Genomic DNA, 122820 nt, shown 5'->3' on the forward strand with positions numbered 1-122820 from the left:
TAATCACTTAATTCCTGAGACAATGGGAAGGTTCCCTCTCCCTCCTTGCAGAGAAACATTTGGTCAGTTTGGGAGTCAAAATGGTTTCAGGATTATATTCCTGTGCTGCTCCAGACATGTGGTTTATATATTTATGTACGTGTTTGCCTGGTACATTTATGAACATTTATTATATATCTAAGACCTTAAAATTCTTATAACACAACCCACAGTACACCACTACATTAAGGCTGAATCGGAGCAAAAGTAAATCCAGCTTTTATGCAGATTGCCGCTTGCTCCGATTGAGCTTTAAAAGAGCAGGTTATGTGGGGAAACCAAAATAAAGGGTTTGCTCAGACATGGAGCTTTCAATTATGGACCATGCCTGGAAAGAGCAGGAGTCATATAAGTGCTGATAAGCCCTGAGAGTGGGACTGGTTGGAATTAATACAACCGGGACCTTTAAACAAAACGCTGCCAAGTGGCGGGCTTCTATTCAGGGTTCGAGCCATGTCCCTTCCCAGCACGCTCCATGCCATGCCTATTGTATGCACTCAGTCCACACTGAAGCTGTTTCAGGTTCCTTTTAATGGTGGCTGGTGCCCATTGGGGCAGAAGGCAGGGAGCACACCAGTAGGTGGCGCCAGAGCCATTGACAGGCTGAGCCATTCTAAGTTTGGTCCCCGTCCTCCTTGCTGAGTTCTACAAGGAACAACACTGGGACTAAGGAAGAATAAGGTTTCAGGCAGCAGCACCCCCTGGACTGGATGCAAGCTAGAATATTTGAGTGGGGGACCTGTGGCCTTCCAGAACTTGCTGGATTACAACTCCCATCCTCCTGGGCCACTTGCAATGCTGTCAGGGCAGTGCCTCATTTGCCCTGATGGACCAGCCTCCACTTGGATCCCCAGGTGCCGTTTTTTGCCTACATATGGAGAATGACTTGGCTCTTGGATGTGACTTAGCAGCAGATTTTAGGGAGGACAAGGCTTTCATTTTTTTAAAAAAAATAATATTTATCGAGTTTCCAAAAATTTAAACACTACAAACAAAAAAGAAAAAAGAAAAAACAAACGAAAAACAACGCAACACAATACAAAAACACTACAAAACACTAACACATAAGACAAATAAAACAAAACAAAGACCATTTAAAACACATTAAACAATTTCAATGTCATATCTTTCGTTCGCTTATTTCCACGACTTCCTCACACCTCCCTTTTTGTATTCCACATCAATTAATTATTTCAGCAATTCCTTTCCATCTTCCTCTGTTTTCTATCCTATAATTATCTTAACACATTCTAACCTTATTTTGTTCCCTTTAATGCTCTATTAATCTATTTATACTTAATTCCTTATAACATTTCTGCTAAAGCCATATAACTTCATTCCAACTTTGTTCTAACATTCATTAATTTTGCAATATTTCTATAAATAGTCTTTAAACTTCCAGTCTTCTTCCACCAGCTCTTCTCCCTGGTCTTGGATTCTGCCAATTCTCTCAGCCAGCAAAAAGCAGATGATTCACAACAAAATTTAGGGGTCTGGCAGGGCAAGTCCACCTCCTTCTTTAGTATCTGTTAATATCTTAAATTTTACTTGAGGCTTCCTGCCCTGCCAACCAAATCTAGAGACGTCCCTCTGCCACCTCCTGAGACAATCCCTCCCATCCAAAGCTTGCAATGTTTGAAACAAAAACAACATCCCCGACATCACAGCAACCCTCATCCCCATCACAGCAACTCGGCCCAACAATAATAACTTCCAATTTAACCCTATTTCCAAATCCCCCTTCTCTTCAAGCCAACGTCCTTCACAGTTGCCCTTGAATAGATTCACATTTCTGGCGGTCATACTAACCCCCAAATACCTCTCTTTCTCAACCAATGTTAGTCCTATCTCCTCCTGAAACTCTATCAAGCTTTTCTTTTCCTCAGGTGGGGCTCTGATCCTCAATTTCATCTGTTTCTCTTTAAGTTCAGTCATAACAAGTGTCAGCTTGTATTCATCAAGTTGTCCTTGTATGGATGGGACTCTCTCTCTCTCCAATTGAATTACTTTAACTTCAGCAGCAAGGGTTTCCTCCTTAACTTCATCCGCAGTTTGCCGTATCAGGGTAGATTCCTGTATCAATTTCTGGGTGGTTTCTGTATTGGTATTCACCATTTGTCCCAGGTTATTTAAACTTTCTGCCATTAAGTCAATTTTAATATTTACAGCATCCACTTTCATATTTATCACATCTGTTTTCTTGTGAAGCTGTTCCAGCGAGTCATTTATTTTCACTAATACAACCGCTAAGGCCTCTTCTGGCGACATTCCGTCTTTCCCATCTGCCATAACACTCAATAGATTCAAGGTCAGTCTCACAGTCTCACGGTTTTTATCTTACAGCTGGAAATTTCCCAGCCCAGATCTTATATAGCCGCCAGTTTCAAGAACTTCCACTAGAGGGAAACAGTTTCTATTTGTATTGATAAATAATATCCTCTTATAGGCACAGTTCAAACGACCCAAAACTAATTTCAATTTTCAGTTACTTTCACTGCTGGAGACAGTAGAAACAATGTGTCTTCTCTTATGCTAACTGTCAATGAACGATCCAAACGCTGTCAATAAACGTCCCACCGAGCGTCGGACCTACTAGCAGCCCGTTCCCAGGGTCCGAGCGGCGGTATTTTACCTCTCTTGGTCTCTTCCACAGGCAAACTCAGTCCACAACTCCCCCCCCTCTTCTCCTGCCTCCGGGGGGGGATTATATTCTTTACTTATGAAAAGTTAGTCTTTTACAAAAAGCTTTCCAAGACTTCAGCTTGCAGCCTCAATTGCTTCAGTCTATTTACAAAAGGGGAAGATGGACTTCCTGTATTGAACCTTCCCCATTTCGATGCCAAATTAGACGTTTTTAAAATCCAATTTTTCCGATTAAGCTCTACTCACGGGTAGTTACTTTAGAGTCAAATTGTCCACAGGAAAAAGTCAGCGCTCTCCAACAACAGCTATGTGGCTTCGCTCCGTGGAAGAAGCAGATGATTCGAAGCCCCGCGCTGCTCACCCCACGTCGCTCTGGATCCCCGAAACCGGGTTTCCCCGCGAGTGGGGGAGGCGCAAAAGGTGCCCGCCGAATCCCATGCTCACAGGCTTCTCCCGCCTGTGATTTTTAATGGGTCTCCGCCTTCGCCGTGGCGGCCAGACCCAGATTTCCACGGAGCTGATTCCTCCCGATCAGAGGAATCCAGCCATTGCCAGAGGCGCCTCCCCGGAAGTCCAGAGGACAAGGCTTTCAATGGCTACTAATCACACCTCCACTTTCAGAGGTATCTTGTGCCTCTGAATATCAGCCTAAGCCAGCAGGCTTGCCTTAGCTCATGGATAGGTAAATTAAGGCCCGGGGGTCGGATCCAGCCCAATCGCCTTCTAAATCCGGCCCACAGACGGTCGGGGAATCAGCATGTTTTTACATGAGTAGAATGTGTCTTTTTATTTAAAATGCATCTCTGGGTTATTTGTGGGGCATAGGAATTTGTTCATTTCCCCCAAAAAGTATAGTCCAGCTCCCCACAAAGTCTGAGGGACAGTGGACCAGCCCCCTGTTGAAAAGGTTTGCTGACCCCTGCCTTAGCTCTTCTTATTACACAGGGTTCCAGCCTTTTCAAAGTGTTGATCATAGCTGTATCCCTTCATTCCTTCTCATTCCAAACGCTTCTCTTCTCAACCTCATGCCTGCAAAAGGGAGCCACTAGAGCATCCCTTTGTTTGTTTTTAAGTGACGCATCGCCTCTGGAATGCAAAGCCACCATCATTTATTAATGCGGCGCTGGCATTTTTAGTGGCGCTCTCTAGATATTAGAATAGAATCGTTTTATTGATACTGTGCTGATACTCAGCAGTTTACACAGAGAGAGATAAACAAACAACCCCGAAAGAGAGGCCTCTGCAGCCCCCCCCCCGGGGGAGACCTCAATCTAAATTTATGTGGCAGAGGATTAAATCGGAGGGGTGAGCCAAACTAAACAAGGGATTAATGCAAGGAGATGCAGGATACCTGTATGGACATCTTGTTTCAACTGAGGGATGGAGGGATGCAAAGGGTTTAGCCAAAAGCTTCACGGACACAGTGGCTGGGCCCCAACCCCTAGGTGTGGCTGCAAGTGCCCTGGCTGCTGGTATGTCTCTGACAAAGTACACCCAGTGACCAAAAAGCTGCGGAAAGCTGCTTTCGATCGTTCCCCAGAAGGTGATTGGTGCTGTCAGTTATCAGCAAGAGCATCACTGATATAGGTGCATCCATCCTTAACCCCTGCCCCAGACCTCTTTTTAATCTACAAATACCCCCATATATGTTCTCTTTCTCTCCTTACTTCTCATTCACTTTTGCTTTAACTCCGAAACCTCCCAAATCTATTTCCTCTCCCCTCACTCCTGGCTTCTCCTCGCCCTCTTCTCTCCAGTCCTGGCTACAGACTCAGCAAGACGTCATCCTGGATGCCTTCGTGAGCAGGGAGCCCTTCCCTCCCACTGGTTTAGGACCCAGAGAACTACAGAAGGGCCTGGTGGTGTGAAGTGAAGATCTGGGGAGGCTTATTGTTTCATTCTGGTTAAATTATTATGCTGCCCAAGGCAGGCTTGAGAGAAGAAAGCCTGGAGTCTTCACTGCTCAGGAGCCTGTAATTCTTAAGCCCGGGTCCTGGCGCCCCTTCTCTCGAGGCAAATAAACCTATTTTTTGTAAAGTGGCAACGAGACTCCAGGTTTATCTCCTTCGAAGGACGCCAGCGCTGCAAAGCTGCTCAGGGGAAGGCAAGCAGGATAACAGGGAAGTTAGCCAATAAACTCTCCGTTCCCATAATTCCTGCCACACCCTCAATCTTGGCACCTGGTTCTCTTTCCTTAAAACCTCCCCAACCCCATTCCATAAGTAATGGGGTTCGTGATGACTGCATCTCATCCCCATTCGTCGTGCCCTGCATCTCCCACAACCCCTCGGCTGGATCAGTCTTCCCAGGTCTCCCCTGCTCTTTGGCTGTTTTCATCGTCACTGGTGGCTGCGGTGGGATCCGTCTGCTCCCCGGGTGTGCTGCTCTCTTCCACCAAGCACAGCTTGCTATTTAGGGTCTCGGTTTGGACGTCTCTAGGCTGGGTTGACGGCTCCTTTTGCAGCCTAATAATAATAATAATAATAATAATAATAATAATAATAATAATTTCTACCCTGCCCACCTGGGTGGGTTGCCCCAGCCACTCTGGGCGGCTCCCAACAGAATATTAAAATTATGATAAAACATTAAAAACTTCCCAATACAGGGCTGCCTTCAGATGTCTTCTAAAAGTCAGATGGTTGTTTATTTCCTTGACATCTGAAGGGAGGGCATTCCACAGGGCGGGTGCCACTACCGAGAAGGCCCTCTGCCTCCCCCCCTGTAACCTCACTTCTCGCAGTGAGGGAACCGCCAGAAGGCTGGTAACAAATGGAGGGAGCAGAACAATGGAACAATTTTTTTAAAGCCATGTGGATTTTTTAAAAAGGGGGCTAGGAAGGAACCCCCCCCCATGGTTACTGAAGGGTACGGTCGATTCATCCCAGCCTGTCTTCTTGAGACTGCTGCTTAGGTATTCTTATGAAATGGAGATGCCAGAGATTGTAGTGGGAAACTTTGGCATGATAGAGATGCAGTGGCATAGCGTGGGGGTGCAGGGGGGGCCGGCCACACCGGGCGCAACATCTGGGGGTTAGGGTTAGGGGGCGCAAATCCACGGGTTAGGGGGCGCAAATTACTTGCCTTGCCCCGGGTGCTGACAACCCACGCTACGCCACTGTAGAGATGTTCTACTGCAGCTTGAGTTAGGCCAGGCCTGCCTTGCACTCTCTCCAGCGGTTTCTCACCTGTGCTTGGCTGATGCTGCACGGTCTCTCTGCCGGCGGTTTTTAAACCAGTTCCCCACTTGGGTGGGGGTGAGCCCTGTCGCCTGGGCCAGGTGCCTCTTGCGGGAAGGGTTAGGGTACGGATCCTGAAGGTACCACTCCCGCAGGAGGTTCCGCGTCCTTTCCTGGGGGAAAAGGAGAACGGATGTCAGGCCACAGGACAGGTGCAAAGGAACGAGGAAAGAAAATACTCTTCTGCGGAGGCTGAAAAGGAGAATCAACTTATGCTCCATTTAATGATGTCTTTACTCTCAAATTCCCTTCCCTTCAAGAGGTGTCCTTGTCTCCACCCCTCTATTCTTCTCCATGCCTGAAATTCTTTTTCATATTTTCTTTTACGATCACTTGTTTTTGTTTTAAATTCATTGTCTTTTGCTGGTTTTAATATATGTGTGTATATGATTCTTTTCTTGCTTATAATATTGTGAGTCACTTTGAGCTGCCATAGTAAACAAGAAAGCAAGTAATACATATAATTACTGATGATGATAATAATAATAATAATAATAATAATAATAATAATAATAATAATAAATATTATTACATCCCCCCCCTTAATGTGATGGATCCTGCTGTTTGCCAACACTTGCTCAACTTGTTTTATAAGTGGGACAATCCAGCCTGTCAGCTGTTCCTTCCTTCCGGACAGTCCATCCCATAATCCCACTCCATTCGATCACCACCCTTCCCCCCGTCCAGCTAACAGGCAGCTAGCAGTCTGTGACCACAAAGTATACTCAGTCAGTCCTCGTTGTTTTTGGGGAGTGGGGGGTGGGAGTCTAGTGGAGAAGCACACAAACGTGTCTGCTGCCCCTGATTGCTTTGCTTGCCAAACTCACCTCCCCGATCGCCCTTCTCACACACCACACCAAATTGCTCCGTTTGGTAAATTGCTGTGTGAAGCCCCCCCCCCTTTGTTAAGCATCACTTCTGACGCACTTGATGGAGTTTGGAGCTGCGTCCATTAAGCAGCTCACTTGTCCATTTGCATGGCTGCCTATTGGCAGCCAAGCGAACTGCAGAGCGTGACAACACCTTGCATTTTTATGTATATAGGAAGATATATACAAGTGGTTTTTGCCAGGCTGGAATGTATCTCTGTACTCTGATCATGCCTCTCGTCTGCCTGGATGGAGGATAGAGAGTGCTGCGTGAGTGACTGTAGAAACTAGCCTATTGAAGAGCAGTAATTTGCAAGTGTTGCTCCACCCACTTTTGCATCTGGCCCCGCCTACCCACTTTTGCATCTGGCCCTCGGAAGGTTGCTTGGAAGGCAGTGTGGCCCTTGGGCTGAAAACGGTTCCCGATCCCTAATGCAGATCTAGATCCTGTTTGTCTCCATGGCAACAGGGCAACCTCTTTAGACATGTAAATGGCGGTACTCAACTGGCCAGCTAAGGACGTTAACTTACAAAGAAACCAGTCTGACCAGTTCAGGGGTCTCCTCTAAGATCCCAAGCCTCCTTGATACAGAAACACAAGCATGGAAGGGACACGAAGATATCATACAGACTGACCCCCCCCCTCTCCCCAAAACTCTATAGCAATATAATCAGGTCCTGCTCACCTTGAAGCCATTCACTTTCTGCTCCCCATCTTGGCCAGAGTCCCTCGGCAGACCAGGGACCTTCTTCCGGGCAGGTGATCGGTCTGGCGGATGTATTGAGAACCTGTCTCCGGGCCGCAGGGCTCCGTACGGTTCCAGGTGGTAGGTGGCCACAGTGGCCTGGCTGCAGTAGGGCGCCAACCACGCAGCCGAGGGAATTGGGCTGCTGAACAACTCCAAGTCATGGCAATTGGCGTGAGTGCAGCCGAGGCCTTCGGGGTGCCGGAGGGCGAGCGACGGCGGGAGGGACCACAGGAAGCGGGCGAGGCGCTCAAATTCTCCGCTCTCCTGCAGGGCTTCGCAGACGCGAGCCACCTGGCTTGGGGAGAAGAGGGGGACACTTGGTGGGGGCAAGGTCATCTTGGGGGACGGGCTGAGGCTACTGGGAAGCTAGGCGAGGCAGGCCTACGGGGCGAGGGGGAGCAAGATGGCCGAGCTAGGGGTGTGGGGAAGGGTCTACAGGACACAGTGGCAGAACACCCAGAATGCCTTGGGTGGAGGAGGGAGGGAGGGAAGTATGAAGGAGAAATAATACGAAAAACAACACAAGTATTGTCAGTAGAAGCCCTCAGTGATGTTGTCATAGGAACAGGGTGAGGAGTTGCAACCCTCTCCCCAAATCAGATTCTCTTCTGGAATAGAAGAGCCCCAGTTGCAGGATCAGGCCAAAATCCCATCTAGTCCAGCATCCTGATCTCACAGTGGCCAACAGAAGCCTCACGAAAGCCTGCAAGGTGGACCTGAGGACAGTAGGCCCACTGCTGTTCTCTTCTAACAACAGCCTCTGATTCTGGAAGCAGAAGTCACTGTTGGTTCCCAGCAACTGGTATTCAGAGTCAGCTGGACTATTTTTAATGTATTTCTTTTATTTTCGGGACCCTGCACTCATAATCTGATGCCCTTCTTTGTGTGGCCCCTCCATGAGAAGTCTGGAGGGTGGCAACACGAGAACAGGCCTTTTTTGTGGTTGCTCCCCATTTGTGGTTGCTCCCCAGGGAGGCCCGCCAGGCACCTTCCTTACATGTCTTTAGGTACCAGGCAAAACCTTTCCTCTATAAGAAGGTCTTTGGCCTTTAACTACCTGTAGCCTTTTAGGAAATGGGCGGGATGTTTTAAATGTATTTTTATTTCCTCTTGGTTTTAATGTATACCCTCCAACACTTTGAAGCCAACATCCGGGATGCCACCTTCCTGGTTTCCAACTTCCCATTTTTTAATCGCAACTATACCCATTTTGGTTGTCGTAATCTTGGGTGATTTCGCGCCCTGGCCTCCTCCTCCCAAAGATGCACATTTTGGGTGCCTGCGCAAGATTGCAGCCCCCCAAAATAGTGCTTTTGGGGGTGGGGAATGGCCTCCGTTTTCTCGCGATAAAAAACGGGATGTCTCAGTTTATCCCGGACACTTGCAAGGTCTGTTAATATCTCTGTGTGGGGTTTATTGTCTGTTAGTTTGGTTGGTTGTAAGTCTCTCTGGGCGGCCTTGGGCATGATAAAATAATAATAATAATAGTAATAATAGTAATAATAATAATAATAATAATAATAGAAGATAACAACAACAATAATAAATGTACACTCTTCCCACCCTCTCAGAGGAACCCAGGGGAGCAAACAGCAAATGATAAAATAACAAAAGCGCCTTTAAAACTTCTTAAAAGCCAGTTCCAATGCAGATGCAGACTGGGATGATTATCTCTTCTTAAAAGGCTCATAGGAAGAGGAAGGTCTTTGCTAGGCTGCAAAAAGACAACAGAGATGGCCAGGCTGTCTAATAGCTAAGGAGAGGGACTTCCAAAGTTGGGGCCACCACACAAAAGGCCCAATTCCTACGCTGTGAGGAAGGGACATCCTAGAGAGATAGTCTCTGCGGGACTCCTTCCCCTGAAGAGTGAACTGATTTGGTATATAAGAGGTGAAATCATCCTGGTCCCAGGTTCTTATAGGGATTTATGCAACCAAAGCCAACGCCTTGAACTTAGCCCGGTAGTTAATTGGCTGCTAGACTCTTCTAGCCAGAGGGAATTTCCCCGGGCACAATATCCACTTGATATATTTAGAAACCCACCCTACTATGCAAACATCCATTGATGGAGGAGGGTGGGTGGGACACTCTTTGCTCCTCTCCCCAGCCAAAATGGCTTTAGATCACATGCAATGATTCTTCAGGAGAGCAACTACACCTCTGTCTCTTAGGAGATCACAGAAAGCACACCCTAGAGCAACCCATCACGAGATTCCTGCCACCCCAACTTTCCAACTTTGCAATTCCAAATCACACCCCTCCGAAACTCCCTTGTCACCCCCCCCACACCCTGCCACTCAGATTGCCAACTTTCACACAAGCCTCGTTCCGCTGCCCCTTTACCAATGACTTGATCTGCAGGAATAAACAGGCCATCCATCGCCATTATTTCCTCTCCTCTCGTTGATTTCCACAGATCAAGATGCCATTAACGGTGCAGGAATAGGCTGGGATTTCCGCCCCACCCTCCCAAACAGTTGGCAACTCCACCTTGAACTGAAACCTGAAATCGCACCTATACCAGACCTTTCCCTATAGATATCCATATTTTTTAAAAAGCTACTCATACACAAATGTTATTTACCTTTTTTATACACCCCAAATGCCTTCCTTTGTGGGTTTTAGAGCCGAGAATCTAGAGGTGCAGGGTCATCCTTAAAGGTCACAGCGCTCCGCGGGGACCCTCGGCCGGTTGCTGTTTGCGGCAAAAGAATCTCCCTTTCTGCATTGAGAGTTTCTTCTCGAACGCCTTGGGATGAAGCCTTGATGCTTTGGCACCCTGATTACCGGGAGCTAATCGCCACGCAAGAGGGTTTTAAACAGCTCAGGGAGAGGTTGCCTTGTGAGTGGTTTGAAGCGCTGACTTATTAATGTGTCAAAGGGGAGGTTCGACTTCAGCCGCGAGGCGATCACAAAAGGTCTCTCTGGCATTAGGCGCTGCGAAGGAAGGGAGAGGCAGATGGGTGGGCGAGATTGGGAGACCCGAGTTCCCCCCCTGAAGTGAATCTGGGGGGGTCTCCTGCTGATTCTATCGGGGTCAGCCCTAGATTCTGACCCCAGTTTCCCCCAGCGCGGTTGATGCCGCAGTTTAATCCGGCGCTTAAATTTTTTGTGTCTATTTTACACACACAGATACACACTTCCTTGGAGGTGTGTGGGAATCACCACTTGAATTGACTTCCACACAAACGGGCCTGGGCCTTAAGGTCAGCTTCGGAGGTCATGATTTGTTTCCCCAACAGCCCTGATAGTGAGGGGGAGAAATTCGTGTTCAGTTGATCTTTAAAGGCCTAGGGCAATGTTGTGTGCTGAAATGCATATATTTGTGAAAACAACATACAAAAAGCATTGTATTTCAGGAAATTGCTCAGTGAAAATGTGTATTTTTAGGCAACGTTTTCAGAGGAAAATGTGTCTATTTGGGAGATATTTGTTCTGAAATGTGAGTGAATTTTTTGAGGACTTAAAAAAATCAACTCAGTTTCAAACTGATGTGGAAGTGCTGAGAACTTAAGACTAGAAAAAATGAGAAACTGAGAGAAACAAAAATTGACAGATTTGCCCTTCCCTTGATATTGTTTATGGCATAAATCCACCAAGCCCCTTCATTTCCTACATTTAGGAAGACACCTTAGAACAGGCTTAAAAAATATATAAATAGTGTGTGTGGCTTATTCTGATGCACTATATGAGCTGCTTTTAGTTTATTCCGATGTTACTCTGATTCTCATTCTTGGAATTTTTTTAAATGTTTGCATTAAAAACATTTAAAAAAATTAAAAACAATTTTTTTAAATGTTTGCATTTGATTCTGTTCATTCAGTTTTACAGTTTTCCGCTGTTGCCCATGCTCCCGTATGTGTCATGTGACCTGTGTGAGCTCACAGAGGCCCAAAGACACACTGTTTGGGGGCGCCATTATCGCATGGTGCCGAAAAATGTGCATTTTGGAGAGCCAGACAAGATTGTGGCCCTGAAAAAAGTGCTTTTTTTGAAAAAAGTGCTTTTTTCAGTGCGGGAGTTCTTTGGGGGGGGGGCAAGATCTTGGCATGAAATCGTGCAAGATCACGGTGCCCAAAATGGCCGCCATGCTCTTGTATGAGAAAACAGGATGTCCCATTTCCCCCCCAGGACACCTGCAGTTTATGGGGTTGCTGGGCCTTTGGCCTGATCCCATGTTCTTATGAGTAACAAATAATTGTGACGATTATGATAAAGATGAAGTCGCTGGACTGGTAATTTAGGACGGATTCATTTGCAAGACTCCTTCCACCCAACCCCACAAAGGATCATATCCACATAGCACAGGGATGTTGCCACACATCAGGGCCTGGCCTATTTTGGGCCTGGCCTGAATAGCATGAGACAACCCTCTGTAGCTAGAAAGCAGGAAAATGTGAGGATCTCTCCACCCCCTGGGTGTTTGCTTAGGCATGAAGTGAGGTCATTAAGCAGCAGCAGGATGGAGGCAGGCCTCAGGTTTTAAGAGCAGTCGCAGCGGGATCTTCACCCAAAGTCTTTAAAATTTGCATTTGAGATGGGTATATCTGGACCACTTTTGCCCTTTGGCTCTGGGGGGGGGAGCTATCCCTGCCATGTTTATTCATTTATACATCCACTCCATCCTTCCCTTAAAAAAACAACAAACTAACTAAATTGCTAACATTTGAAAGAGAGAGAAAAACACTTGCAAAATGGCCCTGGGGGAATTGGGGAGGGTTTGTCACGTTATGGATGCTAGCCAATCAGTGTCTGCCACAGCCAGTCTCCCACTTGGCCCAAGAGTTCCAGAACTCATTTCTTAAGCGCTCATTCTGAGAGGATAAGAGATAACAATGGAAGGGACTCAACGGCACAGGGGCAAAGCATCTGCTTTGTGTGTGGAAGGTCCCAGGTTCAATCCCCGGTGTCTCTAGGTAGGGCTGGGAAAGACTTTCTGCCGGAAACCGTGGAGAGCCGCTGCCCATCAGTGTGTAGTAGATAGTAGTAAACTAGATGGACCAATTCCATATCCCATCCCCATCCTCTCCAACAAAAGGGCTCTCAAGGGGCAGGTGAGGATAAGCCCTTCTGTTGGAGCCAGTGTGGTGTAGTGGTTAAGAGCGGTGGTCTTGTAATCTGGGGAACCGGGTTCGCTTCCCTGCTCCTCCACATGCAGCTGCTGGGTGACCCTGGGCCAGTCACAGTTCTCTGGAGTCTCTCAGCCCCACTCACCTCACAGAGTGTTTGTTGTGGGGGAGGAAGGGAAAGGAGAATGTTAGCTGCTTTGAGACTCCTTCGGGTAGTGATAAAGCGGGAAATCAAATCCAAACTCCTCCTCCTCCTCCTCTTCTTCTTCTTCTTCTTCTTCTTCTTCTTCTTCTTCTTCAGAACTCCTGAGAGAACTGCTGTTGGCCAAGGCAGGTGATGCAGTATCTCATACCCTCCAAGCGTCCTGATTTTCCAGGGACAGACCAAAGGCTTCTGATTAGATACCAGAATGTCCCTATTTTTCCCAACAATAACACCAGCACCAAGATGGGGGAGGACAATGAGGAGCTCTGGAAGGTGCAATCGGAGGGCAGGGCCGTCCTGGGTTCAAGAGGAAAAAGAGAACAGAGCAGAGTGCAAGGAGCCTTGATTTTTTTAAAAAATTGCTTTGTGCATCTACGTCTCATCTTGCGTCTTTCTAACATTTATTTATCAGTGTGTCCCCCCCCCTTTTGTAAATCTACCAAATAATAAAATGAAATTAGGATTAAGGGGCTTTCTCGGGACGGTGGAGGAGGGCATGGGGGCTGTCTCCCATTGGCATAGTGGTGGAGGAGATGCTTGGGGGGGTGGACAAAAAAATGGGGGGTCAGTTGTTGGGGAGTGTGAAATGTCTCTATTTTCTTCTGTTGGAGGGTATGGTGTCTTCCTCTGAGCAAAGAGATTGTTCCCTGGGGCCAACTTCTTGCTGTGTCTGGTTCCTTGCAAGCCTGCGAAGGGCAGGGGGGAATTTTGGCAGGGGAGGGGGGGAGAGACAAAGAGGGGTGAGGGGGGGATTTAAGCTGCTGAGAGGCTAGTGGCACACAAAGCGGATTGCCTGCGCCCAGGGTGTGCGCCAAGCGGCAGCTGTGTTAAATAGCCTTTCCCAGGATCAGGCCAGCAAGTAGCTTCCCCTGAAGCAGGAATTGATGAGCCTTAAGGGATTAGGGTGACAACAGCCACACCGATCAGCCACTTAGCATTCCTGCACTGGGTTAAATAACACCTGTTTGACCCACCGGCTCCTTGCTAAGCTGCCAGGGAGGCCCACGCCTCCTCTGCAACACACACACAAACACACAGAAGTCCAAGTAATGGGGTCTCCACACAGGTGGGAGAGTCTGGGCATGGTGAAAGGACCATTGGACTGTCCACAACCGGAATCTGCAATTCTGTACAGCCACAGGTTGGCTTCTCCGTGATTCCTTTGTGGGAAGAGTCTGGCTCAGGGCTTCAGTCCACAATGGCATCTCCAGGTAGTTCTGAGAGAGACCCCTGCCTGAAACCCCGCACAGCTGCTGCCAGCCAGTGTAGACAATACTGAGCTGGATAGCCCAATTCAGGGTAAGGCAGCAGCACCCTACGTTCCCAGTGCAGGCGTGCAGGGGACCAGTCTCAGCCCAAGGGCCACAGTCGCTTATGAGCAATCTTCCAGGGGCCGCATGCCAAGGGTGGGCCGGGCCAGAGCCAAAAGGGGGTGAAGCATCGGGTGGCAATCTGCCTTCCTACAGTGGTGAGCCCCACTAAAGCAAACCCTGCAAGTGTCCAGGAAAAGAACAGGACATCCCGTAGCTTCTTGCAAGAGAACAGCAGTCATTTCAGGTGCTGCAATGGAGGAGATGGAAGACTTTTAAAAGTCACATCTTCTCTCAGAGAATCCTGGCAATTGTAGTTTGAGAAGAGTGAGGGGCTGTTGTTGTTGTTGTTTATTAAATTTGTGTACCGCCCTTCAGCTGAAGATCACAGGGCGGTTCATAACATAACAATACAAAATGAGAACACAAAATACTTAATGAAACAAAAGCAAACCAGTAGCCCCCTCTCACAAAGACATTGAAATGTTCAGTCAGTCAAAGGTCTGGTTATAGAGGAACAGTGGCGTAGCGTGGGGGGTGCAGGGGGGGCTGCACCGGGCGCAACATCTGGGGGTTAGGGTTAGGGGGCGCAAATCCACGGGTTAGGGGGCGCAAATTACTTGCCTTGCCCCGGGTGCTGACAACCCACGCTACGCCACTGTAGAGGAATGTTTTTGCCTAAAGATATGTAATGAAGGTGTCAGATGAGCCTCCCTGGAGAGGGTATTCCACAAATGGGGAGCCAACGTAGAAAAGGCCAGTTCTCATGTTGCCACCTTCAGGGCCTCATCACACAAAGAAGGGCCTCCAGGTTGATTCATATTGGGAGAGGAAGTCCTTGAGGTACTACGGTCCTGAGTTGTTTAAGGTTTTATAGGTCAAAACCAGCACTTTGCCTCGGGCCCAGAAACTAATTGGCACCCAGTACTGTTGGCCCGGGGACGCGGGTGGCGCTGTGGGTAAAAGCCTCAGCGCCTAGGGCTTGCCGATCGAAAGGTCGGCAGTTCGAATCCCCGCGGCGGGGTGCGCTCCCGCTGCTCGGTCCCAGCGCCTGCCAACCTAGCAGTTCGAAAGCACCCCCGGGTGCAAGTAGATAAATAGGGACCGCTTACCAGCGGGAAGGTAAACGGCGTTCCGTGTGCTGCGCTGGCTCGCCAGATGCAGCTTGTCACGCTGGCCACGTGACCCGGAAGTGTCTGCGGACAGCGCTGGCCCCCGGCCTCTTGAGTGAGATGGGCGCACAAACCCCAGAGTCTGGCAAGACTGGCCCGTTCGGGCAGGGGTACCTTTACCTTTTACTGTTGGCCCAGGACCGGTGTAAAAGCTCACATTGCCTTGCCCTGGTGAGCAACGTGGGCGCTGAATTCTGTACCAGCTGAAGTTTCCGAACCATCTTCAGAGGCGGCCCTACATATAATGTGATAAACAAGCGGTTATCAGAGCAAAGGTGACAAAAATTAGGCTATCCCTGTCCAGATAGGGGCGTGGCTGGTGGACCAGCCGAAGCTAATGGAAGGCACTCTGGGACACTGAGACCCCCTGGGCCTTGAGCGACAGCAAAAGATCCAGGAATACCCCCAAGCTACAAACCTGCTCCTTCAGAGGGAATGTAACCTATGGTTACCAGGTGTCCCTGTTTCCCGGGGACAGCCCCCGGATTTACAAATCTGTGCCCGGACAAAATCTGTCCCCGGAATGTCCCCGGATTTCATTTAATGTCCCCGGATTTATATTTTAAGTGTTGTAGATTTATTAGTAGGGAATGAATGTTGCGTGGTTGGTTCAGCAGCACAAGACACATCATATGGGGACTTCTGGTGAGGCAAAATGGCAGGCGCCACAGCAGTGAGCAGCTCCTGAAGCCAGCCAGAGCCAACTGTGCTCCCAGTCCAGCTCTGGGCTGCTGAGACTGCCGCTGCCACTGCCGAGGGGGAACTGGGGACACCCAGCGCATCACCAGGGTGACCCCAATTGAGCCGGGAGTGAGAGTGCCCAGCCAACTGCCCAGCGGCGCTCTGGGACCAGTAAAAACCCTAGAGCCAACGCAGGGAGAAGGAGGAGAGGAGAAGGAGAAGGAGGAGAGATAAAGAGGAAGGAGAAAAAAGAGGGGAGACCGGAGCTTGCTGCGCCGCTGCTACCGCTGCCACTGCTGAGGAGAGGTAGGAGAGCACAAGGAGGGCAAGGACACGTGGCTGAGCCCAGGCCCGACCCAAGCCTACTCCACGGTGTCTAACGCTCCAAGAGAGCAGGCCAGGGCCCAGAGGAAGGCCACGCAACAGAGGAGACCACAGAAGAGAATATATTTCTTCTTCTTTTTAAAAAATAATAATACCTTTTCCCCTCTCTTTTCCAAAAAAAAAAGTGTCCCCGGATTCTTTGAAAAAAGTCTGGTAACCTTAGTGTAACCCCATCGATCTCCCACCCATCTGGTCTAGAGAACCACCCACAAGCAATGCCTCTGTCTTATCTGGATTGAGTCTCCGTCTGTTGGCTCTCATCCAGTCCTTTGCTGAGGCAAGACCACCTTGGGAATTGTAGCTATAACAGGGAAGGGAGAAGAACCTCAAAAAAGCTCAGTGAGGTCTGAATATTATCAGCAGCCATGGAATGGTGGCTGACTGTTGGGTATTAATGGACCGGGGGATGAAATGGAGTATCTTAGGAGGGAGTGGCTGGCTAGAACTCCGAACAGGCACTTTCTACACTGCAACACTTGGTTGCGAGGGCCATTTGTATTTTATTTTTCACTATCTAAAAGCAACGGCTGATCAGTTCACATCTCCATCAAAATCTCATATTGAATTTGTTTCTGAGCATGATACAGGCCCTGCAGTACAGATTTCACATATTTTCAGTCCAGGATCAGCTGGTTTGCAACCCTTTTTAAAAAAATGGTTAATAGCTAAAACGATAAATCAGAACCGAAACAGAATGGCCTGTGACTTCCAGCCAAATGGCTGTTCTGGTTTGACAAAGCTAATTTAGGGAGGTTTTTAATGTTTGATGTTTAATTGTGTTTTTAATATTCTGTTGGGAGCTGCCCAGAGCAGCTGGGGAAACCAAGCCAGATGGGTAGGTATAATAAATACATATGCCTGTTGTCTTTGTCCATGGTGTTTTCTTGGCAGGGATAGTATAGTTAAAGCTATGGTTTTCCCACTAGTGATGTATGGAAGTGAGAGCTGGACCCCAAAGAAGGCTGATCGCTGAAGAATTGATGCTTTTGAATTATGGTGCTGGAGGAGACTCTTGAGAGTCCCATGGACTGCAAGAAGATCAAACCTCTCCATTCTGAAGGAAATCAGCCCTGAGTGCTCACTGGAAGGACAGATCCTGAAGCTGAGGCTCCAAGACTTTGGCCACCTCATGAGAAGAGAAGACTCCCTGGAAAAGACCCTGATGTTGGGAAAGATGGAGGGCACAAGGAGAAGGGGACGACAGAGGCGAGATGGATGGACAGTGTTCTCGAAGCTACCAGCATGAGTCTGACCAAACTGCGGGAGGCAGTGAAAGACAGAAGTGCCTGGCGTGCTCTGGTCCATGGGGTCACGAAGAGTTAGACATGACTAAACGACTAAACAACAACCACAACAATACATACATACATACATACATACATACATACATACATACATACATGCATACTGTATTAGCTTGAATATAAGCCACACCCAAATATAAGCCACACCTTTAAAATTGGAGGGGGGTGGGGAGAAAAGAAAAAAATACCCGAATATAAGCCACTCCATTCCTCGTCAGTGGCGTAGCGTGGGGGGTGCAGGGGGGGCCGGCCGCACCGGGCGCAACATCTGGGGTTAGGGTTAGGGGGCGCAAATCCACGGGTTAGGGGGCGCAAATTACTTGCCTTGCCCCGGGTGCTGACAACCCACGCTACGCCACTGTTCCTCGTTTCTCCTTACTGCGTGGGAGTGGGGGAGCTGTGCTGCCTTGCTGTTGGCCTTTCCCCTTCCTCGCTCTCTCCCTTCCCAGCCGTGGGGGAGAGGACGGGGGACTACTCACGGGGCAGGCGCTGCTTTGCCACGCTCCTGGCACTGTTTGCCCCATGCTCCTGGGCCCCTGGCTGCATACCATAAGGTTGTGAATATAAGCTGCACTTAACCTCTTTGTGGTCGGAATTTGGGAAAATGTGAGGCTTATATTCAGGCCAATACAGTGGTATTATTATTACTACCGTATTATTATTAGTATTATTATTCACCAAATAATAATTGGGAGCCCAGAGCTGTGTAATTGCAGATGTGGCTGCTCCATCCCAGAGCTGTTTGCATTTTTCAACGCCAAGTAAAGTGAGATGTGGAACAGAGACGATCCCCACCTCTTAATAATAATAATAATAATAATAATAATAATAATAATAATAATATTTTTTAAAACCCATACATTGTTTTCACACTGAAAAAGCTTTCAGAGAGTTTCCCGGTAAATGGATTTGCAAGGGGGTGGGGGACGATTTTCCTGTGGACACCTGGGTGGTTGGGACAAGCCGCTTGCGCTAATTGAGTTCCCAGCTGGTCCTGGTTAATTGTGGGGAAGGAAATGTGGGAGGACCAGAAAAGGGGAGCAGGGATCAGGCAGTTGAGTCGGGCTTAAGAGAGAAAAGCAGAACCTGGGACCTGAATGGGCTCCATCAGACTGCCTGGGTCAGTTATAATAATAATAATAATTTATTATTTATACCCCGCCCATCTGGCTGAGTTTGCCCAGCCACTCTGGGCGGCTCTCTCAAGTGTTAAAAACAATACAGCGTTAAATATTAAAAACTTCCCTGAAGAGGGCTGCCTTCAGATGTCTTTTAAAGATAGGATAGCTGCTATTTCCTTGACATCTGAAGGGAGGGTGTTCCACAGGGCGGGCGCCACTACTGAGAAGGCCCTCTGTCTGGTTCCCTGTAACCTCACTTCTCGCAATGAGGGAACCGCCAGAAGGCCCTCAGCACTGGATCTCAGTGTCCGGGCTGAACGATGGGGGTGGAGATGCTCCTTCAGGTATACTGGACCGAGGCCGTTTAGGGCTTTAAAGGTCAGCACCAACACTTTGAATCATGCTCGGAAACGTACTGGGAGCCAATGCAGATCTCTCAGAACCGGTGTTAGTGGAACTGCAGCCTTCTGCTTTCCACTAATGCAGAATAGGGACGTGTTTATAACACCCCGATTTTAATCTCAGTAGACGTTCTGTAAACCTCCCGCTGTTTTATGTTACCAGTGTCTCGGCCTGCTGTAAGCTTATTATTCTGCGATACCCCACCCTCCAGTTATTTATTGCTTGAGTTAAACATGATTTGTCTACGATCTGATTTCCTCCAGGAGTTGTAGAGCACCTGCTTCGCATCCAGAAAGGCCCCGGGTTTAATTCCCAATGTTATCTCCAGGTAGAGATGGGAATGTCCCCTTCCTGAAATCCTGGAGAGCTGCTGCCAGTCAGTGTGGACAATACTGAGCTAGATGGACCCAGTGCTCTGCCTTAGCACAAGGCAACACAAAGCGGAGGTTATGGAATGAGCTAAGGAACATGATAGAGGGACGCGGGTGGTGCTGTGGGTTAAACCACAGAGCCTAGGACTTGTCGATCAGAAGGTCGGTGTTTCGAATCCCCGTGACGGGGTGAGCTCCCGTTGCTCGGTCCCAGCTCCTGCCAACCTAGCAGTTCTAAAGCATGCCAAAGTGCAAGTAGATAAATAGGTACCGCTCCAGCAGGAAGGTAAACGGCGTTTCCGTGCACTGCTCTGGTTCACCAGAAGCGGCTTAGTCATGCTGGCCACATGACCCAGAAGCTGTACGCCGGCTCCCTCGGCCAATAAAGCGAGATGAGCGCCACAACCCCAGAGTCAGCCACGACTGGACCTAATGGTCAGGGGTCCCTTTACCTTTACCTTAAGGAACATGATAAAAACCATTTCAAACCCTTGCCATCAATTGGCATTGTCTGTGTGCATTATTAAAATAAGCAGAGCGTGTGGTTTAAAGGAGGATTGCACCGGGTGCAAGAGTCTCTCTTTCCAACTCAAAGTAAGTTTGTGTGGGAGCGAATCCTGAGTCCGCAGGCAGATATCAGAAGATTCTGCAGTAGGAGCAGCTGGATCTGCCTGTGGCTTGGATAAATTAAGCTGAGCAGTGTGAATTTCCTCGCTTTGCCTGACTTATTTTCTTTCTGTGAGTCATGGGCAAGCGTTCAGAAATGTGACACTCCCCCCGCCATCTAAAAGTGATGCCTGTCTTATTCTAACACCTCATTTTTTTTCAGAATAGCTAAACCAGGTTGAGCATGCCTAGCCCACTGGAACCTGGTGTTTGCCAACCCTGTGGCCTCCAGATGTTGCTTGACTGCAGCTCCCACCAGCCCCCAGCCACCAAGACCAATGGTCATGGATGGTAGGAATTGTAGTTCAACAATGTCCTTGGACTCCAAATCCCATCACCCCTCAGCCAGCATGGCCAATGACCAGGCATGATGGGAGTTGTAGTCTAGCAACATATGGAGGCCACCGAGTTTTTCATCCCTGCTCCCAAATGTGGCAGAACAAGGCGTTTCATTCTGGCATTCTGGCATTTCACATATATCATCATCATCATCAATCATCTCACCTTCCACATTCGTCTCAAGTCAGGATCAGCGAATCTGTCAATTCCAGTTTCCCCCAGTTTTGGGGTTTTGTTTTGTTTTTTCCAATCCAAGTTCAGTTCTCCACCTTTCCAGATCGGTTTGTGATTTAAACCAAAACCAAATACTATTCCTCATGAAACTACACCAGCATTTTTGTCCAAATTTCTTCGGATATGCTTATTTTTGAATGCACTTTTGTCGAACACACACATTTTTGTGAAGCCGTTTCCCCTTAGATCACACATTTTGTATGGTGCTTTCACTAATGCAGTGGAACCTTGGGTTACATACCGTCCTCCTTACGAATGCTTCGGGTAACGAGCTCCGCTAAGCCGGAAGTAGATGCTCCTGGTTGTGAACTTTGCCCCGGGATGTGAGTGGAAGTCGTGCGCCGGTGGTACAGCAGCAGCGGGAGGCCCCACCAGCAAAAGTGCACCTCATGTTTAGAACAGTTTTGCGTTAAGAACGGACTTCTGGAATTGATTACCGTATTTTTCGGGGTATAAGACTAAGGGTTTTTTTTTTCTTCCAAAAAATTAGGTTTAAAATTGGGGCTTGTCTTATACACATGCTGAGGGGTGTTTTCTTAATTTGGATTCCCCCCAAATAGGGGACGTCTTATACATGGGGGCATCTTATACAGTGGTACCTTGGGTTACATACGCTTCAGGTTACATACACTTCAGGTTACAGACTCTGCTAACCCAGAAATAGTACCTCGGGTTAAGAACTGTGCTTCAGAATGAGAAAAGAAATTGTGCTCTGGTGGTGCGGCGGCAGCAGGAGTCCCCATTAGCTAAAGTGGTGCTTCAGGTTAAGAACGGTTTCAGGTTAAGAACGGACCTCCGGAACGAATTAAATACTTAACCCGAGGTACCACTGTACACGGAAAAATATGGTAAGTTCATAACCGGAGGTACCACTGTATATGCAATTCTACGCATACTTTAACCTAGCAGATGCCTTTTCATAGACTTGGCTGTTTGTTCGTTGTTAGAAAACCCCTCTCACAGAGTTCCCTGGGAAGAAGGATTGACTCTTAAACCACTCTGGGAGTTGCAGCCCTAATGAGAGAGAAATCAGGGGCATGGGGTTCCCCTAACAACTCTCAGCACCCCAGCTGAACGACAGCTCCCATAATTCTTTGGGGGAAGCCATGACTGTTTAAAGCAGTATCACAGCGCTTTCAATGTGTGGTGTGAATGTGCCGGCCCGTGTATATCTCACAGCCGGAACAGTGTTGTGTTTTGAGGCGCCTGCTCTTATAAACACCATTTCCCATTGTGAGATCCCCTCTGGCATTCCTACTACCGCGTGGCTCCAGCCTAGCCTGGACCCCGAGCCTTCGCCTACCTAGCGTAACAATTAATCCTGCCTGTATCCAAATGTGCAAGGTCTGGGCAGAGAGCTGTCCTCAATGTATCAGTTGGAATTACCCTGGTATTTCCAGCCTTCTGTTACCGCTAATCGCCTTCCCTCGGTAACATCTTGTGTTAGTGCACAACAGGGAGCAGAGTCTAATTGACTTTGTCATTAAGCCCCCAGGATCTCCCACGGTTAGCGGCTTAGCCACAGCCTGGGGACATAAGCTGGATTGTACCTCACCAGGCCTACCTTGAAATAGATTGTGGCCAGGCCTCAGCCAGCCCCACAGCTGAGGCACCATGTCCCCCTTTTGGGGGGTGGGTCAGTGGGGGAAAAAATAAAAGCAGCCCACCCACCCAGAGGAGAAAACGAAGGGAAGTTTTCACCAGGATTTCTCAAAGTGGTCGATAACTGACCCCTTCTGGGGTCGAAAATGGGTTTATTTATTTCTTTTGGGAAATAATTTGTATTAAAGGTTTCATGAACTACAAAGAATGTGCGATCTCTCTCTCTTTTCTTTTTAGATCAGATTATAAAGTCTTCTAGTTATGTTCAATGTAAAATGTAAAACAATATGATATCCATGGAACAGGTTAGAAGGTTGTTGTTTTGCCAATTTGGTAGGTATGTGGGGGTTTTATGTCAGTGTCAATTGTCAGTTGAGTATTTCTATTTCTATATATTTATTGGTTTACATCAGGGGTCCTCAAACTTTTTCAGCAGGGGGCTAGTCCACTGTCCCTTGGACTTTGTGGGGGACCAGACTATATTTTGGGCAAAAAAATGAATGAGGGATGATGAGCAGCTCATGAAAGGGCTCTGGAGAGGGGTTGCTTTAAATGGTGGCTGCTCGAGAGGGGCGGCGGTGGCAGCAGAGGGACAATGAGCGGCATGCGAAAGGGCTCCAGAGAGGGGCTGGCACCAACAAAGCCCAGCCCCCTTCCTCCTCTAGGCAGGGCAGGGAGAAGCCAGAAGGAGGGAGGGAGGAGGAGGTGGAGCCGCCGTGTGAGGGAGAGGAAGGGAGAGGGAAAGAACATGTGCGCTGGCGATCCATGCACTGGCGATTCATGCGGCGATTCCTGGACCTTCCGCGGGCCAGATTTAGAAGGCAATTGAGAGACAATGAGAGAATATTGGGAGGGGAGTGTTTACCTTTGATCAACTGCAGTGAGATTTGTTTGTGTTTGCATTAGGTCAGGTTAGCCATATTGATTTGTATGGTGTTGATAGATTCCTGCTATCATTATTGTCCGTTTGAGCTGTGTGTGTAATAAAAGGGAGCCATACTGGGGCGAAGGTGTCCTCTTTCTTTTGTCCTCGTGTCAGTTTTAGTTTATTTTAGTCAACTTTTCTAATAAGGTCATTTCCCTTACAATTTGGTCCCAGTGGTCCATGTTTACTCCCGACAAGCCTCTCCAGTGCCTAACTATGACATTTCTGGCTGCAGAGAGGAGATAGGTTATAATAAGCTCTTTATGGCGTAGGTGAACATTACTGTCTTGGAAGACATTTAACGGGACCAGTTCTGGGGTGGGTTCCAATACCTGTTTGAAAAGGGGTTTCTGAGGTATGGTGCACAAAATTTAAATCGGGACAAGGGGCATCAAAAATCAAGTGGAACGAGCATGTGCAGAGTGCACTCCTCTTGCCAGTGAGGACCCCTCTGCATTTAATGAGATGATTCTGCAGTACAGCAGGATTCTCACACCATGTTGCTTTATTGCTTAAAAAAGAATCCTGCATACAAAGTTTCACTTTGGAACAATTATTTCTTCTGGTGTCAGAAGAATAAGTCTCGCACCCTTCTTTCCCTCCTGCAAAGATGCAAACCTATAAAAGCGAGCTGCCTTTTGAGAAACTTCACTGAAGTTTTTTTTTAAAGGCTTCAAAGCTTTTCAAAGGCGCTAGGCCAGACTTTATTTCGTTTACATTGCAAAGAATCTGGGTTGAGGTCAAAGGCAACTTTAGAAGCTCATTAAGGGGTCAGTGGACGGAGAGGTTTGGGGAACCCTGGTTTAGGCTGCATTTTCCACAAGGGATAGTTCAAAGCACCAGCGATGGGACTCATTGATAGAAGTTAGGAAGGGAGCCTCCCTGGTCAAAGGCAGTATAGCTTAGATGGTCAGGAAAAATAGACAAACCAGGATGGTTATCAGCAACGCAGTTGTGCATGTGAGCATCTTCAAGACATTTGGCTGGCTGGTGCTGGAAAAAATAAATGATGGCCTGAGCTTGTGTGATGATTCCTGGATTTCTGACTCAGCTATAGGAAGCTTCAGGCTAGCCATTAAAACAGGTGCGGGAAACCTGTTCCGGCATATTTCGCTAGACTACATCTCCTATTTTGAATTATGGTATTGGAGGAGATTCAAGAGAGTCCCATGGACTGCAAGAAGATCAAACGCATCCATTCTTAAGGAAATCAGCCCTGAGTGCTCACTGGAAGGACAGATCCTGAAGCTGAGGCTCCAAGACTTTGGCCACCTCATGAGAAGAGAAGACGCCCGGGAAAAGACCCTGATGCTGGGAAAGATGGAGGGCACAAGGAGAAGGGGACGACAGAGGACGAGATGGTGGGACAGTGTTCTCGAGGTTGCGAACATGAGTTTGACCAAACTGTGGGAGGCAGTGGAAGACAGGAGTGCCTGGCATGCTCTGGTCCATGGGGTCACGAAGAGTCAGACACAACTAAACGACTAAACAACAACACCACCACATCTCCTATCAACCTTGACCATTGGCCTTGGCTGGCTGCAGCTGATGGGAATTGGAGTCCAACAACAGCTAGAGGAAGCCATGTTGGCTGTCCTTGTTTTGGCCTACAACTCCCTTCATCCCTGACCCCTGGGCATGCTGTCTAGGGCCTGACGACAGCTGGAGTCTGACTGGTGGCAGTTAGCTCAGCTGGTTAGACCATGGTGCTGAGAACTCCAAGGTTGTGGGTTTGATCCCCATATGGGCCACTTGCATATTCCTGCATTGCAATTTCAGGGTGACCCTCTGGGCCCCTTCCAACTCTCCCATTTTATAATTCTATGATAGGTGGTGCTCCACCCACTTTGGGCTACCCACCACCCTCAGGTGTCTTGTAAGAGGTTACACCCTCCCCACAGGGCATTGGCAGCTGGCACCCATTGGAGGCTGGTAGAAAGCATGGAGCCCAACTGTAAGTGGTGCCATCGTCAATGCAGGGGGAGCCAACTTATTCTCCTCTTGTCCCTGTATTTCTCCTCCCTGCTGAGTTCTGCAAGGGGCAACATGGAAACGAAAGAGGAAGCTGAGAGGCAGGACCACCCCTTTGCACAGGCTGTAAGGAAGGAGGCAGGCAGCTGAGGACAGACTCAGCTTGGTAGGGCAGCGCCCCGTTTCGCCCCAATGGAGCAGCCTCCTCTGAATCAAAGGAATGGGGTCTTCCCTGCCTTAAAGGAGCATCAGTTTTCCTATTGTCATAGCTGTCAACATTTCCCTTTTTCAAAGGGATTGTATTGCATTGTATTGCATTGTCTTGTACAGTGGTACCTCAGGTTAAGTACTAAATTCGTTCCGGAGGTCCGTTCTTAACCTGAAACTGTTCTTAACCTGAAGCACCACTTTAGCTAATGGGGCCTCCTGCTGCTGTCGGAGCACGATTTCTGTTCTCATCCTGAAGCAAAGTTCTTAATATTTCTGGGTTAGCGGAGTCTGTAACCTGAAGCGTATGTAACCTGAGATACCACTGTATTACCTATCTGTCTGAAAGAACTGCTCCCTCCCTCCTTTACATTGCAGACTCTCCCTCACCTGAGCAGGTGCGCTCTGAGCTAGTTACTAGCTTCCAACCATTGAACGCACTCCCCTCAGTGCTTATTTTAAGCAGCCATCCTCCATCCAATCTTGGAATGCAGGTAAGTGAGCAGCTGACAGAGAGGGGGAAATCTACACACAAAATTTTCAACTACAGGAATGCCAACTTTTGTTCAGAAGTTCACCTGGAGCGAGACTCTTAATCTCAGGGTTGTGAGTTTGAGCCCCACACTGGGCGAAAGATCCCTGCATTGCAGGGGATTTCATTAGGCGACTCTCGGGGGTCCCTTCAAATTCTCCAATGTTGTGATTCTATAATCAAAATAAAATAATTCCTTCCAGTAGCACCTTAAAGACCAACTAAGTTAGTTCTTGGTATGAGCTTTCGTGTGCATGCACACTTCTTCAGATATTATTATGATTCTATAAGTCATGCCAAACGAATCCTTCACCTGACCCCAATATTTTGCTCTTTCATTTTCAGGGACCTTTGCTCAGCATTTGAGACAGCTGAGGTTGCAAAGGAGCCAGCATCCCCCCCTTTCTCCCCACCCCCACCCCCTGCTCCATTTTGGCTCTGTGCCTTGGACGGCATTTATGCCTCCCCATTCCCCCCCCCCAGCCACATGGGAGATGTTTCTCTCATCTCCAGGTTGGCCCCAGACATATTTAGTGTGCTTAATCTTTTACCCGCGAATAATCTCTGTGGCTAAGATCACTCTTGGTATCAAGGCGAGTGTCTGATACGAGGACTCTAATCTGCTAGCCAGCAGGAAGGCACTCAAAGTGATCTAACAGGGATTTTCCTCCCCCCTCCCTCCCCATTCGCCCTCCCCAAAGAGAGGCAACAGAGAAGCATCTCCTGTGGCCTCTGATATCAATGTCTCCAGGTTGGGAAGCGACTGGCCCTAGGGCAGTTGTGTGGAGTCTCAAACCTCAAGGGCCAGACGTGGCCCCCAGGCTCATGGGACCCTCCCCAGACCATTCTCCTTGCCAGACTGGCAGAGTGGGTCCCCCCCCTTGCTGAGATGTGTCGTAAAGGTAAAGGGGACCCCTGACCATTAGGTCCAGTCGTGGCCGACTCTGGGGTTGCGGGGCTCATCTCGCTTTAATGGCTGAGGGAGCCGGCGTACAGCTTCCGGGTCATGTGGCCAGCATGACTAAGCTGCTTCTGGCGAACCAGAGCAGCGCACAGAAACACCGTTTACCTTCCTACTGGAGGTACCTATTTATCTACTTGCACTTTGACGTGCTTTCGAACTGCTAGGTTGGCAGGAGCAGGGACTGAACAACAGGAGCTCACCCTGTTGCAGGGATTCAAACCACTGACCTTCTAATCAGCAAGTCCTAGGCTCTGTGGTTTAACCCACAGCACCACCCGCATCCCTGATATGTGTCACAGAAGTGTGCTAATGCCTTTTGGAGGATGGAGATGTGTGTGTGTGTGTGTAAAGAAACCTGTGGCTTTTGTGTAGCTCACTGTACAAAGTCAGGGAGCCACATTGCCTTTCAGGAGCCACATGCCAGCAGATAGTGCGGCCAAAGCCATGCACAAGCCCACACACACACCATTTCCACACCATGCTGCAGAAGCAAGGTACGCTTTCCTGAAAAGCAGTTCTCACCACCATTAGATAGATTCATGGAGGAGATTAGCCTCCTTAGTTTCTATCATCCCCCTCCCCCATCTTAAATTCGGTTCTCCATATTTATGCAGCATTTTGTGAGTTTCCCTGTTTAAAAAATCCTCATGGAAATTTGTGTGCTTTAAGTGCTTAATAAATCCATTTTTGTACACTGTTTTGGTTAACATGCACATTCCTGTAAGCAATTTCTTCTAATATAACGGATTTTTGTGTGACATTTTCACCACTATATTTTCACGCACACTTGCTGCTCATAGGCATTTTCGTAAATATTGTTTGGTAGTAAAGTGAGATGAGCGCCGCAACCCCAGAATCGTACGCGACTGGACTTAACTGTCAGGGGTCCTTTACCTTTAGGGGAACTATATAGAGCATTTCAAATAACTGGATTTTGAAGGGTGGCTGTGTTTCGGAATAAGTACACAAGTTTGATAGATTCAGCTTTACATGCAAACTGAAACATTTCCCAATCATTTGCGAGCCCTTAACGGTGGAAAAGCAAATGGGGGGTGAGGATACGGACGAGGCTGCACATAACGTTTAGAGAGTCTACCATGATTCTTTCAAACCGGGAGCTTGCGACTTTGAATTCTATTTTTTGCACCAGTAATATTTCCCCTGAAGGGAGGTGCACCGTTCCTGGAGGTACTGCAATACCAGGTCGATGCATGGAGTGGACGGAGCAAGCCCCTATTCCATCTCCCAGCTCCAAAAATCCATTTAATATATAGTCCTCAAATAGAGGACATATCAGATATTAAACTGATAAGAACAGATACTACACTTGATCTTAGCCAAAAGGCCGAGAAGCGATACCAAACTCAACAAAAGTGAAGCGGGGTTCCTTTCCGGACGGATTTTGAGCTGTCGGAGGGCAACTGGTGTTGCAAAGCGCTCACCGCCCCATTGGACTCAGCACCGTTTCCAATTCCACAAAGCAAGCTCTGGCAACGTTTCTGCTTCTGTTGTCCAACTCAGCAGCCTCTTGATGGACAGCTTAATCTCAAAAATAGTGTATTCCATCCACTTTGTCAATTTCTCAGCCGTCTGCCTGGTTGCTCGATGGCCATTGGTGCTAAATCTACATAAACCCGCCCATTCACTCGCCCAGGTGCTGCATAATTTAACTCGCTGCCTGCCAGCAGAGGTCCCAAAAGTTTCCTTTAGATAACTTCCTTCGAGAGCATCCTGCAAAAACACAGCTGTGCACAAGACACATCCGTGCTGACGTTAACTCTAATGCTCATTAGCAAAGGGGTACTTGCAGGGCAAATGTTTCCTGTAAAACATTGTAATGCTGTAAAGAAATGTAACGGCTGCAGAAAATGTATCTGCGTTCTCATTCCCTTTGTAACTTTGCAACCAGAGTTGATAAATTCGAGTGGGGGGAGCCATGTACATAGCTAGGTTTTATTTTAGATGGGGGCAGGCTTTATGTTGTTGCTTTTTTGGGGGGGGAGAACTGAGTTATCTGTGATGCAATTGGTGAGTTAGTTAAGTATTCTTATTTATTTATTTGCTTGATTTGAGGGGGGGGGCAGCTTCCGCCCCCCCGCTACACCCATGGAGGGAGCACAGAAGGGGCAAAGTGTATTTCTTAGTGGACAAGCTGTGGGCCACAGGAAGAAAAATAGCAGAATATTTCATGTTAAGATTGCCATCCTAAACAGTGCATCTTCAACTGAAAATACAGCAGTGCTACGTAGGCATCCTTCACCCATACTGCTCCTCAGTGCTCAGACTTCCTCACAACAGTCCCCAGAGGTAGGCTACGCAGAGAGTTGATGGCTGGATCAAGATCACCACGAAAGCTTTCTGCTTGAACATAGAGGTACAGTAGACCCTCGAGTTATGTTACTCTTGAGCATTTTTCCGGGTTTTGCCGCTTGTGCATGTGCAGAAGCAACGCCTCTACATACAGATTTTTCAGCGTGTGCACGGACCCCCAGAACAAATTAAATTTGTACCCAGAGGGTCCACTTTACCCTCCCAGGATTAGGTCCAACACTGTCGAACCATTACACCACCCTGGCCTTTTAACAGACGGACAATTTTATTTCTGCGTTGCAGGGGGTTGGACTAGATGACCCTTGGTGTCCTTTCCAGCTTCCAGATGGGCAGGGTATAAATAGTAAATTATTATTATTATTATTATTATTATTATTATTATTATTATTATTTTCTATGATTCTAATGTAATTCTGCCATTTTGTTTTGTAAGATATTAACTAGTCTGAACAGCAAAATAGCTGCTGTTTTAACATTTTGCACCAATATTTTATGTCTCAGTATGAGACATATTGATGGCCTCAAAACTATCAGGCAACATGTAATCTGCATTTTTGCCAGTTTTAAGGCAGCCCTGTTGAAGTTCCCAGAATATGTCCCCCTTCTGCCCAAAAGGCACTTATAAAGTGAGTCTTGTGATATCTCAAGACCAACTTACGACGTTAACTTTCGTGGGCTACAAAAGATACTCCGAGCGTATGGTTTTATGACTCTCACACAAAAACATTGTGACAACCTTGATAAACAAAAGTGAAAACATTCCAAGCATGTGCAGTTTAACATTTTAAACTTACTCTCACTTAGCTCTTCCAAGGGCTCATCCACACCTCCATTTCCCATGGAGAAATCTGCTCTTTACTTCTGAATCAGAGCAAACAGCAGTTGAGTTTTCTGCAGACTGACATTTGTTCTGATTCAGGGGTAAACAGAGGGTTTCCCAGGAGAAAGCAGGGGGAAAGCAGAAACATGGACAAGCCCTCGGTGGGTGTTTTTATCCCAGTTGGCTTTGGTCTTGTTTCCATATATGGAATTTAATTGTTTTTATATAACGTTAGTGTTTTGTATATGTTTTTATTGCATTGTGAAATCACTTTGAGGTGCTTTGAGCAATGCATAAATGGAACAACAACAACAAATGTCACTTTGAAAACAGGATGCTGCTCTATTGTGGGCACATCTTCACTAGTAGACGAGACACAAACCTCCCTCATTGATTCCCAAGCCAGCAATAAATCACACTGAGCAAGCTGGGGGTTCCCTATTAGCAAAACAGGATCTGTGCAGGAGTGTCAGGCCCAGTGAGAGCACAGCAACTCAGAACTTGCCTCCATGAAGCAGTTGCTGAGACTAAAGGTCCCTGTCTCCTATGTCTCCTCCCCTCCAGTGTTATTTCCAAACAACTGGACACTACGCCGGTGTGCCTCTTTTTGCTCTTCCCGCTTCATGCCTCTCCTGGTTCTGGGAGATGCGGGGGGAGAGTGAACTTGTTGCAGCATGAGAGAGAGACACCCGTGCCCCTTCACAAGCCTGATCCATCTCTGCCTCTTAGCCTCCCTCCTCTCCAGCCTCTGCTTCTGCCTCTGATTCTTAACTACTCTCTGCCACAGCCTCTTCCTGCTCACTAAACCCTGTTGCCTCTTCAGCTTCCCACACCTCCTCCTCCTCCTCCCAGTCTTCTCCCTCTTCTCCCACTGACCATGCCTTGTCAACCCACCACCACTCCCTGAGCCTTCTTCCCCTGGGGGTTCCCCATCTGGTTCTTGTAACCATTGTGATAGGAATTTTATGGTCTTAGATATATGGTAATGTTCATAACTGCACATACATAGATCAACACAGGAAGACCAACCTGGAACCATTTTGATTCCTAAACTGACCAAATCCTTTCTCTGCAAGGTTAAACTGGAAAAGCCTCCCCATTGTCTCTTTCCTCACAAATCCTGTCTCAAGGATATGTCTGTTTGAATAAGGTGTGAGCCTGTGACCTGGCCCAGGAAATAAGTATTTTACCACTACCAAAAGAATGGCCAGGCTCCCCAGGCAATCCAATCAAGTAACTTGCCAGACAGGAGATAAACTGTGACAGGAGAAAAACATTAAAATTTCTGTTACAGATAGGTAGCCGTGTTGGCCTGCCATAGTCAAAATAAAAAAAATTCCTTCCAGTAGCACCTTAAAGACCAACTAAGTTAGTTCTTGGTAGGAGCTTTCGTGTGCATGCACACTTCTTCAGATACCAGTGAAACAGAAGTTGCCAGATCCTTCTATATAGTGAGAAGGTGGGGAGGGGTATTACTCAGAAGGGTAATTACCCTTCTTAGATATATAATAAATGTTCATAAATGTACCAAGCAAACACGTACATAAATATATAAACCACATGTCTGGAGCAGCACAGGAATACAGTCCTGAAACCATTTTGACTCCCAAACTGACCAAATGTTTCTCTGCAAGGAGGGAGAAGGAACCTTCCCATTGTCTCAGGAATTAAGTGATTACCATCTCAAAGGAATGGTCAGACTGCCAGGAAAGGGAATCAGATAAGGCGTTATCAGATAACCTGGCAGACAGGAGATAAACAAAGCACTCAGATTTCTGTTGTAGACCACCTTTTCTATGATGTAGTTATGATGTATCTGGGGGGTGGTCTTGGGCTACACCCCTTCTGTGATGTATGTATGATGTTTCTGGGGGTGGTCTTGAGCTCCAAGGCAAGGAATTTCAAAATGTCTGTATAAAGGGAGGCACACCTTTGTTCTGGGTCCTCCTCCACTCTCCTGTGTGTGAAGGGAGCACCCTGTTGCAACAGCATTAATAAAGATCAGGCTTACTAGCTGCTTTGCTTCTCAATATACTCTGGTTGGCCTCTGTTATTTTCTCCTACCGATGGAGAACATACAAAGGACTCTATAAGGGCTCTTGTGTACCCCATAAGGGAACGAGACCAGATTTTGTTTACAACAGGGTGAATTTCAGAGCCGGTAAAACCTGTACAGTTGTTAGAATCACAGTATTTTCTGGTTCAGGTTTGCTCAACAGGCAGAAATCCACCAGGGCTGGTAGCCTTTCTCAGGCTGGAAAAAAAGAGCATGAAAGGCTGTTTAATTCCTCTGGGCCCAGTCAAATGTCGTCCATGTCTCCAGATTAAAAGTCTAAAAAACATTTGACTTTTAATTCCTAATCAATGGTTAAAACATAAAACAGTTTATTGGGGAATGGAGAACTGGAAATGTGGAATGGACTATCCTAGGAAAGGGCGTGGCTGGCTGGCAGGCACCCTGAACAGGGATGCTCCACTTGTCTTCTGCATTGTACACAGAATAAAATCGCAGCAAGCAGCCAGCAATGTAAAAAGAGGAACATCATTGGAAGGCTCGTTGCTCCCCCTTGCGGCAGAAACCTGCATCTGCAACTTACAAATTCTGAGAGTGAAACGCTGGCTATTTTTGGATGGGATTCGATCACACATTGGCAAAAACAGGTCGCACAATGAAAGCTGATTAGGAGGCCGTGCAGAACTAACCCGCTTCACCCCTTGAGACCGGACTTTTTGATTAAAATGAACATGCGGTATAATGACAAACAATGGAACCAGGGAAGGGAATGGGGGGAAGTCAACTCTTTTTATTTTTATTTTTTATGTTTGAATATGTATTGTTGTTTTTATTTTTTGTTGTTTTTTGAAAAAATTAATAAAATAATTTTTTTAAAAAGAGAGATTGGGCTTTTTGTGAAAAGGGAACTGGCAGCAAAATGCCTCGGAACGCATGGGATAAGACTGTGGTTTTGACGCAACAGCCTGGATAGCTCAGTTGGTTAGACTAGAGTGTGGTGCTGATAACGTCAAGGTTGCAGGTTCGATTCCTGTATGTTGCAGGGGGGTTGGACTAGATGATCGCCGGGGTCCCTTCCAACTCATCATCTAACCTCTTCGCCAACAAATCAGAATAAGTGCTCAGTAAACCTCCCGGCAACTCTATGCAAACAAATCAAGCGGTCTGTTTATGGCCCAAGCATCATGTTCCTTTTCTTTTAAAAAGTTTTTTTAAGGGTTTCTTTTAAGACACCCCTCTAATCATTCCACTGTGTACAGCATCAAGACACCAGTCAACAGATTTTAAAAACAACACAAAATGCCACAGGAAACAGGGGAGGCATATAGCATGCAAAACTCCTGAGAGAAGCTAATCAGGAGTTTTGGAGCTTCTGGTAGTTCCACCCCTCAGACCCCACAACCCATACAGTCAGTATATCTCCTTGCTGTAATGGAATCTGGACATCACCAAAGTACAAATTAATTATGCTCAGCATTCTGGGAGTTTTGAGAGTTTGTGCTTCACTTTTCATCAGGCCTCCTCTCTCTTTTCACTGTATCCCATTGCACATTCTGCCTAGTATTAAATGCACATTTTAGAGCAGCTGGTTCATTGGAGAGAAGGCGGCACAGCTCCACCAACCTCTGCTTTCCCTCAGCCAGATCCTTGGTTGCTTGCCTTCTTGCTTACAACCACGAATGTGTGTGTGCGTGTCTTCCTCCTCCTTAAAGGTAAAGGGACCCCTGACCATTAGGTCCAGTCGTGGCCGACTCTGGGTTTGCAGCGCTCATCTCGCTTTATTGGCCAAAGGAGCCGGTGTACAGCTTCCGGGTCATGTGACCAGCATGACTAAGCCATGGCAAACCAGAGCAGCACACGGAAACGCCATTTACCTTCCTGCCGGAGCGGTACCTATTTATCTACTTGCACTTTGACGTGCTTTCGAACTGCTAGGTTGGCAGGAGCAGGGACCGAGCAACGGGAGCTCACCATATCACGGGGATTCGAACCGCCGACCTTCTGATCGGCAAGCCCTAGGCTCTGTGGTTTAACCCACAGCGCCACCCGCGTCCCTTCCTCCTTCTTAGTGTTGCCTTTGTTGGCTGGTGCTCATTGGGGACTGGTTGGACAGAAGGCAGGGAGCCCAACAGTAGATGGCGCCAGAGCTAATAACAGGCAGAGCCAACTCATTCTAGTTCTGTCTCCACCCTTCTCCTCCCTGCTGATTTGTACAACCCTGAGACTGAGGAGGAAGCTGGCAGGCAGGTCCACCCCCTGGACTGGATGTAGGTAAGCAGGCAAGCAGGTGGGGTGTGTCAGAGGGCAAAGTGAGATTAGTGGGGCTGTGCCACCTTTTGCCCTAATGGACACTGTTTCCTAATGGACATTTGACCTCCCAGATCCCAAGCAGCTGTGCTCTCCTCAGTTCCAGGAGGGTTGATCTATCTCTTTGCGTCTTTCTTGCTTTCTCCCAAAGCCTGGGGCTGCCCAGAGCATGTCCTGTCCATTGCAGGAGCATCTAGAGATAATTCAGCTGGAACCATCCCTTCTCTCCTTGTGAACCCAGCTCCTGCGGGTGACATAGCGCAGCTGTGTCAGGCTGGCGTACATCTGGGGATGAATCACTGGGAATTTAGGCTCTTCTGAAGTTGACCCAGATCGAGAGTTGGGGGGTGGTGGTGGTTGGAGGAGAAGAGTTCAGGGTGGCTTCCCCTCTCATTTTTTCCTGCTGATTTCTACATGAACGATTGGGAAATTGGTGTGTGTGTGTGTTTGGGGTGGGGGGTGGGGGAAAAAGAGCAACAAAAGCCAGACTGCATTTTTGGACCCACTGCCAGCCCTCCGTCCACCCGCAACATTGCTCTTGTGGAAAGTTGGAGCTCAGCTCTATTTACAGTCCTGATTGCTTCCAGATGGGAGCCCGAACCTGTGTCAGCAAAAAAATAAAATAAAAAGTAGGGAAAAGAAAAGGAGAGGGGGAGGGCAGAGGAGTGTCAAAAACCCAGTTGGTCTGGAAAGAGGAGACTCTAACAATGGGGAGAAAATTAGGCCATTCTCTGCCAGAGCAACAGAGACATATAAAGAGGAATGATGATGGGAGGTGGGAAATGGAAGATACGCTCCAGTGAAAGTGGAGAGACAGGCTTTGTTCTAGGGAGATTGCGGGTGGGTGGGGGGGAACCACAGGGCCTGACCCCAGGAGGGTAATTCAGGATCAAAAATTGGCACGGGAATAATTCTGGTGCTCAAGATGGAAAAGCCCCAAATGGCACCCCACCTACCACTGACAAACACAGGATGCAACTAAGGTAAAGGGACCCCTGACCATCAGGTCCAGTCGTGGCCGACTCTGGAGTTGCGGTGCTCATCTCACTTTATTGACCGAGGGAGCCAGTGTACAGCTTCCAGGTCATGTGGCCAGCATGACTAAGCCACTTCTGGTGAACCAGAGCAGCGCATGGAAATGCCGTTAACCTTCCTGCTGGAGTGGTACCTATTTATCTACTTGCACTTTGATGTGCTTTTGAACTGCTGGGTTGGCAGGAGCAGGGACCGAGCAACAGGAGCTCACCCTAGGGATTCGAACCACCGACCTTCTGATTGGCAAGTCCTAGGCTCTGTGGTCTAACCCACAACACCACCTAGGATGCAACTAGGGATGGGCAAATTTGCTGTTTTTGGTTCTGTAGCCTTCTAGTCTTGCCAGTAGTGTAGTGGTAAACTGAGAGGTGCAGGGTCCTTTTATGGTGGTCACAGCTACGCTCTCCCCCACACAGCTGCACCCCCTTATAAGATTGTACAATAAGCTTAGACAATAATAATACTTAGCAAGGCATTGCAACCATCAGCACAGATCTCCATTGGTTGCCTTTTGGTGAGACCTACCGTTTTCTGTGCATGTACATGGGCAAATGATTTGGAGTGCTCCAATATATTTCTTTCAGAGTGACTTAAATTGTGCTTCCATTGTACGTAACAGAGCTTTCATGCTGCACTCTTGAAGCTGAAGCACCTTGAGATTTCAGTGTTCTGAAATGCTTCGCTTTGGAGAGTACAAAACAATAGCTCCTTGCTGTTGTTCTTGCCCACCTTCTCCAGAACAACCCTGGGAGCTGGTTCTCAGTGGCCAATTCATCCTTTTTCACTCTGCTTGACTCCAATCAGTGCAAAGGATGGAAAGATCTGCTCAGTGGCTTAAAAGCTCCCCTGTCATGCTGACCAGGTGGTTCTGGGACAGGGGTCAGCAAGTTTTACCTTCCCTGGGCCGGTTCACTCCAGCGGAGATCCCTCCGTGGGCTGGATCGCACATGCGTGGGAGTGAGTGCGCCCGCGATTTCCAGCGTCTGTGTCTGCGCAGACACGATTTCCAGCACCACGGAAGCAAGTCCCTGCGCTGTGCTGGTTTGGCGCAGCATGCAGGGACTTGCCGAGCGAGCGGCTCAGTTCAGGGGAGGCTCGAGGGCCACTTAAACGACCTCCGTGGGCTGCTTGTGGCCCATGGGCCTTAGGTTGCCGACACCTGTTCTAGGATGCTGGAGGCAAGGACCCTGCTACAGAAATAGTAACTGGGTCTTTGACCTTCTGCAACCCCAGACTACTACACCTATGCATTATGCAAATGTTAAATTCACTTCTCCACATTTCCACAGCCATTTGTGATTATATTTTGCTTTAGGCAAAAATCCTAATGAGAATTCATCAGCAATTTTAGCGCAAGTTTATCCAAATAAACGTATTTCTGTATGCAGTCCCAACTAATACTAACAACTTGGCGAGTGGCTTTCCTAAATGTTATTTTCACTAACATGTGTGAATATATGCACATTTACTTTGAACAGATTCATTTTTCCACGCGTTGTTGGGCTGGGGAAATGTCGTGCAAAATACAGAGAAGTGCAAATATCAAAGAACAGCTGCGTTTTGGATCGTGAGTTGGTCAGAGAAGTGCAAATGAATGAAAATGCATACAAAATTGAATTTCTCCTGCATCCCTAGACGCAATCCAAGGGGCAAATGGTAGGGAACAGGTGGCCATCCAATTCAGACGGCCTGCAGTGTGTTTGTAAAAATACAGGTGAAAATAATAGAACTGGGATAGCTCAGCTGGCAGACCATGAGACTCTTAATCTAAGGGATGTGGGTTTGAGCCCCATGTTGGGCAAAAGATTCTTGCATTGCAAGGGGTTGGATGAGAAGACCTTTGTGGTCCCTTCCAACTCTACAATTCTGTGATCTTGCACAGTACATTACAATTGCTACAACGGGTAAGGAGAGTTATTAAGTGCTCCACCACCAGCAATTCCTAAGTGGTCCATGGGTGGAAAAGAGAACCACCACCCTATAGGGGTTGATGCTATTGTTGTTGTTGTTGAAACGGGATTTGAACTTCCTGCAGAGGACATTCAACGTCCTAGAGAAGGACAAAGTGTTCCAGAGCCCTGTGCATTTTTGTATGTTTGTGTGTGTGATGTGTCCTCTCCCAGAGACTTTCATATCTCCCTCTCCATAATCTGATCTGGCCTCTCCAAATTGTGCCCTCTCCTCAGCTATGCTGGGCCTTTCCAAGTTCTCTCTTTCTCTCTCCTAATTTATATCCAAGTGTTACCTGCCAACACATTCCGGTTAGGAGTTCAGCACCCCGGGTGTTTGGCAGTGGCTGAGATGCACAGTGCACAGTGCCGAGTTTGCTAATCTGCATGCTTCAACGGAGGAGATCGGGTGTTAGATTACAGCATCTTCCCCCGTCCCCCCCCATTCCTATAAAGAAAATGAAAAAGTAACAGGCTATTAAGGTACGGAAGGTGAGGTGCTGCACAAATGGAGAGCGATAGAATAAAATTAAATTCAGGGAAGACCAGTCCCAGTGTTATTGGAAAAATGGTGTGCTAGCCAGCTCAAATGCTGTCACTGGGAAGGACCTAACATCTGGCGAGAGATGGGGCAAAACTGTCCATCTGAATTTCTTTCTCATTTTTCCAACCCTAAATTCAGTTCATCAGCACTTTCATATCAGTTTGCAATTAAAAAACAACAACAAACTGCTGGATTCACCAGCTTTTTGGTGAAAATTGCTCTAATATATGCACATTTGATGTAATTTTGCAAAACAGATACATTTTCGCAAAGCAATTTCTCCCTAATACAATGCATTTTGTATGTTTATTTTCACTAATCTATGTTTTCTTATGCACATTTCCTCCCAGAGTACTCATGTTGGGGAAAACACTACTTGGCTGGAGAACTGCCCTGCAAATTTCTGAGACACGCAGGTTTCAAAGGGTGGCTACATTTTGGCTCCTGAACTGTTTCAAAGAATATGGATTAGGTAGTTTAGGCTTTACATGCAAACCAGACTGAATCTGTCCCCTGTGCCTGCTTCTGGAAATGGAGTTAAGTGTGCAAAAGTGAATAGATTTTAATAGATGGATTTATCATTCCTACACCCTCTGCTTTTTAATCATACACCTGTTTTACCGTTTTACTTACTGATTTATACATACATGCTGAACAGGTTTATACAGTCAACTTTTGCCACTTGGCAAAAGAATCACAGTTGAAAGGAACCCCGAGGGTCATCTAGTCCAACTCCCTGCAATGCAGAAATCCTGCCCACAGCCATTCTTGCTTGGGTGGACTCGAACCACCAACCTTCTGGTTAACAGCCAGACACACTCACCCATTGTGCCACTGAAGCAGTTGAGCTGGGCTCAAAGTATTTTGGGGTCCAGGATGGGAAACCCAAGCAGAGCTCTTTTCTCCTGGTAGTTGACATGTGACACGATCACTGAGGAAATTCTTCCATGAAAAGTGGATTGCCAGTTTCAGCAGGGCTTGTGGAGAAGTTTAATTAAATGAATTAATGAATTGCATTCATACCACACCTTTTTCTCCAAGGAGTTAAAGGTTGTGTACGTGGTTCTCCCCCTCCTCCTTTAATCTCCACAACAACCCTGTGAGGTTAGACAGAGAGGCAGTGATCAACCAATGAGCTTCATGGCCAAGTGGACATTTGAACCCTGGCATCCCTAGTCCTAGTCTGGCACTGCACCACGCTGAATTATACCCGCCCCCCAGTAAGGTTGTATCTGTCCCCCTCATTCTCTGCTCTCAATTGTACCCCAAATTGTACCCTTATGGGGAGGTTTAGGTGTGGGCAAACCTGTCCATTTTAGTTTCCCTCCATTTCTTATTTTCCCCACTCTTAAAACTTCAGTTCTCTGCATCTCCATATCAGTTTGCAATTATTATTTTTTCGAAGTCCTTCCTTGTGAAAATGCCCCGGCAATTTAGTGCCAAGTTCTCCTAAAACATACATGCCTGTACGCAATTTGCCAAAGGCACACATTTTTGCAAAGTAATTCTTGCAAGTCATTTTCACAAGCCCACCCCCCCCAAAACTTTTAGCACTTTAACCCAGCATATGCATTTTTGCAAACATTTCTGGGCTGGAGAACCGCATTGCGACACTCAGGGTACTTTGAAGGAGTTTCAAAGCGCCAATTTCAAAAGGTGGCTGTGTTTTGGTTCACAAACAACTGCAAATCCCCGCCCCCCTATCCCAATAAAATTACAATGCCATCAATCAAAATTTTCCCCAATTTACGTGTTGGGAGTGAGGTGGGGAGAAAGCCACCAAACCCCAAATCCCATTTACTGGAAATCCATCCCTACATATAGACAATGGGTAGGCAAACTAAGACCGGGGGGCCGGATCCGGCCCAATTGACTTCTAAATCCAACCCGCGGACAGTCCGGGAATAAGTGTGTTTTTACATGAGTAGAACGTGTCCTTTTATTTAAAATGCATCTCTGGGTTATTTGTGGGGCATAGGAATTCATTCATATTTTTTTTCAAAATATAGTCCGGCCCCCACAAGGTCTGAGGGACACTGGACTGGCCCCCTGCTGAAAAAGTTTGCTGACCCCTGATATAGACACTCACACTGAGATAGATCTGGTTTATTGCCCAGGCCTTGATTTCCCATTTGGGGAACTGGGGGCTACCTCGGCACAGATTAAAAGGAGTCAGAAGCAGTGGCGTAGCGTGGGGGGTGCAGGGGGGGCCGGCCGCACCGGCCGCAACATCTGGGGGTTAGGGTTAGGGGGCGCAAATCCACGGGTTAGGGGGCGCAAATTACTTGCCTTGCCCTGGGTGCTGACAACCCACGCTACGCCACTGGTCAGAAGAACCTCAAAGGGTGAGCTGCAGAGCTGGTGTGGACCAGCTGGGGGCACTGCTTTTCACCTCAAAGAAACATCAAAATGCACAATGATGTGTTCTGTGGTCGGCTGCTCCTTCTGGCACCCCACAGTCTGACCCCGTCCCAGTTTCAGCTGCCGCCGCCGCTGCCTGACCCTCCCTCCACAAAGACAAGCGGGTGGGTGGGAATGAACCCTCTGAGGTGGGGCAGGGGCTTGGAGAGGGAGGCGCACACATCAGCCAACTATTTCCTGACACAGCTAAATATACATTTGTATCTTTTCATTTTTCATTGTCAGGGTCTGGCATGAACACACAGGCTGTCAAAAGCCCTCTCTCGCCCCCTGTGGAGCCTGCAAACCCAGGGGAGATAAATTTGCCCCACACAGCCTGAACATTGGGGGTGGGAGGTGAGCAAGAAGGAGGCAGGCCAGAGATAGCCCCCTGCTGCGAGGAGGAAACTTTGCCTCGCCACTCACCACAGCTTCCGCCTCTATGGTATGTCATCCCCCCCCCCACCCCCAAATCAAGTGAGTGTTTAAAAGTTATGAGGAAAACCAAATTATTGTTATCATTATTACATTTAGAAATTCCTGCCCATGTTTTCAAAATGCTTTGCTTAGAATTATTATTGAAAGGCAACTGGATATGCCGGCATTTATGTGCCAAAAGGAATTGTTCTGTTGTCGGCATTGTTCTTTGTGGGCTTCTAAAAACAGATTGCTGCTGTTGTTTGTATATCTTTCTAGGGCAGGGGGTATTTTCCTGCTCGGGGGCCACATTCCCTCATGGGAAACCTTCTAGGGGCCACACATGCCAGTGGTAGGCAGAGACCAGAAGTGGAAGTGGGTAGAGACGGGCAAACCACAGGGATTTAGCCATGTTTCCTGCATTGCAGGGGGTTGGACTAGATGACCCTGGGACCCCTTCTGCAGTTCTATGATAATCACAATCCAAGGGCACATTCCAGGCAGGCAAAAACACTTGAGAGGGGGTGCAGCAAGGCTGGCCTCAAGAGAGTCCCAGGGGGCCAGATGGAGAGGACTGGAGGGCCACATTTGGCTTCTGGTTCCAGAGTTCACTTTTGATCAACACTGTTTTTCTTTCATGGAAAGGTGAACTTAATCCAATCAGATAATGTTATGTACTGAGTTGAATAGGATCCAAACTGAAGCAGTCTGATTGGTCCTAGAACAATAGGATCCAAATTGCAGCAGTCTGATTAGTCCTAGAACAATAGGATTCAGAATGCAGCAGTCTGATTGGTCCTAGAACAATGCAGCAGTATGATTGGTTGGCAGGAACCACCCAATCCTGCTCCAGATAGAAGTGAATCCACAACCTGATTGGCTTACAGTAGAATTCCGGAATAAGCCAATCATGTGCAGCCCATTGTGTAAATAGTGTATATAAAGCAGATACTGTGAGGGGACTTTCATTCATTCCTCCTCACCACTATGAGCTGAATAAAGAGCATGAAATCACTTTGCGACTCTGAGTATATTTCAGATAACAAAGGCAACTCAGTTAGGGCTGGGTTTTGGGACAGGAGGTCAGGGCTGCACTTAGCAAAATGAGCAGGCTGGGTCCCTTTGAAACCAGTCGGAATGGCTTACCCAGTTCTGAAGTAAGTGTGGGGCTGTGGCTCAGAGCACCTGCTTTGCATGCAGAAGGTCCCGGGTTCACACCTGGTATCTCCAGGTAAAGATGGGAGAGACCCTTTCCCAAAATGCCAGAGAGCTGCTGCCAGTCAGTGCAGAGAACACTGATTTAGTATAAGACAGCTTCCTATGTTCCTAAGTAATAAACATTACTGCCTAAATAGGTGTGGAGGCTCAAAAACGCCATTGTTCCCCCCCAAAAAATATCAATGTTCTTCCTCTGTTCTCCACACACTCTTTCACAAATGTGTCTTTTTAAGGATGAGTCCAAGGCCACATCCGCACCATAAACTGAGAGCACTGCGATGCCACTTTAAACAGTCATGGCTCCCCCAAAGAATTCTGGGAGATGTAGTTTAAGGGAACTGAGGTTAGACAATGGGCAAATCTGTCTTTTTCGGTTTCCTTCTGTTTCTTAGCTTCACTGCTCTTTATTCCCCTCACGGAGCTACAGTTGCCAAAGTTCCCTGTGGAGAGGAAGGGGTTGTTAAGCCGCTTTGGGAATTGCAGCTCTGTGAGGGGAATAGGGGGTCTTCTTCACAACTCATAGCACCTTTCGCAAACTACAGCTCCCAGAATTCTTTGGGGGAAGCCATGCTTTTGTAAAGCGGTATTGTAGAGCTTTATATTTATGGGGCAAATGTGGCCTAAGATTGGGAGACTTTTTTTCCTCACTCCGGGTTTTTTTTTTTTGCTTTTTAACGGTTTCTGAGTTCCATCCAGACTTTTGACTCATGTCTGGCATGTTGGCAGGCCAGGATCTTGCACCCTTGACCAGAACACAAGGCCTCCTGTGGCCTCCAAGCAAAGAGATAGCCTGTCTGCCCTCCTCTCCCACAGAATTCTCCCCCACTTCCCCATGGGACACAAAGGAAGAGTGCAGGAATTTCCTGTGTCAATTTTTTTAAAAAAAAGCCGCTTGGGGTGAGCTGCTGACTCACCAGGGACTTGGCGCGTGAGCTGTTCTCCAGCTGCGCTTTTGTCTGGATGCTGGGGGGAGGTCAGCAGGCAACATAAAGTGGGTTCTGGGAAGTGCTTCTTTTGCCCACAGAACCCCCCATAATGACTCATGGGGGATCCCAGATGAGACCATCCCATTTGGGAATTGTTGGTCGATTGAACCGGGAGTTTATTTCATTTAATGCAACACCTCATCAGCCCCAACTGAAGCCCCAAAGGAGTGAGCGAGCAAGCTTCCGGGTTCCTCAGAATTCTTCTTCAGCCTAGATATTGCGTAAAATAAAATGAGAAATGAACTACAGTGGTACCTCGGGTTAAGTACTTAATTCCTTCCGGAGGTCCGTTCTTAACCTGAAACTGTTCTTAACCTGAAGCACCACTTTAGCTAATGGGGCCTCCCGCTGCTGCCACACCGCCGGAGCATGATTTCTGTTCTTATCCTGAAGCAAAGTTCTTAACCTGAAGCACTATTTCTGGGTTAGCAGAGTGTGTAACCTGAGGCGTATGTAACCTGAAGCATATGTAAGCTGAGGTACCACTGTATCAGAGTTTATGTTGATTTTTAAAATTATTTTCAGGCACGCGAGTCGAACACGTGTTAAGTGGGGAGACTCATGTACCGTATATGTATAAATAAAGCCTTATAAAACCACAGCCTCTGCTGGCTTTCCTTCCAAGGAAACAGAACCCTGAGTAAGTGCTGGAACCCACTCAGAGACTGGGGTTGCGTGTAACAGCCTACACACGGCCCTGTTTACATTGGCAGATGAGGTCAATCTCTTGGAACAATCCCGTTGGAGAAGACGATTAGCAGGCAGGGCAGTTGCGACTCTCCGCACCTTCCGGATGGAAGGCTTGTTGCACAAGCGTAGGTGCGGCAGGGATCCAGGCCAGCTCCAGCTTCAAAGAGCGTGAGGCCGGCTTTGATGCAGCGCAGCACAAAATTGCACATGGACAGGAACAGGCGACTTCCAAGTAGGAAGGAAGGGCTCTGAAAGCATCTGTCCGGCTATAATGCCTGTGGTTTTTCAATGACCCTGGAATAGGAAGCGTTGGTTTCTGCAGCATCCAACTTGGCAAGCAGCGCTCAGGATGGCCGGCAGCTGCTCACGTTGCTCCTAAGCACTGGGGTCACTGTTCTTCTTCAGCTGGCAGGTCACACAGTTGCTCATAATGAATTCTGCATTCCTGGTTGCATCACCCTGCTAGGTTGGCTGCACCTGGCATTGGGCGAAATCTGACCATCTCAGGCTGCCAACGCACCGCGCAGTTAAAGCACAATTTCAAACCCCAAAGAATCTTGTGATCTGCAGTTTGTGAAGGGTGCTGGGAAGTTCTGCTGTTGAGTGGCTGGGATCTCATCAGACCTGCACCCAGGAGTGTGCCCAGCCATTCTGTTGGGAAAAAACAGAGAGAAAGAGCAAGAGATCTGGGGCTCTGGGTCATCCCATGACAAGGCTCCCGTCATTATATTCAAGGCTGGTGGGGCAGAAGGCAGGGAACCCAACAGTAGGTGGAGCCAGGGCCAATGATAGGTGCAGCATCCCTTTTTGCACCTTGAGGCGAAACAGGAAGTGCTGCCCTGTGCTGTGGCCGCCTGCACCACCATACCTGCCGCTGCCACTGTTGCCTCCACTGCTGATGGAGAAGCGGTGATTTTGGGCAAGATCTTGGAGGCGGCAGGGCAGAAGGGGTGCCGCCTTGGAGGTTTCCGCTGCCTGAGGCAGCACCCTCGCCACACCCAATAGCTGGATAGAATCATAGAGTTGTAGAGCTGGAAGGATCATTTAGTCCAGCCCCCTACAATGCAGGGATCTTTTGCCCAATGTGGGGCTTGAACCCAGAACCCTGAGATTAAGAGTCTCATGTTCTGCCGCATGTGCTATCCCAGAGCCAATGACAGGCGGAGCCAACTCATGCTAGTTTTCTCCTCCTCCTCCTCCTCTTCCTCCTTCTCCTTGCTGAGTTTTAGATCAAGACTAAGGAGGAAGAAGCTGACAGGCATGGATACCCCTTGGACTACTTGTAAGAAAGCAGGCAGATGGAGGTTGACCGAGAGTAGACTGAGGTTATTGCGGCAGTGCCCCATTTGCCATAATGGGCCAGCCTCCACTACAAATGGATTTTTTAAAAAACACCAGTGAGATACACAGACCACAGCAGGATTGCCAGGATAAAAGCAAGTTTTATTTTGTTTCTTTAAGAGATTTCTGGGCTGCCTTCTAAGGCCATGCCCACATTTGGATGTTTCCAAGAAATAGAACACAACACCTCATTGCACTCAAACACATTAACACACCATAAAACATCAGAAAGCGGCAAGAGAATCCAGCTACAAGCACTATAGCCTTAAAATCGCAAAAACTATTTTCAAGCAGCTTTTTTTAAAAGGAAGAATCTAAACCCCAATCATTTTAGGGAAAATCCTTGTAGATCACACCAAAAGATCCACTCAGACTGCATTTGCTCCATACATTTAAAGCACCATGATACAGTAAAAGGTAAAGGGACCCCTGACCATACACAGTCGCAGACGACTCTGGGGTTGCAGCGCTCATCTCCACTTTAAATAGTCACAGCTTCCCCCAAAGAATCCTGGGATCTGTCATTTGAGGGTGCTGAGAGCTCCTATTCCCCATGAAGAGCTACAATTTTCAGAGTGGCTTAACAATCAGTTCCTCTTCAATGTAATTGGAGCTCTGGGAGGGGAATATGTAGAGCTCTCCTATCAACTCTGGGAGACCAAGGTTTAAATCCCCACTTGACCAAGAAACTGACGGGTTGACTAGTTACTGCCTAGTCTACCTCACAAGGTTGTTGTGGGAATTAAATAAAGGGGACGACGACAACTGTGTATGCCACTTTGAGCTCCTTGGAGGAAATGTAATAACAAAAAGAAGAAAATTAAGAAAGAAGCTGTGATTTGAACATGTCAGTGGCTAGACTTTCATCCTGTATGCTTTTCCCACTGGGCTACAGTCACTGAGCATATGCCCATCTTGGAAAAACAATTTCAAGGGCTATTTTCCTAAGCGAACTGGTGGTTTGAACTTAGCACCACAACCTACCACTTTCCCCCACTGGTCTACAGACGGCGTTGCCAAACCAACACAAGGAAACCCGTGCCCAAACAATGCTTCGCTACTAAGACAAGGGAATGCTCTTAAACCCACAGAAATTTGAAGTTGCTATTGTAGGTTTTACAGCCGGGGCCCACCCTACAATTACTGCTAGAGGACACTCCAGATCTCTAATCGAGGAAGACCAATTCAAAGTGGCTTTCCGAGGGCAAACCAAACCACCAAAACAGAGCTGAACCCGCAAATGTTTCCTATCTAATATATTGGCTTCTTAACCAGAAAGATGAGGACTTCACCACCACAAAAGAAATAATTAGGGGCACTGGTGCCCATTGGGATTGATAGGGCAAAAGGCAGGGAGCCCAACTGCAAGTAGAGCCAAAGACAATAAGAACATAAGAGCAGCCTGGTGGATCAGGCCAATGGCCTATCTAGTCCAGCATCCTGTTCTCACAGTGGCCAACCAGAGCCCTGTGGGAAACCAGCAATCAAGACCTGAGCCCAAGAGCCCCCCCCCTTCCTGCGGTTTCCAGCAACTGGTATTCAGAAGCATTGCTGCCTCCAACTGTGGAGGCAGAACACCACCATCATGGCTGGTAGCCATTGATAGCATTCTCCTCCATGATAGGCAGAGCCAACTAGTTCCAGTCCTCCTCTCTGCAGAATTCTACAAAGGCAACAAGACAGAGTCTGATAGGCAGAGCCCTGTGCTTCATAGCTAGGACCCAGAGACCTGCGACATTTTCAGCAACAAGAAGGCTCAAGGAGGAAACGCTCAATACTTGGGCTTCGTAAATCAGAGCTTATATCCTCCACACCTTATATGCTGTCACATAGTGCCACAATCACCACAGCAGTGTGTGATTCCAGAGGTCCAGGTGCTTGAATCCAGGTCCAGGTGTTTCCTCTGGAAATGAGGAGCTGCGGAGACTGTGATGTCTTTGAGATATATAGTTTATTTACACATATATACAACCTGAGCTTATGATGGAGAGGTTTCAAAGCATTACACTCCAAGGGGCTCCTGTTTCTCCCATGGCCACGGTCCTGGATTCAAACTCTCAGCCCACATTGTGCTCTGTTCCTCCCAACCATTGCAGTTTGCCGCATTTAACAAACTGCAACCTCTTTTTCCTAGGTCACTTAACAGCACTGCAATCCTAAACTCAATTGGTTTGTTTTTGCTAACTCCAACCCCTTGCTGTCTGGCACTGCCTATATAGGCAACTGGCAGCCCATCTCAGTACTCCAAGCATTGATTAAATTCTAGCACTTATTAAATCAAGGTGACCAAAAACTTTGGTACACGAGAACCCATAACATCACTCTGGCCTCCTAAACTGCACCCTAATCCCAGCTGCTAGCAGTGAAGGAGTATCAGGGATTGCTTAGTCAAAGGTAGACTGATGACTCAGGGTCCATCAACACACACTGTGCTGTTGATGGATTTTTTTGAGGGGGGCTTCCTGATCCTCAACACCCCCAAACTGTGGGGTGTCCATTTCTCCCTGAAGACTCCATGCCTGGTACCAGGGCCACATTCACACAATATATTTAGGGCACAATGATACCACTTTAAACAGTCACACAGCGCACACCCACCCCAAGAATTCTGGGAGATGTAGTCTGTTAAGGGTGCTGAGAGTTGTTAGGAAGCCCCTGTTCCCCTCAGATCTACAATTTCCAAAGTTCCATGGGAAGAAGGGTTGACTGTGAAACCACTCTGGAACTTGTAGCTCTGTGAGGGGAAGGTGGGGTGGGTGTGTCTCCAAACAACTCTCAGCACCTTCACAATCTGCAGCTCCCAGAATTCTTTGGGGGGGGAGCCATGACTCTTTAATGTGGCACCACGGTGAGAATGTGGCACAGGGCAGGGCCAGACATGGCATATATGGACTATGGAATATGTCTATTTATGAATATGCCCTGTGATAATATAAGGCCACTGGAAGCGGCATATGTCCTCTGTAACGCCAGTTGTGGCCTTTTTTGTTTAGCTGATCATTCCTACATTTGTTTGCTTCCCTTTCAATAAACAGTTAAGAAGAAGAATGAGGTGGCCACTTCGATATCACCCAAAAAAGGAGGATATGTGTCATCAAAATAACAGAGGGCAAAAAAGGAGACAGATTGGCATAAAATTTGCACGGGCTAATTTATACATAGAGGTGCAAATTTAGAAATGATTGCTATAATTTAAGGAGAATGAAGGAATCTGCATTCTACTGAGTCAGACCACTGGCTCACCCAGCAAATAAGAAATAAGAAATCCAGCACTTCTTACCAGACTGGGGAAAGCTGTTACTGAGTGACCTGTGTGGCTGCTCAGTCTTGCAGTCCTGGGGCTCACAGTGGAGGCCCCTGACTGCTCTCCTTTCTTGGGGTCAAGAACATAACAAGAGCCTTCTGGATCAGGCCAGTGGTCCACCTAGCTGGGCACCCAGCTCTCCCAGTGGCCAACTGGATCCCTGTGGGAAACCCACAAGCAGGATCTGAGCCCAAGAACACTCTAGTGGGGTAAGAGAGCTGAAAATAATGCCAATATGTTTCACATCTGGCAACCAAAACATCAACCTTTGGTTTCAGTCCTCTAGTGGCTTATTTACCAGAAGTGATGCTGTCAGAGCTGCAACCAGATCCCAGCTCACTTAGGACCACGCTGGCCAGCATTCACTTTATAAGAGTCTTTATTGATTTACAGGTTTCATTTTCGAACTGCAGCGTGCAGCTCTACGTCTTTTACTCTAGACCGACGAAGTCCCGTCTGATTCCCCGCCTCCTGCACACCAACTTAATACCCTAGCCTTGCTTCACCTCCTACGCCTTTCCCTTCTTCGCTGGGTCCCTCTGCCCCCCTGGGTCTCTTCCTTTCTGGATTCTTCTGACGCTGAACCCCCTGACCCTTCTGCCTCCTTGCGGCGGGCTTTGGGACCTGGCTCCCTTTCCGGGCTGCTTACTGCGCCAGCTTCCGCTGCATTTGAACTTGGCGCGTGCGCCCAACCTTCTACCTTCCTCTTGACCGTTTCCTCGCTTCCTGATGAGGGCGTGACCACTCCTGACTCATGCCCTCCCTCCTGCTGAAGGCTTCCGGACCCCGATGCCTGTTTCCCTTTCTCCCCGCTGCTCCCAGCTGGGAACGTTGGTCCCGACTTCCAGCTGCTGCTCTCTGAACCCTCTCTGGTCCCTTCTTCCTGGGGTGTCCCCCTGGGTCCCCCCTTGCTCTGACCACTGGTGCTCCTTTCTGAGAATCTTCTGACTCACTGGACAGGCTCGGAGATCTCGGGTCGTCATCATCACTCATCCTCCCTTCGGATTCCTCCCCCTCGCTCTCTGTTTCCTCCCTGTCCCGCGTCTCTGCTCCTGAACCCCTGACAGATGCATTTAGCGTTAACTCTGATTCTGACCAAACTAAGCCTCCTAGAGCAAAATGTACACTTGGTAGCTCGGTCTGAAGAGCAAGAGACTCTTAATCTCAGGGTCGTTGGTTTGAGCCCCATGGTGGGCAAAATATTCCTTGCATTCCAGGGGTTGGACTGGATGACCCTTGTGGTCCCCTCTAACTTTACATTTCTATGATTTTCAGGCTTAGTTTGGTCAGAATCAATTATAATTCCAGAATTATAACACTAAATATATTACTTCTGGTAAATGAGCCACCGTAGTCATTAGAGGGCTGTGAAAATTGGTCACCCAGGCTTTTCAGACTCATCTACCCGTGTACTATCTGAAACCACAGGGGTGCATTGGTTGCCAGATGTGATTTCCACCCCCAAGTCTCCTCCCCCACTCCTCCCCTGCAGTTTCTAGCAACAGATGTTCAGAAGCATACTGCCTACAGCCATGGAGGTAGAGCTTCTCCACCAGGGATAGCAGTCACCTGTAGCCTTGAGGGCCAGGTTCTTGATCTTTAAGCTAGACAGATGCTTTCCAAGCAAGGACCGCCCTCTATAGGCACATGGGCACCCTAGGAACAGGAAGACTGCTGCAGCTAGATCAGGCCAGTGGCCCATCAAGCCCAGCCTCCTGTTCTCGCAGTGGCCACTCAGATGCCTCCAGGAAGCCCCCAAGCAAACCTGAGCACAGCAGTGCTCCCCCTATTTGATTGTGCAAATGGGACTCACCCCACTTCCTCCCTGAAATTTGTCTTGGAGGTACCCCCAACCTTCCAAAGCGGATCTGGGGAGAGTGTGGGGCACGTGCCTGAGGAGGTGAGGTGGGGGGAAGTCGTGTTGTGCAAGCGGAAATCCTTGTGCTGACGTGATGGTTACTCAACGCCGCCTTGAATGCAAGCCAGACCCCAAACAGTTTACAAGAAAACAAAACAAACATTAAAACGATGGATAAAACACAACGTTAAAAGCAGGTGTTTGGGTTTTTTGTTTCTGCTTTTTTTAAGAAATCAAAATCTTAAACTAATAACCAAATAAAACACCTGCCTGAATAGACTTGCTTAAACAAACATCTTTTTAGCAGGGACTGAAGAGAGCCTAGCGAAAGTCACAGCTTGATGTCAATAGGCAGGAAGTTCCATAGTGTAGCTTTGAAAACCTGTGACAAATTGTCAAGTTCAACACACCTTCAGAGTAGAGATCTACTTGGATAAAAATGGGGTTTGGATAAAAATGGGGAGAGACTATTCCCACCCCTATGTTTTCTGTCCCTTCTCCAATTTTGCAGAAACAAGTGGGAGGGACCCAAAAAAGAAAGAAAGAAAGAAAGAAAGAAAGAAAGAAAGAAAAGGAAGGGGGAACTGGTTTCCCCCTCATTCCCCGCTTCCACCAGCCTTGACATCTCTACCACAGAGTGCCACAAAACACTGTCCTACAATGGAGCGAAGGGAATGTCACGCCTCCATCACAATGTTCTGAAGGCGGGAGTGAACAGAGAGCTGCCTGTTCTTACAGATGAACCACTAACAGGATGCAACACTGCCGACAGTTCAATCCCCTCTGCAGTTTTCCTTTCGACTCCAAGCCCTGTGCAATTCCCTGTGGAACAGAGACTTCATTGTTCATATCAAAGGGACAAAACGATTATGGGGGGAGACTAAAATACTTGGGGTCTTTCTAGATAAACCTGCCTGTCCAAAAGCCCGCTGAGTAATCCCAGCTAGGCATCACTGCAGCTGCTAGATCACACAGTGGGTCACAAAAGCCTTGGCTTATAAAACTGCAGAAAAAAAGGCAGCCTTCTTTGTTTGCTTGTTTATGAGTAGTTATACCCCAATCTTTAGCCAAAAAGGCCCTCAGTTTACAAAAACCACCTCTAAGAAGGTTCCTGGCCCCAGGCTTGTAATCTAAGTCTGCACCTGCACTATACATTTAAAACATCAATTTATCATGCCACTTTAAATAGCCATCATGGTTTCCCCCAAAGAACCGGGATCTGTAGTTTGTTGTGGGCTTGAGTTGTTAGGAGAGCTCCTGTTCATCTCAGGTGATGGCTGCAGGGCGTGGGTCAGTTCATGTGGGGAGAGGCAGCACTTGAGGTATAAGCTGTTTCCCCACATATAGTGCATTTTTGTAAGTTATTTTCTACAGGAAATGCATTTTTACGCACAATTTCTTTAATTTATGCATTTTCATCACACCCATTACTTGAGAACTGCACTGGAGAAGTGTGGATTTCAGAGGACGGCTGTATGTTTTTTGGTGCGTATTCTTTCAGGAAGGGCAAATTAGGAAACTTGCATTACAGAAATAAAAACTGGAAGCAATTGGGATTTCTTCCCCACCCGCTCACTCCAGGCGTTAACTTGCAGCAGCTGGGATTGGAAAGCCCCGGAGGCATTTGTCTTGACTGGCTCTGTCCAATCAGTAGCGCTACTGTTAATTAACAACAGCCTTTTTACAGTCATTCTAATGGTGACAAATTGCGCAAAAACAACCCAAATACCAATGCTTTCCCTCCTCTTCATTGTTTTGCCTCCGATCCTGCAATCAGAGTCAATTATGGAAACATCCATCAAGTCTCACAGCAAGAGAGAGCGGATTCTGATACATCTTGATAGGTTTTTGTTTTGTTTTTTGTCAATCTTGCCTCAACCCCCTATTGCTGGTGCAGAACAAATCACTTAACATATGTTAAAGCTCCAGGGGCAGTGCATCACGTTTCGCTGCCTGAGGAAAATGGGAACGTGCTGCACGCCACCACAAATGCCACCCTTTCCTGGGTCACGTGACAGTGCCCACAAAGCAACAACAATGACAGTGGTTTCTGGTGATGCTGCTGTCGGAGGTTCTCCAACAATGGGGCAAGTGTGGCATCCATGGAGGCCCCCGCCACCTGAGGTGGCTTCTCCACCTTGCCTCATGGGAGGGCTGGCCCTGATAAGCTCCAGCAGAAGCTGGTTCATTAAGGCAGATGGGGCCCTCCCATTTTGTTGTTGTTTAGTCATTTACAGTGGTGCCCCGCAAGACGAAATTAATTCGTTCCGCAAGTTTTGTCGTCTAGCGAATTTTTCGTCTTGCAAATCACGAAATCCCATAGGAATGCATTGAAAATCAATTAATGCGTTCCTATGGTCAAAAAAAGTCCAAACAAAGCCAAATTTGCTCTTTAAAGTCACACATACTGTAAAGAGCAGTTCAAAAATTGAAGGGAAAATAAATTAACTTTATAAACAAAACATGTCTTTGTTTTTAGACAAAGGAAACAAAGTCGCGAGACGTTTTCGTCTTGCGAAGCAAGCCCATAGGTGAAATTCGTCTTGCGAGGCAAATCGAAAACGGAAAAACCTTTCATCTAGCGAGTTTTTTGTCTTGCGAGGCATTCGTCTTGCGAGGTACCACTGTAGTTGTGTCCGACTCTTGGTGACCCCATGGACCAGAGCACGCCAGGCACTCCTGTCTTCCACTGCTGCAGTTTGGTCAAACTCATGCTGGTAGCTTCGAGAACACTCTCCAACCATCTCATCTTCTGTCGTTCCCTTCTCCTTGTGCCCTCAATCTTTCCCAACATCAGGGTCTTTTCCAGGGAGTCTTCTCTTCTCATGAGGTGGCCAAAGTATTGGAGCCTCAGCTTCACGATCTGCCCTTCCAGTGAGCACTCAGGGCTGATTTCCTTCAGAATGGATAGGTTTGATCTTCTTGCAGTCCATGGGACTCTCAAGAGTGTCCTCCAGCACCATAATTCAAAAGCATCAATTCTTCGGCGATCAGCCTTCTTTATGGTCCAGTTCTCACTTCCATACATGTGTATGTATGTGCATGTGTGCTTTAATAAACCATGGTGATGATTTTAATGCACAACAGGCAGAGAAAAGGCTTATGAAATCTACAAAGGAGTGGCAGAGGGAAGGTCAAGCGGTTTGCAACAAACTAGTAAAACTTCACAAAGTTCCCTGCTCAGTTCAGCAATCTTTGAGCTACACTTGAGAGCAGTTCCCATCATTGTTGAGCAAAGCAAAAGTGAATTAAGTTTGTTTTGGGGGTATAAGTCGGAGCAATTTCTAGTTCATCTTCTGTTTCATTCCCTTCCATGGCTTTTCCGTGACTTAACAATCATAGTTACTGGGGAAACATAAATGATTTGCATCCCGCTGTGTGTTTTGATATTCTCTTAGTCATCTTAAGTATCTTTTATACTTCAGCACAGAAGCTTGTAACATTCTGAATGCTGCCAGAGCGGAGCGGAGTTACAGAGGGTCATTTGGATGAACTTGAATTGAACTGTGACCTGAACTAGTTTTGTTTCGTAACGGGACAAACAGAAACTCGGATTTAGTTCCTTTGTGGACCTGTTGAACTTGAACTCGTTCCTTTTACAAATGAACTTTCCATGCTCTGGGCAGCAATTCTTACTGTGAGAAGGGGTGCAACGTACAACACAAGATCTGCTGGCACGTGAGAGACTATGGCTCCTCACACATCAGGGAACAGGTCATAGCTCAGTGACAGAGCATTCGCTTTGCACACAGAAGGTCCCAAGTTCAATCCACAATGTCTCCAGGTAGGGCTGGGAGAGACTGTCTGAAATCCTTGAGAGCTACTACCAGTCAGTGTTGACAACCCCTTGCTAAATGGACCAATTCAGTAAGTATGTGCGAACATCCCTGCTGGAACAGGCCAGTGGCCCATTTAGTCCAGCATCCACTGGCCAACCAGATACCTGAGGGAAACCTGAAAGCAGGACTCGAACACAAGATCACCCTCCCCTCCTGCCGTTTCCAGCAACTGATATTCCGAAGCATTTAGCCTCCAGGGAAGTAGAGCACAGCCACCCCGGTCAGCAGCCACTGATAACCTTCTCCCCCATGAGTTTTCCCATCCTCTTTTAAAGACATCCAGGTTGGTAGCCATCACTGCATCCTGCAGCAGTGAGTTCCATGGTTGAGCTATGCAGTGTGTGTTAAAGAAGTACTTTATTTTGCTTTGGATGTCCATGAGCTCTAGAGTTATTCAGGGGGTGGGGGGAAAAACCTCTGCTGACTTTCTCCACAGCATGGATTTTACATGCTTTTATCCTGTTGCCTTTTCTGGCCTCTTAAACTCCCTGTTTCACCTGCCCTCCTCTTGCAGTTCCCCTGCTCACCGCTTTACAGTGGATGCTCAGGTCGCCCACTGACAGCAGACGTTTTCTGTGTCCCTGATGATTTACAGCTGATCTCGCTCTCTCTCCCCCTCTGCCCCACCCTGCTCCCACAGCCTTTTGGCAGAGGCATGGCAGATTGACAGATCCCCTGGGTCAGGGCCAGCCAGCGCCTGCGTGGCCTAGAGGGGCCGTGACGTCTCCCAAGGCCCGCCAAGAACAGAGCCTGGGAGATTCTCGGAAGGGAATTGCGAAGAAGGGATTCTCTTCTGGAGCCCAGCCCTGAGAAAAGAAGGAAGTCCCCCTTTTTCCCCATGTCAGGCCCTGTGAAATCTCGGTCATTCCTGGGCCTATCATCCCTCCCCACATCCTTCTGGTTCAGTTCTGTGTGCCACGATCCACGGCAGCTGTGCCGGGAAGAAATAATAAATCCCCAGCCAGGCAGTACTTCTGACAGAAACACTTCAGGATCTTTCTGACTCAAGCCTCCATCATCCCTGTTCCGAACCTCGTAAATTTGGCCAGCCTTGAGGAAGCCTAACTAGCTGGCAGGGTGACCCAAGATGTTTGGGTGCTTGAGACAGAAACTCACACTGTGAGCCGCTCTGGGCCTCCTTGTGATGCCTTCGTGCCGATTTGTGCTCCGGGTGGCATTGGGGTGGCTATATGTGATCCCGATTTCAAAATTTGTTTGTACCTGCCGAAGCTTCAGGGCAGACAGAGAGCTTTATTTTGAATCGGTGTGTATCCTCTACTCCAGGGGTGCCCAAACCTATTTCAAAGAGGGCCAGATTTGGTGAAGTGAACATGCATGAGGGCTGACCCCAGGACATATACTGCCATGAAGGCTGGATTAAATCGACCGGTGGGCCGGATTAGGCCCCCGAAATGAACTTTGGACATGCCTGCTCTATTCAGTAAGAGGCCTGAAGGATCAGGCCAGTAGCCCGTCTAGTCAGTGGCGGACCTACATTTTGGGGGCCCTGAAGCTCAGACTGTTGTGAGAGCCCCTTCGCAACCAGCCAGCAACCCTTGTTATCTTCTTGAATGGGATAGTTTGCAACCTTTACAACATCTTGTTATGTACTGAAGTTCTCACCCTGGGTCAGCAGGGGGATACTGTAGATAGTTATGCAAATGAAGGATCGAAAGTGACGTTCAGTGATTGGATAGTTTGTATGCAAATGAAGGATCGAAAGTGACGTTCAGTAATTGGTTTGTATGCAAATGAAGGATCGAAAGTGACATTCAGTGATTAGCTAGTTACAGAAAATGGTTACTGTTGCATTTTAGTGGAGCTCTATATAAGCAGGCTGACAGAGCTCCTCAGTTCACTTCTGTGACAGCTTACAAATAAAGAGATGATTTGGAAGAATCGCTGTGTTGTCTGATATGTTCGCCCACAACTTAACACATCTATGCTACTGACTCTCAAGCTTTGGGATTGTTAAATAGAACAACAAAAATAATCAATTTGAGTCGTGCAACTCAAATTGGGTCTACTCGACCAATTTTTTAAGAAAGCAATGTGGACTAAATTCGCTTCTGGGGCCCCTCCAGGATTAGGTGCTCTGAAGCTTAAGCTTCATTAGTTTCATTGCAGACATCTGCCTCTGCATCTATCCAGCATCCTGATCTCACAGGGGCCAACAAGATGGCTTTACAAAACCTGCAGGCAGGACCCAAGCGCTCTCTGTTCTCCTACTGTTTCCCTTAATTGGCATTCAGAAGCATGACTGCCTCCTACAGTGAAGGTGGAACACAGACATCAGGCCATTACACACACTGGCAAAGCAAAAGATGAGTAGACACAACCTCACTTGCTTTCCCATCATGACTAATGCACCACTCAAACCTTCAGGCAGCACAATTCAGAATTCGCCAATTGGGTTGTAAAATCTGGAACTGGCATAACGCATTCAGGCCACGGAATATGGAATTTGCGCAACACATTCACGTCACAAGATCCAGAATTTTTGCAATGTGTTTAGGCCACAGAATCCGGAATCCAGTGTGATGTAGTATCAGACTAGGACCTGGGAAATACCAGGGTTCAAATCCCTACTTGGCCATGAAGCTCACTAGGTGATCTTAAGCCAGTCACTGCCTCTTAGCCTAATTTAGCTCGCAGGGTTGTTGTGGGGATTAAGTGAGGAGGGAGAGAACCATGTAAGCCACCTTGAGTTCCATGGAGGAAGTAGGTGGGATATGGATTTCTGAAAAATAAGTCATGTCAGACTAACCTGATCTCATTTTTTGACAGAATTACAAGCCTGGTAGATGAAGGGAATGCAGTGGATGTAGCCTACCTTGATTTCAGCAAGGCATTTGACAAGGTGCCCCATGATATTCTTGTAAAGAAGCTGGTAAAATGTGGTCTTGACTATGCTACCACTCAGTGGATTTGTAACTGGCTGACTGACCGAACCCAAAGGGTGCTCATCAATGGTTCCTCTTCATCTTGGAGAAGAGTGACTAGTGGGGTGCCACAGGGTTCTGTCTTAGGCCCGGTCTTATTCAACATCTTTATCAACGACTTGGATGATGGACTCAAGGGCATCCTGATCAAATTTGCAGATGACACCAAACTGGGAGGGGTGGCTAACACCCCAGAGGACAGGATCACACTTCAAAACGACCTTGACAGATTAGAGAACTGGGCAAAAACAAACAAGATGAATTTTAACAGGGAGAAATGTAAAGTATTGCACTTGGGCAAAAAAAATGAGAGGCACAAATACAAGATGGGTGACACCTGGCTTGAGAGCAGTACATGTGAAAAGGATCTAGGAGTCTTGGTTGACCACAAACTTGACATGAGCCAACAGTGTGACGCGGCAGCTAAAAAAGCCAATGCAATTCTGGGCTGCATCAATAGGAGTATAGCATCTGGATCAAGGGAAGTAATAGTGCCACTGTATTCTGCTCTGGTCAGACCTCACCTGGAGTACTGTGTCCAGTTCTGGGCGCCACAGTTCAAGAAGGACACTGACAAACTGGAACGTGTCCAGAGGAGGGCAACCAAAATGGTCAAAGGCCTGGAAACGATGCCTTATGAGGAACGGCTAAGGGAGCTGGGCATGTTTAGCTTGGAGAAGAGGAGGTTAAGGGGTGATATGATAGCCATGTTCAAATATATAAAAGGATGTCACATAGAGGAGGGAGAAAGGTTGTTTTCTGCTGCTCCAGAGAAGCGGACACGGAGCAATTGATCCAAACTACAAGAAAGAAGATTCCACCTAAACATTAGGAAGAACTTCCTGACAGTAAGAGCTGTTCGACAGTGGAATTTGCTGCCAAGGAGTGTGGTGGGGTCTCCTTCTTTGGAGGTCTTTAAGCAGAGGCTTGACAACCATATGTCAGGAGTGCTCTGATGGTGTTTCCTGCTTGGCAGGGGGTTGGACTCAATGGCCCTTGTGGTCTCTTCCAATTCTATGATTCTATGAAATTCTATAAATAAATAATTTTGCATAATGCATGCAGGTTTCAGTATCCAGAATTCTTCGAAGTAGAAATTTGGGAGCAGATAGATGGGTTTGTTCTATTTTATTCATTCAAAGCACATATGAGTCCTGGCTTTGTACATCCCCAAAGCTCCTTGCTGCTCTGCCTTTTTCAGTCCATGTGGTAGATCCAGATGTTCCCCACAAGGAAGCCATGTCAGGAATCTTGTCTCAAACCAAATCCAGATGGCCATTTCCAAATTAAGCCTCTACTTACTGTCGTTAAAACAGCCTGAGGCTAGCCCATGGGGGCTGAATAAGGGGGTCTCCCCAGACTTGTGCGGCTGCCAAAAAGGTCTGGCATGATTTGCCCAATTACTTATCCAGAAGAGCAAGACATTTAAAAACCAAGTGCCTGGGGGAGGGGTTAATCTGAGCTCGCCTTCCCCAAACCCTCTTTTCATTGCCTGGACTCTGGAGGATCAATTGTGTGAATGTTAAGAGAGTTCCTGAGCATACACAGAGTACCTTGCCCAGGTACAGAATCATAACTAACCTACGAACATGACTGGAAATGATTTGCAAACATATGGAGCTAAGAAAATGTGAAGCATAGGATTGCAAGCAGTGGTGCTGCCAGGGCAGAACTTGGGGGGCAGTGCCCCACTTGGCAAGAAAAACAGGAGTCTCCAGCTCAACTCAGAGATACAGGGTTGGAAGCAAGCAAAGAATTACACAGTAGCATCTAAAGAGAGGGAGGCCTCATTAAGACCATTAAGTCCAGAGTCTAAAATTTCCAAACTACAGCAGTATTTATAGCAAATTTGGGGACAGCATACAGGCAGTGGGGTCTGGCCCAGGAGGGCAAATAGGGTCACTGCCCCATCACCCTCATCCTGCCTTCACCTGCCTGCCTTCTTTCTTCCAACCATCAAGGGGTGGCTCTGCCTGCCATTGGCTCTGGCGCCACCTACTGCTGGCCTCCCTACCTTCCAGTCCCACTGGCCAACTGCATACATGCTGTGGGGTGGCTGGTCTCCTTTGAAAAGATCTAGATTTGCTCTCTGGGATGACTTCTCTTATGACTGCGCCCATGGGCATAGCCAGGATTTTTGTTGGGGGGGGGACAGGATTTGTTGGGGGGGCAGAGCCAACGTATTTGGTCAGTTAGTTAAGTATTTCTATTGTTTTACTTGATCTAGAGGGGCAGCTCCCCCTGCCCCCGTGGCTACGTCAATGACTGCGCAACCTCATCCCCTGCAACATCCTCATCCATTTTTGGAAATTTCACCCGGATGCAATTTTCGACGGACGAATCCCAGATACGCCCGGGAAATTCCGGACGTATGGCAGCCCTACCGTTGGAGTTAATGAGCATGAGGAACAACAGCCCAATGCTATGCATGTTTACCCTAAAGCTACATTTTATTGTGTTTAGGGGGGCCTACTCACAGGACAATAAAGCGAGATGAGCGCCGCAACCCCAGAGTCGTCCGTGACTGGACCTAATGGTCAGGGGTCCCTTTACCTTTACTCACAGGTAAGTGTGCTCAGGATTGCATGCTAAGTTGGGTCTTTTCGTATCAGTGGGCCTAGTTGCATGCCACCCGTATTATTGTCACACTTCCTCCAAAGAACTCAAGGCTGTGTATATAGGTGTATATATATAAGTGATCAGACTGTTGGACTAGGACCTGGGAAGCCAGAGTTTAAATCCTTGTTTAGCCATGATCTTCGGCCAATCATAGTCTCTCAGTGGAACGTACCTCCCAGGGTTGTTGCGAGGATAAAACGGGGTGGGGTGGGTAATCATGTATACCACCTTGAGCTCCCTGGAGGAAAGCGGGTATATAAATGCAATAAATAAAATAAAATAAGAAATGTTGTCTCACAACAACCTTGTGAGGTTAGACAGAGGCTGGTCCAAGGTCACCCAGTTGTTTGTGAATTAGGAAACTAACTGGGGTTACCTGGTCCTAGACCGATGCCTCTGATATGCTCCACACACCTCTACTTTTTTAAAGAGCCAAAATCAGCTTTCCTCTAGCACTGCAGATGGAGAAACGGTTAAGTGTTAGGCTGGAGAGAGAAAAAGTGTGCATTCCTTCCCAGGCTTTGTGCCTGCCAAGCTGGAAATGTTATATCCAAGTTCTTGGAACGCTTAGCAGGAGCAAAAGGAGAGCGGAACGGGGCCAAACACATCTCAGACCTCTGGCTGACAGCTCCCTCTCTTGCAGTGTAGTTTAGAGCTTGCCATTATTATTTTATTTTAGCAGCTGGCAGCCTGGACAGAGTGTCTCTGAGCATATGCAGAGTGCCTTCGCCCTAAAATATGAAGGCAGGACAATTCTCACCCCTTTCCAACAGATGACTCCTGCACTTTAAGATGGGCATTGCAGAGACATTTGGGGAGAGCCAAAGTGACTTGAACTGAGGTGTTCCCTCATCCTGATTTGTTATCATCCTGATTCGTTGGCACGGAAATTAGACAATGCTTAGCACTTTGGCCCTATCTCATTTTTTTGACCAAAAATCTGATCTTATGGAGAAGTTGGGTTGTTAAGCAAGAGCCCTTGGTGAGCAGATGGCTTTTATAGGGTCTTTTGAGGAGTGGGGGAAACTGACTGACACTGGTTAGTGAATGGCTATTACAGAGATTTTTGGGAGTAGGACAAATGGACTTGAAATGCTTAAATGCCTTGATTTTTATCTACACTTCGTGCTGGGTTAAGCAAGCATGTTTTGACACTTTTATTGTTAAAGCCTCTCTTTTATTATGCAAGATTTTTACTGCCTTTTTTGCCATCTCGTATATTTTGCAAGACGTCTCCAAAGCTTGTTTAACAGAAGTGTGGGAGGGAAATGTCTCAATAAATGCACTCGGTTTCAGTTTAAGGATTTGATATTCGGGGGGAGGATGTTCATGGGTGGGGAAGGGCCACAGATCAGTGTGAGAGCATCTGCCCTGCATGCAGAAGGTCCTAATCCCCATGACATCACCAGGGACAGTTGGGAGACAACCCTGGTTGAAATCCTGGAGAGCTGCTGCCAGCCAGGGTAGGCAGTGATGAACTAGATAGATGGACCAGTGGTCTGACTCAATATACGGCAGCTTCCTATGTTTCTTGTCTTCATAAAGGTACCCAATGATTCATTTGCACTGAGGATGGATGTGCTGCCTGAGATGGGAAGGGGGAGAAGACATTTCCTTCCCTTCCCACTGAACATGATGAGTCATGGGCATAGCCAGGGGAGTGCAGGGGGGCAGCTGCCCCCTAAACAAAGAAAATAAAGGAAAATGCTTAACTAACTGACCAATTGTGTTGCAGATAACTCAGTTCTGTCCCCCCAACATAAAGCCTGCCCCCCGAAAAAAAATCCTGTCTGTGCCCATGCATTGAGTATATTGAGTATCCTCCAAAACACTTAAAGTAGGGATACAAGGAATCAGCAGTCTTCACCCCATCCTTGCAATCTGTGCTGTTTCAGTTCTGCTACAGTTTGGCTTCTGCTGAAATCCATATCATCTGACTCACTCTATGCTGCGGCGGAAACTAACGGAAATAATTATGAAATTAATCTCAGTTCATTTCTGTGGAAGGCAAACATCAAAAACAAAGCAGAAGTTGATGTAATTGTTTTACGTAATATTTGAGGGCTAAAGAAAAAGAAGAAGTAGAGCAATATTGAGCACCACGTTTATTTGCTTGCATGTTCACCATTCCTGACCTTGGACAAGCAGTTAAATCATGGCCATTTCTTCCCCTGTTTCTGTTTCTGATAGGATTCACGTAAGAGCAGAAGAAGAACAGCAGCTGGATCAGGCCAAAGGGCCTTCTAATTCAGCATCCTGTTCTCACGGCGGCCAAACAGATGCCTTTAGGAAGCCAGCAAGCAAGATTTGAGCACAGGAACACTCTGCCCTCCTGTGGTTTCCAGCAAATGGTATTCAGAAGCATTTCTGCCCCCGACCACCACTGAGGCAGAATGCAGCCGTTCTGTCTAGCAGCCAACCATGGCCCTCTCCTCCACAAATGGTTCAAATCCTCTTTTAAAGCCATCCAAGTTGTTGGCCATCCCTGCTTCCTGTGGGAGTGAGTGCCGTAGTTTAACTATGTATTGTGTGAAAAAGTGCGTTCCTGGACTGGATAGCTCCGTTGGTTGGAGTGTGGTGCTGATAACGCCAAGGTTGCAGGTTTGATTCCCATATTGGACCGCTACATATTCCCGCATTGCAGGGGGTTGGACTAGATGATCCTTGGTGTCTCTGCCAACCCTACGATTCTATGATTCTATCTTTCATCTGTCCTGAATCTTCCAACAGTCATCTTCATTAGATGTCTCAAGTTATAAGAGGAGGAGAAAAACTTTTATCTACTTTTTCTACACACGATTTTGTAAGCTTCTATTGTATCACCTCTTACTCTCCTTTTCTCTAAACTGAAAAGTCCCAAACTTTTCTTTCTTAATAGGGGGGTTGCGCCATCGCCTCAATCGTTTTGCTTGCCCTTTTCTGAAGCTTTTCCAACTCTGCAATATCCTTTCTGAGGTGAAGCGACGAGAACGGTACGCAGTAAACTGTCCAACATCCCCCCAAGATACAGCAGAGCCTTAGAACGGGGTTTAACATGAGCCAGGGATAAGGGCTGGAAACTCTTTTCTATGCCAGGGTTGGCAGCGCTGCAGCTGGGGGGTCACCATCCTCAAGGTTAAATCACAGCAGGACATTCTTTGTGTTGGCACCGCAATATGGAATTCCTTTCCCATGGAGATCAACAGAACGTCTTCTATTTTAACGACAAGGGGGAAGACTGAAGTATTCAGAAGGCCTGTCTTAAATTGCTCAGAAGAACATTATTGCTGGCTGATGAACTGGAATGAACCGGGACATCTCTCTCCTTACATTTCGTTTCGTTTCGTTTTGCAGAAGACTTCTTTATTATTGTTCTTTTGTTCCTAGCATATCCATATGGATCTTAGATACTAATCTGCTTTGAGCTTCCACTTTGGACGGAAACACAGTAACCTAAATACAATAAATATGAATCATGGGGTGGGGGTGGGGGGAGGAGATTACTACTTGTTTTACAATTTGAGGAGGAAACAGAAGAAGGGAGAAGATAAGGAGTGAGAATCTCAGGGCAGAATTGGCGTAAGGTCAGAGCCGCACTATTAACTGAAAGCACACAGCTTCCCCCAAAGAATCCGGGGAACTCTCCCTTGTTAAGGGTGCTGTGAGGTGTAAACTACAATTCCCAGACTCCTTTGAGGGAAGCCATGACTGTTAAAGGGATATCATTGTGCACTGTGGCTGTAGGGTTCTCCTCCAGATTTCCAGGAAACCTTCTGGGGGGGGGGGTAACATACCAGTGGTGGGTGCAGCGATAGGCAAAAGTGGGTGGAGCAATGTGTGTGACTTTTACTTTGTACAATAGGCTGCTTTCTACACACACTCACGGGGCCCCCATTTCTGCTATACAGTACATTTAAAGCAGTATCAGGCCAGTTTCAACAGTCATGGCTCCCCCCACCCACCCAAGAATCCTGGGTAGCATTGTTTGTTAAGGGTGCTGAGATTTGTGAGGAGACTCTGCTATTCACCTCACAGAACTACAATTCCCAGAGTTCCCTGGGAAGAGGGACTGGTTGTTAATCTACCCTGAGAATTGACGTTCTCTGAGGGGAGTTGGGGTTTTGTTTGGTTCTCTGAACAGATCTCGGCACTGATAATAAACTGCAGGATTATTGGGGGGGAGCCATTATTTTTAAAGTATGGTGATACAGTGGTACCTCGGGTTAAGTACTTAATTCATTCCGTAGGTCCATTCTTAACCTGAAACTGTTCTTAACCTGAAGCGCCACTTTAGCTAATGGGGCCTCCTGCTGCTGCCACGCTGCCAGAGCACGATTTCTGTTCTCATCCTGAAACAAAGTTCTATTTCTGAGTTAGCGGAGTCTGTAACCTGAAGCGTATGTAACCTGAAGCGTATGTAACCCGAGGTACCACTGTACTTTAAATGTATAGTGCAGATGGGGCCTAAAAACAAACAGGAAAAGAGGATGGAACTGTAATGCCCTGAGGGGAATAGGCTGCTCTCCCAACAACTCTATAAGCACCCTTTGCAAACGACAGCTCCCAGAATCCTTTGGGGGAAGCCATGCAGTGCTTTACATGAATGGGTGTGAATGCGGACTAAATCTAAGGCAGCATTATTTGTTCTTCTGTGGGTCCCAGCTCATCCAACTCCTCCTCCCACTTGTTGCGAAGCATATCTGGAGCCCAGCTGTCAACTGTGAGCACAGCCTGTGTGAAGTATTCCTTGGCCCATAGATGCTTGCCAAGAAGAGTCCCTTCTTAATGTCCCTGCAGGGGAAGAGGATTTACCACAGTACAATCCTGTTGCGTTACCCAACTGTCCTTACAGTTAGGACGTCCCGTTTTTCATCATTTGTGTACTCCGCTGAAAACCGCGGTTGCTTTTCAGTGCAACCAGTGAGTTTCCTCTTGGCTCACTCAGGAGGTGCTCCGTCACAATCTCCTCAGGCTGATTCACACACGTTCTTGCTAAGAGTTAGGGCCTCCAATCCAAAAGCCTGAATTCTCCACAGGCTGCTTGACCAATTTCCTGAAATGTTGGGGTGAAAGGCACCTTATAAGGAAATGTGGGCCACCAACCATCCTTTCAGCACAGTCCATCTGCGCAAAGCCTCCCCGGCAGATACTTATCTCACTTCTGTTTCCTTCAAAAAATTGCAAACCCACAACGACCTCCTTGGCTTAATCTGCTCCATCGCTCCTGCTGCAGCTATGGTTGGAACATTGGTGCTGAAACTTCTCCAAAAACGTTCCTTCTTCCAGTTTAAGTCCGTCTGCTCCGAGTCTTGACATCAATAAACACAAGAACCATAGCACTGTAAACAGTCATGGCTTCCCCCACAGACACTTGGGAAATTCTTAAGGATGCTGAGAGCTGTTAGAAGACCCTCACAGAGCTACAATTCCCAGAGTTTCCTGGTCCTCATCCCTGAAGTACAGGGTGATCGTGCTGAGAATACATGTAGATAATTTTTGTCTTTGATTCTGCTTGTAACAGAAGGTCTAGGTCAGAGAAGGCTGGAGAACCTGTGGTCCTACAGATGTTATTGGACTCCAACTCCCATCACCCTCAGCCAGCAATGCCAATGGTCAGGGATGATGAGAGTTGTCGTCTACGATATCTGGAGGGCAAGTAGCTGGTGTTCTGGTGAGCCCTGCTGCTTGTTCCCTCAACTGTGATAATATTAGCTGTGGTCCAAAGCGTACTCCGATTCTACATCAGGTGGGAAGCTGAAATGTGCAGCTGGGCCCCCTACGGGCTTAGCAGCCTAGCATCACTTCTTGTGCCAGCAACACACTGAGGGAAGCTTTGTCTGGGAACATCTTTAGCTTGCACTGCTCAGTAGCAGGCCCCCAGGCAGGCACTGAGGTCTTTTTGTTGTGGGATCTCGTAGCCTCCTTTGTTTTCCTCTTGAGAGGGCCGAGGTTTGTTTTTCATGTGTCCTCGGCCCTGCGGGGTTAGCGATGTCTCCTCTAGATACGTCCCGCCTTTGCTCCTCTTCACCTCTCTGGGCAAAGCCTTCATCCTCTGCAAGCAGGCAGTGTTGCTGGTGTGGGGGCAGGAGTGCAGTGCTTGTGGCAGAAGGCATTCATTCTGTCAGGTCACATCTGCACTGTACATCCAAAGCATTATTATACCACCTTTGTCAGTCAAAACCTTCCCCCCAAAGAATTGTGGGAGATGTAGCTTGTTAAGGGTTCTGAGAGATGTTAAGAGGCCCCAATTTATCTCACAGTTCTCAGAGTGGTTTAACTACCAATCTCTCTTCACTGGTAACTGTGGAAATTGTAGCTTTGCATGGGGAAAAGGGCGTCTCCTTAACAACTCTCTGAACACTTGACAAACAACAGTTGAGTTCCCAGGATTCTCTGGGGGAAGCTATGACGGTTTAAAGCGGTGTAAACATGGTTCATGACATGTATGGGGTAGATGTGGCCTTAGTCTTTTCTTTCTTCCCTCTTTAGAAAACGCATTGGTGAAAGAGTGTGTGGCGTGGACAGGCACTTGAGGAGAACAGAATGAGCGAGGGGATGTTTCTTGGGAGCCATGGTGTACTTAGGTAAGGGTGCTGAGGGTTGTAAGGAGACTCCCTATTGCCCCCACAGGACTGCAATTCCCAGAGCAGTTTAGTAATCCATTCCTCCTCCCAAGGAGGTTACATAACCAACGGCATGCACAGCCTGAATATCGGAAACAGATAGGAAACTGATATACATACTTAGTCCTCTTTTCCATACAGGATGAGGGTTGTACTCAAAGGCTCATGGAAAAAGGTGTGTTTGGAGGAGGGATTTCAAGGGAAAGGGAGAGGAAGCACCCCAAAGGTGTTTTGGGGAGGAATTCCTGGCCTAGCAGAGCAACTGATGCGTCACAGTAACAGTACGAAGCCACCTTTCTTTGTCTCTCTGTAGGTGAGGAAGAGTAATTCCTGACAGTGCGGAAACCGAACCTATTAAAGCAGGAAATTTTCTGCTTCCTCCTGCTGCAGTCCAAGCCCTGCCTCTGTTTGCTCTTCTGACTGGATACCAAAAGTCTGGAAACTGGTTATCAGGGCTGAGGCAGGAAAATTGGAAGCAAGGTGATCATCATATCCCAGCAGGAAATGGAGGGGAAAGCAAGCAAGAGGGAATCACCATTTCCTCTAGGACAGCCTTCACCAACCTGGAGTTGTCCATATGTTTTGGGATACAACTCCCATCAGCTCTAGCAAGCATGGAGCTCATGAATGCTCATGGTCATATAGCAGCCCCACACATAATATTGAGTATCTGTTCAGAGTGTTTATTTTTTATTGCCTCACAAACGCTTTGTACAAAATGCAGTAAATACTACTTTAAAACAGTTAAGAAAACAAGAGAAGACAAATTTAAAAACAAGAGAAGACAAGAGAAGAACAAAGGAAACAAGAGAAGACAATTTTAAAAACAAGAGAAGAACAAAGAAAACAAGAGAAGACAAATTTAAAAGCATGGTAGATACCCATCCATTCAGCTGGGAAAGCTTGTTGGAACAAAAATGTAATGTTTCCTGAAAATCCAATTTGTTATTTCAACAGTAATGCTTTTCCACAAAACGGGGCAGCCACACTGAAAGCCCTGCTCTAAGTAATTCCCATTTGCTCTATACATTTAAAGCAGTATCATGCTGCTTTAAACAGACATGGGTTTACTCGGTTAAGGGTGAGGAGAGTTCTAATAGGAGATGTCCCTATTCCCCTCACAGAGCTACAATTCCCTAAGCGGTTTAACAATTCATCTCTCTCCCCAGGAAACTCTGGGAACTGTAGCTCACAGCAGCTAAGCCAATATATGTGAAGGGATCCGCAGACGAGATAGTAATGCATTTGGCTGTTTCAGCATATATTTAAAACATAGCACATGCAAGCTATTCAGCATTTTGTATGCAGAAAAGTGCTTGGGTTTTTTTTTTTTAAGTGTCCACATAAGCCCAAACTATTGTGTCAATGAGGCAAACTCTCAGATCAAATCCAGAGGCAACTCACAAATCATGGCTGGATGTATTCTTAGAAAGACGCTCGAAGGTCTGGCTGGCTTTCCCAGACCATGAGAAAATAAATTGCAAAGCTGGCTAGACCTTCCTATAGACTTCTCTCCCCCACCTCCATCTGCTTCCAGCACAGAGACAAAATATTTTTTTTAAAAAAAACAATAAAAGGGGTGAAGGGGTAGACAAATAAACACAGACCACTAATCAGGCCTGGGTGAAATATTTCAGGGTTTTGAGAGCTGGTATTGATTATTTTTAAGAGGCGGCCCTCATAAGCAGGGTTGGACCAATGTTACAGATTCCTAAATAGGAGGAGGACCACTACAAAACTCCTAGGTAATAATTACACACACACACACACACACACACACACACACACACACACACACACGGCTTCCCCCCAAAGAATCCTGGGAACTGTGGTTTGTTAGTGGTGCTAAGGTATGTTTGAGGTATTCAAGGGTACACAGTACCGGCACCTTCTTCTCTCTGGAAGAAGAGCGCTGGATGTAGGGAAGGAGCCCATAACAGGCCACAGAAGACTGAGCATGCTCAGTGGGCACAGCATACTGGCTGGTTGGATGTAGAGTTGGAAAAGATTCAGAAAAGGGCAATCAAAATGATCAAGGGAATGGAGCAACACTCCTACGAGGAAAGGCTGCAGCATTCGGGACTTTTTAGAGCAGCGAAAAGGCAAGTAAGAGGTGACATGAGAGAAGTTTATAAAAGTATGCATGGAGAAAGCGGATAAAGGTCTCCTCCTTCTCCTCTCATGGAGAGGAGACGTGTATGGGAACTCGCTCCCACAAGCGATGGAGATGAGGGTATTAATGGCGGCTAACCACAGTAGTGATGTATGGAAGTGAGAGCTGGACCATAAAGAAGGCTGATCGCCGAAGAATTGATGCTTTTGAATGGAGGAGACTCTTCAGAGTCCCATGGATTGCAAGAAGATCCAACCTCTCCATTCTGAAGGAAATCAGCCCTGAGTGCTCCCTGGAAGGACAGATCCTGAAGCTGAGGCTCCAATACTTTGGCCACCTCATGAGAAGAGAAGACTCCCTGGAAAACACCCTGATGTTGGGAAAGATGGCGGGCACAAGGAGAAGGGGACGACAGAGGGTGAGATGGTTGGACAGTGTTATCGAAGCTACCAACATGAGTTTGACCAAACTGCGGGAGGCAGTGGAAGACAGAAGTGCCTGGTGTGCTCTGGTCCATGGGGTCACGAAGAGTCGGACACGACGAAATGACTAAACAACCACCACAATGGCTGTGCTCTGCCTCCATGGTGGGAAGCAGTGATGCTTCTGAATACCAGTTGCTGGAAACCACAGGAGGGAGGGGAGAGTGCTCTCAGGCACGCGTCCTTCTTGTGGGCTTCCCATTGGGGCATCTGGGGGGCCACTGTGAGAACAGAATGCTGGACTAGATGCACCGCTGGCCCCATTCAGAAGGCTTTTCTTATGGGTCTTGCAACTCTTGGTGTAGGACACAGAAAAAACAGGGTGGGTGACGGAATGGAATAGCCTTGAAGGAGGCACGTCTGGTCGGCTGGAAACCTGAGCCAGGGTCACTTCACGCTGCAACATTTTGCTGCAGAACCCACTAGTTATTTCCTTGTTTTTTCTCAATGCCTCTTAGTGTGAGCAACTCTCTTTCTCTTCTGCTGGACTCATCTGAGTCATGTTTTCCTGTATGCCTTTCTATGGAGCGAAAAAGGTAACAGCCGCAGTGTGTGTGGTGCTGGGGGTGGAAATGGACGGAAGCGAGACTTTGTTCTGCAAGCGGATGGAGTGCACTTCCTTCCACAGCTGCCTGAGCAATCAGCCCCCGCCCCCTCCCCTTGCCCCATCCTTCCCCTTCCTACTATTGAGTCAAACACCCAGCACAAAAGAGGGTGGAAAATGGCTCTTCCAGTTCCAGGTCCGGTTTCCTTGACCAGGCTCCCGTTCCAAATATAGGCCAATAAAGAGGTATGGTGGATGACGAGTTCAGCCCATTGGGCCAGTCGGCCAGAAACCTCAACTGAACACAGTGGCATCAGTTCAGAGCTGTGTGGTGCCTTTTGCCGAGAAAAAGAACCCCTCTCTCACACATGATGAACTCATACATTCCAGTGCACTAGTTAGCATATTACTTGGTAAAAAAAAAATGATCCCAGCTGCAGGATGGCTAAACCACTGTGATGCCACAGAATGCTCACAAACATTCCAGCTTCTAAATGGGAGGAGAAAGGTCCACTGCAGAGTGTTGCTGCTTTGCAGGCAGAAGTTCTCAGGTTAAATCCTGGACACCTCCAGTCAAAAGGGTCAGGTAGTGGGCAATATGAAAGACCCTTCTCTGCCTGAGACCCTGGAGAGCTACTGCCAGTCAGAGTTCACAGTATTGGGCAGGATGGACAAGTAGCCTGACCTGGGGTACTATAAAGCAGCTTGTTGTGAAAGGCAGCTTGGCCAGAAAACAAAACCCCAACCCTGCACTTTTCTGAGGTTGCTGTGCCTTTAGATTTGTTGTCTGGCCCAGAATTTGGGTTTCAGGTTATCTCTGGTTCCTCAAAGGACATAACAAGCGCACATATGTTTGTAGTCCCTACACCTGCTGGAAAATCTCCAAAAACGGCAAGTGCCTAACGCAAGCTATGTCCCGTAAACCAGCAATTTACGCGAGGATTATGTTCCGGGAATCACACCTAAGGCCAAAGTCGCGTATTGGGGTTTGATGGCAAGTGGCCTTGCCAAAGTCTTTTTTTTCCTGGACACCTGCCTGCTTTTTTATTATTTATTTATTTTGCCAAGCACATAAATCTAAATGCGCACAACTTAAATGTCCGTAAATTGTGGGCTTGCAGTAATGGAAAACTTATCCAATGCATTATATTCAATGTACAGTGGTACCTTGGGTTAAGTACTTAATTCGTTCCAGAGGTCCATTCTTAACCTGAAATTGTTCTTAACCTGAAGCACTGCTTTATCTAATGGGGCCTCCTGCTGCTGCCGCGGCATGATTTCTGTTCTCATCCTGAAGCAAAGTTCTTAACCCGAGGTACTATTTCTGGGTTAGCGGAGTCTGTAACCTGAAGCGTATGTAACCTGAAGCATAAGCGTATGTAACCTGAGGTACCACTGTATGTAGTTCTTCCTTGCTGAAGCACTATCATTACTACCTACCCTCCACCCGCAGGGTCCCAGGGCAGGTTACAATAATTTAAAATTCAGAAATTAAAAACAGTTAATACAAATGACAGTCAGGGGAATACAAAGCCCAGCCATTTGTCCACCCCTCAGGCCAGCTCTGAGGAGCACAGCAAATGGCTTCCCATATACCTTTTGAAAAGCTGTAATGAATGGAGGCAATTTAAAATACCTGACCTAGTTTCCTCACCTTGATATTTGGCCCCCGTGTGAAGAAGGGCTGGGACCATGATATCAGGAGATGGAACGTTTGATTCAGGAAGAGGCAGGCGGGAGGGATATTCAGAGAAAGAAACCACAGCCTTCCCAAACTTGCTTTGTACAGTTTAAGTTCTACCGTTTCCATGATGCCAAGGTGGTAGGGATGGCAGGCCGCCAAGAAAATGAACCAGAGGATGAGGGCAGATTTTGTCGCCGCTTTGAAAGAACTAAGAATGGGCGAGGATTTGTGTTTGCTTTGCCACCGGTGATGGGTTTGCCAGGGTAGCTAAAAATTCCCCCCAGGGTTTTTTTTGGGGGGGGGTTGCTCCTGACCTACAATAGTTGTGGCCATTTCCAGGTTGGAGCTGCAGACCTTTAGTAGCTCAGTGCTGCAGAGCTTGGAGGCGGGCGGAGGAGAGGGGGTGTAAGAAGGGACTGGGAGAGACAAGGAAAAGATGAGAGTATATTTTTGGCCGCAAAAGGCTTCTGCACACGGGGCGGTGTGTGTGTGTGTGTGTGTGTGTGTGTGTGTTGGAGGGGGTGGAACAGATGTGAAAAGGGGGAGTGGGGAGAGATGGAACAAACCTCACTAACATAAATTCAAGACCTACAGAGAGGGTGAATAAACGTGGTGAAAGAAGGAAAATAATGCTAGGAGGTTGGAAAGAAAGACAAGAGGCGGGCAGTTAAAGGAGGGGGGGAATGAATGTACAATGCAGCTATAGGAGGCGGGGGTAAATAATTGGTGTTTTTTTTAAATCAGCTTTTTTTATTTGTTTAGTAACTGAATTTTTTCATAAAGGGGTCGCTTAGATTTCAGCAGAGGGCCTGGTGAGCCAGAGGGATCTCCCCCTGCTACTTTGGCGGAGCTGGAGGGGAGTCGATCCAAGGAAACCTGAATCCAAGAGAGAGAGAGAGAGAGAGAGAGAGAGAGAGAGAGAGAGAGAGAGGCTGAGAGATGGGGTTAGAGGAGGACAAAGAAAAATAAGAGAGGGGAGGGAGGAAAAGCGAGCGAGTGAGAGAATCAGATATAATTTGTTCATTGTGGTCATAACATTGTATAGACTGTGACAAGATACCGAGTAGGTCTCTTGGTTTGTTTGTTTTTATATAAAAATACAACAAAGAATCCATTCTACTTATTTTTGAAACCGTGGGTCCTTGCAGATGACCTGTTTAGTGAACGTTCAGTGCTGACTGACTTGCAGAAAGCTTACGTGGAGGTTAGACCAATGTTCTTCAACCCTGAGTCCCCCTATTTTTATTGGGCTACAACTACTACAACTCTCATCATCTGTAGCCACTTTAGCCAATGGGTCAGGGGTGATGGGAGTCATAGTCAAATGACTTCTGGGGGCCCAAGTTTGCAGAACACCAGCCTTAGACTGTGTACGATCTATACTGAGCTGTGTTAGTTCTGATTTGTTTGCAGGGCTGGTTATATGACAATGAGCGTTTTGATCTGCTTGCTGGGTGTATATAGGTTGTCCATTTAGTCATCCCCTATTACTTTCCAAACCGCAAGAAGTCAGTTGTTCTTTTTTGAAAAGATCACACCCACACTGCATTTCAAGCACCACCCATTAACGCCACTTTAACAGCCAAGGCTTTCCGCCCATTGTAGTTTGCTAGGAGTGCTGCTGAGCGTTGTTAGGAGAAACCCCTCACAGAGCTACAATTCCTAGCACCCTAAAACAAACTACAGTTCCCAGGATTAGTTGGGAGAAGCCATGGCTGATAACATGGTTAGAAGTGCTCTGTAGGGATCGACAAATCTGTCAGTTTTCCTTTCTTTCCATTTCTCATCTTTCTAGTTTGAAGTTCAGATCTTCAAGTTTCTGAATTAGTTTTAAAAAAGGCATATATCCAGCAATTTCTTTTGATATGCACTATAATTCTCAGAGTGGTTTAACAATTCATCTGTCTTCTAAGGGAACTCTGGGAACTGTAGCTCTGAGAGGGGAAGAAAGTCTCCTAATTCTCAGCACCCTTCACAAACTTCAGCTCCCAGAATTCTTTGAGGGAAGCCATGACCGTTTAAAGTGGTATCATAGTGCTTTAAATGTATGGTGCAAATGTGGCTGGGGTCTATATATAATTTTTAAAAACCACATTAAAATTCATAATCAATAGAAGAAAGAGCTCCTTCTTCTATGGAAGGAAGGAAGGAGAGATAGACAGAAAGAGAAAGAGATCGAGATCACCGCCACAGGCTAAGGAAAGTATAATTGTAGTGCTCGGCTGCCAAGCCACGAGAAAGATTTCTCTCTCTGGAACTAAGCCCGATTTCCCCCTTCTTTCAAAAGCGCTGAGTTTTCCAAGGCCTTAACCCCTGCTACGTCTTGCTCTGCTTGGCCTCTCTCCTGGCTTTCCCAAAGGAGGCCCAAGGGACTGTGGGAAAGCTGGACAACATGTTCTCAGAAGAACTCTCTTGGTCTGGGAAGGGAGGCTGCCGTAAAATGGCAGCCCTTGTCTGACTCCCTCAAGAGTGAGAGACTTATCTTGTACAAAGACACCATCACCACCATCATCACAAATAGCAAAATCATCTGGGAAGTCATGAACAAATGCAAAGCTGACTGTCCCAGAGGCCAACTCAGAGGCCTGTCATTTTGCTATGGGGATTACTCAGATGGGCACAGGGGGTCTTGGCCAGGCCTGGCTCTACCGTTGGGCAGAGGGAAGTGCTGCCTCAAATGACTTGGGATATCATGAATGGCAGCAAAGTGTTACTTATTCAGTGTAGATAGCTCAGCTGGTAGAGGCAGAGTATGAGACTCTTAATCTCAGGGTTATGGGTTCAAGCCCCATGTTGAGCAAAAGATGCCACCATTGCAGGGGGTTGGACCAGCTCTACAATTTTATGATTATTACTGATGTACGGTGGCCGGTGGCCATTGGGACTAGTAGGGTGGAAATCAACAATAGGTGGAGCCAGAACCAGGGAATCACAGGCTCAGCTAGAGAGCCAATCACAAGCAAAACCACCCCTTGATTGGTGGTGGTGGTGGTGATGATGATGATAATAATAATAATAATAATAATAATAATACTCTGCCAGCCACCCTGGGCATCTTCCAACAAACATGAAAGCATAATAAAACATCAAACTAAATGGAGATGGCTGTCTGAGGGCAGACTGAGGTTGGTGGGGCAGGGCCCTATTTGCCCCAATGGACCAGCTGCCCCTGTTTTTACTCTCAGTGGAATAAAATTTGTGGAATGAAAACTGATTTCCTATCAAAGGGCAAGGAGCGACTTCTCAGGTCTTGATGTGAAGTACACTTCCTATAATGATTTGTGGAAGGCTGTGGTAAGAGTTAATCCAGATTAATGGCTGTTTACATTGATCTTGTTGATGCGCTACTACCAATGTATTGGTAAAATACATTGCCTGCCAATGTATTGGTAAAATATTCCCCCCTCTTTTTAATTTTTATTCATCAGTATTCCCCAATGTAGAACAGATAGACAGGAAGAAGGGAGAAAACTTACTGCACAAAAAAATTTGGATGCAAACCTAATTGCTTTCTACTTCACCAAGATCACAAACAGCAATGTTTATTTCCTGTTTTGGTTCTTTCTAATGCCTAGAAAATAACTGTGTTTATAATTTTATATACATTGCTTTTTATATAATTATTATATATACATTATACTTTGTTATTTTAAGTGTGTGTACACATATTTAAATAGACACACATGTAATATGTATTGTCTATTTTATATGTAAAGGTAAAGGTACCCCTGCCCGAACGGGCCAGTCTTGACAGACTCTGGGGTTTGTGCGCCCATCTCACTCAAGAGGCCGGGGGCCAGCGCTGTCCGGAGACACTTCCGGGTCACGTGGCCAGCGTGACAAAGCTGCATCTGGCGAGCCAGCGCAGCACACGGAACGCCGTTTACCTTCCCGCTGGTAAGCGGTACCTATTTATCTACTTGCACCCGGGGGTGCTTTCGAACTGCTAGGTTGGCAGGCGCTGGGACCGAGCAGCGGGAGCGCACCCCGCCGCGGGGATTCGAACCGCCGACCTTTCGATCGGCAAGTCCTAGGCGCTGAGGCTTTAACCCACAGCGCCACCCGCGTCCCTATTTTATATGTACACATAAGTATATAAAAATAAACACGTAATGCATCTCTGTCTTCCATTGTCCTAAACTTGGCCTCTTTCATGTGCATGTATGTAGCTGATACTTAGTAGATTATTATTGTTATAGACATCCAATGTTATTCAATATAATATAAAAACAGCTTTTGATTGGGAATGTTAAAATATTACTTTACTCAATGGATGGACCAGTTTTTCCTCAAGATATTTTGCTGTTGATGTTGTCCTTCTAAAATACACCAGTTTTGACATCAAAGCTCTTCCCAGATTTTATCTATCCATTTCTTAACTTTTGGTATGTCCTGTAGCCTCCTCCTGCTTCCTTGTAAATTTATTTTGCCAGCCAGAGATTGCGCCATTTGCTTGAGAACTGACTTAGAAATGAGTCCCATACAGCTCAATGGAACTTACTTCCAGGTAAGTGTTTCTAGGATTAGGACAGGTGTTGAGGAATGTGTGGCCCTCCAGAGGTTGTTGAACTCCAGCTCCCATCAGCCCCAGCCAGTCATATCCAATAGTTGGGGATGGGGGCCCTGAAGAAAGTACCTTAAAAGGGATCTGAAGTTTCTATGATACCATTTCCCACAATTTAAAAAGCATTCAAGGTTCAAACCATGTGGACTAGTAGCAATTGGAACAGGGAAGTCTCCCACCCTCCACTTACAAGTAGGTGTGGGTTTTGGGTGATTTCAACTCTGAAACAGCCAGCATGCTTTCACTCACTGTAGCAACATCTGTAATAATAATAATAATAATAATAATAATAATAATAATAATAATATCCTGCACACAGCCAGAGAAAGCAAAAGGGAATCTACAAAAGAGAAGGTCCGGACTCTGTGTTTAAAGATGAAGAAAAAAGCTGTGTCAGAAATTGGCAATCTGTTGAGTCACAACTGCAATTCCCACCCTTAAATTGGCTTCTAGCCAATGGATGAACCATCATTTCCCTCTGCAACCCACTCCCCCCCTTACTTTGGACGGAAGAAAAAAGAAAAAAGAACCCACATACAAACTGCTGTAATTTATGATCTCATCAAACGACTGCCTGCTTGCGTCTTTTGTACTTCAGCAAAATTGGAGGGGGGGCCAAGGAAGGCTATAAAAAAAATTACCTTGCTTCAGCCAATCAGCAGAAGCCAAAAACAGCTGTTAAAAGGAGCTGGATGCTTGAACGAGCAACTATAGCGCAATTTAATAAAGGAGGAGAGAATAATACACACATATAAATATATATATCACATACACACATTTTCTCTCTCTTGCGCTCTTTCAAACTCAAAAAGTTCCCAAGGATTCTTAGACAGACACGAAGAAAAGAGAAAACGCCAACTGGAATTGACATCGATTTCTTGTGGTTTCTTTTTCCCCCTCTTCCACCGGCTTTTCATTCAAGCTCCTTTATTCAGAAGGAAGGAAGCCCCCTTTTTGAAGAGAGAGGTATATTTATATATTTGTATTTCTTTAAAAATTTGGAACAAAAGGAAAGGAAAACCTCAGCTCCATCCTGTTGCACAGGCTTCCAGATCGCTGCCGGGTTTTTTGTTTTAAAGAGTGTGTGTGCTGAAAAGAAGACAGCTCAAAAAGACTTGGCATTGAGGTGGGGAAAGAGAGAGAGAGAGAGAAAGAGAAACCCCACAATTCTGGAAAAGGGACTTCTTGATGGTCCATTTTAAAGAAATTTAAATAGGCAGTGAGAGACTTCATGCTGGGGTGAGTGAGGTGGTGTCTGGAGGTGGATTTCAAAACCCGAAGGAGAGTGGATGATGCTCCTTGCTTAGGTGCTGTGAGCCACAGATAGGACAGAAGGAGCAACCTCAATTGCCTCCATTGACTGCTCACATCCTTTGTGTGCATCAGCCGAGTTGTTGATTTGTGTTTGTTTTTATTTTTGCTAATCTTAGGGGCTCCTCTTTTTCCTTAAAAGAATCTTCTCCCTCAAAGATCACCAAGCTCTGCCCTTTCTCCCCGCAAGGTTGCTTTTAGCAAAAAAAAAATCAAAAAAAATTCCAAATGTTTCTTCTTTGGTTTATCACCTGCTGCCACCTGGTCCTCGCTGTGGACGAACGGGCCCGTTTCGGCCAGTATCAAGAAGAAATAATTTTCCCCGAGAGACTCAATGCCACATTCCATCCTGCGGGTTGGGATGAGGGTGACATGCTAGATAACGGCCTGGGTAGCAGCGGCAGCTCGGATGAGCGGCTCTCCTACCGCCTTCGCGTGTTCGGTGAAGAACTGGTCCTAAATTTAGAGAAAGACCCCAGCTTCGTCGCAGAGGGCTTGATGGTCCAGTATTTGGGCAGGTCGGGACAAGCAGTGGATACCTTGGCCGAGCAAGGGACCTACTTCACTGGCACGGTGAACTCTGACCCGGAATCGATTGCGGCAGTCAACTACGACGGGGCATCGCTGCTAGGGGTGCTTCAGTACCGTGGCACCGAGTACCACGTGCAGCCCCTGGAAGGGGGAGCCCCGAACACGGCAGGAGGAGCTGGAGCCCACGTGGTGAGGAAGAAGATGCCAGAGAAAGCGGATGGGCCAATGTGCGGTGTCGGGTCCCAGGCGCCAGAGAGCATGACAGCCCCAACAGGCAAACCATTGCCCAAGGACGAAGCATCTCCCAGGAGAGCAAAGGTAAGAGCATGAGCACGCTGGGATGGAGGGATGCGGCTGCCAAAAACACTTACCGGGAATACTTTGCACATGCCATTTAGTTCCACGTTGCGCTCAGGGCCAGCTTTTGAGTCCTTGTTTTAGCATTTCTGTCTTGCTTTTAAACGAAACTGCATGATACAGGCTCAGACCACTTGTCCATCTAGTTCAGCGTTGTCCACAATGGCTGGTGGTAGCTCTCCGGGGTTTCAGGCATGGGATATGAACAGCCTGACCTGAAGGACATCGCGATTGAACCTGGGTCCCTCTACATCCATTTTGGTACAGCCTTTCTCCCCACCCAAAAGGTTCTTTGGAGGTTCCCGGTGGGAATGTTCTCAACTACCCACTATGTCCCCATTTTCCTGGGAGCCCGTAGCAGTATCAGGTATCTAACAGAGGTTTGATGCTCACTTCCGTGTCAATTGCAACCCAGTTAACCCAGGAAATTGTGGGGCTTTTGCACTTTCCACAGTTTTTGTACTTTCTGCAGTTTTCATGCATCATGCCACCTCCACCCACGTGAATTTGGGGCGGTATTCTGGCATACAGTTTGTTTCTGTCATTTCCATTGGCGAATCATGGGGGAACAGAGGCACGCATGCGCCTAAAGGCTGGCGACATGTCCAATGATAGGTCAGGTCACACCACGCCCACTGGTGTGAATGAAATTTAGTATGGCATGATGAGATGCCAATATGAAAGCCACTGTTCCATAAGGCAACAGGCAATGCGGTGGAAAAGGAACTTTGGGAACCAGAACAGAAGCGCCTGCATTATAGCCAGGCAAACTACCGCAATAAACTCCATGTCTGAATGCCCGCTTAGTTGGACCTAAGAGAGGTGGTTACTGCTGTTGCTGCTTCTCCTGACAAGCTTGGAGAAAGCAAGTGAACAGATGGCAATGGCGAGGAGGAGGAGCAGAGCCAGGAGGCTCTGGGGTATCAAACGTAGGGCCCCTTTTGGGATGTGGGGCCACAGTAAATGCCCAGTGGGGTTGATCCCTGACACTGGTTGTGTACAGGGACTCTTGAGCCAATGGCACTTGGTCTTGCCAGACAAGTTATGAATTGTTCCTGTTTCCTTAACCTTCCTCGACCTCATGCCTTTCAAATGTCACTGGACACCAACTCCCATCAGCCCCAGCCAACATGGCCATTGCTCAGGCATGATGGGAGCTGTAGTCCAAAAGCATCTACAGGGTGTTAGGGAAGGCTGTCATTGTCAACAACACTGGCTTGGTGAATCCATCAAAGGTATTGATTCCTGGCAGGTTCACAGGCATAGCAATGTGTCATTAGTAAGAACCATAGATACTAGGCAAAACTGCATACAGAGATATGAACATTAGGGGAGATTTGCACTAAAGTGTTGATGAATTTTCGTGAGGACTTCCCTCCCCAGTCACCACCAAAAGAAAAATGCAAACTGATGTGAAAATGCAGAAAGCCAAATGTATGTAAAGTTGGAAAAACGAGACACTGAGAGACGTTGAAATTGACAGATTGGCCCATCCCTACCCATACTGCACCTAGCACGCTGTTTCTGCCCAAGCTCATTGTTAAGAAATAAGTCTTCTTTTTCATGTTTTCATTTTGTTTGGGTCACATTTTCTAAAGGCATGTTAATTATGATATCTCTGTCACTCCCACTCAGTGGCAGGCAGGTGGGGGATCTGGATGCAGTGTCTGCATCCTTCAGATTCTTCCTTGGGGCCAAGTCTGAGAGATAATAATGGAACAGAGTGAAGCAGGGAACGCCCAGCCCCCAGGCAGCGATTCCACACTTGCACCCATCACCCACCACAACCCTCCCCTCCTCTGACTGCTCTTTGCCCTGGCTGCGAGGTGTCATTGGTTGGGGTTGGGAAAGAGACAAGAAAAGTCTTGGCAAAGCTGTAGAAAGCCATCGGGGAGGCTGGGGAGAGAAAGCAGCTCCATGCAGATGCAAGCCATGGCCTCCCTGGTCTGGGTGCCATCTTGGAACAGCTGCCAAGATGTCTTGAGAAAGCAGGCCAGTGGTTAGAGGAAGGGAGGCTGAATGCAAAGGAGGACAGTGAAGGCTCCTGTCATAAGAACGCAGGAAGTTGCCTCATGCCAAGTCAGAGGACTGATCCATTTAGCTTAGCAGCTACCAGTGGCTCTCCAAGGTTTCTCCCAGCCCTAGCTGGACATAGTGGCTCTCCCTGGGATTGGCTATGGCGCCACCTACTGTTGGCCTCCTTGCCTTCTGCCCTGCTATTCCCAATGGTCACCAAGAACCCATGCTGGCAGCTATGCGCATAATTTATCGTGTGTATTTTTTTGTGCAAATCTACATCATCATCTTGTTTTGGGGGGTGGGGTGGGGGTGGGGGCGGTTTTCCTCTTTCTTTTGAGATGCACCATTGGCCCCTTAAGTCTGATTGAGGCTCTACCTTTGCACACCAGCTTAAGCTCATTCAGTGCCAGCAACCAACCTGAACACATCTCTACTGTCAGAATGGAAATCTGCCTAGCAACTGTTGGGTGTTCAGGATGCTTGTAAGAAAGTTTGCTTTCAAAGAGAAAGGGAGAGGCTCCTGGCAGTGGCTGGTGCCCATTGGGACCAGCAGGGCAGAAGAGAAGGAGGCTAACAGCAGGTGGCGCCACAGCCAGCGGCAGGCAGAGCCAAGTGACTCTAGTTTTGAACCCATCCTCTTCCCTGTTGAGTTCTGCAAAGCCAACAATGAGACTAAAAGGGAGGAAGCCGACCCCACTGGCCCTCTCCTGCTTTGGTCCCGCCTCTAGTCCTGGAGGTAATATATAGCGATTGCTGGTGACCCATTGGGATTGTCAGGGTGGAAGGTTGTGAATTTCAGTGAGAGCCACCCCACCTCCCATTGCCCCATGATTTGAACAGTGGATGATACACACCAGCCCTTGAAGCAAGAGAAGAGCTCCTCTAGGCATGTGCAGAATTGCTCTTCCTCTGTACCGCGAGTAAGCAAGCATAAGTTTGAAGTTTAGGAGAGAGAGAGAGAGAGCTTTCAGATCTCAAAAAGATTGTGGCAGAGAGCATAAGAAAAGCTCTGCTGGATCAGGCCAGAGGCCCATCTATTTACCATCCTGTTCTCAAAGTGGCCAACCAGAAGCCACTCTGGGAAGCCCACAAGCAAGTCCTGAGTTTTCAACAACCCCTTCCATGAAGCAGAGGTGGTGTTTTATTATTTATTTCAATCATTTACAGACCACTTAATTACAATAGTCTCTAAGCATTTGTTCCAGAACCGTGACACAATAAAAACCAGTAAAAGCTATAAAATCAGAATTCCTTTGAAATTGCCTGCTAGAATAAAAGCCTGGCCTCAGCTGGAAGGGGGTTCCATAAAACTGGGTCCTCAATATTGAACACACAGCTCCTAATGGATACGAGCCATTTATATTATAAGTAATATATTTCTTAAAAGCACTAGCCTCCACTGTGCCTCAATCTTCCCAGAGGAAGCAATAACCCTGGGTAAGCGCCTGGAACCCCTGGAATCTCACACCACTCTTGGAAATTGGGGTGGTGTGTAACACTGTGCCTCTGAGAAAAAGGGGGGGCTCTGAAAGTGACTACCCCAAAGACCTCTATGACTGGGCAGAGATATAAGAGATCAGGTATCCTTGGCTCAAGTTGTCGCCAATTAAGCCTTGGCAATGAATACCAGAACCTTGAACCTGGCCCTGACAGAGTAAGAGCAACCAGCGCAAGCTTTTGAGCACCAGTGAAAGTCTGTCCCCATCAAATCTGACACCAACCCGGTTCGTATTTTGTCACCCTAACCCTTCACCTCTGGGTCTTCGTGACGCATGTAATGTAGCGAAGCCGTGGCAAGCTCTGACCTCATACGGTGGCGGGGATGTCTCAGCACCGCACAAGCCCCAAGAGACCTCGCCTCCTACTTAGCGGAAGGCAGGCACTGGTGCCTGGTCTCCTGCTGCACCGAAGGAGTCGAGGCTTGAGGCTCTGAGCCAACAGCAGAGACGGCCCTCAAAGTCTCCCTCCTTCCCTCCCTCAGGAATTTTGTCCAGCAGCCAGTCAAGAAAGCTACCCCACAAGCTCTCCGCTACTCATCTTCTTCCACACTGCCTGGCTGGAGACACCAAGGCTTTCAGGCACATATGTTGTTTATTTGATCAAATGGGGCCTGACAGATTAATCAACAGAAGTTGATTAATCCATCTGTCAAAACTGTTGGGCCTTGTCATCTAAGCTCCCTGACCATCTCCAGCTAAAGAACTGTTTCCCCACCAAAACTGCTTAGTTTCAAATTCCCCAAGCCCTAAATCCTTTTTGGTGTCAGATATTTTACTTGCCACACATCCTTTGCATGCAATCGTTTCAATAAAATCTATTTGATTTTAAAAGGTTGTTTTTTTTAAAGTGTTCCCTGCCTTGGCTATTATTAACAGGAATCTAGGAAGCAGCCTAGTATAGCCCAGTATTTTCCACTCTGACTGGCAGCAGCTCTCAAGAATCTCAGGCAGAGAAGAGTCTTTCCCATCACTTTCTGTGGCAGGGTTGAGGAATCTAATACCAGGGGGCAAATGTGGCCCTTGCATCTCTCCACAGGCCACAGCCCATCTCACAAACCATATCCTCTGGTGCTTTTGCCTGGCTGAATGTGTCCTTGAACTGTGATAATACTTCTTGCTTGGCTGGAAGGAAGATGGAGAAATCTCTCTCTGTGTGTAGAAGCCCTTGGGGAAGTGAAATAGCTTAGTGGTAGAACGACTGCTTTGCTTGCAGAGGGTCACTGGTTCAATCTCCAGCATCTCCAGGTACAGGACCCTGGAGAGCAACTGCCAATCAGTGTAGACAATACCGAGATAGATGGACAAATGGTCTGGCTCAGTACAAGACAGCTTCCTATGTTCCTGCATTTTGCATGGCTGGAATGGAACCTACCATACAAAGATAACAGTCAGATCCATTGCTTCACACCTCTGCATCTGCCTGCACCCAGCCCTGGTATGTGGCCCCTGGATGATCACTCTAGAGGAAATGCAGCCACTCTGGAGGAAAGGCAGAAAATTAGGTTTTCTGTAGTGTACTTCTAACATGAAACAGCGGGGAAGTTCCCGCATTCAAAGCAGGTGCTCTGCCATTGAACTACAATCCTTCTTCAAATATAACTGGCTAGCAGTCTTGTACCTGACGCTGCTCAGGAATTCTAAGAAACAGAAAAACCAGCGCAGTCTTGAAATCAGTGCTTAAAATCAGTGCAGTTTTGAACGGAACGGTCTGCCATCTTGATTCAAAATTGCATCCAAATGTCTCCAAAGATAAGACAAATACCTGCTCTTCAATTTCAGGAACTGCCACGCAAAAACTTTTTGTGGTATCATAAGAGGTGTCCAAATGCATAGACAACAGCTTCTCAAAATATATAGCAGATAACATTAATTAAATTGATGGATCTGTCATTTCATGCATCCCCACCCAGTGTTCTGTCCCTGCCTAGGCACTTAGGGCAAAGCTTGCTCCCCCATGGTGTATGTGGGGCAGAATGAGGTTCACTCGCCCTCTTTCCAACTCACCTCTCTTCATCCCTTCTGTTCCCTGCAGCGGTTTGCTTCCATCCCACGCTATGTGGAGACTCTGGTGGTGGCTGATGAAGAGATGGCGCATTTCCACGGTGCAGGCCTCAAGCGCTACCTCCTCACCATCATGGCAGCGGCTGCCAAGTTCTTCCGACACCCCAGCCTGAAGAATCCAGTCAACTTGGTCGTGACCAGGCTGGTTGTGATTGGACAATCCGAGGACGGGTTGCGGGTGTCGTCCAACGCTGCCGAGACGCTGCGGAATTTCTGCACATGGCAGAAAGGCCTCAATAAGGAGAGTGACGAGGATCCTGAGCATTTCGACACAGCCATTCTCTTCACTAGGGAGGTAAGTGAACTGCTGCCAGGTATCCCCCTATATGCTGCGCAGAGAACTCGCACAACTAAAATTCTGCACCAAGGAAAGGGGCCAAATTCTGCATAAATTCTGCAAATTGGTCACACTGGCATTTAGCGATAGGCTCCTTACTTTCCTAACCTGTGAAAAGTTCCAGGGATTGCAGCAAAATTCAGGTTTGGTTTCCTTTGGGTGAAAGAGAGCCCCCAGAGGCTTAAGGGGTATTTGCAATAAGTAGCTAGTTGAGAGCTGGAGGGTAGATAAGACTAGGACCAGGAGGTTCTGGGTTCAAATTCCCTATTCAGCCATGAAGCTCACAAAAGGATAGATGATGATGATAGATAGATAGATAGATAGATAGATAGATAGATAGATAGATAGATGATAGATTATAGATAGATGATAGATGCCAACAAAAAGAAAATTAGAAGAAGGGGGTGGGGAGAAACAGTTTAAAAAGCTACTACCTCCAGGTGGCGCTGTGGTCTAAACCACAGAGCCTAGGGCTCGCTGAACAGAAGGTCGGCGGTTCGAATCCCTGCGACGGGGTGAGCTCCCGTTGCTCAGTCCCAGCTCCTGCCAACCTAGCAGTTCGAAAGCACATCAAAGTGCAAGTAGATAAATAGGTACCACTCCGGCGGGAAGGTAAACGGCGTTTCTGTGCGCTGCTCTGGTTGGCCAGAAGCGGCTTAGTCATGCTGGCCACATGACCTGGCAGCTGTACGCCGGCTCCCTCGGCCAATAAAGCGAGATGAGCGCCGCAACCCCAGAGTCGTCCGCAACTGGACCTAACGGTCAGGGGTCCCTTTACTTTACCTACGAACTCTTGTTCACTGGAGGTTTTGAAAGAGATGCTGAATGGCTTTCCATCAGGAATTTTTTAGCTATGATTCCTGTGTTGCAGGGAATCATAGCTAACTAGAACCTTCCAGCCCTACAGCTCTATGATTCTATCAGTTCTAGCTTGGTCTAAACACAAGTGTCTGACCATCTCTCCCCCTTCTGACTTGCAAGGAGAGCTGATTTGGCAGCCAGTGGGTGCCTTCTCCTCCAGAAAGATACTGTAGGCTTTGCCTGCTGAGTCCTGCAGAGGGTGCCATCCCACATGGCCAGTGCCACCTTGGAGGCTCCTGCAATGGCTGTTTCTACCACACTGTGCATTGGTGGCCTTGACAATATGCATTTGTCTTTCCCTGGCAGGATCTCTGCGGGCGCTCTAGCTGTGGCACTCTGGGCATGGCGGACGTGGGCACTGTGTGTGACCCAGAACGCAGCTGCTCCATCGTGGAGGATGACGGGCTCCAGTCTGCTTTCACTGCAGCGCATGAGCTTGGTAAGTGGGGACTGGCACCTTGCACTCAACCAGCCACCCCTGGGGGGCATTCCCATGGATCCACCCCAGCTGAAAAGCCAGGTGGTCTATTCCCAAAAAAGACAGAGGTGTGGCCTAAGCTTGTCTAGTCAGCAATATGAGTTTCATGAAAGATAATGTATCAATGACTATTAACCATCAGGGCTATGCTCTGCCTCGGCTCTCGGATGCAGTATGCCTCTGAATCGTTATTTATCGTTTAGTGTGTTTGGTTCCCTGGGCTCGTTTGGGAGGAAGGGCAAGATATGAGTTTAATAAATAATAACTAATCTTGGGAGCCTACGCTTCTCATTAGATAGCAGATTCTGTTCTTGAATGGCCGAGTAATTAACGCAAAATATTCTGCAGCTTCACAAGTATATGGGGAGCTGGAGCTGAATTCTCTCTCTCTCTCTCTCTCTCTCTCTCTCTCTCTCTCTCTCTCCCTCTCTCTCTCTCCCTCTCTCTCTCTCCCCCACTTTCCTTTCCCCCTTGTATAGGCCATGTCTTCAACATGCTCCATGATGATGACAAGCACTGCAGAGAGCTGAACCGCCACTCAAACTCACGCCACATGATGGCCTCCATCATGTCCCCCGTGGACCCTGAAGAGATGTGGTCCCCATGCAGTGCCCACTTCATCACTGACTTCCTAGACAATGACCACGGTAGGACTTTGCCTTCCGATCTGCGCATTCCTTGACTGTTCAGTTGGATCTTTTCAGCCCCGGTGATCAAGCTTCCTTCCTCACCATCCTGGCCTCATGTGACAACTTAAGCACCTAGGGAGAAGGGGGAGCAATTCAATTCAGTTTGCATTGAAAGGAGAACCAAAACAATGCAAAGACGGAAAGCAGCCATTTTTTGAAATTCACACATCTCTAAACGTAATGCTGTTGTCCGGCCAAGTGATGTGCAAAGGAATGTAAAATGCATAAGCAGTAATGGTGAATAGGGCATACCAAAATGCATTTTTATTAGGGAACATTGCTTTGCAGAACTGTACACTCAAAACTGACAGATCTGCCCATTCCTAGGCCTTGAATTAACCAATCTTCTGGTTCCCCCTTCCTCATCCCTTTCCTTGCAGGTCGCTGCCTATTAGACAAACCACGTGAACCCCTGCACCTCCCAGCTGCCTTCCCCGGCAGTGATTACGACGTGGACCAGCAGTGCCAGCTGAGCTTTGGGCCCGACTCACGCCACTGCCCCAGCATGCGTCCCCCTTGTTCCTCACTGTGGTGCACGGGGCAGATCAACGGGCAATACATGTGCCAGACGAAATACTTCCCCTGGGCCGATGGGACACCTTGCGGTGAAGGCAAGAGTTGCATGAGCGGCCAGTGCATAAGCAAAGTCGACTTGAAGGCGTACAATGTGAGTAGACCCGCCAGCGGTGTCTCTGCATTCCCAGGGTAGACATAAAGGACATAGCGCTCACTTTTTGAGCTGGGAAGGACGCATTTGTACGGTATTGAATGCACTTGTTCTGTTAGCACAGGGAATTGTGCTTGCGTAATGGTGCTTTCTCTCTTCTCCTCCCCTGAATGGACACCATGCCCTCCCAAATCTGCTCCTGAGGGGAGCATCAGGACAGATTTAAGGGGTGCACAGGGGAAGGAGGGGAGAAGATCTGCTGCACAAGCACCAATTCTTATGCTAGTGGATCGAATTGCTTGGCACTACACTAGATACAAGCCTTGGAAACCCAAGAACACAAGAGGCGCACACAAAGCACGTAAACTGATGTGGAAATGTAGGAACTGAACTTAAGTTTAGAAAAAGGAGAAACAGATACTGACAGATTCACCTGTCCCCACCACAATGCTTGTGAAGTGCTTTGTACATTTGAAAACACTGTATGACGTATCAATTGTCTCTCACAAAGCACGTTTTCACTCTCTCTTCCCTTTTCTCCTTTTTTGCAGATTCCCACCCACGGCGGCTGGGGACGTTGGGGCCCGTGGGGTGATTGCTCCCGCAGCTGCGGAGGGGGAGTGCAGTACTCCACCCGTGAGTGCAACAAGCCTGTCCCACGCAATGGTGGCAAGTACTGCGAAGGGAAACGCACCCAGTACCGCTCCTGCAACGTCCAGAATTGCCCTGATGGGAACGGTAAGATCGTTTCTGCCACTTTCAAACAGCGTTTCTTAGGTGGACCTGATTGCCGCAGCCTGCCCTGGTGCTTCCTCACTTGTGTTTCTTACTGGCTGAAACCATAGCTAGCCAACTGCCAGCGAGGCAATAGTGAGCAAGAGGAACCAATTCTCTGACTCCACATAAGGCCGCTTCCTATGTTCCTGTGTGCTAACTGGGTTCATTATTCCAAGTGGCGCACAGGGCTCTTGCTTAATTGTTTAATATGGAAGAGAAAACGTGAGACGGAAGCAATCGTCAACAGGCTTAACATGAATGTTGATGCCGATTTCACACCCAAAATGCATCTGGGGCCATTTTATTCTTGTCACCCAGCCCTAGTTGCAGGTCTTAATCCCTGTATGTTAATTCCCCTCCAGCTCTGACCTACCGGGAACAGCAGTGTGCTGTCTACAATCACCGCACGGACATGTTTAAGGACTACCCTGCCCCCATGGACTGGGTGCCCCGCTACAGCGGTGTGGCTGAGCGTGACCAGTGCAAGTTGACCTGCCAATCCCATGCCTTGGGCTACTACTATGTCCTGGAACCGAAGGTAAGTGTTACCATGGCAACGTGAGCCTCCCGTCCTTCAGGAGACCCTGAGGTTATTTTACACTTTACACAGAACAGGCTTTCGGAAACAAAATGCAAAGCAATGGACAGCTATCTGAGAGTGTGTAGGCGAACAGTGGGGAATCTGGAAGGTGTTGTGGGGAAGGGAGGACCGAAGAGGAAAGTGATTTTCCCATAAGCCCTTGGGGCAGCAAACTGACTTTTGCTTGGTTCTAGGTGGCTGATGGAACACCCTGCTCCCCTGACTCCACCTCAGTCTGCGTCCAGGGGCGCTGCGTCCATGCTGGCTGCGATCGTGTCATCGGCTCGAAGAAGAAGTTTGACAAATGCATGGCATGCGGAGGGGACAACTCTGGATGCACCAAGATCTATGGTTCTTTCACCAACCCTCAGTGAGTGACATTTTTTTTTGCAGGTGCTGCTTTGTGTGGTGCTAAGACATTGGGAATGCACAATGTGTTTCCCTCCTTCCCAACCCCAAGCATTTCTTTACAGATAGTTGAGACCTTGCTGATGCCATTACTTCAACAGTTAAACATGGGCCTATGCCAAAAGTATCCATAGAAACCCTAATTCAAGAGCCCAGATATAAATGATGAATACTTCTTGCATTTATGAATTTCAGGTTGTATCCAAGAGTAATCCTACTTAGTTGGATACAAACAGTGCTTTTTTCTGGGGGGATGCAGGGGGATGCAAAGCCCTAAACATTTTGTGAATCTTTGTACTATTGTCCATTTACTGTATTGATTTTTCCTGATTTGAATTATAAAATAGTTATTTTCTTGAGTCAAAATGAGAGTACCCATAAACATTTTTAAAAGAAAAAAAGCACTGGATACAAATACATATATATTCATACTTACATGATTTGTTCCAATTATAAAACCATCCTGTTCCCATTCCTAACAAAAAGGTGTAAGAACTTTCATGCATTTTGAAGGGAAAGCTATAAAGTGGCTTCCCCTGCATGCAATTGAGTACAGAATTACAAATGCACATGAATTAATTCCAACAGAACAACTGGCCGATTTTTAACAGCCCCTGATTCCTAGAAGACCGTGGACTGCCGTTTGCAAGGAAACATGTCCATGGGTACACTGCTTCTGTATGACTGGGATTAAGCAGTATACAAACTGTTGAAACAAATAAATAATGTGGAAAGGGTGGGACCTCTCACTCCAGCCCCATCCAGCCCTAAATCCCATCCAGCCCTAAGCCTTGGCCTTTCTCGGACCAAGAGATTGGATCCTATTCCCAGCTTCCTAGGGCCACATTCACACAATTCATTTAAAGCCATAGCACAGCACCTTAAGCAGTCATGGCATCCCCCAAAGAACCCTGGGAGATGTAGTCTGTCAAGTAGGCTGAGAGTCATCAGGAGCCCCTTATTCCCCTTGCAGATCAACAATTCCCAAAGTTCCCTGAGAACCACTCAGAAAATTTGGGTGCTCAGCCACACTTGTCCCACGCCAAGAAAGCATGGCTCCAAGCAGTTTTCCACCGCTTTCCTCCGGAAAACTTGTTCTTCTGCGCGAAATCAGAACAGCAATCCGCAGAAAAACCGGATTGCCTTTTGTTCTGATTCAGCGCTAAAATGCAAGTTTTCCCAGGGAGGAAAGTGGCAAGGTAAACAGAAGTGTGAATGAGCCCTGAGTCTTGTGGAGACCTGGCCACCCTGCCCCTCAGAGGCAGGCATTTTCCCACTCTCCATCCCAGCTGATCCCTGATCTTTCTCGTCCTTCCATCCAATCAGGTACGGGTACAACGACGTGGTCATCATCCCGGCGGGAGCCACCAACATCCTGATCCGCCAGAGCAGCGGCCCATCCTCCAGCGACGGGATCTACCTGGCTCTCCGCCGGCGGGACGGCACTTACGCCCTCAACGGCAACTACATCCTGGCACCTTCTGAGCAGGACGTCCACCTGCCAGGCGGGGTGAACATGCGCTACAGCGGGGCCACCAAGGCCATGGAGATGATCGTGGGGCGCGGGCCCCTGCAAGAACCGCTCACCTTGCAAGCCTTGGTGGTGACCGACCAGAAGACCCCGCGCCTCAAGTACACCTTCTTCGTCCCCAAGGCTCCAAAGAGGTTGTCGAGCCAGTGGCTGAAGCAGAAGGCTCGCATCTTGGAGGTCCTAAGGAACCGGCGAGGCCGCAAATAGACATGCGCACCTTTTGGGGAGAGGTGGTTCCTGGCCAGGCCTCCTGACTTGCTCTGGCCCCTGCAACCCACAATGGAGGCAGGCGTCTGTGTGGGGAGGGGGCTCAAAAGGCACGTATTTCCTGAAGATGACCAAACTGCACCAAACCTTCCCCGCTGACCTCACAAACAAGAGACCCTAAGCAGCAAAAGCTGGTGCTAGGTTTGCTTAATGGCTCAGGGACCTTCCAGGAGCTTCTGCCGCATGTTGCGGACTCTCTTTCTTGGCTCTGCCTGGACATTTGAAGACTCAGGACACAAACCAAGTTGTGGGGGGAAAGGGGAAAGCACCCAGAGGCTTAAGGCCTTGTATGCCGGAAAAGGCTTGACCTCAAGTGTGGGGTTGTCAAGCCAAGCCGTTTCCTCCTCCCTGATAAGTTATAGGGCGATGGTCAGCCGAGCTCCAAAATGGAATCCAGGGTGGGGAGGAGGAGGTGAAAAAAAGCCCCTTGCTGTTTTTTTGTGGTTTATTCGGGGATGGGGTGGAATGAGCGACAGGGAGAAGCAACGGAGCTGACTGAAGAGAACAGGCATCAATTCTGCAAAAACAACATCTGGCTCAGCCGAGGCCGTCAACAGGCCTATTCTCCATTGTGCTTCTTCCCTCCGTTTTTTTAAATTCCTGTCCGCTCGTGTACTGTATTTATTATCCTTTTTATTTATTCACTACTCTGGATGCATAAAGAGTATTAATTGTGGGGAGGGTTTATATATATATATTTGTTGTTGCTGCTGGGTTTTTTGTGTGTCTTTTTTTAAAGCAGAACAAAGGAGGCAGCAATGTTCCTCAGCCTCACCAAAACTTGGCAAGTTTACACCACACGTTTTTTCTGGGGGAGCCAGAAAATGTGCTCGAATCAGCGGCGTCTACCTCAGCCTCTTAGCGCCTCCTCCTTCCCCCACTCTCTGCTCTCAAATGGGCTTTTTTTTTTTTTTTTTTGGCCCACCCTACAGCTGTCTCTGGCTTTGGACAGGCGAGCCTCTCTACATTTTTTTGGCAGCACGTGCCTTTCTCCTTTTTCTTGCGGCAATGACAAGGCACCAGAGAAATTACAGGCCTTGGTTTGGGGGGAAAGCCTTCCCGAAGTGGTCAGGCTCTGGGGCTTTTTCCTCATAGTAGGCGACCTCAGTTAGGCCTCCCTTCTTCTAGGGAGGGGCGAAGGGACCAGGCCTTTGTGCCTCTCACTGTTGTGGCCTGCAGAAGAGGCCGCTCGAAGAATTTCCTCCCCTCAGCCCAGAAAATAATGTTGTGTCTGGGCTGGTTCCCAATTATCACAGGTTGCGAGGGGAGCTGACGGCCCTAACATTATGGGCTAGGAGGCACTGCCGAGTGAGTGGCAGCAGCTTAGCATGAGGAGGCCGTTAAAAGGGAATTATTTTTCCCAGCCTGAAATATACTCAGAGTCGCAAAGTGATTTCATGCTCTTTATTCAGCTCATAGTGGTGAGGAGGAATGAATGAAAGTCCCCTCACAGTATCTGCTTTATATACACTATTTACACAATGGGCTGCACATGATTGGCTAATTCCGGAATTCTACTGTAAGCCAATCAGGTTGTGGATTCACTTCAATCTGGAGCAGGATTGGGTGGTTCCTGCCAACCAATCATACTGCTGCATTGTTCTAGGACCAATCAGACGGCTGCATTCTGAATCCTATTGTTCTAGGACTAATCAGACTGCTGCAATTTGGATCCTATTGTTCTCAGTACATAACACAGCCTAAAAAAAAAGTGAGGGAAAGCAGGTGATTTCATTGAGGGGGCAGGGAGAGAGAAGGTCATAGAGCAAACCCAATGGAATCAATGGTTCAGACTAGCTTAGGTCCACAAGTTTCAGTGGGGCTACTCTGAGTAAGAGTCAGTTAGCTATCATCCCTAGACGCGGACGTTCAATTCTTCTAAAATGAGAGCAGAGGTTAGTGGTTGCAGCAGTGAAGTAGGGCGAAGGTGGGAAACAATGGGACTCCACCAGCTCTGAGAGCGAAAGGATGCCAAGCCCAGGGTCTTCTCATTGTCTCTCCCCTCCCTGGGGAGTAGAGGCACATGGGCCAAGAGGCAGCAAAAGGGAGCAAGAAACTCATTCTGCACATTGCTGTGCCAGAAGCACCGGCCCTTACAACAGGGGTAGGGAACATTGGGCCCTCCAGATGCTGTTGAACTGCAATTCCCATCATCTCTGGCCATTGGCCACGCTTGCTGGGGCTGATGGGAGTTGTAGTTGAGCAACATGAGCTATGCCCATACCGAGGCTGATGCACACTAAATTTCCCCCTGGAGGGGGTGAATTATATTTAAAACCTCTGTAGAACCAGAGGGAATCCCCCCCCCCACAAACAACTCCCCAGTTTTGTCAGTGATAGCCCTTTCCCTCAACCACAGGGACTCTGATAGTTAATAATTTAATTAAATTATAATCAAGGAGGATAGCAGCAAAAGCCTTAACTGGCCCCGGGGCAAGTCCCCAGGGGTCATGAGGTTGGGTTTTATATTCGTTTTGTATAGAACAGTGTGTTTGATCTTAATAACTATTGTTGGGGATCTGGGGTTATTTTTTTTCCGTTTTGAAATAATAAAAACTCCGCCAGGTTATTTAATGCTATTTATAAACCCGGTGTCTTGGTGTGACTCTTTTGGTGGGTACCGCTATACTGCCACCCCTGGTATTTAGCAGTGGCTTGGGAGAAAGAATTAAGAGGAGGGGTGAGGAACCTCAGACCGTGGCCAAATGCAACTTTCCAGATCTTTCTAGCTGGGCCCTGGGACTGAGTTATCTGTCCTAGGCAGCGCTTCAGTTTCACTTGGTGGCACATAGCACAGCGGTAGGGTGTCCACTTCCCGAAGCAGAAGGTCCCAGGCACCCCCAAGATAGTGGAGAAAGATTCCTGCCCCAAATCCGGGGAGACCTACAGCCTGTCAGCTACACTGAGCTACATGGCGCAATCGCCTGACTCTGTATAAGGCAGCTTCCTGTTACAAAGTCTTGTCTCTGGCCCCATGAGCTCAGCTGGCCAAGACCAGTGGCATAGCGTGGGGGGTGCAGGGGGGCCCGGCCGCACCGGGCACAACATCTGGGGGTTAGGGTTAGGGGGCGCAAATCCACGGGTTAGGGGGCGCAAATTACTTGCCTTGCCCCGGGTGCTGACAACCCACGCTACGCCACTGGCCAAGACGCAGCCAGTTGGCCAGATGCGACCCTGAAGCAATATCATCTGTATCTTTAAGGCGGTTTCATCAAGAAGCAGTGAAAAGCTGGACCTCAGCTTCCCTCGCTAGGGAAAGAAAAGCTTTCAAGCTGTAAATGAGAGCGGGAACATTCTATACTTTTGGGGTGGGGGAACCAGACACCCTTGGCCACTGGCCAAGCTGACTGCGGCCTGCTAGGAGAGGAGAGTGCAACAATATCGCCTTGTTAGATCTTGCTTTGGGCTTGGTATGCAACGCCTCAGGAAGTCCGGAGGACACACACTTCAAAATTATATGAATGTAATACACCCATACTATCTGTAAGGGGATGAGGTCGTGTGGCAGACTGTTGTCTATGGACACTGTGCGGAGAACAGGCTGTGCCACAACCACCCAAAGTTTGAGAAGGCAACTCTTTTGTCTGTTAATGACTTTGCTGAGCTTACTCGGTTACGGAGGCCACTTTTCAGGCAGATGGGTTGGACCAGCCTTTAAATTTCCCAAAACGAACCGATGGAGAAGTGAAGTCAAACTGCTAGAAGGCTGCAGCACCTGCTGTGACTGCAAAGACCGATATGGGAGAGACATGTTTTGTTGCAGCTGGGGCACATGAAGGCATACGGTATCTCTCCCGAGGTTATAACTGCTGCCTCCCACATTGTTTTTGCTGCATTTGTAGCACCAAAGTGACCTCTCTGGGGCGCAAACCTGAGCAGTGTGTTATGGAGGCCCTGAGCTACCCAGATGACAAGCCACCCCCCCCCTCTCATCCTTGTCAATGTGATTCAAAGGAAAGCAGAGCAATATGCTTGGCACCAGCTTGGCTGCAGGAGTTGCCGGAAGGAGGCATACCAGGCAGCCTCCAACTGTCTTAGGGACTCCACTATGGATTTGTGTAGGCTTGACTCCTTAGCTTTTTCTTCTCCTGAAGATATCTTGCAAGGCACCAATACTAAGCAGGGGATATCATGGGAAATCAGAAAGAGTGGCTAGATACAGGTACCTGGGGCTACTTGACATGGTGGGGACAGGGCTGGCATCAGCAGTGGTGCCCAGCCAAATACTCAAGAAGAGCAGAGTAACCCAGCTGGATCAGGCCAGTGGCTCATCTAGTCCGGCATCCTGTTCTCTCAGCAGACAAACCAGATGCTGGTGGGATACCCACAAGCAGGACCCGAGTGCAAGAACAACTCTCTCCCCATTTGTGATTCCTGGCAACTGATCCTCAGAGGCATATTGTCTCCAACGGTAGTGGCAGAACACCAGTGGCGTAGCGTGGGTTGTCGGCACCCGGGGCAAGGCAAGTAATTTGCGCCCCCTAACCCGTGAATTTGCGCCCCCTAACCCATGGATTTGCGCCCCCTAACCCTAACCCCCAGGTGTTGCGCCCGGCCCCCCCTGCACCCCCCACGCTACGCCACTGCAGAACACAGCCACAGTGTTTGGGAGCCATCAACAGCCCGATTCTGCAAGATTGTGTCTAATCCTCTTTTTAAAGCCATCCAAATTGGTGGCCATCACTTCTTAAGGGAGCAAATTGCATAGTTTCATTAAGTGTTGTGTAAAGAAATGCTTTCGTCTGTCCTGAATTTCCCAACGTTCACAAGTTGGCCATTCCCGTCACCTCCTAATGGCAAAGTCCTCTTCCTTTAAGGCGTAGCCTCCCAACGCCTGCACGGCAGCTGTTTTTGTTACTCTGCTACTTGGACCTACGGGCAGAGCAAAAATTTGGGTTCCAGGCTTTAAAATAAAAAAGGAAGGAGTCCCCAAAGGTGAGGTCCAGAAGAAGGATCGTTGCTACATCTCCATGTTTTCCTGCTGCCTCTTCAAATCTTCTTTCCAGACGTTCACCTCCTCCGTCGCTTTTCTCTGACTCACCCAGGCGCTGAAAGGTTCCTGGGCCCATCTCCAAATCCCCAAATCTCCCAAGGCCACGGAGCTGCCGGCTCAGATTCCAGAGCCCGTACAGAGGCTGCAATTTCCACTCCTGGTCTTAGAAGGGGGTGGTGAATCTGGGTGTGTGGGATGGGGAGGAACGCAGAAACGGTTAGCCTCTCCGGCTGAGATTTTAAAATTAAGATCGGATGAGGGCCAGGGGAACTGATTGTGCCTGCTGTGGGGGAACAACCGAGCCACAAATAAATAAGAATAATTCAAACAGAATTCAGTGAGAAGGGGAGGAGGAAATGTTTTTATATATAAAAAAATCCTTGCAGTAAATACAAAGAGCAAATACATACAGAGATGACCCGTTATGTTATAATACTGCTAGGCTGCAACAGGGTCAGGCTTCATAGCAGCACCCCCTTTGGGCCCCCAACCCCAAAACACACATTTCTGAAGTGTGGCAATGGCCCCTGTCTATGGCCATCCCCCCCTCCCCTCAAGCACAAATTTCTGCGGATCAGCCCTTAAATGACTGCATACTCAACAGGCAGCTGGACTCCAGCTAGCTAACACTGCACTGGAGGTGTTATGGTCCCTCCAGTTGTCGAGTTAGACCTGCGACGGCTCATTCATACATGCCAGTGAGCGCTGGGGCGCTATGGCTGCTGAGCATGCATGGATGAGCAAGTCTGTGGCGTCAGCGACTAGGGCAAGATTGGCCCACCTCCCCTTTCCTACAGAGAGACCATTGTTGTTGCAGCTCCACCAATCTGCTGCTGCATTATTATTTTTTAAAGGCAGGTTTGCATCCCCACTAGCACAGCAAAATAAGAAGAGACAGGCCGCTGGATCAAATCAAAGGTCTCCTTGCCAGCGGCCTGTTCTTACAGTGGCCCGCCAGACACCTCGAGGGGAAGCCTGCAAACAGGACCTGAGTGCAATGTTCACATTCACAACTGGGAGAGCGAAGATGACTTCTTAAGAAAGCTAACTGCTCCTCTACAGACGGGGCGGCGGGGACTTCAGGGACAGGGCACCGAGCGTGAACGCAGACGCTGCTCCTGGGACTCTGTTTTTGACATCAAGACTGAGCTCACAGCACCCCTCCCCCCAACCCACTCCTAGTCTCCCCTTCTTTCTTTGTTTCGGCAGCTTAATTTGAGAAGGGAGAAGGGACTTCTCGGTTGTTGCCATTGTTAAACAGTCAGGAATCTGAAGCCCTTGCCAAATCAAGGTCATCCAGAGAGCTACCCGCTGATCCCAGTCTACTTTCTGCCCGTCTCCCAGTTGTGCTTGGCCTCCATATAAGATGCCGTTCAAGCTGTGCGTGGTTAAGAGACCGGGGCCACGAGAGCTGTGTTAAGATTCCAACACCACTGCAGGACACAAGCAAAGGATTCTATATCCTGAAGATACATGCTGTTTTAGGAAAAACAACAACACGTTTCTAGACAGCAGGGGGAGGACAGGGAAGGCTTTGACTGCCAAAGTCTCACACCTGTCATCTATCAGAAGTTCAGGGTGTTGGGTGGCTGGTTGAAGACTAGGCCCAGCAGAAAAAAAACAAAGGGATGCAAAAGCCTGGATCTTATACAGGCAACTGGAGGCAGCTTTTCCTCTGTGCCACCAGCAGAAGAGAGCTCAGCGATGAGAGTCTGGAGTTTTGCACTAACAAAACAGAAGTTCCCAAACTGTGCGACTGGAATGAAATGATGTAACTGGAATGAAATGACCTACAATAATTTAGACTCCCAGAATCTTAAGAGTTGGAAGGGCCCTTGAGGGTTATCTAGCCCGACCCCCTGCAATGCAGGAATGTTAGGAACGGCAATATCTCTTTTTCAGAGGGAGTCATTGCACAGGTTTTGATCTGGGCAGTGGGTGGTGGAGAGACTGGAAGAGTAAAGCTGCAAAACACAAATCGCAATACTAGGGCAGATGACCAAAAGTGGGGCAAGCAGCAAAGGCATGCAAAGGGGGCAGAAGAGCAGCAGCAGTGTTCTCTTGGCAGCGGCACCGTCCTTGCTGGGATGGTGGCAAAGCCCGCTGCTGCCTTGCCCCAGTGCGCAGTAGTGCCACAACTCTGCCTCCTGTGCCCCTGCTGAGAACAGACTAAATTTTACTCAAGACAGACCCACTGAAATTAATAGATCTAAGTCAATTGTGTTCATTAATTCCAATGAGACTATTCTGAGAGTAGGGTTAGCAGAGTCTTAACTTTGGGAATCCGATAACTGTGCAAAGAAATGAGGAGACTCTCCTTCAGAGCACTGGATTCCCGAGTGAGAGGTATTTTCTTTCTCTCTTTCTTTTAAGTCAAAAAATTGGCTATTCTCTGCAGCAATGAGGACTGGAACCTTGCTTTAAAAAAAAGCAGTGGCAGCAAAATGTGCTCCAGTTGCCGGATTCCTTGCTCCTTGGCACCCTCTCGAGCGGGAAGATGTCAAGACCCATCGTCTGTGGGGTTTTCAAAAGAAGCTGCTCATCTCTGAGATGGGCAGGCATCACATTTGGTTCAAAGAGAACAAGTGGCATCCTGTTATTAAACGAAGCATCAGTGCAAACACATCCTGAGAAAATAAATAAAGCGGCAGAACACTTAAGACTTAATCCACAGCCAGAGTTGCTTTGTCCGCAGGGCACCGGGGGCAATCAATCGCTCACCCTCCAGTTCCTGACACTTGCATCTGGGGCTGTCTAGACTTTCATTAGAGGGTAGGAAATTATCCCAATTAAATCCCAGAGACATTCTTCCCCTCCTCACCACACCCCCCCCCAATCATGCCGCAGTTAGGTTCGCAGCTCAAAACTTGTTTGCCAAGTCTGAGCGAAAACCACCCCGCTTTTTTAAATAGTTGGATGGATAGCAGGGTCAGGCATCAGGGAGATAGTGGTAGAAAAAGCCTCATTCTAGCACAGACCAGAGCACAGGGAATTAGCATGTAGAAAGGAGTGGGGGAATGAGAATGCTGCAGTATAGGGATGTGGCTGGACTACTACCCCCATCATTCCTTGACCACGAACCATGCTGGTTGGAGTGGATAGGATATGGAAACCAGCAACATCTGGGGGAGGGTGTCTCACACTGACTCCCCAGGTTGTAGCACTCTGCTGAAAGTAAGGCTGCAACCTGATTTATTTATTTTTTAAAACCAATTGCTGTACGTTGTATGAACCTGGCTAGATTAGTTTGCCGTTTAAACTTGCACATGGGTCAAAACACTTCTGAAACAGAAGGCATGCTTTGCTTTCAGACAATACACACGCACAGGGCATTGTGTTAGAAGAGGTCTTCCTTTCTGCTTTTGGTTGCAGTGCTGCTGCTTAGTTGCTTTACCCGTTTAGCATACTTAAAATAATATTCTATTATAGCATGATATATTTCTAGCCACCTTGAGAAGTAGAACCGAAGCCTGGGCTATAAGGCGACATAATAAATAGATAAGTACCACCCAACCCAAGGGCAGCAGTGTAGGATTAGCAAGTCGGGGGTGTGGGACAAACACATGACACAATGGGTATCAAATGGGACAGGCTTCTTGTGCTTTGAAAGGCAGTGGAGGCTGCTCCATTCAGGGGAATGGGGCACTGCCCCACAACCCTTAGTCCGCTCTCAGCCACCCTCAGCCTGCTTGTCTTCTTACTTACAGCCGGTCCAAGGGGGGGCCCTGCCTGTCACCTTCCTCCTCCTCAGTCTCAGGAGAAGGATGGGGACAAAACTAGACTCCATTGGCTCCGCCACTCATTGGTTGCAGCTCTGCCTGTCATTGCCTCTGGCTCCGTCTCCTGCAGGATTCCCAGATTCTGCCCTACAAGCTCAAATGGATACCAGCTGCCATTTTAAGATGAGTTTCAGGGAGTAATTATTTCAGAGGGGGCCGCCACCCTCTGCTGAAGTATTAGGGGTGGGAGAATCTGCCCCCTACTAAAAAGGGCTTCTCCGGTGCTCCCCCCCCCCAAAAAAAAAAATAGGTTCCAGAACTCACCATGAAGTTGTTACGGTAAGTCGCCAGGCGACTCGGGGCAGCCTTGAATAGACAGATGCCTGTTTGACAACACCAGTGTTCACCATCCACGGAGGTGATAAAAACTACAGCAAGCTGTTTGGTTTGGGGGTTGCCCCTGGTTCTCGTACAGGTCAAATAAATGTGCCCCCTCATTTTTTTAGATTCAGGCAGATGGCTAGGGCAGCTTGGAAGGGCCCTTGTGCAAACACGCCCACGTGTAACGGCAGAGGCCTGGCTGGAAAGCTTAAAGCCCGCTGCCACTATACGGGAGATGGATTGAAAACATGGAAATACGAATTGGCCCTACCCCATAGCTTGACCAACTGCTGCCAGGTGGAGACATAGATCTAAAAAAAATGTAGACTCACACGCTGGCCAGCTTCACTTTTGACTTGAAATGTTCATTTTGGGCCTCTCGGAAGTACGTAAAGGCAAGAAGCAGGTGGAAAGGTGCTGGCCTGCAATGTCATCCACCTGAGAGGTGCCGGAACCGCGCTCGTGTGTGCTCTGGCTGAAAAAAAGCCCTGGGCCTCCCTTTTCTCCAGTTAATGAGCAGCTCAAATGATGCTGGAAACCCAGCCTCTTAATTTCAAGGCCTCCGGGGAACCTTGGGGTGGGGGCCACTCCAGCAAAGGAAACAAGGAACCCCCCAGCGATTAGACACCAAAATGACAGAAAGCTCCTGAACAACTCCTCAAGCGGAGGATGCAGCAAGTCCCTGCGCACCACAAAGCATGATGTTCCGACTCTTATGTTTCAAGAAAGCTCAAAGAACTGCTGGGAATGTGCTGAAAGGCAACATACACACAACGCTCACAGCAAACCCGAAGGATAAGCAGAGATCCTGGATGAGGCTGGTGTAGCGTGGGGAGGTGCGGCTGCGTGCTCTTAACACCCACCTGAGCTATCCATGGTCACATCCACTGGAGGGCAGCCAGCCCCCGCCCTCTGAAAAAGGAAACCCCAAGGGGATGCTAATACAAGGTACTCCCTCCTCTGGGACAGCTGTTCACCATCAGCCTCCGACGTGCTTCCAGTCCGCAGCAGAGCATCAGAGGCTGAAGCACGTTGAAAGTGGAAGCATGTACCAACCACTGCCACCCTCAGGGCTGAAATCAGGTGAGCAAAAGCAAAGCTGGGGTCCCTAGTGGGCAGAGGTCATAGCTCTCCAGAGTAGGAGGCTAATGCCAGCATCATCATCATCATCATTATTATTATTTGATAGGCCAGAGCTTGATCTCTTTGGGAAACCTGGTAAAGGACGCAGGGCTTAAATACGGCCTTCGCAGGCAAGGTGAGGCAGAAAGGAAGGAAGGAAGGAAGGAAGGAAGGAAGGAAGGAAGGGGCTCAAATTCACATGCTTCACACCAGGGCCCAAGATACATTAAGGGCCGCTTCTGAGAGTGATCTCTGCTGTGTGCAGCACCCCAATTCTGAGTGTTACACAGGTTAAGCCAAGAGTTCGAAATACGAGGACTTCCTGCTGAGCTCCACTTCAAGGGAGAGCATGCTCTGTTCCCATTGGGATGCAGAGCATCAACACTTATAGCACACACACAAAAACACACACGCAAACACTCCCCTCCCGAGGAAACCGTTTCCCCGCCTGGGGGAAAACGTTAGGAAACTGCAGCCACCATTGCCTCCACAGAAGGTGGCCAATGAAACTGAACGGAACCTCTGCCTCCACCAACAGAAAGAGAACACTAAGAGAGAGCTGCCCAGGAAGTCACACGTCGTAGTTGGGCAAGTAGCTGTAGGAGGACCCGCTGGCTGACGGAGAGCTGCAGTTGCACGGGAAGAACCAGCAGATGACGAGACCTAGGTGGTGAGAGAGAGGGAAGGAGGGTTGGATGAACACAGCTCATCGTGGACACTTGCCTCTAATGCCTGGACAGGGAATCCAGCGCCCTCTGGCTGAGGATGGACCCCCGGCCCGCATCAGCCCCAACCAACATGGTCGATGGCACAGAACGATGGGAGCTGAAGCTCAGCATCTTCCAGATACAGGTGTGTGTCTGGTCCCCCAGGTGTTGCTGATTTACAGCTCCCAGCGTCGCTGGATCCAAACTACAAGAAAGAAGATTCCACCTAAACATTAGGAAGAACTTCCTGACAGTAAGAGCTGTTCGATAGTGGAATTTGCTGCCAAGGAGTGTGGTGGAGTCTCCTTCTTAGGAGGTCTTTAAGCAGAGGCTTGACAACCATATGTCAGGAGTGCTCTGATGGTGTTTCCTGCTTGGCAGGGGGTTGGACTCGATGGCCCTTGTGGTCTCTTCCAACTCTATGATTCTATGGTCATGCCGGCTGGGGATGATGGGACTTGTAGCACAGCAACATCTGGAGGTTCTCTCTGCCTAATCTAGAGGGCCGCTGGTTTCCTGGCACTACTTTAATGGACCAGCAAGGACATATGCCAGTCATCACCACCCCAGACCTACCTCGGCCAAAGACTTCCCGCAGGAGAGCGATCTTGGGCTTCCGCGTATGCGAGACTTCCCGCCGTGCCTCTTTCAGGAGCCGGTTGCGCAGCTGCTCAATTGGGGTCTCGTCCGTGATAATGGAGACCAGCTGGGAGAAGTGATGCACATTAGGCCATTAGAGGGTTGGCTGGATATGTTTTGACAAACACACACACACACACACACACACACACACACACACACTTGTGTCTGTCTTTTGATCCATGCGATACTAACATTCCCTTTCTCCTAATAGCACCACCATTGGTGCATCTTTTTTGGGGGAAGGTTATCCTTGGCACCTCAGGAGGTGCTGGGCAAAATCTGAAACCTTGCCCACCTGTCCCCCCCCAGTCCCCCCCAGTCCCTGAACAACACCCTGTGACAACCCTGATGCTTCATTGCTCTCTATTTGTATACCGCCTTCCCACAGTTGAACCTTGTTCAAAGTGGCTTACAACTAGGGCTGGATGAGATATCAATATATTGTCCCAAACCAGTTTGAAGTCCATAATTAACGGTTTCATAATTTTAATTTTTTTAAAATTAAAGAAAAAAGTTTATTATTTATAATGCACGTACAACCACACAATTACACGAACTCAAATACCGACAATACAAAAATACAAACATAAATGCTACACCTATGTGATTCTCATAATTTTTGACCTGGCAATATATCGCAAATCCTGATTTGTGTGTGGCTGCTATACAAAAATCACGATGCAGGAAAAACTGTGAAGCCAGTCAATGCCTCTACATAGCTCCATCCTAATTTCAGACATTGTGATGTATCAATATATTGCGATGTTTAGCTGGTGATATATCACAATGCTGAAAACCAGATGTCGCCCAGCCCTACATGCAACCTCAAAAAACGTACATAATTCACTCTAATGGTTACCAAAATGTAACAAAAATTAGCCACAAACAATAAAGCAATGGAAACATCTCAATAAATATGCAAGCCTGATGTGCATGATTCACAGTAAGATCTAACAAGACCTTGGGAAACCACTGCTGATCACAGTATAGAGGGCCCAACCAGCAAAAATCTGCGCCCTATACTCAGTGGGGCTCATAGCTCAATGGTACAGCACACTGCTTGGCATGCAGAAGTCCCTCCCACCCTCCCCAGTTCCAACGTACAGTGGTGCCCCGCAAGACGAATGCCTCGCAAGATGCAAAACCCGCTAGACGAAAGGGTTTTCCGTTTTTCGATGCACTTCGCAAGACGAATTTCCCTATGGGCTTGCGATTTTTTTCGCTTCCCCCCTTTTTCTAAGCCGCTAATAGCCTTTTAGCTGCTAAGCCGCTAAGCCTTTAATAGCCGCTAAACTGCTAAATCGCTAATAGCGCTAATCCGCTAATAGGGTTGCTTCGCAAGACGAAAAAACCGCTAGACGAAGAGACTCGCAGAACGGATTATTTTCATCTTGCGAGGCACCACTACAGCAACAACCCCTGCCAAGGCCGGAGAGAGCCACTGCCAATTAAAAGAAGCCACCCTGGGCTGCGCAGTCCACTGATTGGACACTTTACAAGGCAGCTCCATGCAGCTGTTGATATTTGATAGTGTCTGTGCCATGGACACGGTTTCTCTTCTAGCCCTCTGCAGGAAAACCAGCACCAGCAACTGGAAGAAGGCTGGGGGAAAGGACTTGCCACTGTTGCCCTCCCCAGCATCTCCCTTTTGCTGCTGTTAAATCTTCTCCAGAGGAGAGATGAGGGAGCCAGCTGCACGCCTAGTGAGAAGACCCTTCCCTCTCTGAACTGTGTCTTAGACAGGCTGCTGAGGCTCTTTGGAGTGGAATCAGCCCAGCGCCAGCAGCTGGAACTTAATTGCTTGTAAAATAAAATATTAAAAAATTGCTCTGTGCTGGCATATTCATGTCTAGATTATTTCTAGTATTGAATCCATTCCAATGTTGTTAAATTGCTGCTTTCTTTAAACTTGCTTCAATTTATGGATGCATTTTGACAACAGCTTTCTCTCCCTCCCTACAAAGTTTTTCGTTTTGCTAGCAAGTGTTGTAGCCACACTGGGCCCAGCTCAGTGTGGAAAGGCGACATATAAATAAACTTTTTTTAAAATCTATTGATTTGGAACAATTTTTTAAAAAATAATTGGGGGGGGGGCATTACTGTCATTTTTAATAAATGGCTGACAAACTAAAAAGGTGGCCAAACAATTAAAAAACCAAGTCCCGTCCCCCGCTGAAAGCCTTAAAACCAACCTGGTCATAAAATATGACTGTGACAAAGAGGCCAAAGAGGATGGATTCCACCAGCAAGATGATGCGGTGAGCGCTAGAAGGAGGAAAGGGAAAAGTACAGTCAGTCTGCTAACTAGGAACACTACTACTCCAACTTGTGTTTCCGGAGGGGCAACAGAGGGCACTGGACTATTTTTTTAAATAGGGCTGAGCTATGCTTCACATGTGTACCAGGCACCTCCAAACAGCTATTCCCCTCACAGAGCTACAATTCCCAGAGTTCCACGGGAAGAGGGATTACTTGTTAATCCACTCTGGGAACTGTAGCTTTGTGAGGGGGTGGAGAGGTGTCTCCAAATAGATCTCGGCACCCGTAACAAATGAGTTCCCAGGATTCTTTGGGGGGAAGCATGACTAGTTAAAGTGGTATGATACTGCTCCAAATGCAGAGTGCAGATGGAGCCTACGTTAGGCATGCCTAATTAATTGGAGAACTCGAACGGGGTATAACCCATTCTTTCCGTTTCTTCTCCACATGAAATTGTTCTGACGCTGATGCCTTCGCTGCTTAAATCGCTTTGAGGTCACGTTCACAGGAAGCGATTCAGAAGTGAAACAGAATAAATAAATAGCCCGTGGCAGAAGGGGAATGCGGCCCTCGACGGGGGTGGGGGGAGCCTTTCCCCACCCCCAACTATTGTGGACAGAGAGACCCTAAGCAGGAGGAAGCAGGCGAGGAGGCTGCGGGGGCTGGACAACGGGACAACGCCCTACCCTCGGCTGCTCCCATTTTCCAAAGAGAGAGGGGGAAAGGGAGGGAGGGTGTGCTGCTCGTTTATAGAAAAGCCAGCATGGAGCCTCCTCCCCTCCCCTTGGCACTGAGCCAAAGCTCTGGAGCTCCAGCTGTTCTTGGCAAGAACTGTGTGACATGGCAATTTCTTTTCTTTCATTCGCCTTTCTTCTTCTTTTGTTTTTGCAAATGGCCGAACTGAGGCATCTACAGGGTCTCTAGAACTCTCCCTGCCCCAGCAACGGGGGGGGGGGGGGGGAATCCTTAGTTTGGTGGCAGGAGGAAGAAGTGGGACTCACATCTGGATGCGATTGTTGGAAACGCCTCCTTCGGCTCCTTCGGCCTTCCCGGCTGAGCTCTTGTCCGTGGGCCAAAGCCAGGTGGTCAAGACCAGCCCCATGGCGTAAAGGCTGGCCAAGCCTGTGGCCGGGAGAACCAGGTCAGCGAAGGCCAAGAGGGAGGGGAAACACGAAAAGGAAAAAGAGTTATCAACGCAGGCATTGTGCATTTCTTCATTCCCTCGGGGATACATGTCATAAATCCCTAAGTATGGTCAGGACAGCGCTGAAGCTTGAAAGGGTTTTTTGGGTGGGGAAACAGGCTTTCTGCTCAACTTCCAGATGCCTTAGGAGACCAACTTTCGACCAACTTCTAACTTGCAAGAACAGGAGATAAAGGAGACAGTGAATAGGAATGAGGGGTTAAGCCTAACCCTTTACAGCAGGGGTGGGGAGTGGGGGTTCATTTTATTTTGGTCAAGAGTCACATTCTCCTGGGAGCAATCTGTCAGGGGCTGCATTCTGGCGGTGGGTAGGACCACTCCAACTTAATACAGTGGTACCTCTGGATGTGAACAGGATCCGTTCCGGAGCCCTGTTCGCATCCTGAAGCGAACGCGTCTGCACGGGCGGCGATTTGCTGCTTCCACACGTGACAGCATTTTGAGTGTCTGCACATGCAGCGAAACCCGGAAGTAACGCTCTCCATTACTTCTGGGTCGCCGTGGAGCGCAACCCAAAAATATTCATCCCAAAGCTACTTCAACCCGAGGTATGACTGTAACATTTTAATTCTTTCTATGCCACCCATCTGACTGGGTTGCCCCAGACACTCCGGGTGGCTTCCAACAAAATATTAAAAACACAATGAAACATCGAAAGTTAAAAATGTCCTCTCCCTGTGACTCCCCTGTCTCCTTCTCCTGACACCCATCTCCCCGCCCTCTCTTGACCCCATGCTCTTCCTCCCAGAAGTCTACCAGGGAGGAACAGGCTGCTATTGCCAGAGGTCTGAACTGATCCTTTGAAGAGGGCTTCTGACATCAGGCCAAGGGTCAAGGTTGCTCTGGTCCAAGGTTGCTTATCCCTGCTCTACAAAAAATGTTAGGTTTTGATAAGTCAAGAGAGGAAAGTGTTATTTTGTCTTGGGAGGGAGCTCTAGACCTAGATGGGGAGGTCAGGCATTGGCAGGGGGCAGCCTGGCAAAGGAGCAAAGGGGTAGGAAGGCAGAAGGAGGAGAGTGGCTGAAGGAAGAAATGAACCTAGATGACCCTTCCAACTCTTCTATGATTAATTGATTCTATGAATCACTCGGATGGTGGGAGGTGAGTTGGGAGCAACGAAGGGCATTAAAAGTTAAGCAGGTAAACAAGCAAGCAAGGACTCTCAGCCCTCAAAGAGACAAAGAAACTTGTCAGACGCTGAGAACAATTCCAAGTTTTACAGTGAGGAGGAAGAGGAAGACTGTGTGCCTTGGAGAAGAGCAGCCCCTAGTGGGGAAATACAGGGATCGCAGCTTTGATTCCAGAGATTAAGCAGAGGGGACATCTAGTAAACTGGGCTGGATCAACTTCAGTCGCCGCAATCCCTCAGTCCACAGTGCTCTTCGGACAGGAACGAGGGCAGCTCAACCAACAAACGCAACCTTAAACCCTGGGTTTTTTGTTCTAGGGAGGCAAAGAAGGGGCCCGTGCGGCAGTGGGGTATTAAGCAGGCAGGTAAATTGCTAACCACAATGTCCTGGGACCCACCCCACCCTCCACAGTAACTCCTCCCCCAAACCACGACCTGGTGGCACGTTCCTGACATACCTGTATAGAAGAGAAACTGGATGAAGTATTTCTGGTTCAGTTCCCCCACGCAGTTGTTGATCCTACCAAGAGAGCATTCGAGCGTGTTAGAAAGAAAACTGGACAACTAGGAACGAGATGAAGCTGTCAATTCTGGCTTCTCTCGAGTTTCTCCAATCTTCCATTCAGCTCTCTACATTTCCACATCAGTTTGCAATTAAATAAAATAAAATTCTCATGGAAATTCATCAGCGTTTTTCCTGTGAATTTCTCCTACCATACACATTTGTATATGCAATTTCTCCCTAATACAGTCATTTCTGCAAAGCAATATTGACTAATATAATGTGCTCTGTATGTAATTTTCACTAACACATATATTTGCATGCACACATTAGTACATTCATTTTTGCCCAGGCAAGAGAACTTTAAATGCCTGCTGGACACTTTTCCATTCCGTTCAATTTAGGTGGACAATTGAGAATCCATCTTTCCACAACAGCCAGCAGCTTTCTGATTCTAACATTTTATATGAATTTTATCGTATGGTTTCATGGACAATTGTCATAAACCACTCTACTGTTATTGCTTTTACTGAACAGTGGTAGACAAATATATTTCTAACAAATAGGTAATTAACCAGCATGCAAAATTTGGAGAAGTGTGGATTTCTTTTTCATTTTTTTTTAATATAGTGTGAATTTCGAAGGATGGTTGTGTTTTGGTTCACAAATCATTTCAGAAAATGGGAATTGGGGATGTTCACCTTCATATGCAAACTGAACCACATTCCTCCACCCCCACGCCCCCACTCCCTAGGGACAACAGCTCAAGTTGAAATTAAAAAGGGTGGTTCTTCTGGTTCCCAAAGAGGAGATGGGGTTTGGGAGGCTGATGCTGTCTCACTCGGTCCGTCATACCACTGACTGAGATGGGAAGCCCTCTTCTCTGGGGAAGAAGCAAGGGGAGCAAAAGGCATCATCGAACCCTGACACACACAGATCAAGGCAGGCCCTCCATGGCAGGATCCTCACCAAGGGCAGTGGTGGTCCATGCGGCGCACGCAGCGGTGGCAGACGCGGCAGTGGTGCGCCCGGGGCGGCCGGTATGTCTCACAGCGGTTACACACTGTCCAGTCCTCATTGCTCTAGGGAGGCAAAGAAAAGGATGGCAGAGGAACCAAAAGGTGTTTGTCACCTGCTCTGCTTCTGTTTCTGATGGTGCTTGAGCTTGCTTTCACTTCCTCCCTCCCATTCCATTTTTCCTTGCCTGACATATCCTTTTTGGACAGAAGCCCAAGGGCAGGGGCCACCTTCATGCTGATTTTTGTAAGCCGCCCAGAGAGCCTTTTAGGTTAAAGTGCAGGGTGCAAATGCAAGAAACCATCAAATGGAATTAACACCGCCTCCCTCATCTGCACACAAGGGGTCTAAGTTCTGAGAGAGTAAACCTTTGTCTGGACTGGACTGCTGCAGACTGAACGTCGTAAGAACCTATGAAGAGCCCTGCTGAATCAGGCCCGAATCCCACCTAGCCTAAAACCCTGTTCCCTCTCAGGGCTGACTCCAGGGCTGGTTCCATCAGTGGGCTCTGTCAGCCTTTCCCTGCCATGAAAGCACTGCTCTGAGAAGCACCAGGAGGCTGGACTCAGCCACCCTTTTAATTTCACACCATGCCCCCGAGCAAAAGCTGCACCTGGGGCATGGTGGGAAATTTAAAAGGTCAGCAAGCCACAGCCTCCCTGCACTGTTTGCAATTGTCTATAGAAAGCAATCCTGTGAGTTGTATATATAAAGCATAAACACGGGAGCTGCATATATAAAGCAAGACTGTGGGATGGAGGGGTGATCTGACTCAGAGTCCCAGAAACTCTGCTCTGTTGGAGACCACAAGAGGAGAAGCAGCTGGAATCTATTACTGTTGCTCTTTGGTGCCATTCTACTGAAGATGTTGTTTCAGTAATTTTATATTTGTTGTTGATGTTGTTTTTCCACTGTAAACTGCTCCGTATATTACAGGAGACCTTGCCCTGGGTCTGTGAGCCACCATTTTGTGATTCCCACAGTGCCCTTGGGGGTGTCACCATTTTGAATTTCCAGCAAATAATCCTGGGCGCTGTGGTTTGTTAAGGATGCTGAGAGTTGTTACATGGCCCCTATCCCCCTCGCAGAGCTACCCTTCCTGGAGTGGCTTAACAGTCAATCCCTCTTCCCAAGGAACTCTGGGAACTGTAGCTCTGTGGGCTGAATAGACGCCTCCTAGGGACTTTCAGTTCCCTTAACAAACTACAACCCCCAGGATTCCTTGAGGGAAGCCGTGATAGCTTAAAGTGGTAGGATTTGAACACAGTGCCGATGGGGCCTCAGTCTGCATGCCTTGCATTCACAGCAGACAAGGCGCTTACCTCTCCGGCAGCTTGTCAGAATGCAAGGTAAAGATAAAGGTAAAGGTAAAGTGACCCCTGACCATTAGGTCCGGTCTTGACCAACTCTGGGGTTGCGGCCCTCATCTCGCTTTATTGGCCGAGGGAGCCACCGTACAGCTTCTGGGTCATGTGGCCAGCATGACAAAGCCGCTTCTGGCGAACCAGAGCAGCGCACGGAAACGCCGTTTACCTTCCCGCCGGAGCGGTACCTATTTATCTACTTGCACTTTGACGTGATTTCGAACTGCTAGGTTGACAGGAGCAGGGACCGAGCAACGGGAGCTCGCCCCGTCGCGGGGATTCAAACCGCCGACCTTCTGATCGGCAAGTCCTAGGCTCTGTGGTTTAACCCACAGCACCACCTGCGTCCCTGAATGCAAGGTAGCTCCAGAGAATTAAAGTAACCAGCTGCAGCTAGATGGTGTTGAGCTTGACAAATCACTGGGCTAAGGCAGGTGTGAGGAGCGTGCAGCTGGAACACAGCATTGCTGGTTCATAACTCCTGCCATTCCTGACCCTGGTCATGCTGGTCGAGGCTGGTGGGAGTTGGGAATCCAGCCCCCATCTGGAGGGCCACAGGTTCCCCACCTCTAGGCTACGGGCAAGGCAGCTTCACATTCCCCTCTCCCCAGGTACAGACTCCTTGCAACAACTCACCCGACTGTTCTTGTGCGATCCGCCACTGCCGCTACTCCGCAAGTCAGAGAAGTCAATGGCTGTATCTGGGAGTGGGACCATGCCTGAAAGAGAGCCACAGGCAAGGCTGGGTGGGAGCATGTCAAATCTAATCGATTTTTTTATGGTGGGGAGCTGTTTCATAAAGGACAAGGCTATTGGTGGCTACTAGTCTTGATGGCTATGCTCTCCCATCACTGTCAGAGACAGTAGAGGTGGCATCAGCGTCCCCCACACTTATGCAGGGGTTACGTTCCAGACCCCAGCACACGTAAGTGACATCATGTAAAGTGGGGCGAGCCCCCTAAACACCTTTTAAATGCCCTTTCTGCTGCTTTCTCTTCAATCCAGACCAAGAATACTGTGTCCAAAAATATCCACAAGAAGAACTGAAGTTCTGGGGTCGGCAGGCGGCCACACAGGAAAGCTGCTGCGGCTGCTGCGCTGCCCCACACACCAGCTGTTAGGGAGTTGTGACTGTTAAAGTGGTATAAGAGTGGTATAACTTATACACCTTGTATAAGTACAAGGTGTGAATATGGCCTCAGGCTAACATTGTTGCTGTGAGGATACAAGGGGTGGGGGACCAAATGTGCCACCCTGAACTCCTTGGGAAAAAGAACAGATTAAAAAGTAATGAAAGAATGTTTTTCAAAAAAGGCTCACAACAGACAGACAGGAGACAGCCTGATGAAGAAATTAAGAAATTAACTTCACACCCATTTACTTATGCTCTTCCTCCAACCTCCCCCTGTTATCTACCATTCCTTTTGTCTTTGTTTAGTGGGTGTAAATACATGCATGCACTAATCGCATTTACCCACCAATAGGCCTCAAGGGGATCCCACTGAGTTGTGCTGCAGGGCTGGGGAGCCTGCAGCCTTCCTGGTGTTGCTGGACTCCAGTTCCCATCATGTTGGCTGGGGCTGATGGGAATTGCAGTCCAGGTTCCCAGCCCTGGCGTACTAATTACTTCCAGCATGGCGTTTTTTTCTGCAGAGAAAACAGTTAACTTTCTCGTTTCAGTTTTTGCAGTTCTTATCTCAGCAACAAAAAGCTGTTTTCAATGTCCAAAAAAAATGCTTTTTGTCTGTGTGCTTCCCCACTGCCAGTTGACCAAGTCTGCATCAATCATTGGCTCCTTTTTTATCCCTTTAATAGCTGCCATATTTAGGAATGGAACCTCCAGGTTTACCTCTGAGCATCTGATGCTTGGGACAAACATGTAAAAGTGGCTTTTATCCCTCATGCCCTGCTTATGAGTTTTCCTGGTGTGAATGACAGCTCACTACTGGAGCAATGGACTAGATCGATCTTAGTTTTGACCCAGCAAGGAAATTCTTTTATTTTTAAGCAAACAAATCACAGAAAAATCCGAATGTGCGTGGAAGGATCAAGAGAACAGAGCTGTTCTCCTTCTCCCTCCCACCCTGCAAAAGTATATCATGAACTAAATAAACTCCAAGAAACGGGAACAGAATGAACTTCTAACAATGATGCAGACACATTACTCAATCGAGATGTTCCAGCTCTCAGTGACGCCAACAAAGGCACATTTGCTCAATAAATATTTTGATTTTGCATTTGGAGAGACAGAGAGAGAAAAGATGAAATGTGCAGAGCAGGCTGATTAATTTCAAATATGCCACTTCAGCTTTCTGTCCCAAATGCCACTGGCAAAAGATGATCAAGGACTTCGCTTTTGCTGATCCCATAATAAACACTTGCAAAGATCCACAGGCCCGAGGGCCCTCTTCCAGGGTAAGATGACACCTCCAAGGAAGCCAAGGCAACGACCTTCAGCAGGATCCGGGCAAGCAGTTGTGGAAAAACAACACCCAGCAAAGGAAAGCTGGGCAGCTCCAGTTTCTGCAGCTGCTTTGATTGGATATGCTGAAAAGGCAGCATCACAGATGGGGGGGTTGGGGTTGGCAATAAGTGTGGCCTAAAGTGTGCCCCACTGAGGATTAGAATACAGCTCCTAACACAGAGAGAGACCCAGGAATCTCCACTTTCATGGTTTCAAAAAGAATGACTCTGTTTGCCCTTCTGTTTGCAAGGGTGGGGGACACCAAGTAGTTGTTTATTATTCTGCAAAAGGTACTGAAATAGGAAGGAGGGGCTGGGGAAGAAGGCATCTAATGGCGAAAAGGACGCTGTAGTGATCAGGTGGGATTGCTATGAGGAATTATAACAAGCATAGAGTAAGCCATCTGTGTCAGCAATGAAGGCATTGTGTTGACTGGGTTTAAACTATTTTGATATGATTCTTGATCAACCCACACCTCTGCATCCCTGTTCCATTTCTCTTTCTTGACAAGTCATGTACACAGCCAGGCAGGCATCCTGGGTCATCAAAGACAGTGGGCAGTTTCTTTGCTGTAGCTTTTCTGATATGTTAATCTTAGGGCCAGGAAACAGGTCTCACATAGAGGTGATAATGATCACTGTCCTCCTGGCCATCCTTCTTATCATGTGTATTGATTGATTATGACCTCCAGGGTTGCTGAATGCACTCCTTTGTAGTTTTCATTTATTTACCCCAAAAGTATGCATGCTTAACTAGTGTTTGTGGTTTAACTTTGTCCCCACCTGGGGTTTGTTGAAATGCTCAGAAGAAATCTGATTGGTTCTAAGAACACTCTGTAAAAAGGTCTTTTGTGAATAAAACGACCTGGGCCGAGGGGTAGAGGGACAGACAGATTATTATACGCACCCTTCCCAGAGTCTTGCTGGTTCAAGCCTCTGTGTGTATTCTTATTAATCAGAGTTCAATCCTTCCTTTGCTTTGGGAACGCCTCAGGACGCCTTGTTGAATCAGACACGGGTCCGTCTAGTCCAGTGTTTCCCAACCACTGTTCCGCGGCACACTAGTGTGCCGCGAGATGTTGCCTGGTGTGCCGCGGGAAAAATCAAAAAATGTGAAAGATTTTTTTTTTAAAAAAAGTCAAATTTTCGATTGGGGCGCCGTCACTAGATGACCCCTGGGGTTCCCTCCCTCCCTCCCGCTCTGCGCCTCCCTCCTCCTCCTCCGGGGAGGCCCTTCCTGGCTCTCGGCCAAGGCTTGGCGGCTGCCACTCACTCACTCGCTCGCCCACCCGTCCCTCCATCCCTGCACCCGGCCTCTCCCCCTCCGTCCCCGGCGCGGGGGCTGCCGGGATCCGTAGTCCCCTCGCCCTTGGGCTCCGCGCCCGCGCGGGGTGCACGAACTACGTTTCCCAGCGTGGCCTGGCGGGCCGGGCGTTTTGTTTGAAGCGCTCTTCTCCCGGCCATGGAATGAGCGCAGCGGCGGCGTCCGGGCGGGCAGGGGCTCTTCCGCGCAGACCCCGCGCAGCCTGCCTGCGCCCCCGCGGAGATCGGGCGGCAGGATGGAGCCCGGGGATCCCCGCGGAGGCGGAGCGGCGGAGGCTGCCCCCCAGGTAGGGCTGCGTCGGGGGTGTGTGTGTTTATTTTTGCAATGCTGCATCCGCGCCGGAGGGGACGCATCGGACCGCGGGGAGACCCCTTGGCGGGCGTGCAAGGCAATGCATGCGTGCAGGCGTTGCATGGAGTGCAGTGCAATGCAATGGCAATGCGGCGCCCTGCATGCATGCATGCAACTTCCACTGGTGCTCCGGACTTGGCAGGTGAGGGGGGTCCCCAGTGGGCGGCAGAGAGAGCCGGGAGGGCGAAGGGGAGCCGGGGGGAGCAGCGCTGCTCCCCGAGCCGAGCCCGGGGGGAAACTTCGGCGTCGTTGCGCCGGGTGTTGGAAGCGGAGGCTGGCGGGGGCCCCTCACTTGCAAAACCTGGTCGCCTCTCATATATTTCGTGCATTGCATTCATCGCCCGCTTTCTCCTCCAAGGAGCTCCCGGGGGCGCGCGTGGTTCTCCCCGTGTTATCCTCGCAACAACAGCCCTGCGAGGTGGGTCAGGCGAGTGGCCCAAGGGAGCACCCAGGGATTGTCCTGGCCAGGTGGGGTGATTTGAACCCTGCTCTCTGCCCGGTCTTTGTCCTCATTTAGCCCCCACATGTGCATAACTGTGCATGACTGAGGTTTCCCCCCCTTGTCTTGGCTATGGAGTGAGTCTGTGCTGTTAATTAATGGGGTTCTGCCTTCGGAGAAGATGAGCCAGCCCTCAAGGAGGTGATTATGTAATTTGCTAGCAATTCATGTCCCTCCCGGCGTGACGCTGCGCGCTGACGTCACGGGGCTGTAATGGTGGTGTGCCTCGAGATTTTTTTCATGAAACAAGTGTGCCTTTGCCCAAAAAAGGTTGGGAAACACTGGTCTAGTCCAGCATTCTCTCTTTCACAGAGGGCAGCCAACTCGTAAACAGCACAATAAAAAAGTGCCCCCATCTAGTCCAGCACCCTGTTTCCACAGTGGCCAACCAGATGCCACTGGGAAGCCTCTAGAAGGACCTGAGCAAAAGGATATTCTCCTCTCCTAGAGCTTCCAGCAACTGGTATTCGGAAGAGGAAGCCCATCCCTTGCTTTGTTCCCAGTATCAGATCAGAGGTGCTGCTGGTGTCACGTTGCGGCTGACATCTGAGGCCAGGAGAGCACACAGTTCCCGTCACTGCACTTGCCCTGCAGCCTTCATCAGTGTCCTCTGCCACCAGGAAGCTGCCCAGCTGTTTAGGTGAAGAGATGTTCCCTCCATCCTGCCCCCAAGGACCCAAATGTAAGGTTCTACATTCTCATTCGGGGTGCCGGCCTGTTGCACTTTGCCTGCCTGGGTACTCAGCACAGCAGCGACACAGGCTGGAGGGTCAGGGTGGGGTTGCAGTCATAAAATTCTGAAACCTGGGAAGCGATGCTGGGCTGCAGAGACAGAACAAAGAACTCCTGAAGCCCAACAACCTCCTTGTCTGAGCTGGTATGGTCTTTAACCATAAAGACAGTAATTCTGGGGAGCCTCAATGTCAATGCTGCATCCTCCTTATCTGGTCCAGCTCAGGAATTCATGGCTGCCATGGCAACCACGGGATGTCTCAAAACATTACGCAGCCAGTGTATATTGCAAATCACACTCTCGATCTAGTCTTTGCTAGAGTGGATTGGGAATGAACCTGGGGGGGGGAGGGGGTGTCCAGGCTGACATGGATGCATCAGTCTCTAGTGAGATTTGGATTGACTGTGACTGACATTCCCTCATTGGAGGGTCTGCCTGCCCCCAGATACTTATGGAATCCAAGGGAATCCTGAAGGCTCAGGGGGATTTTCCAGACATGGCTGGTGCTTTGATCGAGGCCCTGCTCCTGTTATGGAATTGTAGAATGGCAAAGGCAAACAAGCACAGTGACTCCTGAGCCACGGGACATTCCTGCACTGCTGAGAAGTTGCCTGTTTATGAAATGCCTTCCCAAGGAAAGTGTAATAGGTATGAGTTACTCGTGCGTAAGCTGGTGCCTTTCTTGGTTAATTTGCCTTGTTAAACCTTTCTGACTGCACAGCCCCTTCTCATCGTGGCTGTCTCAGTCACTGGCAGAATCCGTCAGTGAACGTTTCTTGAACCTCTTCCAACATAAAAGTTGTTTGACACCCAGTCTCCTCCTCCTCTCACTGCGCGGGAGTCTTCTGCGCAGGGAAGGGTAGCGGAGGACCTGGGCTCTCCTCACTGATGTCCAGTGAAGAGTCCTGGAGCCCTCTCTCCAATTCCCCCGTCTGCCCCCCTTCATCCCTGGTGTTGCGCTGAATGGCTTCCCCCTCTACTGAGCTGTTTCTCCCCCTGCTGCTGGGTCCTTCGCCAGCATCATCTGGGAGCCTCCCCTTCGCCTCTCCCTCCGATGTCAGTTCCCTGACAGAAAGTATGTCATGTAGACACTGCACTCTTTTCAGACCAGGCTTTCCATTTGAACAGGTATTTTAAATGATTTTGTTCTTAGCTAGTTGGGTGATTTTATTCCTCTTAATCTTATTGCATCATTGGCTGCTTTCATTTTCTTTTTTTATTTGCATACTGCTCCAAAATCCGATTTTGGATAAAGGGCAGCTTAATTTTTTTAAAAAAATAAAATAAATCTCTTTCCTCCCTGTATTATTTGTCTGAAGCTGAAAGTGCACATATATTTGTGAGGGAATTCCTATTGGCCATAGTGGGGAATTATTTCCAAGCACACAGGATTGTACTTCAAATCATTTTTGAAATGCCATTAAAGCTTGTGGCCAATATTACCCCATTTTGGGACAGCGAGTCCCATAAGGTAACCGTGTACTGGTTACTGGTTAGAGAAAGTGTGCACAGCGGAGGCCGGTCCATCCAGGGCAACTGGGACGAGGCTGGGCAGTGGGGGGGGGGAGAGGCTGGGATGCCCAGACGAAAAGACCCCCCTCTCGGCCTCGCTGATGTGGTCCAAAGCAAAGCAAAACATTTGGCCCCAGCTTGACTGCAGGAGTTGCTGGAAGGAGGCATAAAAGACACCATCCAACAGTATTAGGAACTCCACTCCGGATTTGTGTAGGTTTACTCCTCAGCCTTTCCTTTCGCAAAGATGGTCCCACAAGGCAGCAGATATGGATTGATCCTCAAGGCCCCACCAGCCTCAGCTTGTCCTCGGCCAGCTCCCACCAACCTGCCTATTTGCAGTCCAATGTGGCCGGTCAGCCCTCAATGTTGCCCTTCAAGAACTCAGCAGGAAGGAGGAGGAGTATGGGAGAAAACTAGAATCAGCTGGCCCTGCCTGTCGCTGGCTCTGGCTCTGGCTGTTGTAGGACCCTCTGCCTTTTGTCCTACCAACCTCCACTGAGAGAGAGCAAAGCATGGAAGCTGATGACACAGACAGGGCCCAGGTAAGGGGTGAAGGTGGCTTACCTGGGTCGGCAAAGACAGCCCGCGTGTGACAGGCCAAGAGCATCACGACAATGAAGTTGAACGCCACTGCATGGAACGGACACCAGAGGCTGTGACAAATGGAAGCAGTGAGGTCATCAGCATCTCGCAAACTTTCTTTCTTTTTCTCTCCCCCCCCCTTCCCCTTTCCCAACAGCTTATCCAAGAGGCTAACTCAGTGAAATACGAGAGCCCATTCTATCCCTGCGTCATCATAATTATCCCAAAAAACTCGTTATTATCCGGTTGCAAACAATGCATTCTGACAGCCAAGTAGGGATCATCTTACTAATGCAGCAAGTCTTGGATTACCTTTGTGCATGAAAGGGAGAATATTCACATTTTATTACGGCAGGGACCCAAAAGGCCCCCCCATGATTGGACATACTCAGTGGAGGTTTTTTTATGTTTTTCTTTTGTGTTTTTAATACTCCCCACTTTCGAAGGGTGGCATTGGGGGTGTAAAGGAGAAGGAAAACACTGTTTTAGAATTCCAAAGTCAAACGTTACTACTGATCCTGGCCTATAAATAACTGACTCTGCATGGTTTCTTGGAAGTAAAAGCCCATGTTTTTCAATCTTTACTCCTTAGTGTGTGTGTTTAGGATCACAGCCGAAATTAGCTAAACTGCGGGAGATAAAAAAAGGTGGGCACCAGGTAAGAAAAAAGGCATGCTCAGGACCTGTAAGAAAATCCATGTGCCCAAACATAGCAGACACGCTGAACTGGACCAGGTGTATGTCTCTAGCCCAACATCCATTTACCAGCCAGGTAAATGCTTCATGAAATACCACCACCAAGGTCTGAAGGATACAGCCTTTTCTCTATTGTAACCTCCCAATGTTAAGGGACGCGGGTGGCGCTGTGGTCTAAACCACAGAGCCTAGGGCTTGCCGATCAGAAGGTCGGCGGTTCGAATCCCCGCGGCGGGGTGAGCTCCCGTTTCTTGGTCCCAGCTCCTGCCCACCTAGCAGTTCAAAAGCATGTCAAAGTGCAAGTAGATCAATAGGTACCACTCCAGCGGGAAGGTAAATGACGTTTCTGTGCGCTGCTCTGGTTCGCCAGCAGCGGCTTAGTCATGCTGGCCACACGACCTGGAAGCTGTCTGCAGACAAACGCCGGCTCCCTCGGCTTATAGAGTAAGATAAGCGCGCAACCCCAGTCGTCCGCGACTGGACCTAATGGCCAGGGGTCCCTTTACCTTTTAATCTCCCAGTGACAAGTATTCAGTGGTAGACTTCCTCAAACATACAGGTTCTGCATAACCATTATCATGTCTATTTAACTAACAGAAGTTAAAGGACTCCTCCTCCATGACTGTGCCCTGTGTTGGCGCCCTGCAAAATATATGCACTAAAGTAAAGAATGTACCTCTATTAAACACCAACAAAAAGTAAGGCTGCAGTCTTCTACCTACTTATCCAGGAGAAAGTCCCACTAGGGCAGGGCTGCCTTATAAGAATAATTTATTATTTGTACCCCACCCATCTGGCTGGTTTTCCCCAGCTACTCTGGGTGGCTTCCAGCAAAGATTAAAAATACATTAAAATGTCACACATTAAAAACTTCCCTGAACAGGGCTGCCTTCATATGTCTTCTAAATGTCAGGTAGTTGTTTATCTCTTTGACATCTGATGGGAGGACATTCTACAGGGTAAGGAATCCAGAATCCACCAATAGACAATACTTATATTAGAATCAACCAAAATGTCACAAAAGAGTGAGCAAGCTTTCAGCCCACCAAACCTCTTCATCAGGCCAGTTGTTGCACAAAGCAGAACTTGGGGAAGTAAGAGGGGGGAGGCAATTAGATTGGATGTTGGCTCCATGAGTATCCAGCCTCATTTTTGTAGTTATTCACTACCCCACTCCTGGAATTACCGAAACCGATGCAGAGCTCTGGAGAAGCTGAAGGTTTGCTCACTGGCATTTTGTGTCGGCTGGGTTGATCCTAAGCAAAATACTGGTGAAGGGCAGGAAACACGTCCAATGACAGCAGCAGCAACATTATGGCTCGAGGCAGATTCCGAAACTTTCCCCCCTTTTTTTTCCTTCCAAGAAAACTCTGAGGAAAGCACCTCTGAGCATGTGCAGAGTACAGAACCTGCGACCTCCTCCTGCCCCTGAGCTCCGGCCCTTCTCCGGCTTGGCTTCTTTCCTTTCCCCCACCACTGTGGGGCAAGGAAACCGCTGACAGGGGGAGGAACAAAACCGAGCCATCCCAAGGGCACCGTGCCCCTGAGCGTGTGCAGAGCGAAAGGGGTGGGACCCTTCCCTGCGGGGCTGGCGCGCCCTACCTGCCCCGGAAGCCCGGCTGGAGCAGGACGTGCTCCAGGATGACGTAGTCGGCGTAGCCCACACTGAGGTACGTAAGCAGCAGGCAGAGGACCCCGCACGGGTCCGCCCGACACCGCCCCTTCCCGCAGCACCAGCACCGGCACCGACCCCCGGCCGCCACCGCCGCACCCATGGCAACCCCCGGCAGGCACTTCCGGCGCCGCCTCCTCCCCGCCCGCCAGCCAATCGCAGATCGGGAGAGGGGAGGGACCGCGGAAGCCGAGGGCGCCGCCGGGCGAGCGTCTCCCTCGCGCTGCTGTTGCCATGGAGACGCGGCCTTGCAGCAGCAGCAGCAACCCTCACCAGCCTTTTTCTTTTGCTGGCGGGGGGGGGGAGGCGGGGTAGCGGGGCCCCGCCCGCACCTCAGTTTGGGGACGGGCGCGCGCAGGGGCACCGAAGGCCGAGCAGGACTTTGGGGTCAGAAAATCTGGGAAGTGAAATCAACAACTACAAGCAGAGGCTGGGTGTCCATCTGTCCTGGATGCTTCAGCTGAGATTCTTGCACTGCAGGGGGTTGGACTAGATGACCCTCGGGGTCCCTTCCGACTCTACAAGTCTCTAAGAAGAAAAAACAATGGTGTTGGAGCTTATGGAGTTATGTGACCCCCGAGCCAAGGGGATAAGTAACTATGCAAGCTTTAGGAGACATCTGAAGGAAGCCATGTACAGGGAAGTTGTCTGATGTTTAATGTTTTATTATGCTTTTATATATGTGGGAAGCCACCCAGAGTGGCTGGGGCAACCCAGTCAGATGGGTGGGGTATAAATAATAAAAGGAGGAAGAGGAGGAGGATGGAATAGGACGTTCCCATTATCAACAGAGAATTGTTGGATGGTATGCAGTGTGCGGCGCTGTGGGTTAAACCACAGAGCCTAGGACTTGCCGATCAGAAGGTCAGCGGCAGTGGCGTAGCGTGGGTTGTCAGCACCCGGGGCAAGGCAAGTAATTTGCGCCCCCTAACCAGTGGATTTGCGCCCCTAACCCTAACCCCCAGATGTTGCGGCCGGTGCGACCGGGCCCCCCTGCACCCCCCACGCTACGCCACTCTGCAGCAGTAGCTTCAAAACCCACCTTGCCAGTTCCCAAAGGGCACCATGCACAGCAAAATCCAACGCCTTTCGTTTTTCTCATTTATTTTTATTATTACTATGTATCTTTAAAAGATAAACATTCAGCGTAATAAAGAACTTAAACCGGAAGCCTTTCTTTAGCACACACACACCCTTAGGGGGATGATCCACCACTCATTTACTCGTGAGCAAGCCCGCCAAACTTGCTGACGAAACCGAAAGCCTCTTAACCCGCTGGCGAGAGGCTTAGCCGGGCCTCGCCCGCCCACCGGCTTCCTCTCGGAGGTTTTTGGGGAGCGCAGGGCGCGGCGAGGCCCGGTGGCGCGTCGGGGTGCGGAGCCTGCCCGTGCCGGCCAGGCGTCGGTGGCGGCGTTGGCGCTGCTGCAGCGGCTGCTCCTCCTGCAAGCAGTGAGTGGAGCGCAGCCACAGCGACGGCGGGGGGCGCGCGCGCTAGGGCGCAAGGCTGGCGGTGGCTGCGGGGAGCCCGGCGGAGGAAGGAACTTGTCCCTTCCCTCTGGACTCGCGCCCCCCCAGATGTTGCGCCCGGTGCGGCCGGCACCCATGGCACCCCCCACACTACGCCACTGGTCAGCGGTTCGAATCCCCGCGACGGGGTGACCTCCTGTTGCTCGGTCCCTGCTCTTGCCAACCTAGCAGTTTGAAAGCAAGTAGATAAATAGGTATCACTCCGGCGGGAAGGTAAACAGTGTTTCCGTGCGCTGCTCTGGTTCACCAGAAGCGGCTTAGTCATGCTGGCTACATTACCCAGAAGATGTACGCCGGCTCCCTTGGCCAGTAAAGCGAGATGAGCACTGCAACCCAAGAGTCGGCCACGACTGGACCTAATGGTCAGGGGTCCCTTTACCTTTACCTGTACGCAGTGTGCCATGGCGTCCAGATTGTGGCTGGTGTCATCTGCATTCTTTTCACCCCATATATTGCAGAGGCCTCCATTTTATAGCATTTTTTGCAGCGTGTAGGAATTTCTAATTTTCGGTTTCCCTCGGAGGAAGGTTTCCCAAGGGCTTGTCATGTGAATGTCTCTTAGACAGGTACCTTTTGCCATTTAAGCATTTTTGTACACAATGCTTGGCTTGAGAACTGCACTGCAAACTTCACAGAAGTGCCGATTTTGGAGGATGACTATTTTTCAGTGCTCATACAGTGTTGGAAAGCATTAGTTAGGATAGCCTTTAAAATCAAACCAAAACAAAACTCTCCGCATCCCAAATGCAGTCATATCTACAGAGTTTAAACCACAGTGAGAGCCAGTGTGGTGTAGTGGTTAAGAGTGGTAGTCTTGCAATCTGGGGAACCAGGTTCTCTTCCACATGCAGCTGCTGGGTGACCTTGGGCCAGTCACGCTTCTCTGAAGTCTCTCAGCTCCACTCACCTCACAGAGTGTTTGTTGTGGGGGAGGAAGGGAAAGGAGAATGTTAACCACTTTGAGACTCCTTCGGGTAGTGATAAAGCGGGATATCAAATCCAAACTCTTCTTCTTCTTCTTCTTCCACATGCTTCTTCCCCACCCCTCACCCCAAGGATCCTGGGAACTGTAGCCTATCCTCTCTCACAAACTACTGTAGCCAGGATTCCATGGGGGGAGCCACAATTATTTAAAGTGGTGTGATACTATTTTAAATGTATAGTGCAGATAGGACCTGGGTGGTAGAGACAGACATTATATTGGTCACATGCACACCATACACTTAAAGCACATCTTCCTCATAGGAATACTGGGAACTGTAGTTCACTCTTCACAGAGCTACTGTTCCCAGTCCAACAGTTCTCAGGGTACTTGGGAGGTGGGAGGGAAGCAACTTACTTAAAATGTATTGTGTGGATATGACCCCAAGCCATTTCAAACAGTGGCTTTTGTCAATAAAAATGGATGCCTGGAGCTCCGATGTCTATAAGGACCTAAGGGCCTCCCATAAGTCTAGCTTCCCCCACTCCTTCTGGACAAAGATACCCCACAAAATTGGCCTGATCAGTTATCATAGAATTGTCGTGAAGGGACCCTGAGGATCATCTAGTCCACCACAGATCCTAAAATAGCTTTATTTTCAGTCTTTACAGAAGATACACAAGACCTTAAAGATAGACTTGTTTGTTCTTTCTCATGATCCCTGCACACCTCACAATAACCAGATACCGGATATCACTGGATATGGACTTACTGAAGCTTGGTTTGCACAAATTTAGGAACTGTTTTTGATGGAAAAGCTGACCAATTGTTGGAGAAAAAAACACAATAAGAAACAATAAATTTTATGCTACTTGGCTTGATTTTATTTCTTGAGCTGCTGTTTAAAAAGATGCTTATAAACTTCCAAAGGCTCCCAGGAACACGAGTAATGATTCTTTTGTTTAATCCTTCACTGACCATGATGTGTTATCAATCATACTTGGGGAACATGTGTTTTGAATTACCGTACTCGTGGTTTGGGGGGGGATGAAATGTATTTTTTGAAAACCCATAGATATAATTACATATAGAAAAAGACAAAGATGGTCCATTCTGGGCTGGAGAACAGAAAAACGTATTGTCAATGGGACCACCCCTAACCTGCAGTAAAGGGAACCCATGGGGTCATCCAGATGTTGTTGGGCTCTACCTCCCATAATCGCTGACCATTGGCTGAGCTGACTGTGGCTGAAGGGAATAGGAGGGCACCAGGTTGGCAAAAGCTGATATAAAGAATAAACTTCATCACGGGGGTAATGTAATGCTCCTGACATTTCTGGCTGTTCTGTTCAAGGATTATAGGCTGCAGTCCTATCACCCTCTTACCCTGGGTTTAAAACCTGTTGACGCCAGAATGAGTTACTTCTGAGTAACATGCAGTGAATGGAGCATTTTTCTTCAAGAGTGGACAGATTCCCCCCCCCAAGCCCCACCCTGTCAGTAGGGTCTGATTCCTTTTTTAT

The 122820-nt window shown here is 48.2% G+C and overlaps 3 protein-coding genes and 1 long non-coding RNA gene across 9 annotated transcripts; 1 reads left to right on the forward strand and 3 right to left on the reverse strand.

The window, feature by feature from the left end:
• Nucleotides 1–4250: 4250 nt before the first annotated feature.
• Nucleotides 4251–83371, reverse strand: LOC309520597 (homeobox protein SIX6-like). 3 transcript variants are annotated; one of them, XM_082202568.1, is made up of 5 exons: nt 83323–83371; nt 81625–82686; nt 7477–7834; nt 5871–6034; nt 4251–5147 (listed from the first exon to the last, which is right to left on the reverse strand). In XM_082202568.1, the coding sequence occupies exons 2-5, from the start codon at nt 81627–81629 to the stop codon at nt 4979–4981; spliced, it is 696 nt and encodes a 231-aa protein (XP_082058694.1). In that variant the 5' UTR covers nt 81630–82686; nt 83323–83371; the 3' UTR covers nt 4251–4978. The 3 variants fall into 3 exon arrangements, with proteins under 3 accessions (XP_082058694.1, XP_082058693.1, XP_082058692.1); XM_082202567.1 differs by lacking the exons at nt 81625–82686; nt 83323–83371 and adding an exon at nt 10124–10169 and having other exon boundaries at nt 7477–8004; XM_082202566.1 differs by lacking the exons at nt 81625–82686; nt 83323–83371 and having other exon boundaries at nt 7477–8362.
• On the forward strand, nt 75161–91345 carry ADAMTS4 (ADAM metallopeptidase with thrombospondin type 1 motif 4). Of its 4 annotated transcripts, none has more exons than XM_082202134.1 (11): nt 75161–75544; nt 75921–76567; nt 77032–77761; nt 83351–83674; nt 84884–85016; nt 85535–85702; nt 86125–86411; nt 86963–87149; nt 87551–87726; nt 87963–88138; nt 89503–91345. In XM_082202134.1, exons 3-11 carry the CDS (start codon nt 77141–77143, stop codon nt 89912–89914), a joined length of 2484 nt encoding a protein of 827 aa, XP_082058260.1. In that variant the 5' UTR covers nt 75161–75544; nt 75921–76567; nt 77032–77140; the 3' UTR covers nt 89915–91345. The 4 variants fall into 4 exon arrangements, with proteins under 4 accessions (XP_082058260.1, XP_082058261.1, XP_082058259.1 ...); XM_082202135.1 differs by having other exon boundaries at nt 77103–77761; XM_082202133.1 differs by having other exon boundaries at nt 75921–77761.
• On the reverse strand, nt 90575–92555 carry LOC309520743. The gene is made up of 2 exons (XR_014214364.1): nt 91675–92555; nt 90575–91339 (listed from the first exon to the last, which is right to left on the reverse strand). It is a non-coding gene; the product is annotated as an uncharacterized lncRNA (long non-coding RNA).
• Nucleotides 92556–95300: 2745 nt separating this feature from the next.
• On the reverse strand, nt 95301–118967 carry LOC309520559 (palmitoyltransferase ZDHHC3-like). The gene is made up of 9 exons (XM_082202497.1): nt 118779–118967; nt 116463–116551; nt 109650–109732; nt 107602–107714; nt 106589–106650; nt 104799–104919; nt 103731–103803; nt 101473–101602; nt 95301–100852 (listed from the first exon to the last, which is right to left on the reverse strand). The coding sequence occupies exons 1-9, from the start codon at nt 118949–118951 to the stop codon at nt 100761–100763; spliced, it is 936 nt and encodes a 311-aa protein (XP_082058623.1). The 5' UTR covers nt 118952–118967; the 3' UTR covers nt 95301–100760.
• Nucleotides 118968–122820: the final 3853 nt, after the last annotated feature.

This window comes from Podarcis vaucheri (genome assembly GCF_965113315.1).
Source record: "Podarcis vaucheri genome assembly, chromosome: 16".
Taxonomy (NCBI): domain Eukaryota; kingdom Metazoa; phylum Chordata; class Lepidosauria; order Squamata; family Lacertidae; genus Podarcis; species Podarcis vaucheri.

Bases quoted from the DNA above. Each gene is read 5' to 3' on its own strand.
- LOC309520597 (XM_082202567.1), bottom strand. From the start codon at position 7,875: ATGACCTTGCCCCCACCAAGTGTCCCCCTCTTCTCCCCAAGCCAGGTG. The intron at 6,035-7,476 runs GTGAGCAGGACC...CTTTTCCCCCAG, and splicing joins AGAAAGTGAATGGCTTCAAG to GAAAGGACGCGGAACCTCCT. The intron at 5,148-5,870 runs GTGAGAAACCGC...TATTATTATTAG, and splicing joins GCAGCATCAGCCAAGCACAG to GCTGCAAAAGGAGCCGTCAA.
- ADAMTS4 (XM_082202133.1), top strand. From the start codon at position 77,141: ATGTTTCTTCTTTGGTTTATCACCTGCTGCCACCTGGTCCTCGCTGTG. The intron at 77,762-83,350 runs GTAAGAGCATGA...TGTTCCCTGCAG, and splicing joins CATCTCCCAGGAGAGCAAAG to CGGTTTGCTTCCATCCCACG. The intron at 85,017-85,534 runs GTAAGTGGGGAC...CCCCTTGTATAG, and splicing joins CACTGCAGCGCATGAGCTTG to GCCATGTCTTCAACATGCTC.
- LOC309520559 (XM_082202497.1), bottom strand. From the start codon at position 118,951: ATGGGTGCGGCGGTGGCGGCCGGGGGTCGGTGCCGGTGCTGGTGCTGC. The intron at 116,552-118,778 runs GTAGGGCGCGCC...CATTTGTCACAG, and splicing joins CAGCCGGGCTTCCGGGGCAG to CCTCTGGTGTCCGTTCCATG. The intron at 106,651-107,601 runs GTGAGGATCCTG...CTCTCTTGGTAG, and splicing joins ATGGACCACCACTGCCCTTG to GATCAACAACTGCGTGGGGG.